The sequence below is a fragment of the Jaculus jaculus genome, chromosome 10 (assembly GCF_020740685.1).
Source record: "Jaculus jaculus isolate mJacJac1 chromosome 10, mJacJac1.mat.Y.cur, whole genome shotgun sequence".
Taxonomy (NCBI): Eukaryota; Metazoa; Chordata; class Mammalia; order Rodentia; family Dipodidae; genus Jaculus; species Jaculus jaculus.
In genome coordinates this window covers 109,499,685-109,621,580 of record NC_059111.1, presented here as the reverse complement: position 1 = coordinate 109,621,580, position 121,896 = coordinate 109,499,685, and the positions used below count along the sequence as shown (strand labels likewise).

Sequence of the window (121,896 nt, the reverse complement as noted above, 5' to 3'; positions counted from 1 at the left end):
GGCTGGCCTCGAACTCACGGCGATCCTCCTACCACTGCCTCCCGAGTGCTGGGATTAAAGACATGTGCCACCGTGCCTGGCTAAGTATTTTTTAAGACATTTTTTTTTTTTTTATTAGAGACAGAGAGGGAGAGAGAATGGGCATGCCAGGCCTCTAGCCACTGCAAGCGAACGCCAGATGTGTGTACCACCATGTGCATCTGGCTTATGCGGCACCTGGAGAATCAAACCTGATTCCTTAGTCTTTGCAGGCATGCGCCTTAACCGCTAAGCCATCTCTCCGGCCCATGGTACCGGTTGTGAGAGTGACTGAACTGAGCTCAAGTCTGGCTTAGCTTAGAGGGGTCACTAAAAGTCTCCAAGGCAGGGGAATGAGAGTGAAGACAGACATGGCCGGAAGGGCAAATGAAGCAGGTGTTGATTAGAAAGGAAAGTGAATCAGACAAGCCCCCAGGCTGGGTGGATGGCTGTGTAGTGACGTGGAGGGGGCAGGGGATATATCCTTAGAGGTGGAAATTAAGTTTCCAGTCAAGGTGGATTGGTTTAGTTAGAATGTATGTGGGATGTTCTTGATAGGCTTGAAACAGTGTAGAGTTAACCGGGACCCTGAAAGAAAAGGTGAGGAATGTCCCCTTGAGGCTGCTAGAGGTCATGGAAGGGTCTGGCTTCTCCTTATCACTTTCTGCCCAAAGGCTATTTCTCCCTCACCTTAACCTGAGTCCCTCCTTAGACAGGAGTTCCCTAGACCTGTGTTTTCCTTAAACTCAACCTGAGTTCCTCACTAGAAAGGAATTCGTCTTTCCTAGAATTAATTTCCTGGACAGACCAACCCTGATGCCCCATGTAGAAACCTAGCATTAGGGCTGGTTAGCTCAGCCCCCAATCAGAAACCACAGAAGACCCCAGTCTAGGTCTCCCGGGGGATTTTCCGTTTCTGCTCCCTTCCTCCTCTTAGATTCTACCCCACAACCTAATAAAATCCTCTCTACACTCGCCTCTCGCATGTGGATTTCAGTTGTTTAAATTCATAAGACAAAAACCTGGAGGCCCCTGACTCAGTGGAAGTTTCGTATGATCGTGACAGTCTGACACGCTAAGTCCTGGGTTAGGGCCAAACTGAGAGCCAAGGAAGAAGGGTCCAGGGCTCTCAAAGACACCCCAGATCCCCGTGTCATATCGGCACATGGGCCAGGAACATGGCTCTACCATACTCTATTCCCATTTCAGGCTGATGAGTTAGAGGAAGGATTGGTTACTTTGTACATACGGGCCAGCTGGCTTCCTGGCGAGTCATCACCAGTGTGGGCTTTTGCTTTTTCGTGGTCACCAAGAGTCAGGAATTTTGGATTTCAGTTCCTGGGACTCTGTTCTCTTAAAACCTCATGTTCATTGGATCTGTCAGGACAGATTATCTGTTTATTCACTTTGGGCCTGTAACCAGCTATCTACAAAATGGGGGCTACCTTATTCCAATCCCCAGCAAGAGTTCTTGTTATTAGCAAATATCTTCACCTTCATCCCCATGGCTTATTGACTTCATTCTGTCAGGGTTTGACATAAGTGGCTCCATTATGTCAGTTTGACATGTGTGACACCAGTTTGATTCTAACTGCTTGAACACTCTGGATACAGACAGAGGCAGGAGTAGAGATGGAACACATTTAAGAAAAATCTCAATAATTGAAATTGTTGGTTCAGTAAATTGATATTCAGGTATTTAGATTTCACCGTATCTAGCTTCTGGCTACCTGGCCATTCCGTGATTTGGCTTTTGGTGAACTAGCCAGCTGCCTTTCCCAAATAAATCAGATATCTTCCTCCAGGGGTTAACCATGCTGTCCACCACTCCATGTGATTCTCGTTAGGACTTTCCACCCATGAAGTCATTTAAAAGGACTATTAGGCTAGGTGTGGTGTCACACACATTAAAAAAAAAAAAATCCAGGGCTGGAGAGATGGCTTAGCGGTTAAGCGCTTGCCTGTGAAGCCTAAGGACCCCGGTTCGAGGCTCGGTTCCCCAGGTCCCATGTTAGCCAGATGCACAAGGGGGCGCACATGTCTGGAGTTCGTTTGCAGAGGCTGGAAGCCCTGGCGCGCCCATTCTCTCTCTCTCCCTCTATCTGTCTTTCTCTCTGTGTCTGTCGCTCTCAAATAAATAAATAAATAAATAAATAAATAAATAAATTTTTAAAAAAGTGAGATCTTATAAAAAAAAATCCAGATAAATATACCACCTTCTGCATCTGGCTTATATGAGTCCTGGGGAATCAAATGTTGGTCCTTTGGTTTTGCCAGCAAACACCTTAACCGTTAAGCCATCTAGCCAGCCCATACCAAGATTTTTTTTTTTTTCCTCCAGGTAGGATCTCACTCTAGTCCAGGCTGACCTGGAATTCATTATGCAATCTCAGGGTGGGGTGCACACCTCTAGTTCCAGCACTTGGGAGGCCGAGGTAGGAAGATCATTGCTGATTGTGTTATTTATGTCTTCTATATATATTATCTTTTTTGCTCTTTTGAACTGCTATTTATTGAGATTTGTTAAAATCTCATATTGAGATATTCATTTGTCAATTTCTCTCTGCATTTTTTGTACTTTTGATTTATATATTTGAATGCTGTATGCATAGAAATTTAGAATTATATTTTCTTAGAGAATTGTTATTAGGAAGCAACATTATCCCTAATGACACCTTCTGTCCATAATCTACTTTGTATACCGCTACATTTTATTTACTTAACCCTAGTGGGCATGTGTGACCTTGCACTTGCCTTACCTTTGTGCATCTGGCTTACATGGGATCTGGAGAATCGAACATGGATCCTTAGGCTTCCCAGGCAAGTGCCTTAACCACTAAGCACCTTCATTCATTTTTCTTTTTAAATTTTATTATCATTACTATGAATATATATACATGTGTGTATGTATGTATGTATGTGTATATGTGTGTGTGTGTGTGTGTGTGTGTATTTATTTATATATGTATATGTATATATATATATATAAATAAATAAAGGTAAAGTCTCACTCTAGCTCAGGCTGACCTGTAATTCACTATGTAGTTCTTGGGATGATCCTCCTATCTCTGCCTCCTGAGTGCTGGGATTAAAGGCATGTGCCACCATGCCTGGCTTTTTTCATTCATTTTTAATATCATCTTATTTTGTGCTTCTATTTAGTCTGAATTTGTCTATGCTTTTCTTTTCTTTTTGAGGTAGGGTTTCACTCTAGTCCAGGCTGACCTGGAATTCACTTTGTCATCTCAGGGTGGCCTCAAACTCAAGGCGATCCTCCTACCTCTGCCTCCCAAGGGCTGGGATTAAAGGTGTGTGCCACTACATCCAACTAGTGATTTTTTTTTTTTTTTTGAAGTAGAGTCTCACTCTAGCCTAGGCTGATCTGAAAGTTACTCTATAGTCCAGGTTGGCTTCAAATTCACAATGATCCTCCTACCTCACTCTCCCAAGTACTGGAGTTAAAGGGGTATGCCACCATGCCCAGCCAATGATTGTATTTCTCTGTAGATGTACATCCCTTATCCTCATCATACAGGGGCCAGAGAGATGGCTCAGCAGTGGAGTGTGCTTCTAGCACAAGCATGAGGGCCTGAAGGGGGCTGAGACTACCAGGGTTCAAATCTCTAGAGCCTGCATAAACAGCTGGGTCACCCCAGTCCTACAGCCCCTGTCCCACAGGGAAGCAGAGACCTGAGAATCATCGGAATCCCACAAGCTCAAAATTAGTTAAGAGACTGGCTCCAAACAAGGCTGTGAGGAGAAGTAAAAGAGACGGAGCAGGACACCACACCAGACACATGCCACGCCTCACACATATAAACCAAAAGAAAGTCACATGTCTTCAATATTGAGCCGCTTTTGTAATACCCATTTGATAATTCTGTTTTCAGACATTATTTTTATTTTGTGTGATGGTTCCTTACATATTTTGTTATAGTTGTTGCCAGGTGTCTCCAGAGGATTTGTTTCAGAACCCTGGTGAGGGTACAAAATCCTAGAATGCTCAAGTGCATTATATAATATAAAATGATGTTCATAAAACCTACACACATGCTCTTAGATATTTTAACTCATCCCTGGATTACTTATAATACATTATACTATGCACATATTAAATCAATACTATATTGCTTTTGGGGGAGAATAACGGTATTAAAATAGTATGTGCAGGTCTACTGCAGAAACTTTCCTGAGAATATTTCCACTTGTAGTTGGTTAGCTGCATAGATGCAGCGTCTACAGATTTGCAGGATCCGCTGTATTTTTCAATGTGAGCCCGTACAAAGCCAGGCTTGATCAGGAGGAATCCAGGGCAGCCTGGCTGAGATATACACTTCAGAGTACATCTGTTTCTTCTGAGTTCTGCATACCACCCTGCAGACGCCTGATCGTATCTGAATTCTACAGAATCAGTCTGTGGACACAAAACCCTGAAGGTGCTTGATCTCATCTGAGCTCTACAGAATCAGCGTTACCTGAGCATGTGTGATATTAATGTTCAAGTTGAGAAGTTTCTGAGCCATGAAGGTAATGCAACGTCAAAGCCCTAACATAAGAATAGAAGTCCTAACGTAAGAATAGAGCTGTGGTTCTGAATTCTCAGAGGAATACCCTTTGCCCTCAGGTGAGAAAGAGTTCTCGTGTCCTTGTGCTAGTGGATGGATTCTTTTTCACACCTTTCTACTAAGGACTCTCAAGGAACCTAGCTTTATATGACAGAAGGAGGACTCCAGGTCTGATGCCTAATCTCTTGTACCAACATGACTATGTGAACTTGAGCTCTAGGTGATGTCACTGCTGCCACTCAAGCATGCATGATTCATCTCTCCTGGTGTTAGCTCATCTCCCCAACTCCACCTGAGATCTCCTTTCTGAGTATTTTGAGGTAGGAGAAATATTAGATTATCTAGTCCTTGTTACAAAAAAATCTTATTTTAAGATTTGCATTCCTTTTCTTTTGTTGTACCATCCTTACTATTGCTTCATCGTGTCTTTACTTAGCTATATTGCTCACCATAGACTATTCTTATTTACCTCTATCTTTCCTGTGTCTGGCATTGAGTAGAAATCAAGTATGTCTTGATGAGTCATTATTTTATGGGTGGGTGATCAGCATTGCTGTGATGTGAAGAAGCCCTGTGAAGACAAGAGCAGGGTCAAAGAGGCCAAACCTGTTCAGGGAAGATCAGTCAGGGTCAGTGGTATGTTCTAGCTGCCCAGCAGCAGGAATCTTCCTAACACCATCATCAAAGACCTGATATATGTAAACAGAAACAGGCCACAGTGGGATTACTCACACTATGAAATTGGAAAACACTACAAATCCCATATTCTTAGGCAGCTGGCCATTGGATATTTACAGAACTTTGCAGATCTAGGGGTCATGAAAACATGTAGAAAAAGTAAGAAAATAAACCCAGGCTGTGTAAAACACAATCATTGGGAAATGAAAAGTCAGAGTTGGAAGAATTTGTCATTCTGGACCCGTGGTACCAGTGACAGAGTTTTAAGTTGTCACCTGACTTTCCCTCAGATTTTAGGAAGCTCAGTACCCTGATTGGGTTCGAGAAGTGCCTGAATCATCAGTCCTAGATCCAGTGAACAATGATCTAGGATGGAAAAATCACAAACAAAAGAGTAAAAAGGCCAGGCATGGGTGGTGTACACCTTTAATTCCAGAACTTAGAAGGCAGAGGTAGGAGGATTGACGTGAGTTCAAGGCAATTCTTATAGTACATAATGAATCCCAGCTCTGCCTGGACTAGAATGAGATCCTACCTCAAAACAAAACAAACAAACAAAATACTGAGATGGCAGGGGGCACCTGGATTTGAACCAGAGACCTCTTGATCTGCAGTCAAATGCTCTACCCCTGAGCTATACCCCCAACAGCAGTGTGAGCCTAACTAGTACCTTTTGTCTGTGCAGCTATGCCTAACATGGCTATAAAATGTCACCACAGACGTTCCTGTAGCTGTGGCTCCTAGAAGCTGTCAGGCCAGCCTAACAATTCCACCTCTGTGATGCAGAAACAAGCAAACAGTTTCCTTCCCCGCAGCAGCTTCCACACCCTTTCAAGGACAGACCTGCCACTGGCTTTTGGAGCCTAATGAACCTTGGAGCGGGTAGGCTCTGCTCTTTACAGCGAGCATCTGGCGACAGATATCCAAAGTTCATGTTTTTCCCAAGTGCACACAACTTCCTATTGATAGTGTTAGGACCTGTGTTCATCCCTCCTGACTGGATTCAAGGCCCTGTTATAAACCAGGGCCTCTCATGTCTTCCTCTTTCCCCAATCTTCGATCACTGCAGTAAAGGTAGACCTCATACTTAGAGCCATGCAAGTACATTTGTATATTCCAAAGGCCGTGGAGGGACTACAACATGGACCTGGGAAGACAGGAACCCGCCACGCCATTTAAGGACCTCAGGGACCCCTCATCATTTTAGAACACAGACATGGTCATTTTAAGAGGGGACTGCTGCCCAAGGACTGGGGCCAGAAAGGAAGAATTTGTTATTGACCAATCCCCTGTTGCAAGGGAAACATGTATTATTTTTAACTGGACCCTTGATACTTTTTAACATGGGTACTTAATTTCCCTTATCATATGTCTTATCTCCTCTGAATCAGATAGGGAATTTGTAGTATTCTGATTTCACTGACAGTCCTCATCTTTCATATTTGTTGGCATTCCAGGTTCCTTCACTATCACACCTAGAAAAATTAGAAAATATCATGGTCACTATATTTAACAATTATATATATTTTTTAATATTTTATTTATTTTTTATTTATTTCACAGTGAGAGAGAGTGAATAAGTGCACCAGGGCCTCCAGCCACTGCAAACGAACTCCAGAGGCATGTGCCACCTTGTGCATCTGGCTTACTTGGGTCCTGGGGAATTGAACCAAGGTCCTTTGGCTTTGCAGGCAAACTCCTTAACTGCTAAGCCATCTCTCCAGCCCAATAGTTACATTTTTTTAACCTGTTTGTTTGTTTAATGTTTATTCCTCCCTTGTTCAACAAGACACGTGCTTGTTTGTTTTGTCTTGTTTTGTCTTGCATTCTGGTGCTGGCGCCTGGAGCATGCTCGGCTCCACCACGGAGGCTGCACAGCACCAGGATCACAGCGGACCAAAGTCGACCTTCATGATGCATCCATCCCAGGGAAGGAGGAATTAATCACAGAGACCCCAAGGTGAACTGGGAGTTAAAGATGGCTCATTGGATACAGTGCTTGCTGCACAAGCATGAATCCCCGACTTCGGACCCCCGGAGCCTATGTAATGCCAGTTGAGTGTGACAGCCCTGCCTCTAACCCCAGCAATTGAGAGGTGGAGGCAAGGGATAGCCTGGGCAAGCTGGCCAGCCGGACTGGCTGGCTCCCCAGCTGTGAATGAAGTATGGTATTCTATCTCAGTACATAAGATGAAAAGACCTTGAAAGACACCCAAGGGCAAACTCTGACCTCCCCATGGACACAAACGTGTGCGTGCACACACATACCAACATGAACACACACGTGTACCACATGTGCTCATGAAAAGAGAAGAAAAGACCTGGTTACTACATAAAGTGATGTAAGCCCGCACCTGAGCAGAGCTCCTGGGGGGGGGGGGCAGGCCTGTATCCAAGGAAAGAACACAGAGGGACCGCTGTCGCAGCACGTGACCCTGACTGTGGCTCATGTGGATCCTGGGTCTGGCTGTGGAGCAGTGAGAAGCAATCCCCCTCAGACACAGGAGAAAGCGGGGCAGATTTGCAAGTTTGCCATTAGATGTGGATGTCAAAGAAAGAAATGAGTGGACCATGACTGGTGAGCATTTGGCATGAGTCTCTGGGAGAGTCATGTCATTTACTTGGATGGCCAAAAAAAAAAAAAAAAGGGGGAGCGAGGAAGCAAGTTAGGGGTGAGGATTAATAAGTCCATGTGGGTTAGACAGCAATAATACTTCCAAGTGAAGCTATGAAGTCTGAGGCTGGAGCCCAAGGGAGAAGGGAGGGGGTGCAGCCAGGCAATCATGCCCCATCCTCAGGGGCCTCCCTGTTCCTTCTGTGCCCTTCTGGTGTTCATTTAGGGAGCATGGAGTTTCACAGAGGACTCTAACCAGTGCATCTGGGTTTTTGTACATCTGAAAATGTATTTGTTATTTCCTCACACTTAAATATCAGTTTATCTAAATTCACAACCCAGGTTTTGAAGTTCTTTAGCACTTAAATTTTATTATAATGCTATACAATGTTGATTAAAAAAAAAAACTTTATCTGGGAATGGTGGCACACACCTTTAGTCTCAGCACTCAGGAGACTAAGGTAGGAAGATCACCATGAGTTTGAGACAGCCTGAGCTAGAGTGAGATCCTGCCTGGAAAACAAAACAAAACAAAACAAAAACGTTATTATTCAACTTTTCATTTTATTAAAACATTGATTTTTTAAAAAAAACTTTGAGGGCAGATGTGCTTGGCACACACCTTTAATTCCGGTACTCGTCAGGCCGAGGTAGGCAAATCACTGTGAGTTCAAGACCAACCTGAGACTACATAATGAATTCCAGGTCATCCTGGCCTAGAGTGAGACCCCACCTCCAAACAACAACAACAGAGCCCGGCATGGTGGCACACACCTTTAATCCCAGCAGTCTTGGGGGGCAGAGGTATGAAGCAGGACATCCAACTTCCCTTCTGCCATCAGAGCCCTGCATGGGCGCATACACACGCACATAAGAAAACAAAAATGCTTTCTTAATTTTCATAAAACAATTTAAAGAAAAGCTTCAAAGTACAAAAAGTAGCCGGGCGTGGTGGCACACACCTTCAATCCCAGCAGAGGGAGGAGGATCACTGTGAGTTCAAGGCCACCTTGAGACTACATAGTGAATTGCAGGTTAGCCTGAGCTAACAAACAAACAAACAAAAAACCAATAGTGAAACAAGCAGTTCCGAGGGAAGTCAAAGGGAAGTTGGTGGCCAGTGTGAGGGAGGCAGTTCTGCGGGCCTCAGGAGCGCTCTGAGAAGGAAGAGGTGAATATATATAAAAGTGCTTACATGGCCGTTTGGTGAGCATAATATACACATTTAGCCAGATAGCTGCAGGTGTTAACAGCCTAGGGCTCATGAATTCCCCCGCCATAGGTTTTCAGTACCAGGCATGTATTCCCTCCTATAGAGCAGGCCTCCAGTCCAATTAGAGAACAGTTGGTTTCCCCCATAACAAACATGCCACTATTGTACCCATTTTTTTTTTTTTTTTTGGCCCGGTTGGCCAAACTCAAGGCTTGCTGTGTCCACTGTTTTCACTGCTGAATACTTCTGTCTCCCATAGGGCTGCATGCAGTGCAGCCTTTTCCCCACTTCCTGTCGGCTGGTCCACAGGGAGGAGGTTTTCAGCTCAGCCCCAGCTTGACTTCTCAGTGACCTTGCAGCCCAGGCATGTGGAGTCTTTAACAACAGGGTCTTACCATCTATTTCTGATGGGAAACCAAAAACCTTGGCAATGGCCTGTAATGTTTTGGGGGCATCAGGGACCTCCCTGGCCAGCAACTCACTAGAAGGTAAAGGGATTGTCTTGAATAGGTTGGTTAAGGTGGGAAGACCAGCCTTAACTGTGAGTGGTGCCCTTCCATGGGTTGGGTTCCTGGCACCAGCATTCATCACTCTGCTCTGCTGCCCCTTGTACTGGGTATGACCAGCTTATGACGGACTGCAACCCGCAAATGTAAGCTGAAATAAACACCCCCTCTCTCAGTTGAAACTCATTTTTGTCCAAGAAATGAGAAGGTAACCTATACCATGTAATTCAGCAATTCCACCTCAGTCTATATGCACAAGAATTTAAAACAGGATCTTTAAAAAAACCATTTATTTATTTGTAAACGCACGCATACAGAGAGAGAGAGACAGGGAGAGAGAATGGCCACTCCAGGGCCTCTAAGCCACCGCAAATGAATTTCAGACGCATGCACCACTGTGTGCATCTGGCTTTATGTGGGCACTGGAGAATCGAACCCAGGTTATTAGGCATTGCAAGCTAGCACCTTAACCATTGAGCCATATCCCCAGGGTGTTGAAGACCACCAACATCATAGCATGTTAGCTAAAATATCCAATGGTGAAAGTATATATATACAATGAAGTTTATTCAGCCTTACAAAGCTAAGCAAGAATTCATTTTAGAGGTGACAGCCTTCAGGACTATCTCTTCACAGCCCTCTTATGACTACCTCAGTTCAGACCCCCAGCCCATGGAATGATTTATGCCACAGGTAGTTTCTCCCCTCTCAGCTAACGGAATCTAGAAAAATCCCTCAGACATTTCCAGAAATTTGCCTCCATGGTGATTGTTTCTGAAAACTTTTTTTTTTTTCCGTTTTTTGTTTTGTTTTTCGAGGTAGAGTGTCGCTCTAGCCCAGGCTGACCTGGAATTCACTGTGGAGTCTCAGGGTGGCCTCAAACTCATGGCAATCCTCCTACCTCTGCCTCCTGAGTGCTGGGATTAAAGGCGTGCGCCACCATGACCAGCTTTAAAAAAAAAAAAATTTTTATAATTTATTTTTATTTATTTATGAGAGAGAGGATGGGCGAGCCAGGGCCTCCAGCCACTGCAAACGATCACCAGAGGCATGCGCCCACCTTGTGCAGCTGGCTGACGTGGGTCCTGGGGAATCGAACCTTAGCCGCTAAGCCATCTCTCCAGCCCCTCACGGCGATTCTAAATCCCGTCAAGGTGACAGCCGGGATCAAAGATACCGGGGCAGGAGAGATGTCTGGTCAACCCCGGGTGCCTTCCCTCCCGGGCGAAAAGCCCCAGCCCGCAGCACTAGCCACTAGCGGTCCCTGCAGCTCCGTGGGCTGCGCTGCGCGAAGGCGTTTGGGGCGCGGGTGGGGGGCAGCGGACTGCGGCCCCTCGCGTGCAGTTTCCGCTGAGGTCCGCCGACACCGCACTGACTCGCCAAGGAGCAGCCAAAGAGGAGCAGGGACGAGGTGTGAGGAAGGCGGGCGGGCGGTGCTCCGGTGGCCCAGGTAAGGATGGAAGGACCGGGATGCAGCGAACCTGCCGCAAACGTCTCTTCACCCGCCGCGGCCCGGGCTGCGGATGGAGAGGCGGGGTGGGGTGAATGGTCTCCAGGCCACTGGCCTGCAGTCGGTGGGCCTGTCCGTCGTTACAGCCCAAGCTAGGAATGCAGATCACAGTCATCTTGGGTGTGGCCACACAGATAAAAGAAACTAAGAGGCCGTCCCCCCGCAGGAGGGGGTATAGCTCAGGGGTAGAGCATTTGACTGCAGATCAAGAGGTCCCCGGTTCAAATCCGGGTGCCCCCTTGTTGGTCGCTTTTGCTTCCCTGATTCATTCTGATCTCTGCGATGTGTCTGCCCCTCCCACCTTCCCACTCGCTCTTTCCCAGGCAGATCACTAATCATTTAGGGAGGAAAAGCTTAATAGAACGAGATGGGGTGGGGTGCAGTGAGGCAGGGCAGCTGTGGAAGGGGAGTCCTCTCCGAAGTGAGGGTTCAGCACTCACTCACTGGGGAACCAGATGACTGTGGCCCCCCGCGCTTGCCTCAGTCACACCTGCTGGTCACGGCTGCCACCCGGGCAAGAAGTAGTTCTGTTTTTTCCAGGGGAGCCAGGTGGAAAGAGGGGCCTGGGTTGCAGTGTCCCCCCCCGAAGGGGCAGGCTGGGGCGGGGGGTTGCCCCAGAGCTGGTTAGAGCTGGCCGTGACTGCGAGGTCGCCAAAGGACCTTCTCCTCCGGGAGGATTTCTGGGCAGAGTTTTGTGCCGGGAAAGCAGACTCCCGGGGGAAACGGGAGCGGCCCCTCGTGCCGCAGCGCCCCCTGCCGACGCCCGTGCCGGTGCCAGCCTCAGGGCCGAGCCCGAGCGGAAGGGCAGCTTGGAGGCGAGAACCGGTCAACTCCTAACTGGCACACGTGTCCGCCTCGGCCAATGGGATGCCAGTCGATGTGAGGCAGGCTGGACCGTGAAAGTGCGCGTGTCCCTCGGCCGCTGCCCTTCCAACCTGACCCCAGAGTGAGAGCGCCCGTGGCCAGTTCCGAGCTGAGCGGCAGTGACCAGCGCCAGCTAGACCTGCGGCTAGAAATTGTGAAAACAGATCCAACCCCAATGAGTCACGGAGGCTAAACTGACAAAGTGGAGTAGGAAACCATGAAAGGGAGGGAGGCTGTCACACATCCATACATACTGTTGTTCTTGTATTATTCAATATTATATATTATTGTAGTCTATCACTATATATGATTCAAACTGCTAGAGGCTCTCTGAACATCAAAGCTTTGCACAAAGTCCACTATAGTCTTACACACACACACACACACACACACACACACACACACAGCGAGAATGCCTGCTGTTTAGTCTTTTTGTTTGTTTTGTTTTTCGAGGTAGGGTCTCACTGTGGTCCAGCCTGACCTGGAATTAACTCTGCAGTCTCAGGGTGGCCTTGAACTCATGGCGACCCTCCTCCCTCTGCCTCCCAAGTTCTGGGATTAAAGGCGTGCACCACCACGCCCAGCTTTCTGCTTTTCAATCTTTTTTTTTTTTAAATATTTTATTTATTTATTTGAGAGAGAGAGAGAGGGGAAGAGACAGAGAGAGAGAATGGGCGCGCCAGGGCCTCCAGCCACTGCAAACGAACTCCAGGTGCATGTGCCCCATTGTGCATCTGGCTTACTTGGGTCCTGGGGAATCAAACCAAGGTCCTTAGGCTTCACAGGCAAACTCCTTAACCACTAAGCCATTTCCCCAGCCCATGCTGCTTTTCAATCTTGATTGACGTCACCCCATTGTCAGTATCTGTCCTTGATAAATTGACAGTTGTTTCAGAAATCATGTAACCTTCATTCTGCCCTTAACACTTACCTTGTTTTTGGGTTTTTTTTTTTTTTGGAAGATCACAGCACTCACATCTTTAATTGTAATCACTCTGCTATTCCTAAATAAATTAATATCTTTGGAGAGCCACTCTGTTGCTGTTTTAGGTTAACAAAACTGATCCTTACGTAGCTGCAGACCCACGGGCACGAGGACAAATGCCTTGTGGCAGCTTGCCATGTGACATTGTCTGAGTAAGACTGGCAAGCACTAAACTAGAAGTAGATACCTAGTCAGGCCTCCTGCTGTGACATGCATGTTTTCCTCATGAAGTAGTGGTGGCAAGCGATTTAACGAGGCACTGGAATAATAAGGAGGTGCTTCATAGCCTAGAAGGAAGAAAATATACTTGAACTTACAGAGTTGAGAAGGAAACTACAGCATAAAATGTTGACTGCATGAGCCGTTTGTGACAGACTGTCTTTGATAATGTGCTACAAGGACGGTTTGAGTTCCAGTGAGAACTGACTGGTTGTTAAATAGAATTCAGAGGTGATAAAGGACAGTCCACATCACATAGTTATAAAAATTAAACCAGTTTTTTTTTTTTTTTTTGAGGAAGGGTCTTACTGTATGTAGCACAGGCTGACCTAGAGTCAGTCTCAGGCTGGTCTCAGACTCAGCAATCTTCCTACTTTGGCCTTTTGAATCTGGGATTAAAGGCGTGTGCCACCACACCTGGCCCCTAAACCAATCTTTTTTTTTTTTTTCTTTTCAAAAAACTTTTTTTTTATTAACAACTTCTATGATTATAAAAAAAAAAATCCCAAGGTACTACCTACCCTCCCCCCCACTTTCCCCTTTGAAACTCCAGTCTCCCTCATATCCCCTCCCCATCTCAGTCTCTTTTATTTTGATGTCATGATCTTTTCCTCCTCTTATGATGGTCTTGTGTAGGTAGTGTCAGGCACTGTGAGGTCATGGATATCCAGGCCATTTTGTGTCTGGGGGAGCGTGTTGTAAGGAGTCCTGCCCTTTCTTTGGCTCTTACATTCTTTTCGCCACCTCTTCCACAATAGACCCTGAGCCTTGGAAGGTGTCATGGAGTGTCAAGTACTGAGCACTCCAGTCACTTCTTTCCAGCACTATGACACCTTCTGAGTCATCCCAAGGTCACTGCCATATGAAAAGAGAAGATTCTCTACCAAAAGTGAGAGTAGCATTAATATAAGGGTATGAACATTACGAGAAGTGCTTACTGGGCAGTTTGATGAGCATAGTATATACATCTAGCCAGACAGCAGCAGGTGTTACACCCCCAGGGCTCATGACTACCCCTGTTTTAAGTTTTCAGTATCAGGGATGTATTCCCTCCCATGGAGCAGGCCTCCAGTCCAATTAGAGGGCGGTTGGCTTCCACCATGACAGGTGTGCCACTATTGCACCTATTAGCTCATTTGGCCTGGCTGGCCAAATATAAAGCTTGCAGTGTCCACTGTTGAGTATCTTCACTAGTGTTTTCTCTTTCTCTCATTGAATTGCATGCAGAATGGCTTCTTCCAGCTTTCTGTCAGCTGGTCTACATGGAGGAGGTTATCAGCTCAGTTCCAGCAGGATTTCTCAGTGGCCTTGCAGCCCAAGTATGTGGACTCTTCAGCAATAGGGTCTTACCATCTATTCCTGGTGGGAAACCAAGGGCCTTGGCAATGCCTATAATGTTTGGTGGGTATCAGGGACCTCTCTGGCCAACAACTCACTGGAGGTTATCCCATCCCTGGCACTGAAAATTTTCTAGCAACAATCTATGGCTCCTGAGTGTTCCATTGTCAAAAAAGTAGGTTTCCATATAATTTATTTATATCCTCTTAGATTTTGATTAGCCCTCCCTCCACCTTTCCTTTACTCAATCTCTTCCCATGACCTCACTTAGGCCTTTTCACCCCCATTAATCTATTCTTCTACTTATTATATAATACCATCCTATTAAGTACTCCCCTCCCTTCCTTTCTCTTCCCTTTGTATCTCTTTTCTTGCTTACTGGCCTGTGCTACTGAGTTTTCTTCCTACTCACACAGAAGTCCAATCATCTGTAGCTAGGAGCCACATAAGAGAGAGAACATGTGACATTGGCTTTCTGGGCCTGGGTTACCAATCTTTTTGTGTTAAAGGGGAAGTTGGGCCTGGGGTGATGACTTAGCCATTAAAGGCATTTGCTTGCAAAGCCTGACAGCCCATGTTCAATGCTCCAGCTGCCTACATAAAGCAGCAGTAAGAGACCCTGGAATACACACACACACACATGAAGAAAGGTAAGTACATTTATACACACACACACACACACACACACACACACACGTTGCTGTGTGGATTCAATATCCTTTGTTAAGGCCAGCAGTATAATTAAGGCTGTGTGAAGTAGGTCTGAAGTATTCCTAGGAAGCTGATGAGTATGGCCCCCACAGAAACTTGATGTACCAGAAACTCATAGTTGAGCCAGAAGAAAGCAATGTCAAAAAGAACTGTGAACACGGCCCTTGGAAAATGGTGGAAGTCAAATTCATAAGAAACCCACAAGGGTTTTTTTTTTTTTTTTTTTTGAGAGAACTGTATTAACCAAAAGCAGTTTGCAAACTGGACAGAAAGTGACAGATTCAGAAGTACAAAGTGCTCTGGGCCTCGATAGGAGGCAAAGAGACTGTTTGGCCTGCAAAAAGCACTTGTTTTCCAGTGACCTCATCAGAAATTGCAAAGGAGAGTGATAGGAAAGGTGAGTTCCCACAGGGCTGAGCCAAGGGTCACGTAGAGTAACGGCGGAGCCACTCTCCAAGGAAACGTCCCTAATCCAGGGATGCAGCTGTTCTGTGTCTCTGAGTTTTGGAGTATTTTCTATGTGATAATTATTGTAAAGTGAATGGAAGATACTGCAATTGGTCACTAGAAGGGGGACTGCACTGTCAACAAGAGGTAATGGCAGTGTGGCCAGCTTGCCTACCGTTTGAACTTCCAGGGACCACTTTTTTTTTTTAAGTAGGGTCTCACTCTAGTCTCAGGCTGGCCTCAAACTTGCAGGTGATCCTCCTACCTCCCAAATGCTGGGGTTAAAGGTCTACATGGAGGTGGTTTTCAGCTTAGCTCCAGCAGGGTTTCTCAGTGACCTTGCAGCTCAAGTATGTGGAGTCTTTCTTTCTTTTCAAGGCAGGGTCTCACTCTAGCCCAGGCCAACCTGGAATTCACTATGTAGTCTCAGGCTTGCCTCAAACTCACAGTGATCCTCCTGCCTCAGCCTCCTGAGTGCTGGGATTTAAAGTATGCACCACCATGCCTGGCGCAGCACAGCACTCGATAGCTAGTCACCAGGGAGAAGGCTTCCAGCTCAGCACTAGCTTGACTTTTCAGTGTCCTGCAACCAAAGCGTATGCTGTCAATAGCCTGTATTATTTTGGGGGCCTCAGAAGACAACTCACTGGGAGGTATACCACCCCTCACACTGGGAATTGTTTTTAATTTAAATATATAGTTTATACTCTTTTATCTCCGCACCCCTGATCCTATTACCCTGCCCCCCACCCCCCAGTGGGGTGATGGTATTCACTGTGGGGTCATGAAGGCCTCAGTCAGTCCCTGTGCAGTAGAGGGGATGTGCCTCAGGATATTCCTACCCACACTGTGGCTCTTACAATCTTTCCACCCCATCTTTCACAGCGCTCCCTGAACCACGGCAGGTCTGTTGGCAGTCCAGTTTAGTGCTGAGTTCTCTGTAGCCTCTGGGTTTCTGCTTTGATGGGTTTTGATTGATCACTGTGTCTGTCACCATCACCCTGGAGCTGGTTGTCAGGCTAGCAGTAAGAGCAGAGTTCATGTCACCACTTCCCTGTATGTTTGTCCCGAGTACCAGCAGATGTGGCACATCCTGGGGTGGGAATTGGCAGTCTTTTTCTCTTACTGACAGATCTTGGTTCTCCTCCTTTTCCTCTCCCCTCACTGATCACTGAGCACTTACCCTGGCTTGTTTACTCCCCAGGCAGCCACCGCACAATGCCGTCTAGCCCTGGCACGCAAACCCGGCACTCAGCCCTCTCTCACCACCACACTGGGGTTTAAACATTTTTTTTCTTTTAAAAATATTTTAACTAATTAATTTATTTGACAGAGAAAGAGGGAGATAGAGTGAGAGAAAGAGGGAGAGAATGGGTGCGCCAGGGCCTCCAGCCACTGCAAACAAACTCCAGATGCATGTGCCACCTTGTGCATCTGGCTAATGTGGGTCCTGGGGAATTGAATCTGGGTCCTTTGGTTTTGCAGGCAAATGCCTTAACTGCTAAGCCATCCCTCCAGCCCTTTAAAAAATTTCATTTTTATATTTACTTGAGAGAGAGGCAGTCATAGGGAGAGAGAAAGAGAGAGAGAATATGGGTGCGCCAAGCCTCCAGCCACTGCAAACAAACTCCAGACGCATGTGCCACCTTGTGCTGCTGGCTTCTGTGAGTCCTGGGGAATCAAACCTGGGTTCTTAGGCTTCACAGGCAAGTACTTTAACAGCTAAGCCAATTTTCCAGCCCCCACACTGGTATTCTTGTGCAACAAAATATGGCTTCTGAGCACAGCATTTGCTCCTACAGGGCATTTCTGCCAAACTGTCTCTTTAAAAATCATATGTGGGCTGGAGAGATGGCTCAGAGGCTAAGACACTTGCCTGCAAAACCTAATGACCCAAGTTTCATTCCCCAGGACCCATATAAAGCCAGATGCACAAGGGGGCACATGCATCTAGAGTTCATTTGCCGTGGTTGGAGGCCCTGGTGCATCCATTCTCTCTGTCTCTTCTCTTTCTACCTCTCTCTGCTTGCAAATAAAATAAAAATATTAAAAATCACATGTGAGAGGGAGTTGGGTAGCTTTGTTAGGGTGAATGGACCCCAGAAAATAAAAAGCATAAATGTCCTTAAGTCTACCCTAGAGTTTTCTTCTTTACTAGATATCAAGAGAAGGATCTCAGCCAGGCAGTGTGGTGATACAGATCTTTAATCCCAGCACTTGGGAGGCAGGGGTAGGAGGATCTCTGTGAGTTCAAGGCCACCCTGAAAATACACAGTGAATTCCAGGTCAGCCTGGGCTAGAGTGAGACCCTACCTCAAAAGACAAAGAGAGAGAAAAGGATCTCTCCTCCCCTTATCTCTTGGCTAAAGGAGTGACATATATCTATCTTTACATAAACAACCTGAGTCTCTCTTGGGAGGGAGTTCCCCTTTCCTAGAATTTAAATCTGATCCTGGCATTGTGGATGGTTAAGCTCAGCCCCCAAATTTGGCTTCATGACTGGCCTCTTCTGGAGCCAGTCCTAACTCAGACAATCAGCCCTCACAGTGGCTCACCTGTGCTGAAGGTAAGCCCCCCCCCCCACAATAAGGTTATCAACCGATGCTTATCAGGTGGGCAGGTCTTCCTTTGTTCATCTCTCCTGAACTTCCAGGTTCCAGTCCTGGTAAACTCCCCATGGGCTCTCCACCCTCTCTTGCCTCCGGCATTGCAGAAGCTTTCTGTACTTCTCTTTCTTCTCCTCCAAATCCCTTTTCATGTCCCAAGGCTCATGTTTGTTCTCCCACATGACCACAGACCATGTGGGTACACCCATTTTCCCTTCCTCGGTTTGCAGGCCCTGCCTCTCCCTCATCATGTATTACTGAATGAAATGTAATGATTCATAACTTATCCTTCTCAGTTTGGCTTATGCAATTCTTTGGGTAAAAGCAGACACAAACTCAAGATTTGGGGCTCAAGGATTATTCCTGTACCCCATAACAACGTGTATTTTTAATTGGCTGACAAAGAAGTAGGTTTCCATATGGCTCATTCATAGTACGTTAACTTTTGATTAGCACCGTTCCCACAGCCCATAGATCTTGACAGGTCCGGGTTGCGGGAGCTCGGTGCAGAGGCAAGTCTATTTTGCATGTAGGTCTGATAGACCCAGAGGGCAGGCCATGACAGATGGGTGCTAGCCCCACTCCTTCTCTTTATTCCTGGGCGTGTGTTCTTTGCGGTGAGACTTTCCAGGTCTTTCTGTTAGAGGAGGAGTGTGTTTCCGTGCCCTTGAGTAAGACTCTGCCTTGCAGCTTGCTTGGACCAGTGGGCTGGCCGCATGTGCAGCCGTGTGGCACTGGCAGAAGCTGGGAACCTGCTCAACTGGTTGGGCTTGTCCTTGTGCATTTCTGCCGCTGTCCAGGTGTCCCCAGCAGGGACCCTAGAGCAAATATGCAAGGAGCAGCCCGAGCAGCTGACATAGAGAATCGAGGCAGAGGGGCTGGAGAGACGGCTTAGCAGCTAAGGCACTTGCCTTCAAAGCCTAAGAAACCAGGTTTGATTCCCCAGTGCCCACGTAAAACCAGATACACAAAATGGAGCATGCGTCTGGAGTCCATTTGCGGTTGTCTAGATACCTTCGTGTGCCCATTCACTCACTCTCTCTGTCTCTCTCTGCTTGGAAATAAATAAATAATTTTTTAAAAAGAATATAAGGAGAGCTGGGTGTGGGGGCGAATGCCTTTTTAAAAAAAATTATTTATTTATTTGCAAGCAGAGAGAGACAGAGAGAAGAGAGACAGGTAGAGAGAGAATGGGCATGCCAGGGCCTCTAGCCGCTGCCAAGGAACTCCAGACACATGTGCTCCTTGTGCATCTGGCTAACATGGGTCTTGGGGAATCAAACCTGGGTCCTTTGGCTTTGCAGGCAAACACCTTAACTGCTAAATCATCTCTCCAGCCCGCAAATACCTTTAATCCCAGTCCTCATGAGGCAGAGGTAGGAGGATCACTGTAAATTCAAGGTCAACCTGGTACCAAAGAGTGAGTGCCAGGTCAGCCCTGGGCTAGACTGAGACCCTACCTCAAAAAAGCCAACAACAACAATTAAAAGACTCTAACCAAGCCAGGTGAGGTGGCACACACCTTTAATCCCAGCACGCCGGAGGCAGAAGTAGGAGGATCGCTATGAGTTCAAGGCCACCCTGAGACTACATAGTGGATTCAAGGTCAGCCTGAGATAAAGTGAAACCCTACAAAAAAAAAAAAAAAAGACTAACCAGAGATGCGCTGGGTCTGCAGCAGAGCTACCTAACCCCACCTACCTCAGCCCTCAGCAGATGAGCGGAGAATCACTGCTTATTGTTGACACCTCTTGAGCTTTGTGATGGCCAGGAGGGAAGCATTCTTTTTTTTTTTTTTAATTAATTTATTTATTTATTTGAGAGCGACAGACACAGAGAGAAAGACAGATAGAGGGAGAGAGAGAGAATGGGCACGCCAGGGCTTCCAGCCTCTGCAAAGGAACTCCAGATGCATGCGCCCCCTTGTGCATCTGGCTAACGTGGGACCTGGGGAGCCGAGCCTCGAACCGGGGTCCTTAGGCTTCACAGGCAAGCGCTTAACCGCTAAGCCATCTCTCCAGCCCGGGAAGCATTCTTTTTAAAAAAGTATTTTTATTTATTTGAGAGAGAGAGAGAATAGGCATGCCAGGGCCTCCAGCCACTGCAAATGAACTCCACACGCATGCGCCACCTTGTGCAGCTGGCTAACATGGGTCCTGGGGAATCAAACCTGGGTCCTTTAGCTTCGCAGGTGAACGCCTTAACCGCTAAGCCCTCTCTCCAGCCCCCGTAGGAGGTATTCTTGATGAAGGGGCTGACTGACAACCTCAGCCTTGATTCCCACACCTGCCACCTCAGCCTGCACTCCCACCACTGAACCCCAGCCCTAGATACAGAACTTGGTGGACTGACCTAATTCAGATCATGACGATGGAGGCATAAAAGAGCTTACGAAACAAATGAGAATCTTCTCGTGGATTGAAGTGTTGGCGCGTGTCCTGAAGTTGGGTCTCCAGGCAGTTGGTAGAGGATTGACAGTTTCCACAGACTAAGAATAAATGAATTTTATAGTATACTATTAAACCCTTGGGTGTGGTAAGACAAGCGAAACCGCCTGTACCAGACAGCCTGGCTTAGGAGTTCTCAGGTGGGAACCAAAAGGTTTTGCCCAGCCTTGGTCTTCATTGAACTCCAAACGTCAGCTGATCTGCCAACGCGTTGATCATGGCAATTGTAGCTAGATTGGAAGGATGCTCCAGCTACAGACCTCTAGGATGTAACACACCCCTCTGTCCTGGGAACTAGGGCAGGAGGGTACTGGCCAGGAGGAGATACCAGCACACATGGCACAGGGCTGGGCCTCATAAGAGGAAACATGATGGCAGAGCGTGTGGGTTGATGAGCGTCAGGGAGTGGCCTTGCAGGTTTAGAGTGCTTATTAGGCACCCATAAGCAGGAGGGGGTATAGCTCAGGGGTAGAGCATTTGACTGCAGATCAAGAGGTCCCTGGTTCAAATCCAGGTGCCCCCTACTCACTCTTTTTAAAATGCCAGACAATAAAACTCCAGAAGTACTCCAGCACAATGAAGGACCCTCGTCACCTGAGTAAATCCTTTAACCTCCAACAGGTGTGCCCTGAACCCTGTGTTCCTCTCTGGAAGAAAATTACAGAGGGCTGGGTGAGGCCCATAGGGTTATTCTGGTCTTGCTGCGATAGAGCTGTCCTCCAAGGTAGTGACTGTGGGGTTCACTCACTGTGGGGAAGGAGCCTGGCTCCCCCCTCTGGCGGCTCTTCATTTTCTTACTGCCCCAAGGAAAACCTTCCTAACTTCCAAGACGGGACGCTTCTCTCATTCCTTGCTCCCAGCGGCCTCTGCGTAGCCTCCTGCCACTTCTGTGGAGATGTTCTGGTCTATGGGTTTGTGTCCTGTTCGGACTAATGCTCTGTGAGGAACAGTACCCAGCTCTGTGTTGGCAACACGGATGACAGAGGGACCAGCGCCTGACAAGCGTCATGAGTCTGTGGAGTCAATGAATGATGAGCTGAAACAGGGAGCTCTCTGCTGAGGCACTGGCCCGTGGAGGAGGCGCTCCTGGTGCTGCTGTGGTTCACTCAAGGCCCAGGACCAGCAGCTCTGGTCTTGATGACTGTATGTGGGCTTGGAAGAAATGCTACATAGGTGGGCATAATTTGCAGGTGAAGGGTCAGTGCCTTCATTGCACCCCAAGACAGAGGGCCTTCATGGATGCTAATTAAAGTTCACCAGAGAAAAGAGGACTGTAGTAGAGTTTTCCAGTACCTAGAATTTGCATAGAAGACTGGTTGATAAAGACGTGGGTAGTCTGGGTGTGGTGTCAGGGATAGAAAGGTGCTAATGAGAGGTTATACCTCAGTGGGGGTATAGCTCAGGGGTAGAGCATTTGACTGCAGATCATAGAGGTCCCTGGTTCAAATCCAGGTGCCCCCTACCTCTTTCCCTAAAATGTACCTGTTGTTTCCTTTCCTACATTTTCCATCACTTTGATTCCTCTTTCAGAGCAGGGGGTGGGCTGGAGAGATGGCCAAAGGACCCAGGTTCGATTCCCCAGGACCCACATAAGCAAGATGCATGAGGGGCGTACGCATCTGGAGTACGTTTGCAGCAGCTGGAGGCCCTGGTGAGTCCATTTTCTCCCTCCCCCCACCCTGCCCGCTTTCTGGCATTCACTGGAGCCATTCTGACACCTGCCCTGCCAGACTTGTCCAGCCTCTCTGAGAGGTGCAAGGCTGGCAGAATGCGGCCTCTGATTAGACTTCCCCCTCACAGCTTCACACATCCCTCTCAGGGGTGCCTTCAAGGAATCCAACCATGCAATACATTGCCTGGCCTCACAGGATTCTCTTAAAAGCCTGGGCCCTCCTCCATGACCCCACGACGCTTGCCTTCGGCATGCCTACAAAGCCAGGAGCACACGGATGGTGTTGAGTTCTGCTGCAAGCGTGAACCATGGCCTCAGAACCAAATGGGTTCCTGAATCCAGGGACCGGGCAGCTGAATCCAGAACAACACTCCCCTAGGCAGTCTGTGCCCAGCAAGGCCCTGCTTTGGTGCTCTCTCTCTCTCTCTCGCCATATATATATATATATATATATATATGGGTGTGGGTGTGGGTGTGTAAATACGGGTGCATGCATACGTGCTACAGCACGTGTGTGGAGGTCAGGGGACAACCTTGGGATGTTGGTCTACCTTCTCTCTGATTGAATTTGGTCCTGCAAACATCAGACTCGCTGGCCCGGAATTGTCTGGATTCTACCTCCATTGCTGTGGGACTGCAGGCACGTGGGCCACGGCATCCAGCTTTAAATGTGGCTCTAGGGATCTGGACTCCGGTTCTCAGCAAGCATTTTTAACCACTGAGCCGTCTCCCCAGCCCTGGCTCTTTTCACTGAGAGAAAAGGGGTCTTGCCTATTGTTCCAGTGTACTGTGTACATGCCTTCTTCTGAGCAGTGCTAACACCACATGGGCCTGCTTCTTTATCTGTAAGCATCCTGACCAAACTGCTCTTTTGTAAACAGCATGTTTCTGCTCTGCTTTTGGTTCCAGACTCTCACTAGAAACCTGGCTAGAAGCATTCAACACTGACAACGCCACAGACTGAATGCTGTTCTGTCTTAAATTCTCTCCGCTACAGGCCGGGGAGAGAGGTTGTAAGGGGCTAAGAGTACTTTCTGGGAAAACATGAGGGCCTACGAAGGGGCGTGAGCTCCACCCCAGGACCCACATGCACAGCTGGGCATGGCCACATGTGTCTGTAGCCCCGTCCTCCAGGGGATCAGAGGCCTGACAATCACTGGAGCTCACAAAAAACAAAAATAAAATAGCAAGCTGTGGAATCACTGAGAGACCCCTGCTTCAGTAAGAAGGGGCAGAAGAGCAGTGGAACGGGACATGTGAAGCTCTGCTCCGGCCTCCACAAGCAACACCCCAGTGCGGTGAGCACATGGTGACCACATACCCCGTGTACAAAGTGAGGTGAGCACATGGTGAGCCACACACCCTGTGTACAAAGTGAGGTGAGCACATGGTGAGCCACACACCCTGTGTACAAAGTGAGGTGAGCACATGGTGAGCCACACACCCTGTGTACAAAGGCACAAAAATAGTTCTCCACCAAATTAATTAGTTCATTACTTTGTAATTCAGCCTCACTCCATTTTTTTAAGACTTCACAAAAATAGTAAACAAATGTCCTCTAGTCCAATACCAATTTCCAAGAGAGTTCTTTTTTAAAAGATATTTTAATCTGTTATTTATTTGAGACACGAGAGAGTGAGAGTACGGGCACACCAGAGCTTCCTGCTGCTGGAACAAGCTGCAGAGGAGGGCGCCGCTTTGCACATCTGACTTTATGTGGACGCTGGGGAATTGAACCTGGCCCAGCAGGCTTTGCAAGCAAGCACCCATAACCACTGAGTGTTCTCTCCAGCCCCTCAATGGAGTGCTTCTCTCATCTGAAACTTCATGAATAGCCTTTGTTTGACTGGCTACAGCCTTCACCCTGAGGTCCATTCTAGCAGCTGATGCCTTTGCAGGGTGCTGCCTGGCCCTGGGAACTGAAGTCAGGGAGGACATAGGTTTCAGGGCTTCCAAGGGGAGACTTGTGGTTTGTTTCACAGCCCTGTGATGAGTTATCACTGAGTCAGGTCTGGTAGCTCCAATGGGCTCTTATTTTGAAATGGTAACATGTTACAGGTGAACAAGTGACTGTAGAAGTAAAAGACATTTATTAAACCATATATTAGCAGGAGGGGGTATAGCTCAGGGGTAGAGCATTTGACTGCAGATCAAGAGGTCCCTGGTTCAAATCCAGGTGCCCCCTACTCCTGGTTTTGACCTTTTAAAACAAGATGCCTGGATTTCAACTTCTCCTTAGTAGACATCAGCATGTGTGATAGTTAGCAATGACTGTTAACTTGACGGGATCCAGAATCACTTAGGGGACGACCCCCTGGCTTGTCAGTGAAGAAGCGTCTACGTTAGGTTACTTGAGGTGGGAATACACACCCTCAGTAGGGAGGGCGCCATTCCATGGCCTGGGGTCCTACAGGGAATAAGGAGACAAGCTGAGCTCCACCACTCATCACCATTGCTTCCGAGTCAGGTGCAGTGGAGCGAGCTGCGCCATGTCTGCCCCGCCACGGGCACTACAGCTCACACTGAGCGAAAGCTGAGCCCGCCTTCCCTTAGGCTGCTTTTGTCAAGTGTACTGTCACAGCAATGACACAAGTAATTACTGGGCTGGAGAGATGGCTTAAAGTACATGCCTGCAAAGCCTAAGGACCCAGGTTTGATTCCCTAGGATCCACGTAAGCCAGATGCACAAGGTGACGTATGTGTCTGGAGTTTCTTTGCAGTCCGTGGAGACACCGCTGCGCCCATTCTATCTCTCTCCATCTCTGTCTCAAATAAAAATAAATAAATAAATAATTTTAAAAGTAACTAGTAAAACATAATAAACTTTTTTCTGGAATCAATGAATGATTAGGGTGTGCTATGGTGCTCTTATAGTAGTTGCTTTATCATCTCTGCGACAAAATACTAACAGAAGCAACTTAAGGGAGAGGAGACATATTTGGCCTCACAGCTTCAGTTCATCACGCTGGTGAGGTCAAGGTCAAGGCAGCAGGACCATGAGGCCAAAGCTCCTTAATCAGGGCAGAGACGAGAGCAGAGGTGCCAGGAAGTAAGGCCAGATTATAACCTCCCCCTACGTGGCCCATGACTGCAGCTAAGTCCTATTACCAAAGTCTTACAGTCTCCCAAACCAGCTCCGCCACCTGAGGATCAAGTGCTGAAATATGGAGCCTGTGGGGGAGATTTCATATTTGAGCCATAACATTCTGACTCTATCCTTCATAGGTTCATGGGCATCTTGTAATGCAAAATGCATTTTTCTTCTGAGATTCGAGGCAAACTCTTAGCCTTACTCTTAGGCTCTTACTTCCAACATATAATGGCGCAGTGTAAAGAACCTCACTTACAAAGGGAGGAATGGGAGGATAGCAAGGAAAGGTTGAGTCTTCAATGCGAGATCAAAACCTAGCAGGACAAGCTTACACTGCAGCTCCATGTATCTGGGGTACACAGTGAGGTTCAAATGGGCTGCAGTGACCTAGACACTCCATTTCTGCCATATGCAGTACACGTGGCTTCTCTCTGGCCATCCACTCTCGATCTTGGCACCATGTTCCTGGCATCTCCAACATCCCGGGGTCACCATGGTAACATAGGTTCATCTCTATAGCTTCATGCACAGCTCTCCCAAGAGTTCTCTAAAGGGCATCCAACCCAGCTGCAACCGCTTAGCCTCCCAGGCTTTTCTCTGGAATCTTGAGGCAAGCTCCCTGACTACTGTAACTTACATCCTACATATCTGCAAATGCAGGACCACATGGATGATGTCAAGTTCTGCAGCTGGCTCTCAATAGGCCTGGGCTCAACTGGATCATGGCTGCAGAAGACCCTCAGCAGAATTGGGGACAGAGAGTCTATGTGTGAAACCTTTTTATTAATAAAATTAAACAAATTTAGAGCTGGAGAGATGGCTTAGCAATTAAGACACTTGCCTGCAAAGCCAATGGACCCAGGTTGATTCCCCAGGACCCACATAAGCCAGATGCACAAGGTGGCACATGCATCTGGAGTTTGTTTGCTGATGCTAGAGACCTGATGCACACATTCTCTCTCTCTCTTTCTTTCTCTCTCTGTATCTGCCTCTTTCCTTTTCTCAAATAAATAAATAACAATAAAAATATTTTTTAAAAAATCAATATGCTTTAAAAATCACACTTATAGCCTGGCATGGTGGTACACACCTTTAATCCCAGCACTCAGGAGGCAGATGTTGGTGGATCACTGTGATTTCAAGGCCATCTTGAGACAACATAGTGAATTCCAGGCAAGCCAGGAAAAGAGCGATGCCCTACCTTGAAGAAAACAATTTTAAAAAGCTCTCATAGTCTAGATAGATGGCTTAGCAGTTCAGGTGCTTCCCTGTGAAGCCTGAGAACGCTTGTCAGAATCTCCAGGTCCCATGTAGCCAGACACACAGTGATGCAATCATGCAGCCTTGCACGTGCACACAAGGGGGCGCATGTATCTGGAGTTCATTCACAGTGGCTGAAAATTCCTGGCATGCCCATTCTCTCTCTCTCTCTAAAATAATTTTTTTTAAAAAAAGCACTCCCACTCCTTCATCATCAAACTGCACATATTTTACATTTTGCTCCATGACTTTTACATGACTCTCATTATAGGCCTGGATGGAAGCAGTAATAACCATGCCACAGCCTGAATGTTAAACTTTCTTGAAATTTCCTATTTCAAATAAATTGCTCCGTTACTTTTGAATTCAACCTCACACAAATTCTCAGGACACAGGCAGAACACAGCCTTAGTCTTTGTCAGAATGTAACATGAAGGGCCTCTAGCCAAAGTCCACAAAGTCTTCCTGTTCTCATATGAACCTTCATGAGTACAGTTTTTACCATCTGTTTTTCTATCAGAGTTCTACACTTCCACCAGAATCACCCACTAAGCTCTACTCACAGCATTCTAGGGCTTCTCCAGCCTGCATTCGCAAGCTATTCTGAATTTCTCTCACAAACAAGTTCTAAAGGATTTAAGTATATATTTACTTGTGAGGGAAGAAAGAAAGAGAGAGTAAGGAGGGAAAATTATGAATGGGTACATCAGGGTCTCCAGAGACATGTGCTACTTTGTGCATCTGGCTATATGCAGGTACTGGGGACTCAAACCTGGGCCAACCCAGGCTGGCAGACTTTGCAAGCAAGTACCTTTAACCTCTGAACTATCTCCCCAGCCTTCCAAAGGTCTAAGAACCACATGAGCAGGTTAATCACAGACAGGACTCCTCTCTTACGACCAATTTTCTGCACTAAGTTGAAATATCCCATTGAGATTTGAAATTGGATCATTGCATTCAGAGTCCAGGGTATTCACCATTGTTTCATGAAACCACTCCAATTTTCTACATTGCTTTTGCATCACTATGATTAAAATAACTGACAGAAACAAGTTAAGGGAGGAAAGGTTTGTTTTGACTCATGGTTTCAGTCCATCATGGCTGGGATGGTCCAGTGTAGTTATTGTGGTGGGAGCATGTGGTGGGGGCTCCTCACATCATAACACAGAAGCAGAGAGTAGACAGAAGAGCCGAAAGAAGTGAGTATAATCTTCAAAACACTCCACCCTTGAAGGAGTCAGCCAACAGACAGTGGACAGATGCCGGGAGATTTGCCTGGAGATTGCAGACTTTCAGACAACCTTGAGCCATAATCTGCCCAGACATAGCCACTTGCTCCCTCTATCTTAGGCCACAAGAAGTGACAAACAAGTACCTTAAGCATTAAGCCAGCTCCTCAGCCCCCTGTTTGGTTTTTTTTTTTTTATTAGCATACAATATCTACATATGTGAAAAGAATATTGTCTCTGTCAGCACCTTTCACAGCAGGTGTTAATTGTGCTGGAATTCTTGATTTTCAGCTGATGATGCTTCAATTCTATTTTGGGGTGAGAGGCTCCTTTTCCTTCCTGTGACACCATAATTTTCCTGCTTACTATCAAAGACTCAGCCATGAGGAGAAGGAAGAAGGGAAGGCAAAAGGAGACATGACAGATGGCCAAAGGCCCTTCTCGTAATGCCCATAAAGAGGCTGGGGGCAGAGTCCCAAGAGGGAGTTGGGGCAGACAACCATGAGAAGCAGCAGAAGGAAGGAGTGTGGACATGGGCCACTATGGGCCATGACTCATGAGCCAGTATCTTCAGCCAGGAGCGTGAGGAGGCTGCAAGGCCACCAGGAGGAGAGGGGCTGAAAGCCCAAGGAGGAGTCTGCAGGGACAAGAATGATGCGCTCATGGCTAGAGGAGGACAAGGTGGCAGTGAGACCTGTGAGCCAGAAGGGACTCGGCAGGATTTCCCAAACCTAATGATACATCTAATGACTTCAGGAGTTGTAAAGGCACTCGGGATTCTTCCCTTGTCTAGAGGTAGGCATACCCTTCTGTTAATCTCTGTTAACCTCCAGAATCTGAGAGACATCCAGGTTATGGGAACCCACATTCAAGTTGTCTCTAAAGGCACTTCCAACCCTAGATCCCAGTGATTGTTAAAACTGGTACCCTCGTCCAGGGACCAACCAGTGCTAACCATTGGCAACCTGAAATCAGCCATTGGGAGCATTTATACAAAGGAAGTTGGCAGATTCAACTTGTCTCGGGAAACTTTGTCCCTGGGGAGATGAGAACACATGTCTAGTCACCCCGGATAGGCTCAGATGACAGAACAAAAGTACAAGTATGCTAATGACAGTTTAGCGAGTTCACTGGGGTCACTTACAGAGCAGGGAGAGGGCTGGCTCACAGGAGCATGGGTGACCCAGGATATCTACATCACCCAAAAGCCCACCCCGGCATGGGTGACGGCGCCTGAAGCTGCGTCCCTGGAGCCCGCTGCCCACCTCGCAGGCCGCTCACCGGGTGGAGGAGAGTCTGGCACACTACTCGGCTCTCCCACAGGGCACAGCTCCCCAGGGCAGGTAGGAGACTCTGCCCCTGACGGTCGCTTCACTCATATATGACATTTAGGACAGGGTCTTGCAACCACAGCGGTGCGCTCCTGAGTCTCCTGAGCTACGCCTCGCCGGAGGAGGGCTTCCACTGACACACAACCACTGCCCCTCGGTGGTTGCCTGCTGCCCTGCGGCCGTGGGGAGCGGCCGTGTACTTCTTAAAATTTCAGCCCTCCCAGCCTTTTGGATCTCTTGACGCTTCTCCCTTGAGGAGGGAGTGTTTCAATTTGCTTTTTCCTTGCCCTGAAAGACAGCTCGTCAGCACTGCATTTCTAAGGCCATCGGCACAGATGGCCGCGTGTAGAGGAAGAAGGGAGACATGGGGAAGGAGGGGTTAGTATACAGGGCACCATCTGTCCAGTGGCTACCAAATAAGGAAGTGGACGCCCTGGACTTTGTCCATCAGGTGAACATTAGTTTTCCTCACTCAGTAAAGCAGCTTGGGCCACCCCAGATTCAATGTGTTCACTGTTGGGGTTCCAGCTTCCTTTCACATGCGGAGTCCCTTCACATCAGATCTGTGTCCGGGAAGGATGGGAGGAGGTGTAGTTCAGATCGACAGGTAGGCTTCTCTTGCATCTTGTCACCCCGGAGACCCCCTTGGTCCATGCCTCCCTTCATATGAACTGTGATAAAGACATTAGGGTTCTTTATTTCCTTTTGTTCAACTCTCCAGCATCTGAATCCTCTTCACATGTTTTGAGAATGCAAAAAAAAAAAAAAATTTTTTTTGAGGTAGGGTTTCACTGTAGCCTAGGCTGACCTGGAATTCATTATGAAGTCTCAGGGTGACCTTGAACTCATAGCGATCCTTCTACCTCTGCCTCCTGAGTGCTAAGATTAAAGGCATGTGTCATCATGCCTGACTGAGAATCCACAGTTTTATTGAAAGGCATGCTTCTACTTATTACTACAAAAGCCACTAAAGCTTTTTTTAAAGTTTTATTTTATTTATTTGAGTTGGGGGGGCACTTTGCAAGCAAGTGCCTTAGCCACTAACCCATGTCTTCAGGCACTCCCCACTCTTTTGTTTCAAGATAGGGTCTCATTCATGCACAGGCTGAACATGAACTCACTCTGTAGTTCCAGGTTGGTCTCGAACTCACAGCAATTCTGCTATCTCAGTGTTGTAATTACAGAATGCACCGCCATGCCTACCTACTAAAGCTTTTCTTAACTTGTTCTTTATCTCTCAGTATCTGGCAGTGAGGACTCCAGCCTTTGCCCACACTCAGCTACTTAGACACTCAGTGAGTGGAATGTGCGGTGGCGGGGCAGGTGGGAATCCATTCTGGTAGTGCCATAGCTCTGGCATTGGCTGCAAAGCCAACACTCCCTCACGGGCTATGGCTCTGATGTGACCTTGGCTGAAGTCTGTCTATAGCTTTCTTGGATCTGCAGGCCAGCCCGTCAAAGGCCATAAGGAGGCCAAGAATGGACAGAAGTCACAGTGCTCAGTAGTCTGAGGGAGAAGGAAGGCCATCAGATTATTGGTACTAAGCCCAAGCTACAACAAGGAGGGGGCATAGCTCAGGGGTAGAGCATTTGACTGCAGATCAAGAGGTCCCTGGTTCAAATCCAGGTGCCCCCTAATTATGGTGCTTTTTATCACCTGAGTAATCCATGACTTTTCACAGCATTGAAAATTCACATAGTGAACAAGAAAAATAAATAAGGACCTTTCAGTGCAAATTCAACAGCCCAGGGACTTGCAGTCCCATGTGGGAACCACCATAACCATGTTTGTGCTGTGCCTGTCCCTGTTTTGTGACCTGAGTCAGATAATCATGTTCAGCAGGTAGAACTTCTTACAGACCATCCAATGCCCCTGGGCCCCACCAACTAGTGCCAGTATAGCATCTCTATGAGTCCTGGGAGGCTTTTCAACCCATCTGAACCACAAGTTTGGGATCTACACGACCTCTGACTACATCAGGGGATATTGGATAGTTTCCAGAAGATGTGTCTTGGGAAGAAGGTACATGGTAGGCCTGTGGCCTGAGGGGCCTACACAGGGTCTCGGCAGCAAAAGGAGCCCTCTTGTTAGCTCAGAAACCTCTTTTGACCCCATGACAGCCAAATCTCTGTTCCTTCAAGAATACCAATATGGGGCTGGAGAAATGACTTAGAAGTTAAGGCATTTGCCTGCACAACCAAAGGACCTTGGTTCCATTCCCCAGGATCTTTGTAAGCCAGATACACATGGTGATACACATGGTTGCCCACAGGTGCAGCAACAAGGATGGTGATGTCATGGGGCCATCTCTGTGCCAAGCACACAGTAGGTCCTCACCTCAGTTTTATGATGTTATCATCAAGAGATACTGAGTCATTGAGTTCATTTTTAAAATACTCTCCATATATACATACACACACACACACACACACACACATATAAAGATGGACTGGAGAGATGGCTTAGCGGTAAATGCACATACATGCGAAGGCTAAGGACCCTGGTTTGGTTTGATTTTCCAGGTCCCATGTTAGCCAGATTCACATGGGGGCATAGGCAGGGTAGTCTGGTTGCAGTGGCTGGAAGCCCTGGACACCCATCCTCTCTCTCTCTCTCCATGTGTGTGTATATATATGTATATATATACTATATATATGTATATATATGTATATATATATACATATATATACACACACACATATATACATGTATACATACACACACATACACATATAAAGATGGACTGGAGAGATGGCTTAGCGGTTAAGGCACATACATGCGAAGCCTAAGGACCCTGGTTTGGTTCGATTCTCCAGGTCCCATGTTAGCCAGATTCACAAGAGGGCACACGTGTCTGGAGTTTGTTTGAAGTGGCTAGAAGCCTTGGTGCACCAATTCTCACACTCTCTCCCTCCCTCCCTCCCTCCCTCTCTTTATCTCTAATTAATAAATAAATAAAAGTAAAATCTTTAAAAAAAAATAAGAGTAGCAATATGCTGTGGTTAAGGCTAAGGGGCAGTGACTCACTCACCAGAAATGCATTACACTTTCCCAGGCTTAGCCCAGGAAAGTCACTGGGATAAAGAAGAGGAAACAATAGGAGATGGAAAGCAAAGCAAAATCCAGCTGTGCTGTAAAGAATGAGGATGAGGTGCAGAGAGTCCTGAAGGGGAGGAGGGGGGAGAGTCACACCATGCCAGCAAGCCTAACTCCAAAGCCAAAGTGGTGAAATGCTGAGGGGACATATTTGAAGCAAGCTCCAGGTCGAAGGAGGAACATTCATTTGCAGGTCAAGAGATCCGTGGTTCAGTCTGGATTTTCTGTCTGTCTCCTTTTGGATCTAGCCAGTCTAGTACTAACTAAACTTGGGAGTCTTTTAGGTCATTTCTCAGGAAGCTTCTTGGATCTGAGGGGGAATGGCAGCAGGTTCATCCAGCAGGTTGTGTTGTGGCTCAAGGCTGAGTTGGTAATGAAAGCCATGAACTAGTCTTGTGGGGATTTGGTCCTAACACTGGTAAATCAGGTGTGCATGTCTGTACATGTCTCATAATTATGATCTATACCATGGGACATCAAATAAACTTGAAGGCTCCCATTTCCCACCGGAATCCTCTGAGGAGCTTTTAAAAACACTCCTTGCCCCACTCTCAAGTAAAGGACCTCAGAGGTGACAACAGTGAATCCTTGTTCCCACTCCCAACCAGGCACAGCTCTTGTGCCCCTCACTTCTGAAGCTGAGATAGGTGGTTCAGCTGGGAAGTTGGGCCTCAGCATCATCTGTAGGTCTTCCATGGAAACATCTATGGCTTTTCTATAATGCATGTGGCTACAACTTACTGCACATAGAGGTGCTGGGTACAAGCAAGAGAGGTATGGGGTCTTCCTTAGGCAAAAAGATGAGCTTTTAAGGACACATCTTTAAAAAATTCCAATCCACATCTTTTTAGCAATCTTTTCTACTCATTGGTTATGGAATGGGATCCTAGTTTCCCTTCCTTGCTTGAGCCCATGATTCTTATAGAGGACAGAGAGGAGGGAGACCTTGAAGGTCCCAACTCTTCTCTAAGAAGCCCTGGGTGGTCCAGAACCTCGGGCCTGAAGCCTGGTTTGCAGACTTGGGACACAGAGCTGAGATCCAGAAGTACCACTCCATTGAAAAGGCCATGATAATGCTGCTGGATCAACAGCTGTGCCACAAAATGACAAATACAAGAGACAGCAGAGACATACCTGCCTTCACCTGGAGATTACATGCATCTTTCTGGTGAGACTTGGAACAACTTGAAACTTTCTGGAGCTGAGTGGGATCCAGAGGGCTAGAGGAAGCAGGGGCCTGTGCCTTGCCAACTCTAAAGTGCATACACCAAGGGATCTGAGTGCTATTGAGTCTATATTTAGATTAGATTTGATGTGCTTCATGAGTCTCTTCCAGGGGTCTTGGCATTGTAAAGAAAATAACTCAAGTGTCAAAGAGTGTAGCAAAGTAGGGGGCACCTGGACTTGAACCAGGGACCTCTTGATCTGCAGTCAAATGCTCTACCCCTGAGCTATACCCCCACTTCTACATATGCTCACATTAGCACCTCATCAACCACAGCACCACACCCAGGTGCCTATATATTTATAATCAACCTCAATGTCTGCATGGCAAGAGAGTGACAATCATTGTCTAGGGCACACTGTCCTCTCTTATGCCCCTCTCCTACCTTAACCTGTTCTCACCCTCTTCTCTCTGAGGTATGGTGAAGACACAAACCTTTCACCTTGAAAGATACCTGACTGGTGGACTTTCCCTACATCCACAATCAGTAGAGAAGATCTGTGCTGGATCTCCAGTGACCCTCACAGGCAGCCCAGGGACAGCTGCCTCCAAAGATCCCAAGCCTCAAAAAGCGCTCATTATTTCAATACATCATTCATTCATTCAACAAGCAGTCATAGAGCTGGTTAGGTACAGAACCTGCCATTCATGTTGGGGACACAGGCAGATGAGACATTGCCCTTGTTCCTCAGAGTCTTATTCCAAACGGGAGACAAGCCATGGATGTAGTAATTCCACAGTTGTGACAGGAGCCTGTGCAGAGGCTGTGAAGGCAACAGAGTAAGGAGGACCTATCCCACACAAAGGTGTTTGGGTAAAAGCAGAGCCTGTTAGGGGTCAGTGTGGTCACCCATGCCCTCTTTGATGGGGTGGGGGTCTTAAATAAGGCTAATGCAGGCTACAGTTTCTCTGCGACATCTTTATGTTCCTGAAAGCACTGGATCCCCAAAAGTTTCAGATTGCCAGACCTCCCAACACAATGTGGGCATTTCCTTCTCCTGTTACAGTTTCCAGATGAATGGCTGAAGTAGACTTGGGGACATTCAACAGGCAGGCTGAAAGTCAATGACTGGAGAGTTTGTCTGGGTCCTTGCTCACAGGTGCAGCAACAAGGATGGTGATGTAATGGGGCCATCTCTGTGCCAAGCACACAGTAGGTCCTCACCTCAGTTTTATGACGTTATCATCAAGAGATACTGAGTCATTGAGTTCATTTTTAAAATACTTTATTACTCATTTAATTATGAGAGACAGAGAGAGAAAGGAGGAGGTGGACGAGGAGGAGAAGAAAGAGAGAATGAGTGCACCAGATCCTCTAGCCTCTGAAAACGAACTCCAGATGCATGTGCCACCATGTTCATCTGGTTTATGTGGCTACTGGGGAATTGAACCAGGTCCATAGGATTAGCAGACAAGTGCCTTAACTGCTAAGCCATCTCTCCAGCCCCAGGGTCTTTGAGTTCATTTTTATATGGGGACTGACTGAAGAAAGTCGCTGGTGTTGATTAGGTGGTCAAGTCCCATGGGACAAATCCACCTCTGCTCTCCTATCCCCTACAGAGTGCTGGGAAATCCCTAACAACTCAACTGCATTACAGGTGGCCAGCGTGAACTCTGGTCTTCCTCATCCCGCTGAGCAGCAGGTAGCTGGTCTGTAGGGTCTCACCGTAGCCCAGGCTGACCTAGAACTCATTTTTTATCCCAGACTGGCCTCCAGCTCAGAGAAATGCTCCTACCCCACCTTCCTGAGTGCTGGGAGTAGAGGCATGCATGCCACCATGCCCAGTTTAAAACTTTTAAGTTTTTTTTTTTTCTTTTTTCTAGCTGTGACATCTTAAACACAAGGTTAACTGGATACTTATAAAATCAGGTTTGGATTTATTTAAATTTCTCTTCTTCCTGCTTTATAAAATACCCTAAGAGTGCACATCTTTAACGTGCTTTCTCTTATTTGCTAATGTTAGCTACATGGTTGAAATGGTTCTAGTGTGTCTGCCGCTCCCAGAGCTGGAGCAGCGTCAGCTGAGATCTGACCAATCTCTGGGTCTCCAGGCAGTGGGAATGGGAGCAATATCTCCCTCCCATGCAAGCCCCACCCAGGCTGCTCAGCTTAGCTTGGTTGACAAGAGATATTTGGACACTCGCGTTACTATTCATGAAGTTCCGTGCTCTTATAATCCCTGACCTATCTTCACCAGGAAACCAGAGACTGCAGGTGTCAGGCACGGAGGCCTGGCAGCCTCGGGATCTGCCTCAACTCTCAGTTCAGCTGCGTGCACGGGCCGTGGCCGAGGCTGCAATTCTTATTGTACGTCAGGAAAGGCCTGTCATTTGCTCACATCAGGACCAAGCCAGAAACCAGAAATTCTCACAGTACATTCAGAAAATGCCTGTTTGTCTACTTGATGACACTGGAAAAGTCTACATGAAGGCCAGACAGTGGAACATCTGAGCTTGTTACATGTCTCATGCTTTCAACCATTACCTCACACATTGCTCTCAGAACTGCACAGATCTTGCGAGGAGGAGGGCTTGTGGGAGTTTTGAATAAATGTCCTCCAATAGATTCAGGAGTTTTATTAAAGCTTCTTAATTTTCCAGCCACCTGGCTAGAGAAGATGGCACTGGGCAGAGCGTAGCATCCAGCCCTAAGGTGTGGGGGTGGATTTGCAATGCCAGTCTAAAGATATGCAAAGGGCCTGATTCTGCCTGCAGTTCTAAGCATGCCTGTATGTGGTGTGGCTTTGGGGTTTCTGTCTTGGGGCTTGTCTCTTTCTCTGTTTGGTTCTTTAAGAGGGTCTAGCTTCTTCAGCCATTATGGAACTTCCCCACCCTGCCACCTCTGCAGGCTTCAGTAAATATCCCTGCCTCCATAACTGTGCCTCTTACAGAAGGTAACGTATGTCACTCTTATGTAGTGTATGCCACTCTCGCATAGCGCATGTTACCCTTACATAGGGGTATGCCAATCTTACATAGTACAGTGTATGTCATTCTTATGTAGTGTGCGCCATTCTTTAGTAGTGTATGCCAATCTTACATAGGGTAGGTCATTCTTACATAGGGGTAGGTCTTTGGTCAAACAGAAGGCTTTGCCTGTTGGCTGGATAATTTTATAGGTTCAACTTGGTCGTCATGGTGCCAAGATGATAGGGCACACACCAATGGATATGATGCTGTGAAGCTATTTTTTTTAAGGTGTTACAGTCAGCTTCACATTGCTGGTAGAAATCACCTGACCAAGAGCAGCTTGTGGGAAAGAGATGTTGATTTGGGTTTACAGGCTGGAGGGGGGAAGCTCCATGAGTCAGAGGAAAACAATGGCATGAGCAGAGGGAGGACATCACCCCTGGCCACCATAAGGTGGACCATAGCAACAGGAGAGTGTGCCAAACAGTGGCATGGGGAAACTGGCTATAATACCCATAAACCTGCACCCAACAATACACTGCCTCTAGGAGGCGTTAATTCCCAAATCCCCATCAGCTGGGAACCTAGTTTTTGAGGGACACCTGAATCAAACCACCACCAAAGGTGTGGCTCACACTTCAATCAGTAAACTTTAAATAAAACTCATGAACCCCCATAAGGTGGGTGGGTTTCTTGCATCAGTTAAAGTCTTGGCAGTAAAGACTGCCTTCCCTGAGGAGGATGGAATTCAGCTTGTTCAGACTCCAGCTGCCATATCACCTCTTCCTGTGCTCCATCCCCTGAGAATGCTCTTACATCCTGTGAGGCTAAATGCACCTTCCTGTTCCTGAAGGAAAAAACGTAGGGGGCACCTGGATTTGAACCAGGGACCTCTTGATCTGCAGTCAAATGCTCTGCCCCTGAGCTATACCCCCACCTGCTTATACATGTCTAATAAGCACTCTAAAGTGCATGGTTACTACCTGACTGTCACTGGCCTGACATTGCACTTGCTGGTACTTTGCCATTATCTGCTTCTGTCCATGAGGCACAGCCCTGAACCACCTCTGCTACCTGACTGTCACCTCCTATTGGGATTGCACACCCTCCCGCCCTAGTTCTCTGCTGAACCCCGGGCTTTATAGCCTGGAGTTTTACAGCTAAACATCCTTCAGAACCACCTCAAAGAGCCAAACTCAGAAAGCTGTCTGCCCAGTTAACGTTTGAAGGTAGACTGGTACGTGGCTGAACAGAACCACCATCTCAGTTCCCAGCTGAGAACTCCTCAAGTAGACACTGAAAAGGGTACCAGGGTAAGGATTGTCTAACAAGCCGAGCTGGAGATTCTTTCTCGCTGACAGTTTGAGCTACTGATGACACCGCTCCCTTTCAGGTATATAGATGTGGGCACTATGAACCCCGTAAAACCACGCCCAAACCAAACATGGGCTGAAGGGCCTCTGTGTCCAGATGGTCTGGCATGACCAGGCTCCCTTTACCTCTTTCTTCTTCCCTCTGCTTTCCCATTTGTAGAACCCTTCAGGGTGTCATTTAGGTATCCTGTAGAAAGGCTCAAACCCACTGCAATGTGAGGGCATAGGACAGAGGTTGACACTGTGTCAGTGTGGAAGGAAAGGCCTTCAGGTGACAAAATCTTGAACCAGAGACCACTTGATGGCAGTCATATGTTCTCTTCTGAATTATTCCCACCATCTGGTTTTACTGTTGGAATTTACACTCTTTGTCAAAGTTGCCACAGTTTCATTGGGTTGTGGCCATGCACGCTTAGAGTGCTTATTAGACATTTATAAGCAGCTGGGGGTATAGCTCAGGGGTAGAGCATTTGACTGCAGATCAAGAGGTCCCTGGTTCAAATCCAGGTGCCCCCTACCTTTTCCATCAAGGAACACAAGGTGAGTCTGTATCCTATGACTGGAGGTTAGTTCTTCATTGGCTCCATCCTGGGGAGACGGGTGCGTTGTTATTTCTTTATTTCTAATATTTGTGGGAATGGGCTGACTTCCCTCAGACAGACCTCTACTTGACCTTGAACACACCCTATCTTTCCCTATGGATCTATCCCAAGATTCTAGAAAACTCTGCCCAGCTGCCTCCTCCTCAGCACCCTCGACTTGGAGAGTCATTTTGGAAATGGCGTCATGCTTCTCCTTTCCTACTAGTACGTGTTATAATTTTTTTTTTTTTTTTTTTAGAAAGAGAGAGAGAGAGAGATACAGAGAGAGAGAGAATGGCCACTACAATTGAACTCCAGGTGCTTTTGCCACCTAGTGGGCATATGTGATCTTGTGGTTGCCTTACCTTCATGAGTCTACAGAGTCCAACATGGGTCCCTTGGCTTAGCAGATAAAAGCCTTAACCACAAAGCCATCTCTTCAGCCCACTCCTGAAATTTTGTCATTTCGGATCCCCTTTTATCCTGTTCTCTCTCTACCTCACTATCCCTGACTTCATATTCACATTCTCAGGTACATTTCTGTTTCTCACTCATAGTTCACCTTTAAACCTCTTCTTTTATAGTGTACTGTAAATTTTATCGATTCTATTTTTTCCAATCAGTCTGTCTTTTATTTTGATTTCATGATGTTTTCTTCCAATTATGATGGTCTTGTGCAGGTAGTGTCAGGCACTGTGAGGTCATGGATATCCAGGCCATTTTGTGTCTGGGAGGAACACATTGCAAGGAGTCCTACCCTTTCTTTGGCTCTTACATTCTTTCCGCCACTTCTTCCACATTAGACCCTGAGCCTTGGACGGTGTGATAGAGATATTCAAGTACTCAGCACTCCGGTCACTTCTTTCAAGCACCATGATGCCTCTGAGACATCCCAGGGTCACTGCCATATGAAAAGAGAAGATTCTGCACTCAAAATGAGAGTAGAATTAATATAAGGGTATGAACATTAAGACAAGTGCGTACTGGGCAGTTTGATGAGCATAGAATATACATTTAGCCAGATAGCAGCAGATGTTACAACCCGAGGGCTCACAACTACCCCTGTTTTAAGTTTTCAGTATCAGGGCTGTATTCCCTACATGGAGCAGGCCTCCAGTCCAATTAGAGGGCAGTTGGTTTCCACCATGACAGGTGTGCCACTATTGCACCCATTAGCTCATTTGGCCAGGCTGGCCAAATATAAGGCTGGCAGTGTCCACTGTTGAGTATCTTCACTGGTGTTTTCTCTTTCTCCCATTGAACTGCCTGCAGAATGGCATCTTCCAGCTTTCTCTCAGCTGGTCTACATGGAGGAGGTTATCAGCTCAGTTCCAGCAGGATTTCTCAGTGGCCTTGCAGCCCAAGTATAAGGATTATCCACCAATAGGGTGTTACCATCTATTCCTGGTGGGAAACCAAGGGCCTTGGCAATGCCTATAATGTTTGGTGGGTATCAGGGACCTCTCTGGCCAACAACTCACTGGAGGTTATCCCATCCCTGGCACTGAAAATTTCTAGCAACAATCTATGGCTCCTGAGTGTTCCATTGTCAAAAAAGTAGGTTTCCATATAATTTATTTATAGCCTCTTAGATTTTGATAATCCTCCCGCCACCTTTCCTTTACTCAATCTCTTCCCCTGACCTCACTTGGATCCATTCTTATCTTAAGGAAGCTGACAACCCACGACCAACCAACTAGATGCCTTCTTTCAACCATGAGTTTGCAACCCTATTCCTCAGTGGCCCCTCATTTTTGGAGTCTCTTCTTTTGCCCTGTACACCCATCCTAGATTCCTTGATTAAGCTGCTACCTCCTCCTTCCCTCAGTCAGTACCTGATGGGTCCTGAGGGGCAAGTATGGGAATTCTTGGCTAGTCAGCCATCACCCTCCACACACAATAATGCTTTCCAAGTAATCATCCCAAAGTCCCGCTGTATCAACAGCACACGTCCATGCCCAAGGTCACCAAAGGGCTGGACTAGGATGGGCATGGATGGCTGTCCCTCAAGCTGTGGGTTCCTCTCTGCTTGTTTTCTTACCGTGATTGGAGTTCAAGGCTGTATTGTATGTTTTCATTCTGGGGTCTCTGCTGGAAAACAAGTAGCTCTCACGGGACGTTTTCATGGACATGGGAGGAATGTAAGAGGACAAGTCCAACTGTGTAAGCAGGCTCAGCCTCTGGTGTGCCACATCACCCTCCTCTGGATCTATGACTGTCACCCAACAGAGCCCAGGAGAACATATGCCACCTCTAATGGGAAGATCAGGAAAGGGAGATGGGAAGAACTGGGATTGACAGCTACATCTGCCATGTTTACCGTCTTGGCCAGACCTACATGCAGAATATACTCACGTCTACCCCAAGGGCTCTGGACCTCATCCACTCAGAGTCCAGCATTTTGTGATCTATGTTAACTCCTGGGGAGGCTTCTCTTGGCCCACCAAGAGACGAACTTTAACAACAAGATTTCTGTCCCGCCCTATCATGGTTTGAATAGATGGCCCCCAATATATTCAGTTTTTTGTTGGTTTGTAGTTTGCATCTGCAGCCACCTGGCTGGAGGTAGTGTCACTGGGCGGATCTTAAGGTGTTGTGGTGGGTTTGAGATTTCAATCTACAGATATGAAAAGTGTGCCTGGCTGGAGTTCCTCAAGTATGCTGTGCTGTGTGGTTTTTGGCTTTTGGCTTGTGCTTCTCTCTCTCTGCTTGGTCCTGTGAAAGCAGGCCAGCTTCTTCTGCCATTATGGAACTTCCCCCACCCCACCACCTCTGCAGCCTTCAGTAAATATCCCTGCTTCCACAACTGTGCCTCTTACAGAAGGCCTGTCACTCTTAGGTAACGTATGTCACTCTTATGTAGTGTATGTCACTCTCACATAGTGCATGTTACCCTTACATAGTGGTATGCCGATCTCACATAGTGCAGTGTATGTCATTCTTATGTAGTGTGCGCCATTCTTTAATAGTGTATGCCATTCTTACATAGCGTAGGTCATTCTTACATAGGGGTAGGTCTTTGGTCAAGCTGAAGGCATTTCCTGTTGGCTGGATAATTTTATAGGTTCAACTTGGTCGTCACGGTGCCAAAATAATAGGGCACACACCACTGGATATGATACTGTGAAGCCATTTTTTTAAGGCATTACAGTCAGGTTCACATTACTGGTAGAAATCACCTGACCAAGGGCAGCTTGTGAGAAAGAGAAGTTGAGGGAATTAACAATGGGATATTTTTTTATAATCATAGAAAATGTTAATAAAAATTTAAAAATTACAAAAAAGTAAAATAAAATAAAAAGGAAGAGATGTTGATTTTGGTTTAAAGGCAGGAGGTGGAAGCTCCAGATGGCAGGGAAAAACAATGGCATGAGCACAGGAAGGACATCACCACTGGCCACCACAAAGTGGACCATAGCAACAGGAGAGTGTGCCAAACAGTGGCATGGGGAAACTGGCTATAATACCCATAAACCTGCACCCAACAATACACTGCCTCTAGGAGGCGTTAATTCCCAAATCCCCATCAGCTGGGAACCTAGTTTTTGAGGGACACCTGAATCAAACCACCACCAAAGGTGTGGCTCACACTTCAATCAGTAAACTTTAAATAAAACTCATGAACCCCCATAAGGTGGGTGGGTTTCTTGCATCAGTTAAAGTCTTGGCAGTAAAGACTGCCTTCCCTGAGGAGGATGGAATTCAGCTTGTTCAGACTCCAGCTGCCATGTCACCTCTTCCTGTGCTCCATTCCCTGAGAATGCTCTTACATCCTGTGAGGCTAAATACACCTTCCTATTCCTGGAGGAAAAAACATAGGGGGCACCTGGATTTGAACCAGGGACCTCTTGATCTGCAATCAAATGCTCTACCCCTGAGCTATACCCCCACCTGCTTATACATCTCTAATAAGCACTCTAAAGTACATGGTTACTACCTGGCTGTCATTGGCCTGACCTGTGCATTTGCTGGTACTTTGCCATTATCTGCTTCTGTCTGTGAGGCACAGCCCTGAACCACCTCTGCGACCTGACTGCCACCTCCTCATGGGCTTGCACACCCTCCCGCCCTAGTTCTCTGCTGAGCCCCGGGCTTTATGGCCTGGAGTTTTATAGCTAAACATCCTTCAGAACCACCTCAAAGAGCCAAACTCAGAAAGCTGTCTGCCCAGTTAACATTTGGAGGTAGACTGGGGCCTGGCTGAACAGAGCCACAATCTCGGTTCCCAGCCAAGAACTCCTCAAGCATTCCTGGAAAGGGTGCCAGGGTGAGGTTTGTCTAACAAGCCCAGCAGGGGATTCTGTCTCGCTGACTGTTGGAGCTACTGACGACACCGCTCCCTTCCAGGTATAGATGCAGGCACTATGAACCCCGTAAAACCACGCCCAAACCAAACATGGGCGGAAGGGCTTCTGTGTCCAGATGGTCTGGCATGACCAGGCTCCCTTTACCTCTTTCTTCTTTTCTCTGTTTTCCCATTTGTAGAACCCTTCAGTGTGTCAGACCTAGGTATCCTGTAGAAAGGCTCCAACCCACTGTAAAGTGAGGGCATAGGACAGAGGTTGACACCGTGTCAGTGTGGAAGGAAAGGCCTTCAGGTGACAACATCGTGTACCAGAGACCGCTTGATGGCAGTCATATGCTCTCTTCTGAATTATACCCACCATCTGGTTTTACTGTTGGAATTTACACTCTTTGTCTAAGTTGCCACAGTCTCGTCGGTGTGTGGCCATGCACGCTTAGAGTGCTTATTAAACATTTATAAGTAGGTGGGGGTATAGCTCAGGGGTAGAGCATTTGACTGCAGATCAAGAGGTCCCTGGTTCAAATCCAGGTGCCCCCTAACTTTTCCATCAAGGAACACAAGGTGAGTCTGTATCCTATGACTGGAGGTTAGTTCTTCATTGGCTCCATCTGGGGAGACGCGTGCGTTGTTATTTCTTTATTTCTCCAATTAGTGGGAATGGACTGACCTCCCTCAGCCAGACCTCTACCTCACCTTGAACACACCCTATCTTTCGCTATGGATCTATCCCAAGATTCTAGAAACCTTCTCTGCCCAGCTGCCTCCTCCTCAGCACCCCTGACTTTGAGAGTCATTTTGGAAATGGAGCATTGCTTCTCCTTTCCTCCTAGGACCTGTTATAATTTTTTTTTTTTGAAAGAGAGAGAGAGAGAGAGAGAGAGAGAGAGAGAATGAACAGCCACTACAGTTGAACTCCAGATGCTTTCGCCACCTTGTGGGCATACGCGACCTTGTGGTTTGCCTTACCTTCATGAGTCTGCAGAGTCCAACATGGGTCTTTTGCCTTAGCAGATAAAAGCCTTAACCACAAAGCCATCTCTTCAGCCCACTCCTGAAATATTGTGGTTTCAGATCTCCTTTTATCCTGTTCACTCTCCACCTCACTCTCACTGACTTCATATTCACATTTTCAGGTACATTTCTGTTTCTCACTCATAGTTCACCTTTAACCCTCTTATTTTATAATGTACTGTAAATTTTATCCATTCTTTTTTTTTTTCAATAAGCCTGTCCTTTATTTTGATTTCATGATGTTTTCTTCCTATTATGACGGTCTTGTGCAGGTAGTGTCAGGCACTGTGAGGTCATGGGTATCCAGGCCATTTTGTGTCTGATGTGAACACGTTGTAAGGAGTCCTACCTTTCTTTCTCTTCCATTCTTTCCACCATGTATTCTGCATTAGATCCTGATTCTTGGAAGGTGTGATGGAGATATTCAAGTACTGAGCACTCTGGTCACTTCTTTCCAGCACCATGATGCCTCTGAGTCATCCCAAGGTCACTGCCATATGAAATGAGAAGATTCTGTACCCAAAACGAGAGTAGAATTAATATAAGGGTATGAACATTATGAGAAGAGCTTACTGGGTTGTTTGATGAGCATAGTATATACATTTAGCCAGACAGGAGCAGATGTTACTCCCCTAGGGCTCATGACTACCCCTGTTTTAAGGTTTGAGTATCAGTGATGTATTCCCTCCATGCAGCAGGCCTCCAGTCCAATTAGAGGGCAGTTGGTTTCCACCATGACAGACATGCCACTATTGCACCCATTAGCTCATTTGGCCTGGCTGGCCAAATATAAGGTTTGCAGTGTCCACTATTGAGTATCTTCACTAGTGTTTTCTCTTTCTCCCATCGAACTGCATGTAGAATGGCTTCTTCCAGCTTTCTGTCAGCTGGTCTACATGGAGGAGGTTATCAGCTCAGTTCCAGCAGGATTTCTCAGTGGCCTTGCAGCCCAAGTATGTGGACTCTTCAGCAATAGGGTGTTACCATCTATTCCTGGTGGGAAACCAAGGGCCTCAGCAATGACCTATAATATTTGGGGGGCATCAGGGACCTCCCTGGGCAACAACTCACTGGAGGTTATCACATCCCTGGCACTGAAAATTTTCTAGCAACAATCTATGGCTCCTGAGTGTTCCATTGTCCAAAAAAGTAGGTCTCCATATAATTTACTTATAGCCTCTTAGATTTTGAATAGCCCTCCCTCCACCTTTCCTTTACTCAATCTCTTCCCCTGACCTCACTTGGATCCATTTTTATCTTATGGAAGCTGGCAACCCACGACCAACCATCTAGATGCCTTCTTTCAGCCATGAGTTTGCAACCCTATTCCTCAGCAGGCCCTCATTCTTGGAGTCTCTTCTTCTGCCCTGTACACCCATCCTTGATTCCTTGCTTAAGCTGCTACCTCCTCCTTCTCTCAGTTGGTACCTGATGGGTCCTGAGGGCCAAGTATGGGGACTCATGGCTAGTCAGCCATCACCCTCCACACACAATAATGCTTTCCAAGTAATCATCCCAAAGTCCTGCTATATCAACAGCACACGTCCATGCCCAAGGGCACCAAAGAGCTGGACTAGGATGGGCACGGATGGCTCTGCCTCAAGCTGTGGGTCCCTCTCTGCTTGTTTTCTTACCGTGATTGGAGTTCAAGACTGTATTGCACGTTTTCATTCTGGGGTCTCTGCTGGAAAACAAATAGCTGGCAGGGGACATTTTCATGGACATGGGAGGAATGTAAGAGGACAAGCCCAACTGCTGAAGCAGGCTCAGCCTCTGGTGTGCCACATCACCCTCCTCTGGATCTAAGACTGTCACCCAACAGAGGCCAGGAGAACATATGCCATTTCTAATGGGAAGATCTGGAAAGGGAGATGGGAAGAACTGGGATTGACAGCTACGCCTGCCATGTTTACCGTCTTGGCCAGACCTACGTGCAGAATATACTCATGTCTACCCCAAGGGCTCTGGACCTCATCCACTCAGAGTCCAGCATTTTGTGATCTATGTTAACTCCTGGGGAGGCTTCTCTTGGCTCACCAAGAGATGAACTTTAACAACAAGATTTCTGTTCCGCCCTATCATGGTTTGAATAGATGGCCCCCAATATATTCAGTTTTTTGTTGGTTTGTAGTTTGCATCTGCAGCCTCCTGGCTGAAGGTAGTGTCACTGGGTGGATCTTAAGGTGTTGTGGTGGGTTTGAGATTTCAATCTACAGATATAAAAAGTGTGCCTGGCTGGAGTTCCTCAAGTATGCTGTGCTGTGTGGTTTTTGGCTTTTGCCTTGTGCTTCTCTCTCTCTGCTTGGTCTTGTGAGAGCAGGCCAGCTTCTTCTGCCACTTTGGTACTCCCCCCACCCCGCCACCTCTGCAGCCTTCAGTAAATATCCCTGCTTCCACAACTGTGCCTCTTACAGAAGGCCTATCACTCTTAGGTAACGAATGTCACTCTTATGTAGTGTATGTCACTCTCGCATAGCGCATGTTCTACCCTTACATAGGGGTATGCCGATCTCACATCGTACAGTGTATGTCATTCTTACGTAGTGTGCGCCATTCTTTAGTAGTGTATGCCATTCTTACAGAGGCTAGGTCATTCTTACATAGGGGTAGGTGTTTGGTGAAGCTGAAGGCATTGTCTGTTGGTTGGATAATTTTATAGGGTCAACTTGGTCGTCATGGTGCCAAAATGATAGGGCACACACCACTGGATATGATGCTGTGAAGCCATTTTTTTTTAAGGCGTTAAAGTCTGGTTCACATTTCTGGTAGAAATCACCTGATCAAGAGCAGCTTGTGAGGGCTGGAGAGATGGCTTAGCGGTTAAGTGCTTGCCTGTGAAGCCTAAGGACCCTGGTTTGAGGCTCGGTTCCCCAGGTCCACGTTAGCCAGATGTACAAGGGGGTGCACGCGTCTGGAGTTCGTTTGCAGAGGCTGGAAGCCCTGGCGCGCCCATTCTCTCTCTCTCCCTCTATCTGTCTTTCTCTCCGTCTGTCACTTTCAAATAAATAAATAAATTTAAAAAAAAAAAAGAGCAGCTTGTGAGAAAGAGATGCTGATTTTGGTTCACAGGCTGTAGGGGGAAGCTCCACGATGGCAGGGAAAAACAATGGCATGAGCAGAGGGAGGACATCACCCCTGGCCACCATAAGGTGGACCATAGCAACAAGAGAGTGTGCCAAACAGTGTCATGGGGAAACTGGCTATAATACCCATAAACCTGCCCCCAACAATACACTGCCTCCAGGAGGCATTAATTCCAAAATCCCCATCAGCTGGGAACCTAGTTTTTGAGGGACACCTGAATCAAACCACCACCAAAGGTGTGGTTCACACTTCTATCAATAAACTTAAAATAAAACTCATGAACCCCCATTAGGAGGGTGGGTTTCTTGCATCAGTTAAAATCTTGGGAGTAAAGACTGCCTTCCCTGAGGAGGATGGAATTCAGCTTGTTCAGACTCCAGCTGCCATGTCACCTCTTCCTGTGTTCCATCCCCTGAGACTGTTCTTACATCCTGTGAGGCTAAATACACCTTCCTGTTCCTGGAGGAAAAAACGTAGGGGGCACCTGGATTTGAACCAGGGACCTCTTGATCTGCAGTCAAATGCTCTACCCCTGAGCTATACCCCCACCTGCTTATACATCTCTAATAAGCACTCTAAAGTGCATGGTTACTACCTGGCTGTCACTGGCCTGAACTGTGCACTTGCTGGTACTTTGCCATTATCTGCTTCTGTCTGTGAGACACTGCCCTGCACCACCTCTGCTACCTGACTGCCACCTCCTCATGGGCTTGCACACCCTCCCGCCCTAGTTCTCTGCTGAGCCCCGGGCTTTGTGGCCTGGAGTTTTATAGCTAAACATCTTTCAGAACCACCTCAAAGAGCCAAACTCAGAAAGCTGTCTACCCAGTTAACATTTGGAGGTAGACTGGGGCCTGGCTGAACAGAGCCACAATCTTGGTTCCCAGCCAAGAACTCCTCAAGCAGACCCTGGAAAGGGTATCAGGGGTGGGCTTTGTCTAACAAGCCCAGCCGGGAATTCTGCCTTGCTGACAATTGGAGCTACTGATGACACTGCTCCCTTCCAGGGATAGATGCGGGCACTATGAACCCCGTAAAACCATGACCAAACCAAACATGGGCGGAAGGGCCCCTGTGTCCAGATGGTCTGGCATGACCAGGCTCCCTTTTCCTCTTTCTTCTCCCCTCTTCTTTTCCATTTGTAGAACCCGTCAGTGTGTCAGACATAGGTATCCTGGAGAAAGGCTCCAACCCACTGTAAAGTGAGGGCATAGGACAGAGGTTGACACCGTGTCAGTGTGGAAGGAAAGGCCATCAGGTGACAAAATCTTGAACCAGAGACCGCTTGATGGCAGTCATATGCTCTCTTCTGTATTATACCCACCATCTGGTTTTACTGTTGGAATTTACACTCTTTGTCAAAGTTGCCACAGTTTCATTGGGTTGTGGCCATGCACGCTTAGAGTGCTTATTAGACATTTATAAGCAGGTGGGGGTATAGCTCAGGGGTAGAGCATTTGACTGCAGATCAAGAGGTCCCTGGTTCAAATCCAGGTGCCCCCTACCTTTTCCATCAAGGAACACAAGGTGAGTCTGTATCCTAGGACTGGATGTTAGTTCTTCATTGGCTCCATCCTGGGAGACGGGTGCGTTGTTATTTCTTTATTTCTAATATTTGTGGGAATGGGCTGACTTCCCTCAGACAGACCTCTACTTGACCTTGAACACACCCTATCTTTCCCTATGGATCTATTCCAAGATTCTAGAAACCTTCTCTGCCCAGCTGCCTCCTCCTCAGCACCCTCAACTTGGAGAGTCATTTTGGAAATGGCGTCACGCTTCTCCTTTCCTCCTGGGACCTGTTATATATATATATATATGTATATATATATATATATATATATATATATATATATATATATATATATATATATATATATATATATGTTTTAGAAAGAGAGAGAGAGAGAGAGAGAGAGACAGAGAGAGAGAGAATGGCCACTACAATTGAACTCCAGATGCTTTTGCCACCTAGTGGTCATATGTGACCTTGTGGTTGCCTTACCTTCATGAGTCTGGAGAGCCAATTATGGGTCCCTTGGCTTCGCAGATAAAAGCCTTAACCACAAAGCCATCTCTTCAGCCCACTCCTGAAATTTTTCATTTTAGATCTCCTTTTATCCTGTTCTCTCTCCACCTCATTCTCCCTGACATCATATTCACATTCTCTGGTACATTTCTGTTTCTCAATCATAGTTCACCTTTAACCATCTTATTTTATAGTGTACTGTAAATATTAACCATTCTTTTTATTTTCAATCAGTCTCTCTTTTATTTTGATTTCATGATGTTTTCTTCCTATTATGATGGTCTTGTGTAGGTAGTGTCAGGCACTGTGAAGACATGGATATCCAGGCCATTTTGAGTCTGGGGGGAAAAATGTTGTAAGGAATCCTACCCTTTCTTTGGCTCTTACATTCTTTCCGCCACCTATTCCGCATTAGAACCTGAGCCTTGGATGGTGTGATGGAGATATTCAAGTACTGAGCACTCTGGTCACTTCTTTTCAGCACCATGATGCCTCTGAGTCATCCCAAGGTCACTGCCATATGAAAAGAGAAGATTCTGTACCCAAAATGAGAGTAGAATTAATATAAGGGTATGAACATGAAGAGAAGTGCTTACTGGGCAGTTTGATGAGCATAGTATATACATTTAGCCAGACAGCAGCAGATGTTACTCCCCTAGGGCTCATGACTACCCCTGTTTTAAGTTTTCAGTATCAGGGATGTATTCCCTCCATGTAGCAGGCCTCCGGTCCAATTAGAGGGCAGTTGGTTTCCACCATGACAGGTGTGCCACTATTGCACCCATTAGCTCATTTGGCCTGGCTGGCCAAATATAAGGCTTGCAGTGTCCACTGTTGAGTATCTTCACTGGTGTTTTCTCTTTCTCCCACTGAACTGCCTGCAGAATGGCATCTTCCAGCTTTCTGTCAGCTGGTCTACGTGGAGGAGGTTATCAGCTCAGTTCTAGCAGGTTTTGTCAGTGGCCTTGCAGCCCAAGTATGTGGATTATCCACCAATAGGTCTTACCATCTATTCCTGGTGGGAAACCAAGGGCCTTGGCAATGCCTATAATGTTTGGTGGGTATCAGGGACCTCTCTGGCCAACAACTCACTGGAGGTTATCCCATCCCTGGCACTGAAAATTTCTAGCAACAATCTATGGCTCCTGAGTGTTCCATTGTCAAAAAAGTAGGTTTCCATATAATTTATTTATAGCCTCTTAGATTTTGATAATCCTCCCGCCACCTTTCCTTTACTCAATCTCTTCCCCTGACCTCACTTGGATCCACTCTTATCTTAAGGAAGCTGAAAACCCACGACCAACCAACTAGATGCCTTCTTTCAACCATGAGTTTGCAACCCTATTCCTCAGTGGCCCCTCATTTTTGGAGTCTCTTCTTTTGCCCTGTATACCCATCCTAGATTCCTTGATTAAGCTGCTACCTCCTCCTTCCCTCAGTCAGTACCTGATGGGTCCTGAGGGGCAAGTACGGGAATTCATGGCTAGTCAGCCATCACCCTCCACACACAATAATGCTTTCCAAGTAATCATCCCAAAGTCCCTCTGTATCAACAGCACACGTCCATGCCCAACGTCACCAAAGGGCTGGACTAGGATGGGCATGGATGGCTCTCCCTCAAGCTGTGGGTTCCTCTCTGCTTGTTTTCTTACCGTGATTGGAGTTCAAGACTGTATTGCACGTTTTCATTCTGGGGTCTCTGCTGGAAAATAAATAGCAGTCAGTGGACATTTTCATGTACATGGAGGAATGTAAGAGGACAAGCCCAACTGCTGAAGCAGGCTCAGCCTCTGGTGTGCCACATCACCCTCCTCTGAATCTAAGACTGTCACCCAACAGAGCCCATGAGAACATATGCCACCTCTAATGGGAAGATCAGGAAAGGGAAATGGGAAGAACTGGGATTGACAGCTACATCTGCCATGTTTACCGTCTTGGCCAGACCTACATGCAGAATATACTCACGCCTACCCCAAGGGCTCTGGACCTCATCCACTCAGAGTCCAGCATTTTGTGATCTATGTTAACTCCTGGGGAGGCTTCTCTTGGCCCACCAAGAGACGAACTTTAACAACAAGATTTCTGTCCCGCCCTATCATGGTTTGAATAGATGGCCCCCAATATATTCAGTTTTTTGTTGGTTTGTAGTTTGCATCTGCAGCCACCTGGCTGGAGGTAGTGTCACTGGGTGGATCTTAAGGTGTTGTGGCGGGTTTGAGATATCAATCTACAGATATGAAAAGTGTGCCTGGCTGGAGTTCCTCAAGTATGCTATGCTGTGTGGTTTTTGGCTTTTGGCTTGTGCTTCTCTCTCTCTGCTTGGTCCTGTGAAAGCAGGCCAGCTTCTTCTGCCATTATGGAACTCCCCCCGCCCCGCCACCTCTGCAGCCTTCAGTAAATATCCCTGCTTCCACAACTGTGCCTCTTACAGAAGGCCTGTCACTCTTAGGTAACGTATGTCACTCTTATGTAGTGTATGTCACTCTCGCATAGCGCATGTTACCCTTACATAGTGGTATGCCGATCTCACATAGTGCAGTGTATGTCATTCTTATGTAGTGTGTGCCATTCTTTAGTAGTTCATGCCATTCTTACATAGGGTAGGTCATTCTTACATAGGGGTAGGTCTTTGGACAAGCTGAAGGCATTGCCTGTTGGCTGGATAATTTTATAGGTTCAACTTGGTCGTCACAGTACCAAAATGATAGGGCACACACCAATGAATTTGATGCTGTGAAGCCATTTTTTTTTTAAGGCGTTACAGTCAGGTTCACATTACTGGTAGAAATCACCTGACCAAGAGCAGCTTGTGAGAAAGAGATGTTGAGGGAATTACCATGGGATATTTTTTTATAATCATGGAAAATGTTAATAAAAATTTAAAAATTAAAAAAAAAGTTAATTTAAAAAAAGGAAGAGATGTTGATTTTGGTTTAAAGGCAGGAGGTGGAAGCTCCAGATGGCAGAGGAAAACAATGGCATGAGCACAGGAATGACATCACCACTGGCCACCATAAGGTGGACCATAGCAACAGGAGAGTGTGCCAAACAGTGGCATGTGGAAACTGGTTATAATACCGATAAACCTGCCCCTAACAATACACTGCCTCCAGGAGGCATTAATTCCAAAATCCCCATCAGCTGGGAACCTAGTTTTTAGGGACACCTCAATCAAACCACCACCAAAGGAGTGGTTCACACTTCAATCAGTAAACTTTAAATAAAACTCATGAACCCCCATTAGGAGGGTGGGTTTCTTGCATCAGTTAAAATCTTGGGAGTAAAGACTGCCTTCCCTGAGGAGGATGGAATTCAGCTTGTTCAGACTCCAGCTGCCATGTCACCTCTTCCTGTGTTCCATCCCCTGAGACTGTTCTTACATGCTGTGAGGCTAAATACACCTTCCTGTTCCTGGAGGAAAAAACGTAGGGGGCACCTGGATTTGAACCAGGGACCTCTTGATCTGCAGTCAAATGCTCTACCCCTGAGCTATACCCCCACCTGCTTATACATGTCTAATAAGCACTCTAAAGTGCATGGTTACTACCTGGCTGTCAGTGGCCTGACCTGTGCACTTGCTGGTACTTTGCCATTATCTGCTTCTGTCTCTGAGGCACAGCCCTGAACCACCTCTGCGACCTGACTGCCACCTCCTCATGTCCAACACCCTCCCAGCCTAGTTAACGTTTGGAGGTAGACTGGGGCCTGGCTGAACAGAGCCAACATCTCTGTTCCCAGCCGAGAACTCCTCAAGCATTCCTGGAAAGGGTGCCAGGGTGAGGTTTGTCTAACAAGCCCAGCTGGGGATTCTGTCTCGCTGACTGTTGGAGCTACTGACAACACCGCTCCCTTCCAGGTATAGATGCGGGCACTATGAACCCCGTAAAACCACGCCCAAACCAAATATGGGCGGAAGGGCCTCTGTGTCCAGATGGTCTGGCATGACCAGGCTCCCTTTACCTCTTTCTTCTCCCCTTTGCTTTTCCATTTGTAGAACCTGTCAGTGTTTCAGACATAGGTGTCCTGGAGAATGGCTCCAACCCACTGTAAAGTGAGGGCATAGGACAGAGGTTGACACCGTGTCAGTGTGGAAGGAAAGACCATGAGGTGATAAAGTCTTGAACCAGAGACCGCTTGATGGCAGTCAAATGCTCTCTTCTGAATTATACCCACCATCTGGTTTTACTGTTGAAATTTACACTCTTTGTCAAAGTTGCCACAGTCTCATTGGGGTGTGGCCATGCACGCTTAGAGTGCTCATTAGACATTTATAAGCAGGTGGGGGTATAGCTCAGGGGTAGAGCATTTGACTGCAGATCAAGGGGTCCCTGGTTCAAATCCAGGTGCCCCCTACCTTTTCCATCAAGGAACACAAGATGAGTCTGTATCCTAGGACTGGAGGCTAGTCCTTCATTGGCTCCATCCTGGGGAGACGGGTGCGTTGTTATTTCTTCATTTCTCCAATTAGTGTGAATGGACTGACCTCCCTCAGACAGACCTCTACTTGACCTTGAACATGCCCTATGTTTCCCTATGGACCTATCCCAAGCTTCTAGAAGTCTTCCCTGCCCAGCTGCCTCCTCCTCAGCACCCTCAACTTGGAGAGTCAGTTTGGAAATGGAGTCATGCTTCTCCTTTTCTCCTGGGACCCGTAGCAATGTTTATTTTCGAAAGCTAGAGATTGAGAGATTGAGATAGAGATAGATAGATAGATAGAGAGAGAGAGAGAGAGAGAGAGAGAGAGAGAGAGAGAAGGAGAGAAAGAGAATGGCCACTACAATTGATTTCTGTGTGCTTTCGCCACCTAGTGGGCTGTTTGTTTATTTAGCAGCACTGGGGATCAAACCCAGGGACTTGCACATGCTAGGCAAGGGCTCTGCCACTGAGCTGTATCTGCAGCAGATTTTCTAATTGGAAGGTGGCCCAAAACCCATTGCCTATACCCAGAAATGCCCTTAGTGGAAAGAGGTCATACATTATGAAGAAAATATTTCAGAAGAGGCACCAGTTCCCATCTAGGGCTGGAGATGTCAGACATTCTGTGGAGAAATTCCAATGGGCTATGCTCCTGAAATCTTCAAATTCTTCTTGCTCCTCTCTCTCAGGTGTATACCCTTTTGGAGGAAGGGCAGAGCAATAGTTCTGCATTTTCTCCTATCTTCCCCTTTGCAGATATTCATGGAAAAACTCACTTTCCATTCCACTGGGCTTTACTCTCAGCTACACCCTTAATCACTGGCAAAAAAATAAAAATTGCATCACCTCCCTGAGAAGCTACTGGCAGTTAATGTCATGGGAGTCGGTTTCCTCAGTGCCACAGCCACTGGTAAGTTTCCTGGGCTCCAGAGAATAACCTCTACTCATCCTCATTCAAGCAACTCTAAACTCAGTGAGTCACAAAAAAATACAAAAGTAGGTAAGGAACTAACTCAGAAGGAGAAGGGGTTCAGCCAGAGTGGGAGAGGCACAGAAGAAAGTAATGTGGTGTGAATATGTCAATACATGGATTAAGTTGTCAAAATTAATTAATCAATTAAAAGTTTTGATACATACCATCTTAGTAAGAGGTGTATCATGTTACTGTAACCTGGCCTCAATACAAAGTGGGGAACAGAGAGACATGGTCCCAAAATGGCAGCCTGAACTACAATACCATTCATCAATAAGATCTTTTCTGAATAGTGTGAACTCATTATGTCCAGGTCTTCATAGCCCTGTACCAATATTCCTCTCTCTATAGCAGAAATAAAGGAATAAGTGAGGTGACCTCAATATCTTTTAAAATTGTTTAAAAAAAATTTACTTGTTGATTTGAGAAAGAATAGGCATGCAAATGATCTCCAGAAGTATGTGCCACCCTGTGCATCTGGCTTTACGTGGTTATTGGTGACCAAACCTGGGTCCTTTGGTTTTGCAGGCAGACACCTTAGCCACTAAGCCATCTCTCCAACCCAGATATCTTGGATGACCCCTTACTCTAGGGTCCTCTTGCCTCTCAGCATTAACAATTCTAGCCACATACTTGATTGCAAGTCTGGACAGGCATAGCTTTAGGTGCAAAGCACAGTCCTTCATACTGTGAAAATGTCTCTACCTTCTTCTAGTGCCTAGCATTGCTGTTAAAAGGTAAATACCAATAGGAGTCTGTGGTTTGAGTACATTACCTGTCTTTTTTTTCTTATGTTTTAAAATCTTCCTTTTCCGCCTAGAACTGGGCCACTGGTGACAGGCCTAAAGGTATTTTTATTATTTATTTATTAGATAGAGAGAGAATGGGCACACCAGGGCCTTCAGCCACTGCAAATGAATTCCAGATGCATGTGCCATACATGTGCATATAACTTGCATGGGTTATAGGGAATTGAACATAGTCCTTAGGCTTGGCAGGCAAGGTCCTTAACCGCTAAGCCATTTCTGCAGCCCACACCTTAAGGTCTTATATGAGGCTCCTATGCTTCCTCATTGGGAAAACCACGTGACCAGATACCCTGCTCTGACCTCCCATGCCTTCCCTGCCATTACAGACTCCACCCTTTACAGCTGTAAGCTAAAATGAACTCCTTCCTTTCCTAAGAGGCTTCTGGTCAGATATTTGTCTTCAGCAATGAAAAAGTAATTGATGCACAGAACTGGTATCAGAAGTGGGGTTGTTGCTGTGATTAACCTGACATGGTAAACCTCTGAAAGTTGTTTGCATGAGAAATGTGGAAGGATTTGGGATATTAGACTAGACATGCCTTACAATGCTGCAAGGAGAGCTTAAGAGACTATTCTTGTGGGAGTCTGGAAGACAAGAAGGCTGAGAGCAAAGTTGGATGGAAATGGAAGGTTCTCAGAGAGAGGAGACATTGCAAGAGTCATGCAAAACAATGGATGGGGAATACTCCCCAGTGGCAGAGCCAGGGTCCAATCACAGAACATCCCCAATCCTGGGATGCATGCATTTTGTTCTATGTCATTGAGTTTTGGAATGGTGTATTAAGTCATATAATTGTGAAGAGGCTGGAAAATAAAAACATTGGCACATAGAAAGAGTCTACACTGTAAGAAAGGCAGTAGAGTTGTGCTTAGTATTGCCATTATTTTAATTTTTAAAATATTTTTTATTTTTTCATTTTATTTATTTGAGAGAGAGAGAGAAGGAGAAAGAAAGAGGCAGACAGAGGATGGGCACGTCAGGGCCTCTAGCCACTACAAATGAACTCCAGATGCGTGCACCCTCTTGTGCATCTGGCTTATGTGGGTCCTGGGGAGTTGAACCTGGGTTCTTTGGCTTCACAGGCAAGTGCCTTAGCTGCTAAACCATCTCTCCAGCCCCATTATTTTAATTTCTATGAACCAGTTTCTATGACCATGTGTGAAGCATTAGGTCGTTACTTGTGACTTTTCTCATTTCTTAATATAGGCACTTAAAGCTATAAATTTACCTCTTAGGACTGCCTTCATTGTGTCCTGGAGATTTTGGTATGTTGTGTTCTCATTATCATTTGACTCTATAAGTTTTTTTATTTCCTTCTTGATTTCTTCATTGACCCATTCATCATTTAGTAGTGTGTTGTTTAATTTCCATGATTTTGTATATGCTCTATAGCCTTTCTTGCTATTGATTTGTTGTTTGATTCCATTGTGGTCAGATAGAATGCAAGGAATTATTTCAATTTTTCTGTATTTGTTAAGATTTTCTTTGTGTCCTAATATATGGTCTATTTTAGAGAATGTTCCATGTGCTGCTGAAAAGAATGTATATTCTGTAGCATTTAGATGAAATGTCCTGTATATATCTGTTAGGTGCATTCCTTCTATGACCTCATTTAGTCCAGATGCCTCTCTGTTTATTTTTTCCTGGGATGACTTGTCAACTTATGAGAGTGGAGTGTTGAAGTCACCCACTACCACTGTGTTTGATGTTATCTGTGACCTTAGTTCTAATAGCATTTGTTTGATGAATTTGGGGACCCCATGTTAGGCGCATATATATTTAGGATTGTAATGTCCTCCTGTTGGAGAGTGCCTTTAATCAATATATAGTGACCTTCCTTATGTTTCTTAACTAATGTTGGACTGAAGTCTACCTTGTCAAATATTAGGACAGCAACCCCTGCTTGTTTTCTACGTCCATTTGCTTGAAACACCATTTTCCAACTTTTCACCCTAAGATAGTGTCCATCCTTGGCAGAAAGGTGGGTTTCTTGGAGGCAACAAATTGAAGGATCCTGCTTTTTAACCCAGTCTGTGGACCTATGCCTTTTGGTTGGGGCATTGAGGCCGTTGATATTAAGAGATAATATTTAAAGGTGTGTATTCATTTTTTGCCATTTTTTTGTAGTTCTTCTGGTTTTACATTTGCTCTCTTGTATTAACTAGTTTTTGAGTATTGCTTGTTTTTTTCCCTGTTCCTTTTATGTGTGCTTTTCTTTTTCTTCAGCATGGAGAATTCTTTCAAGTATTTTCTGTAGAGCTGGTTTTGTCTTCAAATACTCCTTTAGCTTGCTTTTGTTGTGGAATGTCCTCATTTCTCCATCTATTTGAATGGATAGTTTTGCAGGATAAAGTAACCTTGGTTGACAGTTGTTATCTTTCAGGACTTGGAATACATCAATCCAAACCCTTCTGGCTTTTAAAGTTTGTGTTGAGTAATCTGCTGTAATCCTGATAGGCTTGCCTTTGTAGGTAACCTGATTTTTTTCTCTGACTGTTTTCAATATTTTTTCTTTGGTTTGTGTGTTTGGTAGTTTGATTATAATATGGCAAGGAGAGGTTCTTTCTGGGTTTTGTCTGGCTGGTGTTCTAAAGGCTTCCTGTATCTGCATTGGCACCTCTTTCCCAATGTGGGGGAAGTTTTCTTCTATGATTTTGTTGAAGACACCTACTATGACTTTGGAGTGAAATTCTTCTCCTTCTACTATGCCCTGAATTCTTATGTTTGATCTTTTCAGAGTGTCCCAAATATCTTGAAATTCCCATTCATACTTTTCTATAAGTTTGTCTTTCTTTTTGTTGGACTGTATTGGGGCTGCTACCTGGTCTTCTAGCTGAGATACTCTATCCTCTCCTTCATCCATTCTACTGGTGAGATTTTCTACAGTGTTTTTTATTTCATTCACTGTGTTCTTCATTGCTAGTAATTCTGACTGACTTTTCTTTATTATTTCTATTTCCTTATTTATGTATTACCATGTGTGTATGCTTTCCATGTTGTCTAATCTTCAGGTATAATCTTTTACACTAAGCCTGTCCCTGTATTTCCCTTATATCTGGGGTGTGGGAGAGTTGCAGTCAGCCTCATGTTGCTGGCAGAAATCACCTGGCCAAAAGCAGCTTGTGGGAAGAAAAGATTTATTTAGGTTTACAGACATCAGGGGAAGCTCCATGATGGCAGGAAAACAATGGTATGAGCAAACGGTGGACATCACCACCTGGCCAACATCAGCAGCAGGAGAGTGTGCCAACACTGGCAAGGGGAAGCTGGTTATAACACCCATAAGCCCACCCTCAACAATTCACCACATGCAGGAGGCATTAATTCCCAAATTTCTACCAGCTGGGGATGCAGCATTCAGAACACATAATTTGGGGAGGATACCTCAATCAAACCACCATAGGGAGGGACCGAAATCTTGTCTTTAAATTCGTATTTTGATGAACCAAGAGAAGCTTCCCCAGGAGTTAACATAGATCACAAAATGCTGGACTCTGAGTGGATGAGGTTTGGAGACCGTGAGGTAAAGGGGAGTATATTGTGCACGTACTTGTTGCTGACACCTTCAGGTGTGCTGAGGTGAATTTCCAGACAGGCACGGTGATGGAGGAATGGATATTTATTGAAGCTTATAGATCCAGAGGAAGTTCCATAATGGCAGAAGAAGTGGGCCTGCTTCCACAGGACCAAGCAGAGAGAGAGAAGCATAAGCCAAAAGCCAAAAACCATGCACCATAGCATACTTGAGAAACTCCAGCCAGGCACACTTTTCATATCTGTAGATTGAAATCTCAAACCCACCACAACTCCTTAAGATCTTCCCAGTGACACTACCTCCAGCCAGGTGGCTGCAGATGCAAACTACAAACCAACAAAAAACTGAATATATTGGGGGCCATCTATTCAAACCATGATAGGGCAGGACAGAAATCTTGTTGTTAAAGTTCATCTCTTGTTCAGCCAAGAGAAGCCTCCCCAGGAGTTAACATAGATCACAAAATGCTGAACTCTGAGTGGATGAGGTCCAGAGCCCTTGGGGTAGATGTGAGTATATTCTGCACGTAGGTCTGGCCAAGAGGGTAAACATGGAAGATGAGCTGTCAATCCCAGTTCTTCCCATTTCCCTTTCCAGATCTTCCAATTAGAAGTGCCATATGTTCTCCTGGGCTCTGTTGGGTGATAGTCTTAGATCCAGAGGAGGGTGATGTGGCACACCAGAGGCTGAGTCTGCTTCAGCAGTTGGGTTTGTCCTCTTACATTCCTCCCATGTCCATGAAAATGTCCCCTGCCAGCTATTTGTTTTCCAGCAGAGACCCCAGAATGAAAATGTGCAATACAGTCTTGAACTCCAATCACGGGAAGAAAACAAGCAGAGAGGGACCAACAGCTTGAGGCAGAGCCATCCGTGCCCATCCTAGTCCAGCTCTTTGGTGACCTTGGACATGGATGTGTGCTGTTGATACAGCAGGACTTTGGGATGATGACTTGGAAAGCATTATTGTGTATGGAGGGTGATGGCTGACTAGCCATGAGTCCCCATACTTGCCCCTGGGGACCCATCAGGTACTGACTGAGGGAAGGAGGAGGTAGCAGCTTAAGCAAGAAATCCAGGATGAGTGTACAGGGCAGAAGAAGAGACTCCAAAAATGAGGAGCCACTGAGGAATAGAGTTGCAAACTCATGGCTGAAAGAAGGCATCTAGTTGGTTGGTCGTGGGTTGCCAGCTTCCATAAGATAAAAATGGATCCAAGTGAGGTCAGGGGAAGAGACTGAGTAAAGGAAAGGTGGAGGGAGGGCTAACCAAAATCTAAGAGGCTATAAATAAATTATATGGACACCTACTTTTTTGGACAATGGAACACTCAAGAGCCATAGATTGTTGCTAGAAAATTTTCAGTGCCAGGGATGGGATAACCTCCAGTGAGTTGTTGGCCAGGGAGGTCCCTAATGCCCACAAAACATTATAGGCCATTGCCAAGGCCCTTGGTTTCCCACCAGGAATAGATGGTACGACCCTATTGTTGAATAATCCACATACTTGGATGCAAGGCCACTGAGAAAACCTGCTAGAACTGAGCTGATAACCTCCTCCATGTAGATCAGCTGACAGAAAGCTGGAAGAAGCCATTCTGCATGCAGTTCAATGGAAGAAAGAGAAAACACCAGTGAAGACACTCAACAGTGGACAGTGCAAGCCTTATATTTGGCCAGCCGGGCCAAATGAGCTAATGGGTGCAATAGTGGCACACCTGTCATGGTGGAAACCGACAGCCCTATAATTGGAATGGAGGCCTGCTCCATGGAGGGAATACATCCCTGATACTGAAAACTTAAAACAGGGGTAGTCATGAGCCCTAGGGGTATAACATCTGCTGCTGACTGGCTAAATATATATACTATGCTCATCAAACTTCCCAGTAAGCACTTCTCTTCATGTTCATACCCTTATATTAATTCTACTCTCATTTTGGGTACAGAATCTCCTCTTTTCATATGGCAGTGACCTTGGGATGACTCAGAGGCATCATGGTGCTGGAAAGAAGTGACCGGAGTGCTCAGTACTTGAATATCTCTATCACACCATCCAAGGCTCAGGTTCTAATGTGGAATAGGTGGTGGAAAGAGTGTAAGAGCCAAAGAAGGGGTGGGATTCCTTACAACATTTTTCCCCCCAGACTCAAAATGGCCTGGATATCCATGTCTTCACAGTGCCTGACACTACCTACACAAGACCATCATAATAGGAAGAAAACATCATGAAATCAAAAGAAAAGACACACTGATGAAAAAAAAAGAATGGATAAAATTTACAGTACACTATAAAATAAGATGGTTAAAGGTGAACTATGAGTGAGAAACAGAAATGTACCTGAGAATGTAAATATGAAGTCATGGAGAGAGAGGTGGAGAGAGAACAGGATAAAAGGGGATCTGAAATCACAAAATTTCAGGAGTGGACTGAAGAGATGGCTTTGTGGTTAAGGCTTTTATCTGCTACCAAAGGACCCATGATTGACTCTCCAGACTCATGTAGATAAGGACACCACAAGATCGCATATGCCCACTAGGTGGCGAAAGCATCTGGAGTTAAATTGTAGTGGTCATTCTCTCTCCCTCTCTCTCTCTCTCTTTCTAAAAAAAAAAAAAACTTATAACAGGTCCTAGGAGGAAAGGAGAAGCATGACTCCATTTCCAAAATGGAGGGTGCTGAGGAGGAGGCAGCTGAGCAGAGGTTTCTAGAATCTTGGGATAGCTCCATAGGGAAAGATAGGGTGTGTTCAAGGTCAAGTAGAGGTCTGCCTGATGGAGGTCAGTCCATTCCCAAAATTGTAGAAATAAAGAATTAACAACGCACCAGTCTCCCAGGATGGAGCCAATGAAGAACTAACCTCCAGTCCTAGAATACAGACTCACCTTGTGTTCCTTGACAGAAAAGGTAGGGGGCACCTGGATTTGAACCAGGGACCCCTTGATCTGCAGTCAAATGCTCTACCCCTGAGCTATACCCCCACCTGCTTATAAATGTCTAATAAGCACTCTAAGCGTGCATGGCTTACACCCCAATGAGACTGTGGTAACTTTGACAAAGAGTGTAAATTCCAACAGTAAAACCAGATGGTGGGTATAATTCAGAAGAGAGCATATGACTGCCATCAAGCGGTCTCTGGTTCAAGATTTTGTCACCTGATGGCCTTTCCTTCCACACTGACACGGTGTCAACCTCTGTCCTATGCACTCACCTTACAGTGGGTTGGAGCCGTTCTCCAGGATACCTATGTCTGACACACTGAAGGGTTCTACAAATGGGAAAACAGAGAAAAGAAGAAAGAGGTAAAGGGAGCCTGGTCATGCCAGACCATCTGGACAGAGAGATCCTTCCGACATACTTTGGTTTGGGCGTGGTTTTACGGGGTTCATAGTGCCCGCATCTATACCTGGAAGGAAGCGGTGTCGTCAGTACCTCCAACAGTCAGCAAGACAGAATCCCCAGCTGGGCTTGTTAGACAAACCTCACCCTGGTACCCTTTCCCGGAATACTTGAGGAGTTCTCGGCTCGGAACCGAGATGGTGACTCTGTTCATCCAGGACCCAGTCTACCTCCAAATGTTAACTGGGCAGACAGCTTTCTGAGTTTGGCTCTTTGAGGTGGTTCTGAAGGATGTTTAGCTATAAAACTCCAGGCCATAAGCCCGGGGCTCAGCAGAGTTCTAGGGCGGGAGGGTGTGCAAGCCCATGAGGAGGTGGCAGTCAGGTCGCAGAGGTGGTTCAGGGCTGTGCCTCACAGACAGAAGCAGATAATGGCAAAGTACCAGCAAGTGTACAGGTCAGGCCAGTAACAGCCAGGTAGTAACCATGCACTTTAGAGTGCTTATTAGAGATGTATAAGCAGGTGGGGGTATAGCTCAGGGGTAGAGCATTTGATTGCAGATCAAGAGGTCCCTGGTTCAAATCCAGGTGCCCCCTACGTTTTTTTCCTCCAGGAATAGGAAGGTGTATTTAGCCTCACAGGATGTAAGAGCATTCTCAGGGAATGGAGCACAGGAAGAGGTGACATGGCAGCTGGAGTCTGAACAAGCTGAATTCCATCCTCCTCAGGGAAGGCAGTCATTACTCCCAAGACTTTAACTGATGTAAGAAACCCACCCACCTTATGGGGGTTCATGAGTTTTATTTAAAGTTTACTGATTGAAGTGTGAGCCACTCCTTTGATGGTGATTTGATTCAGGTGTCTCCCATAAACTAGGTTCCCAGCTGATGGGGATTTGGGAATTAACGCCTCCTGGAGGCAGTGTATTGTTGGGTGCAGGTTTATGGGCATTATAGCCAGTTTCCCCATGACACTCTTTGGCACACTCTCCTGTTGCTATGGTCCACCTTATGGTGGCCAGGGGTGATGTCCTCCCTCTGCTCATGCCATTGTTTTCCCCTGCCATCATGGAGCTTCCCCCTACAGCCTGTGAACCAAAATCAGCATCTCTTTCTCAAAAGCTGCTCTTGATTAGGTGATTTCTACCAGTAATGTGAACCTGACTGTAATGCCTTAAAAAAAAATGGCTTCACAGCATCATATCCAGTGGTGTGTGCCCTATCATTTTGGCACCATGATGACCAAGTTGAACCTATAAAATTATCCAGCCAACAGGCAATGCCTTCAGCTTGACCAAAGACCTACCCCTATGTAAGAATGACCTACCCTATGTAAGAATGGCATACACTACTAAAAAATGGCGCACACTACATAAGAATGACATACACTGCACTATGTGAGATCGGCATACCACTATGTAAGGGTAACATGCACTATGTGAGAGTGACATACACTACATAATGGTGACATACGTTACCCAAGAGTGATAGACCTTCTGTAAGAGGCACAGGTATGGAGGCAGGGATTTTACTGAAGCCTGCAGAGGTGGTGAGGTGGGGGGAGTTCCATAATGGCAGAAGAAGCTGGCCTGCTTTCACAGGACCAAGCAGAGAGAGAGAAGCACAAGCCAAAAGCCAAAAACCACACAGCACAGCATACTTGAGGAACTCCAGCCAAGCACACTTTTCATATCTGTAGATTGAAATCTCAAACCCACCACAACTCCTTAAGATCCGCCCAGTGACACTACCTCCAGCCAGGTGGCTGCAGATGCAAACTACAAACCAACAAAAAACTGAATATATTGGGGGCCATCTATTCAAACCATGACAGGGCAGGACAGAAATCCTGTTGTTAAAGTTCATATCTTGTTGAGCCAAGAGAAGTCTCCCCAGGAGTTAACATAGATCACAAAATGCGGGACTCTGAGTGGATGAGGTCCAGAGCCCTTGGGGTAGACGTGAGTATATTCTGCACGTAGGTCTGGCCAAGAGGGTAAACATGGCAGATGAGCTGTCAATCCTAGTTCTTCCCATCTCCCTTTCCAGATCTTTCCATTAGTGGTGGCATATATTCTCCTGGGCTCTGTTGGGTGACAGTCTTAGATCCAGAGGAGGGTGATGTGGCACACCAGAGGCTGAGTCTGCTTCAGCAGTTGGGTTTGTCCTCTTACATTCCTCCCATGTCCATGAAAATGTCCCCTGCCAGCTATTTGTTTTCCCGCAGAGACCCCAAAATGAAAACGTGCAATACAGTTCTTGAACTCCAATCACGGGAAGAAAACAAGCAGAGAGGGACCCACAGCTTGAGGCAGAGCCATCCATACCCATCCTAGTCCACCTCTTTGGTGCCCTTGGGCATGGACGTGTGCTGTTGATACAGCAGGACTTTGGGATGATTACTTGGAAAGCATTATTGTGTGTGGAGGGTGATGGCTGCCTAGCCATGAGTCCCCATACTTGCCCCTCAGGACCCATCAGGTACTGACTGAGGGAAGGAGGAGGTAGCAGCTTAAGCAAGTTATCCAGGATGGATATACAGGGCATAAGAAGAGATTCCAAAAGTGAGGGGCCACTGAGGAATAGGGTTGCATCTCATGCCTGAAAGAAGGCATCTAGATGGTTGGTCATGGGTTGTCAGCTTCCATAAGATAAGAATGGATCCAAGTGGGCTGGAGAGATGGCTTAGCGGTTAAGCACTTGCCTGTGAAGCCTAAGGACCCTGGTTCGAGGCTCGCCTCCCCAGGTCCCACGTTAGCCAGATGCACAAGGGGGCGCATGCGTCTGGAGTTCGCTTGCAGAGGCTGGAAGCCCTGGCGCGCCCATTCCCTCTCTCCCTCTATCTGTCTTTTTCTCTGTGTCTGTCGCTCTCAAATAAATAAAGAAAGAAAGAAAGAAGGATGGATCCAAGTGAGGTCAGGAGAAGAGATTGAGTAAAGGAAAGGTGGAGGGAGAGATAATCAAAATCTAAGAGGATATAAATAATTTATATGGAAACCTACTTTTTTGGACAATGGAACACTCAAGAGCCATAGATTGTTGCTAGGAAATTTTCATTGCCAGGGATGGGATAACCTCCAGTGAGTTGTTGGCCAGGGAGGTCCCTGATGCCCACAAAACATTATAGGCCATTGAGAGGCCCTTGGTTTCCCACCAGGAATAGATGGTACAACCCTATTGTTGGATAATCCACATACTTGGGCTGCAAGGCCACCGAGAAATCCTGCTGGAACTGAGCTGATAACCTCCTCCATGTAGACCAGCTGACAGAAAGCTGGAAGATGCCATTCTGCATGCAGTTAGATGGGAGAAAGAGAAAACACTAGTGAAGATACTCAATAGTGGACACTGCAAACCTTATATTTGGCCAGCCGGGCCAAATGAGCTAATGGGTGCAATAGTGGCACACCTGTCATGGTGGAAACCAACTGCCCTCTAATTGGACTGGAGGCCTGCTCCATGGAGGGAATACATCCCTGATACTGAAAACTTAAAACAGGGGTAGTCATGAGCCCTAGGGGAGTAACATCTGCTGCTGTCTGGCTAAATGTATATACTATGCTCATCAAACTGCCCAGTAAGCACTTCTCTTAATGTTCATACCTTTATATTTATTCTACTCTCGTTTTGGGTACAAAATCTTCTCTTTTTATATGTCAGTGACCTTGGGATGACTCAGAGGCATCATGGTGCTGGAAAGAAGTGACCAGAGTGCTCAGTACTTGAATATCTTCATCACACCTTCCAAGGATCAGGGTCTAATGCAGAAGACATGGTGGAAAGAATGTAAGAGAAAGAAAGGGCAGGACTCCTTACAATGTGTTCTCCTCAGACACAAAATGGTCTGGATGTCCATGACCTCACAGTGCCTGACACTACCTGCACAAGACCATCATAATTGGACGAAAACATCATGAAATCAAAAGAAAAGACACACTGATTGGAAAAAAAAGAATGGATAAAATTTACAGTACACTATAAAATAAGAGGGTTAAAGGTGAACTATGAGTGAGAAACAGAATGTACCTGAGAATGTGAATATGAAGTCAGTGAGAGTGAGGTGGAGAGTGAACAGGATAAAAGGAGATCTGAAACCACAATATTTCAGGAGTGGGCTGAAGAGATGGCTTTGTGGTTAAGGCTTTTATCTGCTAAGCCAAAAGACCCATGTTGGACTCTGCAGACTCATGAAGGTAAGGCAAACCACAAGGTCGCATATGCCCACTAGGTGGCAAAAGCATCTGGAGTTCAATTGTAGTGGCCATTCATTTTCTCTCTCTCTCTCTCTCTCTCTCTCTCTCTCTCTCTCTCTCTCTCTCCCCCTCTCTCTCTCTCTTTCTAAAATAACAATTATAACAGGTCCCAGGAGGAAAGGAGAAGCATGACTCCACTTCCAAAATGACTCTCAAAGTCGAGGGTGCTGAGGAGGAGGCAGCTGGGCAGAGAAGGTTTCTAGAATCTTGGGATAGATCCATAGGGAAAGTTAGGGTGTGTTCAAGTTCAAGTAGAGGTCTGCCTGATGGAGGTCAGTCCATTCCCCTAATTGTAGAAATAAAGAAATAACAACGCACCCGTCTCCCCAGGATGGAGCCAATGAAGAACTAACCTCCAGTCCTAGGATACAGACTCACCTTGTGTTCTTTGACAGAAAAGGTAGGGGGCACCTGGATTTGAACCAGGGACCTCTTGATCTGCAGTCAAATGCTCTACCCCTGAGCTATACCCCCACCTGCTTATAAATGTCTAATAAGCACTCTAAGCATGCATGGCCACACCCCAATGAGACTGTGGCATCTTTGACAAAGAGTGTAAATTCCAACAGTAAAACCAGATGGTGGGTATAATTCAGAAGAGAGCATATGACTGCCATCAAGCGGTCTCTGGTTCAAGATTTTGTCACCTGATGGCCTTTCCTTCCACACTGACACGGTGTCAACCTCTGTCCTATGCACTCACATTACAGTGGGTTGGAGCCTTTCTCCAGGATACCTATGTCTGACACACTGACGGGTTCTACAAATGGAAAAGAAGAGGGGAGAAGAAAGAGGTAAAGGGAGCCTGGTCATGCCAGACCATCTGGACAGAGAGATCCTTCTGACATACTTTGGTTTGGTCATGGTTTTACGGGGTTCATAGTGCCCGCATCTATACCTGGAAGGGAGCAGTGTCATCAGTAGCTCCAATTGTCAGCAAGGCAGAATTCCCGGCTGGGCTTGTTAGACAAAGCCCACCCCTGATACCCTTTCCAGGGTCTGCTTGAGGAGTTCTTGGCTGGGAACCAAGATTGTGGCTCTGTTCAGCCAGGCCCCAGTCTACCTCCAAATGTTAACTGGGCAGACAGCTTTCTGAGTTTGGCTCTTTGAGGTGGTTCTGAAAGATGTTTAGCTATAAAACTCCAGGCCATAAGCCCGGGGCTCAGCAGAGAACTAGGGCGGGAGGTTGTGCAAGCCCATGAGGAGGTGGCAGTCAGGTCGTAGAGGTGGTTCAGGGCTGTGCCTCACAGACAGAAGCAGATAATGGCAAAGTACCAGCAAGTGCACAGGTCAGGCCAGTGACAGCCAGGTAGTAACCATGCACTTTAGAGTGCTTATTAGACATGTATAAGCAGGTGGGGGTATAGCTCAGGGGTAGAGCATTTGACTGCAGATCAAGAGGTCCCTGGTTCAAATCCAGGTGCCCACTAAGTTTTTTCCTCCAGGAACAGGAAGGTGTATTTAGCCTCACAGGATGTAAGAGCATCCTCAGGGGATGGAGCACAGGAAGAGGTGACATGGCAGCTGGAGTCTGAAAAAGCTGAATTCCATCCTCCTCAGGGAAGGCAGTCTTTACTCCCAAGACTTTAACTGATGCAAGAAACCCACCCACTTTATGGGGGTTCATGAGTTTTATTTAAAGTTTATTGATTGAAGTGTGAGCCACTCCTTTGGTTGTGGTTTGATTCAGGTGTCCCTCATAAACTAGGTTCCCAGCTGATGGGGATTTGGGAATTAACGCCTCCTGGAGGCAGTGTATTGTTGGGTGCAGGTTTATGGGCATTATAGCCAATTTCCCCATGCCACTCTTTGGCACACTCTCCTGTTGCTATGGTCCACCTTATGGTGGCCAGGGGTGATGTCCTCCCTCTGCTCATGCCATTGTTTTCCCCTGCCATCGTGGAGCTTCCCCCTCGAGCTTGTGAACCAAAATTAGCATCTCTTTCTCACAAGCTGCTCTTGATCAGGTGATTTCTACCAGTAATGTGAACCTGACTGTAATGCCTTTAAAAAAAATGGCTTCACAGCATCATATCCAGTGGTGTGTGCCCTATCATTTTGGCACCATGACGACCAAGTTGAACCTATAAAATTATCCAGCCAACAGGCAATGCCTTCAGCTTGACCGAAGACCTACCCCTATGTAAGAATGACCTACCCTATGTAAGAATGGCATACACTACTAAAGAATGGCGCACACTACGTAAGAATGACATACACTGTACTATGTGAGATCGGCATACCCCTATGTAAGGGTAACATGCGCTATGCGAGAGTGACATACACTACATAAGAGTGACATTCGTTACCTAAGAGTGACAGGCCTTCTGTAAGAGGCACAGTTGTGGAGGCAGGGATATTTACTGAAGCCTGCAGAGGTGGCGGGGTGGGGAGAGTTCCATAATGGCAGAAGAAGCTGGCCCCTCTTAAAGAACCAAACAGAGAAAGAGACAAGCTGCAAGACAGAAAACCCAAAGCTACACCACATACAGGCATGCTTAGAACTGCAGGCAGAATCAGGCCCTTTGCATATCTTTAGACTGGCATTCAAATCCACCTGCACACCTTAGGGCTAGGTGCTAAGCTCTGCCAGTACCACGTTCTCCAGTCAGGTGGCTGGAAATCTAAGAAGCTCTAATAAAACTCCTGAATCTATTGGAGGACATTTACTCAAAACTCCCACAAGCCCTCCTCCTCGCAAGATCTGTGCAGTTCTGAGAGCAATGTGTGAGGTAATGGTTGAAAGCACGAGACATGTAACAAGCTCAGATGTTCCACTGTCTGGCCTTCATGTAGACTTTTCCAGTGTCATCAAGTAGACAAACAGGCATTTTTGAATGTACTGTGAGAATTTCTGGTTTCTGGCTTGGTCCTGATGTGAGCAAATGACAGGCCTTTCCTGACTTACAATAAGAATTGCAGCCTCCGCCACGGCCCGTGCACGCAGCTGAAATGAGAGTTGAGGCAGATCCCGAGGCTGCCCGGCCTCCGTGCCTGACACCTGCAGTCTCTGGTTTCCTGGTGAAGATAGGTCAGGGATTATAAGAGCACGGAACTTCATGAATAGTAACACGAGTGTCCAAATATCTCTTGTCAACCAAGCTAAGCTGAGCAGCCTGGGTGGGGCTTGCATGGGAGGGAGATATTGCTCCCATTCCCACTGCCTGGAGACCCAGAGATTGGTCAGATCTCAGCTGACGCTGCTCCAGCTCTGGGAGCGGCAGACACACTAGAACCATTTCAACCATGTAGCTAACATTAGCAAATAAGAGAAAGCACGTTAAAGATGTGCACTCTTAGGGTATTTTATAAAGCAGGAAGAAGAGAAATTTAAATAAATCCAAACCTGATTTTATAAGTAACCAGTTAACCTTGTGTTTAAGATGTCACAGCTAGAAAAAAGAAAAAAAAAAAACTTAAAAGTTTTAAACTGGGCATGGTGGCATGCATGCCTTTAATCCCAGCACTCAGGAAGGTGAGGTAGGAACATTTCTCTGAGTTGGAGGCCAGTCTTGGATACAAAATGAGTTCTAGGTCAGCTTGGGCTATGGTGAGACCCTACAGAGCAGCTACCTGCTGCTCAGTGGGATGATGAAGACCAGAGTTCACCTCTGGCCACCTGTAATGCAGTTGAGGTGTTAGGGATTTCTCAGCACTGTGTAGGGGATAGGAGAGCAGAGGAGGATTTGTTCCATGGGATTTGACAGCCTAATTAATACCAGTGACTTCCTTCAGTCAGTCCCCATATAAAAATGAATTCAAAGACCCTGGGGCTTGAGAGATGGCTTAGCAGTTAAGCCACTTGTCTGCTAAGCCTATGGATCCAGGTTCAATTCCCCAGTAGCCACATAAGCCAGATGAACATGATGGCACATGCATCTGGAGTTAGTTTACAGAGGCTAGAGGCACTGGTGGACCCATTATCTCTTGTACTGTATGTGGATGTATGGAAAGTCTCACAGTCATGTATCCTTTCAAGGTGAAAGGTTTCTTCCTTCACCATACCTCAGAGAGAAGGGGGTGAGAACAGGTTAAGGTTGGATAGGGACATAGGAGAGGACAGTGTGCCCTAGACAATGATTGTCACTCTCTTGCCACGTAGACACTGAGATGGATTATAAATATATAGGCACCTGGGTGTGGTGCTGTGGTTGATGAGGTGCTAATGAGAGCTTATGTAGAAGTGGGGGTATAGCTCAGGGGTAGAGCATTTGACTGCAGATCAAGAGGTCCCTGGTTCAAATCCAGGTGCCCCCTACTTTGCTATACTTTTTGACATTTGAGTTATTTTCTTTCTAATGTCAAGACCCCTGAAAGAGACTGATGAAGCACATCAAATCTAATCTAAATACAGACTCAATAGCTCTCAGATCCCTTGGTATATGCACTTTAGAGTTGGAAAGGCACAGGCCCCTGCTTCCTGTAGCCCTCTGGATCCCACTCAGCTCCAGAAAGTTTCGAGTCTCCCCAGAAAGGTGCATGTAATCTCCAGGTGCATGAAGGCATGTCTCTGCTGTCTCTTGTATTTGTCACTTGGTGGAACACCTGTTGATCCAGTAGCATCATCGTCTCCCCTTCAATGAAGTGGTGCTTCTGAGGACAGAGGTGGACCTTGCCTCTGTGTCCCAGGTCTGAGCCCAGCACACCAGGCTTCAGGCCAGAGGTCCTGGATCACCCAGGGCTTCTTAGAGGACTGTTCAGACCTTCATGGTCTTCCTCCTGTCTGTCCTCCATCAGAATCGTGGTTTCCAGCAAGGAAGGGAAACTAGAATCCCATTCCAAAACCAACAAGAAGCAAGGACTGGGCTGGAGAGATGGCTTAGCGGTTAAAGGCTTGCCTGTGAAGCCTAAGGACCCCAGTTCGAGGCTCGGTTCCCCAGGTCCCACGTTAGCCAGATGCACAAGGGGGCACACGCATCTGGAGTTCGTTTGCAGAGGCTGGAAGCCCTGACGCGCCCATTCTCTCTCTCTCTCTCCCTCTGTCTTTCTCTCTGTGTCTGTCGCTCTCAAATAAATAAATAAAAATTAAAAAAAAAAAGAAAAAAAGAAGCAAGGACTGATGAAAAGACATGGATTGGAACCTTTTAAGGATCTGTCCTTAAAAGCTCATTTCTTTGCCTAAGGAAGTCCCCATGCCTCTCTAGTCTGTACCCAGCACCTCTATGTGCAGTAAATTGTAGCCACATGCATTATAGAAAAGCCATAGATGTTTCCATGGAAGATCTGCAGATGAAGCTGAGGCCCAACTTCCCAGCTGAACCACCTATCTCAGCTTCAGAAGTGAGGGGCACAGGAGCTGTGCTTGGGTGGGAGTGGGAACAAGAATTCACTGTTGTCACCTCTAGGTCCTTTACTTGAGAGTGGGGCAAGGAGTGTTTTTAAAAGCTCCTCAGAGGATTCTGGAGGGAAATGGGAGCCTTCAAGTTTGTTTGATGCCCCATGGTATGGATCATAATTATGAGACATATACAGGCTTGCACACCCAATTTAACAGTGTTGGGAACAAATTCCCTCATGGCTAGTTCGGGGCTTTCACTACTGTAGTGGTTTGATTCAGGTGTCCCCCATAAACTTAGGTGTTCTGAATGCTAGGTTCCCAGCTGATGGAGATTTGGGAATTAGTGCCTCCTGGAGGGAGTGTATTGTTGGGGGCGGGCTTATGGGTATTATAGCCAGTTTCCCCATGCCAGTGTTTGGCACACTTTCCTGTTGCTGTGGTCCACCTTATGTTGGCCAGGGGGTGATGTCCCTTTGCTCATGCTATTGTTTTCCCCTGCCATCGTGGAGCTTCCGCTCGAGCCTGTAAGCCAAAATAAACCTCTTTTTCCCAGAAGCTGCTCTTGCTTGGGTGATTTCTACCAGCAATGTGAACGGGATTGCAACAACTACCAACTCAGCCTTGAGCCACAACTCAACCTGCTGACTGAACCTGCTTCCAGTCCCCTGTGGGTCCAGTGAAGTGACCTGAGAGACTCCCAAGTTTAGTTAGTACTAGAATGGCTGGACCCAAAAGGACACAGACAGAAAGTCTGGACTTGAACCATGGACCTCTTGACCTGCAAGTTGAATGCTCCTACTTTGACCTGGAGCTTGCTTCGAAAACGTCCCCTCACTGACAATTATTTCACCATGTTAGGCTTGCTGGCATGGTGTGGCTGTCTCCTCTGCTCCCCTTCAGGATTCTCTCTACCTCATCCTCATCCTTTACACCACAGCTGGATTTTGCTTTGCTTTCCAACTCCTATCATTTCCTCTTCTTTATACCAGTGGTTTCCCTAGGCTCCTGTATTTGAGCGCTTGATCCTCAGGTGGCGGAGCTGGTTTGGGAGGCTGTAGGACCTTTGGTAATAGGACTTAGCTGCAGTCATGGCCACGTAGGGGGAGGTTATAATCTGGCCTTACTTCCTGGCACCTCTGCTCTCGTCTCTGCCCTGATTAAGGAGCTTTGGCCTCATGGTCCTGCTGCCTTGACCTTGACCTCACCAGCGTGATGAACTGAAGCTGTGAGGCCAAATATGTCTCCTCTCCCTTAAGTTGCTTCTGTTAATATCTTGTCACAGTGATGATAAAGCAACTACTATAAGAGCACCATAGCACACCCTAATCATTCATTGGTTCCAGAAAAAAGTTTATTATGTTTTACTAGTTACTTTTAAAATTATTTATTTATTTATTTGAGACAGAGATGGAGAGAGATAGAATGGGAGCAGCAGGCTCTCCACCCACCACATCAAACTCCAGACACATGCGTCACCTTGTGCATCTGGCTTACGTGGGTCCTGGGGAATCGAACCTGGGTCCTTAGGCTTTGCAGGCATGTACTTTAAGCCATCTCTCCAGCCCACTAGTTACTTGTGTCATTGCCGTGACAGTACACTTGACAAAAGCAGCCTAAGGGAAGGCGGGCTCAGCTTTCGCTCAGTGTGAGCTGTAGTGCCCGTGGCAGGGCAGACATGGCGCAGCTCGCTCCACTGCACCTGACTCGGAAGCAATGGTGATGAGTGGTGGAGCTCAGCTTGTCTCCTTATTCCCTGTAGGACCCCAGGCCATGGAATGGCGCCCTCCCTACTGAGGGTGTGTATTCCCACCTCAAGTAACCTAACGTAGACGCTTCTTCACTGACAAGCCAGAGGGTTGTCCCCTAAGTGATTCTGGATCCTGTCAAGTTAACAGTCATTGAACTATCACACATGCTGATGTCTACTAAGGAGAAGTTGAAATCCAGGCATCTTGTTTTAAAAGGTCAAAACCAGGAGTAGGGGGCACCTGGATTTGAACCAGGGACCTCTTGATCTGCAGTCAAATGCTCTACCCCTGAGCTATACCCCCTCCTGCTAGTATATGGTTTAATAAATGTCTTTTACTTCTACAGTCACTTGTTCACCTGTAACATGTTACCATTTCAAAATAAGAGCCCATTGGAGCTACCGGACCTGACTCAGTGATAACTCATCACAGGGCTGTGAAACAAACCACAAGTCTCCCCTTGGAAGCCCTGAAGCCTATGTCCTCCCTGTCTTCAGTTCCCAGGGCCAGGCAGCACCCTGCAAAGGCATCAGCTGCTAGAATGGACCTCAGGGTGAAGGCTGTAGCCAGTCAAACAAAGGCTATTCATGAAGTTTCAGATGAGAGAAGCACTCCATTGAGGGGCTGGAGAGAACGCTCAGTGGTTATGGGTGCTTGCTTGCAAAGCCTGATGGGCCAGGTTCAATTCCCCAGCGTCCACATAAAGTCAGATGTGCAAAGCGGCGCCCTCCTCTGCAGCTTGTTCCAGCAGCAGGAAGCTCTGGTGTGCCCGTACTCTCGCTCTCTCGTGTCTCAAATAAATAACAGATAAAAATATCTTTTAAAAAAGAACTCTCTTGGAAATTGGTATTGGACTAGAGGACATTTGTTTACTATTTTTGTGAAGTCTTAAAAAAATGGAGTGAGGCTGAATTACAAAGTAATGAACTAATTAATTTGGTGGAGAACTATTTTTGTGCCTTTGTACACGGGGTGTGTGGCTCACCGTATGCTCACCTCACTTTGTACACGGGGTATGTGGTCACCATGTGCTCACCGCACTGGGGTGTTGCTTGTGGAGGCCAGAGCAGAGCTTCACATGTCCCGTTCCACTGCTCTTCTGCCCCTTCTTACTGAAGCAGGGGTCTCTCACTGATTCCACAGCTTGCTCTTTTATTTTTGTTTTTTGTGAGCTCCAGTGATTGTCAGGCCTCTGATCCCCTGGAGGACGGGGCTACCGACACATGTGGCCATGCCCAGCTGTGCATGTGGGTCCTGGGGTGGAGCTCAAGCCCCTTCATAGGCCCTCATGTTTTCCCAGAAAGTACTCTTAGCCCCTTACAACCTCTCTCCCTGGCCTGTAGCGGAGAGAATTTAAGACAGAACAGCATTCAGTCTGTGGCGTTGTCAGTGTTGAATGCTTCTAGCCAGGTTTCTAGTGAGAGTCTGGAACCAAAAGCAGAGCAGAAACATGCTGTTTACAAAAGAGCAGTTTGGTCAGGATGCTTACAGATAAAGAAGCAGGCCCATCTGGTGTTAAATTAGCACTGCTCAGAAGAAGGCACGTACACAGTACACTGGAACAATAGGCAAGACCCCTTTTCTCTCAGTGAAAAGAGCCAGGAATGGGGAGATGGCTCAGTGGTTAAAAATGCTTGCTGAGAACCGGAGTCCAGATCCCTAGAGCCACATTTAAAGCTGGATGCCGTGGCCCACGTGCCTGCAGTCCCACAGCAATGGAGGTAGAATCCAGACAATTCCGGGCCAGCGAGTCTGATGTTTGCAGGACCAAATTCAACCAGAGAGAAGGTAGACCAAGATCCCAAGGTTGTCCCCTGACCTCCACACACGTGCTGTAGCACGTGTGCATGCACCCATACTTACACACCCACCACACCCACACCCACACCCATATATATATATATATATATATGTATGGCGAGAGAGAGAGAGAGAGAGCACCAAAGCAGGGCCTTGCTGGGCACAGACTGCCTAGGGGAGTGTTGTTCTGGATTCAGCTGCCCGGTCCCTGGATTCAGGAACCCATTTGGTTCTGAGGCCATGGTTCACACTTGCAGCAGAACTCAACATCATCCGTGTGCTCCTGGCTTTGTAGGCATGCCGAAGGCAAGCGTCGTGGGGTCATGGAGGAGGGCCCAGGCTTTTAAGGGAATCCTGTGAGGTCAGGCAATGTATTGCATGGTTGGATTCCTTGAAGGGACCCCTGAGAGAGGGATGTGTGAAGCTGTGAGGGGGAAGTCTAATCAGAGGCTGCATTTTGCCAGCCTTGCACCTCTCAGAGAGGCTGGACAAGTCTGGCAGGGCAGGTGTCAGAATGGCTCCAGTGAATGCCAGAAAGGGAGAGGGAAAAAATGGACTCACCAGGGTCTCCAGCTGCTGGAAAGGTACTCCAGATGCGTGTGCCCCTCATGCATCTTAATTACATGGGTCCTGGGGAATTGAACCTGGGTCCTTTGGTTTTGCTGGCAAGCACCTTAACAACTAAGCAATCTCTCCAGCCCATCCCCTGGTTTGAAGGAAGAATCAATGTGATGAAAAAAACAGGAAAGCAAACATCATGTAAATTTTAGGAAAAGGGTAGGGGGCACCTGGATTTGAACCAGGGACCTCTTGATCTGCAGTCAAATGCTCTACCCCTGAGCTATACCCCCACCTGCTTCTGTGTGTCTAATAAGCACTCTCAACCTGCACGGCCACTCCCTGGTGCTCATCAACCCACACGTGCACTGGCCAGTGTTCTGCCATCATGTGTTTCCTATTAGGTCCAGTTCTGAGCCACGTCTGCTCATCTAACCACCACCTCCTCCTGACCCGAACCTCCTGCCCTAGTTTTGAGCTGAGGCAGGGGATTTAAATGCTGAAGGTCTATAGCTAGTGCTTCATGAAGGCCCACCTACAAGAGCCAGACTTGAAGAGGTGACTGTTTACCTGACATTTGGAGTCAAGTGGGGCCAGAATGGGTAAAAGTTCTTGGCTCACATGTGAGCACCCCTAAACCTGACCAGAGGATGATGGTTGTCTAACAAGCCCAGTGGGCGATTCTGACTCACTGACAGCTAGACCTACTAATTATACTGCTTCCATCCACGCACAGATGCGGGGAAAACGGCAGTGGTTAAATGAGGGCCCCCAAAACATACCTGATTAGCGGCCAAGTCATAGGCAGAGTTACAGGCACTTATGATGAAGAGCATCTTTGCAACAAGTGGTCAGGCCAGCAGATGACCTCCTCTTCTCCCCCCTTTTATTTCCCCACTTTTAGAATCCTTCAGGGTGCCAGACAAACATATCCTGAAGAAAGTATGCAACCCACAGAAAAGTAAAGAAGTAATGGCTGGAGAAATGGCTCAGCAGTTAGAGGTGCTTACTTGCAAAGCCTGCTGGCCCTGGTTCAGTCCAGATTCAAATCCCCAGGACCCATGTAAAGCCAAATGTACAAAGTGGTGCATGCATCTGGAGTGTGTTTGCAATGACGAGAGGTTCTGGTGGGCCCATGTTTTCATGCACAGTCTCTCTCCTCCCCCACTCTCCACTTCCAAATAAAATATAGAAAAAGTGACGAAGTGGGAACCGGAGAGGACTGTGGTCCTGGGAGAACGGCATAGGACAGTGCTGACAACATGCAGTCACTCTGGAAAGAAGGGACAGAAAGTGACCCGTGGACCAGGGACTTCTTACATGCAGGCAACTGAATTATGCCCATGTACCTAAGTAGACTGTCCCGATTAACCCCACATCACCTGCATTGGCTCACCCAAGAGCGTAGTGTGCATTGTTTCTCCTCACTTGTGATGAACTAACAGGAACCGACCAGACTCCTCCAGACAGAAACTATCTTGCTTTGAACTTAGCCTGCTGTATGGCAAAATTCCTCCACATTGAAAGCAGTAAACAACGTTGCCAGCTTTATCAAACGCAGCCAAGGGGACATGGGGCTGAGCACCTGGGTTGCTCACCAGGGCTAGATGCCATTCCAGGGCACCTTCCTCGGAGGGTACAAACCAGTGGAAGATGGCAGAGAAAACAGGCGTGAACCAAAGTTCATCAATAAGACAAGAAGTTAACCGACTGCCTACCATGAGACGTGCCACCTCTACCACACATGCCAGAGCCCCGGAGGAACTGCAAGGGAAGTGACAACATGAACGCTGCTCTTACTGGTAACCTGACAAACAGGTTGATGGTGACAAACACAGCGATCAATCAAAACCTATCAAAATAGAAATCCAAAGAACTCAACACACGAAATCAGACTGCCAACAGGTGAGCCACAGAGTGGGCAGAAATATTCGAAGGATTCCCCACAGATATACCACAGGGACTGACTGAGTCCTTCATGACCGCACAGTGAATGGTACAACCCACCAAGGAGGGTCTGCAGCGTAATGGGAGCTGGTCCTCTTCAGAATGTCTTCTCATGTTCTAATTCTTGGTTTGAAAGCAATACACCTACCAGAGTGGCCCCAACCCCATGCGGGCCCCAAACCATCAGCTTGGCACAGATGGAAGAGTGGAGACCAAGCCCAAGGCTGGCTGTTTGCACACTCAGAGTTCAGACCTCAAGGTGAGACCAGGATCTCTTTCTCGTGGCCCACCACCTCCCTCCCCACAAAACTCCTACTATGATGTCCAAAGACCGTACAGATCCCAAAAGGCAAGGGAGAGCTTGTGTTAACTTTCCTGAGGAGACTCAAACAGACATCAGTTCACCCCAACGAGGACAGTGACTATGGGCCAGAAAAAAAAAAAAAAAAAAGATCCCACCCAGTTCTCTTAGTGAACCAGGGAGTTTACTGGGGTTACTTTCAGGAGCATGGGCAGCTCAAAAGGCAGCAACATCAGCAAAGAGCCCGCTCCAGCAAGGGCGACAGCTCGTGAAAGTCGCAATCCCTGGAGCTCCCTGCTGGACTCACAGGCAGCTCAGATTGGTGGACGGTGTCCTCGCTTGTAAGTGCTGTGTACCCCCAAAGCTCATCAGCCTCCTTCCCCCTCCAAGAGGGAATGTCTCATGATACCATCATCCTCAGGGCCATAGGCTATGGGAGGCAGAGCTGTGGGAAAGGTGTCAGGGTGACTGAAGGCCAAAATGTTGCAATTTTCCAGGAACAATCAGGAAAATGACAGCGTGTCAGCTTCGGGTTGGTGGGATGAACATCCAAGCACGGCACGATTTGGAGGAGGAAGGGGGCTGATCTCAGTTTACAGATCTGGGGCACATTCCATCAGTGGTGGAGGAAGCTCTTCCGGGCATATGCAAGCAGAGAGAAACTACCAGCAGCCAGCCAACACCAAAAGCAGCAATCACAAACCAGCAGCAAGCAGCAGGAACCCGGAACTCACACTATTCTCTTACACCTGTGAGCTGGAATTAAGAGATCCACCCCCAGTGATACCTTAGGGCTGGACCCCAGGATCCACCCCCAGTTTATAAGCTTTAATAAAACACCTGAGACTATGGGGGGGGGGGGGCGGGGACATACATTCAAGCTACCACAGGGACAATGACTTATTTAATCATTTTGATTAGCTAGGAAATACAAATTTCAGCATAAATTCTACAACTGTTTGAAACACTGGGAGAGCCATCCCCGGCACAGGAGATGGCTCATGAAGTCTGCATCCCTGGACTCCCCTGAGCAGCCTGCAGGCAGATGTACCAACAAAATCTCCTTTCCCTTCTGATCTCTGATATAACCCATGGCAGGGGCTTTGGAGGGTCATGTGGGTTCCTGGGTCCTCCAGGGACCAGCTTCAGTTCCCCGCAAGGCCAGGCAACCACGGTGAGCATGACGACAAAAGACTTCACTCTTGGGAGACAGTCTCTGTGAGCAGCTCGGTTTAATCAATAGGGAAATGGGTTTATAAGCAGTTGAGGGTCCTAAGGGGAATGTATGTACAAGGTTGCTTGCTGATGCCTAATTAGCATGTGGGGACATACATTTCAGCAGGTAGGTAATGGTAAATGGAAGGTATATGGTTTAGGGGGAGGGGCTGTGCACAGGTGCTGGCTGATACCATATAAGGAGTTTCCTAGGCAACTGGCCAAAGGTCACAGGGTTATGGGCAAAGCCGAAGTCTTATCTAAATGTCCAGGTATCCCGTGCTTGGAGAGGGAGTGGCCTTACTCCCTGCCAATCCTGGGGTCCGAAATTTTGTCTGGGGGTCCAGGCTCATTGCGACCTACAAGAATGGGGAAGGATCCTGGCTCACTGCAACCCCCGGGAAGCTCCCCTGCTGGTCTGGTCCCCAATATAATACCGGCGGTCAGGCTGCTGTGACCCTTCCATTGCCTGGGGCCTGCATGTCACACAGCTTGGGTTTGCTTGAACCCAGGGCCCCGCCTGTGTCCAACAGGGTCTTGTGAGTTTCATGAGCCTGGTGACTCTCCTTCCAGAAATATTTTAGTCTGGAGTAAACAGCACACATCACCTACTTACCCTGCCCCCCTCTTTTCAGAAATATTCCGCATCCCAAGACTGGGAGGCAAAAGGCAATACCCTTTTCTACTGTATGTTCTCTGAGAAAAATGATGGTAGCTAGATACTGAGGAGTTGGAATCAAGGGCCTGTGATGGTCCGGTGCTTACTCAGAAACAGCTGCTGTAGTCTAGCGTGTTTCAGTCCTGAGCTCAATGCGTGGAGTTGAGTCCTTACTTTAACCCCACCCCATTCAAATGGATTACTCTTCCCCCATGTCCACAGCTCCATGCCCACTTTCCAGACATCTCCCAGTTAACCGCCTCTTTGAACTTGACCATTATCTATGGACAACCCTCAGATATGGACTCAGGGGGTGAACTTGGACCTTACTGATGCTTATACAGAATTGAGGGTCTCGTGGCTGATAAAGTCCTGTGAAACCCTCTCCCACGTAGGATAATTGGGTGGAAGTCAGCAGGGGGAGTTGTGAGCCCCGATAGTAAAGTTCCCATTGCCCCTCACTACTCTAAGTCAGTCAGTGAATCTGATGCAAAATCGGGCTGGGGAACCACTGATGCAGGGCATCCCAACATAATGTAACCTTGAAAGAGCAACAAATTAAGAAGTCTTAAATATATACACTATCAGTAGCAAAATGATCTGATAAAATAAGCCATAGGGAAACACTTCTTTGTTAGCCAACAATACACACCTATGTGTGTGTGTGTGTGTGTGTGTGTGTGTGTGTGTGTATTTGTTTTTCAAGGTAAGGTTTCACTCTAGCTCAGGCTGACCTGTAATTTACTACTTAATCTCAGGGTGGCCTTGAACACACACAATCCTCCTAACTCTGCCTGCCAAGTGCTGGGATTAAAGGTGTGTGCCACCATGCCCGACTAATATATATGTTTATTTTTTTTAAATTATTTATTTATTTATTTGACACAGAGAGAAAGACAGATAGAGGGAGAGAGAGAGGATGGGCGCGCCAGGGCTTCCAGCCTCTGCAAACGAACTCCAGACGCGTGCGCCCCCTTGTGCATCTGGCTAATGTGGGACCTGGGGAACCGAGCCTCGAACCGGGGTCCTTAGGCTTCACAGGCAAGTGCTTAACCGCTAAGCCATCTCTCCAGCCCTATATATGTTTATTAAAGACAGAGTATGGGCAGAAGTAGCCTATGGGCATTGATAATGGTGCACCCAGAATCCACAGATTTTTATTAGATAAATTTCAGTGCCAGTAGTGGGATACCTTTCAATGAGTTGTAGGCCCCTGATGCCTCCAAAACATAACAGGCCATTGCCCAGGCCCTTGTTTACCCACCAGAACCAGATGGTGAGACCCTAGTACTGAGCATTCGACATGCTTGGGCTGCAGGTCACTGAGAACTCAAGTTGGGGCTAAGCTAAACCTCCCTGTTGACTAGCTGCCAGGATGCTGGAAAGAGCTGTGCAGCATGCAGCTTTTTGGAAGACAGAAGCCATCAATGGTGAGAAACAGCAATGGATCCCACAAGCATTAAGGCTGGCCAGCCAGACCAATGTGCCCACCAGTACAATAGTGGCATGTCTGTTATGGGAGAAACTAATGGCTGGAAATCTCTTCTAAAGCTTATGGCTGGGGAGATCATAAGTCCTAGTGGAGTAATGACTACTGTTGTCCGGCTAAATGCATATGTTATGACCACCAAACTTCCCTCTAAGCACTTATGTTTATGGCCACATATTAATGCTACTCTCACTTTTGGTTAGAGAAATTTCTCTTTTCAGACAGTGGTGACCACTGAGGTGACTCAAAGTCACCATAGTACTGAGAAGAAGTGGCAGTGGAGTGTTCAGCATGGAGAGAAATGTCTCTATCACACCCTCTGAGGCTCAGGTACCATTGTGGAAGAGATGCAAGAGCCAAAGGAAGGGGAGGAGTGTTTACAATGCTGTCATGCAGACACAAAGTGGCCTTGATGTTCATGACCTCACAGTGGCTGATGCTATCTACACAAGAGAGAAAAAACGATGGCATCAAAATAGAGGAGAGACTAGTTGGAAAGAGGAGATGGGAGGAGGAAAGGGGAAAATGGTGAGAGGGGGTTTTGCTCATGGTATATTGTTTGTATTTATAGAAGTTGTCAATAAATACTTAAAAAGAAAGCTGGGTGTGGTGGCATACACCTTTAGTCCCAGCACTTGGGATGCAGAGGTAGGGAGTCACCATGTGTTTGAGGCCACCCTGAGACTACATAATAAATTCCAGGTCAGCCCGGGCTACAGTGAGACCCTAACTTGAAAGAAAAACCAAAAGAAAGAAAGAGAGAGAGAGAGGGAGGGAGGGAGGGAGGACGGGGAGACCTATGCCAGACTAGTGATGTCACCAGCGGAAATGAAAACCAATCTTAAGGAGAAGTGAGGAGAGGGAGCAGTAAGCGAAATGCTGAACCCAGAGGAGCAGCTGAAGGCTTGGGAAGCAGCCCAGTGGGGGTGTGCTTGCCTCGCCTAGGCCAGCTAGGGCTCCACATTTAGTCCTTGGCACCTGTAGAGGCCAAAGGACACTTCTAGGATCGGCCAAAGAGCAAGCACCAGGAAGACGCACCCGGATCTGAACCGGCAGCACGCTAATGCTTTGCCTGACTAGGGCTTCGCCTCAGCATGTCCCCTCCAGTGGCATTCAGCTGTGTGTTGCTATGACGAATACCTGGAAGAAAGAGTTTAAAGAGACAATACGGTCCACATTTTTCAGAGATTCCAGTCATGGTCGTTTGACCCCACCAGTGCCAGCCCATCATGAGGCACAGTGGCAGAGAGCAAGGTGGAGCAGAGCTGCCCATCTCGGGAGAGCCAGGAATCAGGGAAAGACAAGACAGGAAGAGGCGGGCGGTGAGGAACATCTACGCAGGCCAGGCCTGGGTGATCTGCCACTCGAACAAGGCTCTACCCCCAAATTCCCACCACCATCCAATAATGCATCAAATTATTGCGTCAAATTATTATCCATCAGTGAGTTAATCCGTGGATGAAGTCAGAACCCCCATGAGAAGTCACTTTCCCAAAGCCCTACCTGTGAACCTGGCTGAACTTGCTGAACAGGGAACCAAACCTTCAATGCATGAGCCTTTCTGGGGACTCTCATACCCAGACCATTACAGTGGCACCCCTACACCCAAGCATTCCACAGTGCACCCTAAGTCTAACTCACTCTGATCGTGGAAAGTGGCAAGCCACCACCAGCTGGTTGACACTCTTCTTCCTGTCATGAGCTCACCACCACTGCATTCTTCAGGGCATCTTTCCTACCCTGTATGACAGTGTGGATTCGGTAAACTGAAGTCTCCTGCTCCCCTTAGTATGTGATAAGCATCTGGGGGTGGGGGAGATTTGGGACTCAGGGTTGAGGTCGCCAGCCACCTCCACGTTATCCACCTTGTCACGTCAGCGTTCAGTCTCATGCAGCAATAAGCAGTGTTTCCATCCCATAGCTCAGCAGGGTGGATGTCCACCAGCGGAACTGGGCTGGCCTTAGAGGCTGGGCTTCAAGCTGTGAATCCTTCCGTGCTTTGCTTCCCTCTGGGACTTGGGCTTCGGTCCGCTTCGAGGGTGTCCATGCAGGGGTTTGTTGATGGTTTTACACGTGTATCTCTGTGGCAGTGAATCTTAACTCTCAGCTTGCCAGGACTGAAAAAAGACTAGGAGGTCGGTCAGCAAAGCACGTTGCTCGGGCTGCAGGGGAGGTTATTTCCGGCGGCAATTAGACCATGAGGGCTTTGAATGAATCAGTACATGAATCCCTCAGTGAATTCATAATATCATGGGGGGTGCTAAAGTGTGGTGGGACATTATTGGAGGAAATATCGCACTGGGGGCATGTCCTTGGGCACTGTATCTTAACCTGGCACTTCCCTGTATTCATCGTTTTCTGATTCCTGACCAGTGTGTGTGTTATGTTTGAACTGTTTTCTCTGACAGGCCTTCCCTGCCCCTCATCTTCCTAAGAACACTGCTGCCCAAACTGTCACCATCTTAGGGACTTTAGTGGTTTAAATAAAGGACATTGAGGTCATACAGTTGACTTGGTCTTTTCCCTTAGTTTGTGTCTTATGGAAGGAAGACTGAATTTTCTCTTTCCTAAACTGATGAGGAAAACGGCTAACCCTTTGTTTTGGAGATACCAATTTCATTTCTTTTTTCAAGATAAGAAATTTCTGAATGATCTTCATTGTCTCTGAATCCTGCTACAAACCAGCCAGTTCTCTCCAGGATCTGAACCTTTCCTATAGCATCTTATCAAATGCAGCCTGTAATGAGCAGCTCATACGTGCCAAAACTGGCTTGACCGATTGCATCAGTTACTTCATTATGGCTGGAACAAAATACCTGACTAGAATCAGCTTCGGGAAGGAAAGACTTCACTGCCAGCCCCTAGCTCCATAGGGTGAATTCGCCATGGCAGAAGTAGCAAGCTGGAGTCACATTGTCACATCGTTAGGGAGGAAGCGTAAAAAGATGTATACTGAATGCTCAGTTGACTTTCTCCTTCGTACACAGACAGTCCAGGAACCCAGCCTCCACAGTTAGGGTGAATCCTTCCATCTCAGCTCCTCTAATCTAGAAAATCCCTCTCAGATGTGACCAGAAATTTGTTTCCATGGTGATTCTAAATCCTGTCAAATTTATAGCCAGGTATTAACTATCGCACCTGCACTCCCCCAACTGTGCAATGGCAAGAATATTTTCTGTTTTCCAGGCTTTTACAAGTCACTGTTTTTTCTGACCTCAATGGTAGTTTCCTCATCATTTCTCCAGCCAAAGATAACAGATCTAAATAGACCATGCATTTTAGGCTTTTGTCATAGCAAGATCCCCATCTGGATATCTATTTCAGTATTTTCCAGTCTTACCAACAACAATTTCCTTCTTATTTTATTTATTTGAGAGAGAGAGACAGAGACAGAGAAAGATACAGAGAGAGAGGCAAAGAGAGAGAGAATGGGCACACCAGGGCTTCTAGCCACTGCTAATGAACTCCAGACGCATGTGCCACCTTGTGTATCTGGCTTATGTGAGGAATGGGGAGTTGAACCTCGGTCCTTAGGCTTCGCAGGCAGGCCACTTAAGCCACCTCTGCAGCCCAGTTTCCTTCTTAGAAAGGAACCTGTCACAGTCACAGAACAAGCATTTGTCCTTATGCTCATGCGTCTGCAGTTTGAATAACCTCGACTGGGCTTGGCTGGATGTTTAGCTTTTCCAACAAAAAATAATGACACAGAAAGTCTACACCGTGTGAACTTGTTCGTGAACAGAAGAAAAATTATAATCCAGGATTCAGAGACTATGACAAACCATAGGCATCAAGGAACACACACACACACACACACACACATCTCTGAGGATAAAAGGAGGTTACCAGGCATGGTGGCGCACGTCTTTAATCTCAGCACTTGGAAGGCAGAGGTCGGAGGATCACTTTGAGTTCTAGAACACCCTGAGACTAGTGAGTTCCAGGTCAGCCGGGGCTAGGGTGAGACCCTACCTCTAAAACCAAAAAGGGAGGGGGGGAAGGAAGAGGAGGCTTTTCTTCTTTCTTTTCTTTTTTTTCCCCCAAGGTAGGGTCTCACTCTAGCCCCGGCTGACCTGGAATTCACGATTTTGTCCCAGGCTGGCCTCGAACTCACTGCAGTCTTCTTACTGCTGGGATTAGAAGTATGCACCACTACTCCTGACATTCACTTTCTTTTCGAATAAGCTCTTGTTTGGCTTTCCCTTCTGCTGCACATGCCCTCATCATTATCCATGGGTCACAAGACCATGAACTCAAGAACTATTGGGCTAGGGAGTTTTATTGAGTATCTGGCCACCTGAGGGGCAAGACGCTCCCTCCCCCCCACCCACAGGCTGACATCTCCTGCCTGCCTCACATCTGATAAGTTCATAAAGCAAAAGAAGTTGTGCTTCAGCCATTATCAGTTTCTGACTCTCAGGCTGACTCGGAATTTACTATGGAGTCTCAGGGTGGCCTTGAGCTCACGGCAATCCTCCTGCCTCCGCCACCACACTGCCATGTTTACTGGGCCATAATGAAGCTGGATTTTTGGCTCCCAAGTGAGCATGATGCTGACAATGGTGAGGCAGGCAGCGCTGCGGAGTAGTTCAGGAAAGAGGCAGCTCCCTAGTTCCCAAGGTGTCTGCGTTCCTGGCTCCTGCTGCTGATTGCTCATGGCGCGCGCACGTGCGCGCGCGCGCACACACACACACACACACACACACACACACACACACACACACACACACGAGTGCTCTGCTCAGGCACACACCCAGAGAAAGAAGCCCTTTAATGACCGCATAGCCATAGCCAGTCCCGTGACCTCTCCCAGCCACCAGCCTCACCCTGCCCCTGTGTAGATGCTTCATTCCCATACCATGCCGGGGAAACTGCTGCCTCAGGCCACACTTCCATGTGATAATACAGGGGGGCTACGCCCTGCTTGTCTGGTGGCTGTGACTGGGTATCACTGGTAGCCTACCTACCCTCTTTCTTGCCCGCCAGCCTCGATGTCCATCAGAAGATGAATAAAGGGCTGGAGAGATGGCTTAGCCATTAAGGCGCTTGCCTGCGAAGCCTAAGGACCCAGGTTCGATTCTCCAGGTCCCAGGTAAGCCAGATGCACATGGTGGCACACGTGTCTAGAGTTTGTTTACAGGGGCTACAGGCCCTGGCATGCCCATTCTCACTGTATCTTTCTCTCTGTGTCTCTCTCAGATAAATAAATAAAGCATTTTTTAAAAGGATGAATAAAGAAAAGGTGGCACATTTTATACAGCCACAAGAATAGTAAAATCATGATATTTGCAGGAAAATGGATGAACCTGGAAACAATGTCAGGCAAAATAAGGCAGATCAGAAAGAAAAGTGCTACGTATTTTCTTTCATATGCAGAACCTAGATTTAAAATTATATATATATGGGTATATTTATGTGCATGCATGGGTGTGTGTTTGCCAGGAAACCAGAAAGGAGATCATGACAGGGGAGGGAGAGATCTTCAAGGAGGTAGAAAATAGAGAGAACAATGGAATACATATAATAAAAAAGAGGTTGGGACTAAGTGAGGGGGAAGAAAAGGAACCTGCAAGAGGGGAGAAGCATGAGGGAGGATGGTGTGGGAGGGGGAAAAATGAGAATCACACGTATGTATGAAGATGCCATGATGAAGCATCACATACATACATATATATATGCATGCATATTTTTTTTTTTTGAGGTAGGGTCTCACTCTAGCCCAGGCTGATCTGGAACTCACTCTGTAGTCCCAGGATGGCCTCAAACTCACAGTGATCCTCCTACCTCTGCCTCCCTAGTGCTGAAATCAAAGGCATGTACCACCATGCCCAGCTGACTAGTACTTTATATTTTAACCTTAAAAAATCCATTAAAAACTACAAAAGACAAATAAAAGCCCTTCTTCCCCAGAGAGAGCTAAACCCTTGCCTGGAGAGTCTCTTCCAAATGTGACCTTGCTTGGGTCCTTTACCACCACGGAATCCTTTATAGTTTTACTTGCACCTTTTATAGTGTAATAATTCTTCCTATTAAGTTTCCTCTGCTTAATTACTGAGTTTCTGTCTCCTGGTGCCTGACCCAACCTGCCAACCTTGGAAAAGAAGACATGAAGAGCCGTCACTCCCAAAGACAGGGGAGGAAGTGTCACCAGCGCAAGATCTGAACAGAGAGCACTGAAGAACTGCGTGGTCGCATGGGCCTGCGACTCCCCAGTGGATAAAGACAAAGAGGTCTGGAAAAGTGAGGGGTGACTGAAGGCATTCCCAGTAGAGAGAGTGGAAAGCAAAACAGACACCAGTAGGGGGCACCTGGATTTGAACCAGGGACCTCTTGATCTGCAGTCAAATGCTCTACCCCTGAGCTATACCCCCTGGCATGGAAGGGTGGTATAATTAACACCCTTTCTCAGCAGGGCATATCCAATGCCCAGAAGTCCCGGGGTTGGGATGATGCAGCAAGCCGTCTTCTCTCTGAACAGTGCCTCCCTCCGGTGAAGGAGCTTCCCTTGGGACACCCTCACTGCCCCAAGGACCTGACTGAGAACACCCTGACAGCCGATGTGATGATCTGGGGACCCCTTGATACCATCCAGAGACTCCTCTGCAACAACAGCAATTGTTGAGTGCTGACTGTGTGTAGCTGTGCTGGGTTGGGGACCTGACTGTGACTAGGTGACAGAGCCCTTGGCTGGGAAGATTATTAAACAGCAACATGTTCCTAATAATTTGTCAAATGTAAAAGTAAATCCCCAAACATGTGTGAGTGGAAGAATAGATGCCTTCAGCTTTAAAAATGTACTGCGATTTATATTTCCACTGTTCCATATCAAATGTATTGCTTCTGTTTAACAAGAAATGTTAGCTGAGCAAGATGGTGCTTACCAATAGCCGTAGCACTCCTGAGGCTTGAGGCAAGAGGCACCTGAGTTTGAGGTTAGCCTAGACTACCTAATGAGACCCTGTTGGGTTTGTTTTTGCAGTTTCTCTAACAAGTTCCATTTCTAGGAGTTTATCCTTGAGAAATATAACAGCCCAAGCATGTGACTGTGAAGACTCATTGCATTGTGTGTGTGTGTGAGGGAGAGAGACGGTGTTTATACAGGAGCACACACACACCATCTCACAGTGTCAGGGGGAGAGGACAGCCTTGGGGTGTCAGTCCTCCTCTCCCACCTTGTTTGGGACAGGGATAGAGCTTTTCTCATGGTGGGGGGGTTGTTTGTTTGCTTGTTTGTTTTGTTTTTTTAAGGTAGGGTCTCACTCTAGCTGACATGGAATTCACTATGTAGTCTCAGGGTGGCCTCGAACTCACGGCACTCCTCCTACCTCTGCCTCCTGATTGCTGGGATTAAAAGCGTGCGCCACCACACCTGCCCGGCTCTCATGGTGGTTTGTTTGTTTGTTTGGGTTTTACCACTAAGAACACCAGACCAACTGACCCATGAGCTTCAGGATTCTCCTCACTTTGCCCGTCATTGCCACAAGCGCATTAGGATTACATATGCAGGAAGTACCTGTGCCCAGCTTTATGTGGGTTCTGAAGATGGGAGCTCGGGCCATCAGGCTTGGGCAGCAAGCGTTTTCAACCTTGTGACCATCTCTCCAGCCCCAGCATTCTCTTTTAACTAGTGGAGAACTAGAAACTGTCTAAATACTCATCAAAAAAGTTTGGTTTTAAACATAATACCACATTCATGGCATAGAATATGATGCAACCGTAAGAGAGGCAATAGGTCCAGGGTAAACATGTAAATGGCACAGTCCAGTGATAAAGGCGAATTATTGTCATGCTTGTGATGCAAGCTCAGTCTGACTTTTCTTTTGTCTTAGTTTTCAGTTTTCTTTGGGGCATTTTACTTTACTTGGTTCATTCTGGATTTTTTTTTCTTTCTTAAAAAAGATTACTTGCTAGGGAGAGAGAGAGAGAGAGAATGGGCACTATTGTAAATGAGCTTCAGACATGAGTCACTTTCTGCATCTGGTTTTTTAAAATATATTTTATTTATTTATTTGAAAGAGAGAGAGAGGAAATGGGCACTCCAGCCACTGCAAAGGAACTCCAGATGCATGCGCCCCTTGTGCATCTGGCTTATGTGGGTCCTGGAGAATTGAACCGGGATCCTTTGGCTTTGCAAGCAAATGCCTTAATTGCTAAGCCGTCTCTCCAGCCCTGTGTATCTGGTTTTATGTAGGCACTTGGGAATTGAACCCAGGACATCAAACCCAGGCTAAGCAAACAAGCGTCTTAACCACTGAGCAATCTCTCTAGCCCTCGTTTCAAATTTTTGAGACAAGGTTTCCCTGTGAAGCCAGAGCTTGTCTTGAACTCTTGAACCTCCTCCTGTGTCGTCCTCTTGAATGCTTGTGCATACACCACCACACTCACGTTCATTTTGACTTTTGTTTTGTTTTGTTTTTTTGAGGTAGGGTCTCACTCTAACTCAGGCTGACCTGGAATTCACTATGTAGTCTCAGGGTGGCCTCAAACTCATGGCAATCTGGCAATCCTCCTACCTATGATTTGGGGATATAACTCAACCATAGAACACTTGCCCAGCATATGTGAGTTCTTGGATTCAATCAATCCCTAGTAGTACCAAACCAAACCAAACAAAACAATCCATCTCTCTGCCTTCCAGCTAACAGGAAAGAGGAAGTGGCAAGTCCCTCCCGGTAAGAGCATCCTCCGCTTTCACCCGACTTCTCATTCACCAGACTTAACACAGACACATTTAATGCCAAGGGAAGCTGGGAAACATAAATTTTAGTCTGCAGGACTGTGCGCTCAACTATTTTATTTTATTTTAGAGCAATAGACAGAGAAAGAGGCAGAGACAGAGAGAGAATGGGCGCTCCAGGGCCTTAGCCACTGCAGATGAACTCCAGATGCATGCTCCCCTTGTGCATCTGGCTTATGTGGGTACTGGGGAATTGAGCCTTGAACCAGGGTCCTTAGTCTTCACAGGCAAGTGCTTAATCGCTTAGCCATCTCTCCAGCCCTCAACTACTTATAATAAAGGATAATACAGACACTTGGGAATACTCAGTCTCTGCCTCACTGTGTTTCCTTGTAGCTAGAGTTGAATGGATGGGTGAGAGAATCAAGAAGGAGAGAGAATCAAAATGGAGTCACTTATGTCAACACTAACCAAAAGTTAGAAATGTTGAGGGAGGGGGAACAAAAGAAAATAATGGGAGGGGGGTGATCAAAATACATTATGTGGGAGTGGAGAGATGCTTAGTGGTTCAGGCACTTACTTGCGAAGCCCAAGGACCCAGGCTCCACTCTCCAGGTCCCATATAAGTCAGACGCACAAGGTGATGCAAGTGCACAAGGTTGCACATGCACACAAGGTGGTGCACACATCTGGAGTTCAACTGCACTGCCTGGAGGCCTGGCATGCCAATTCTCTCTCTGTCTCTCTTGCTCACACTCACACTCTCTCACATTAAAAATTGGCCAGTCTGGCCAGGCGTGGTGAGGCACGCCTTTAATCCCAGCACTCTGGAGGCAGAGGTTGGAAGATTGCCATGAGTTCAAGGCCACCCTGAGACTCCATAGTGAATTCCAGGTCAGCCTAGGCTAGAGTGAGACCCTACCTCAAAAAACAAAACAAAACAAAACAAAACAAAAAGGCCATCTGTTGTGCTTGCCTCAAAACAATACATCATGTAAATGTTGGGGGGGGGGGGAATCTTTTCAAAACAGTAACAACAAGGAAGAAATGAAGCCAGGGGTTATGAGGGAAGGGTTGTCATCCACAATTGCCTGGTTGTGACTCTCACAAAAGACCCTACCAGAGCTATAACCTTACACAAAAGCAACTCTCTGGAGTCAGGTGTGGTGGCACACGTCTTCTCCTCATTTTTTGTCTTTAAAAACTGTCCTTTTTTTTTTTTTTTTGGTAGGAAACCAGGGAAGCTTGAGATTCCCCTGACATCAAGGCTTGAGAGCCCACAGGATCAACCCGTGCTCTTCTTTCTGGCTGGTTCATTCATTAGTTCAGGTGTGTCTCAGACTGATGGATACACGAAGGCAATCATTGGCAGGAATGGGAGGACTTTGTGACGCAACAGGGAAATCTGGTGACTGAAGCTCATGAAATGGCTCAAGACCCAAGGGAAGCCAGGGGCCAGGGCTCCAGTCAGCCAGGCAAGAGAGCTGCCCACGCCACCGCAGTGGACACACTGGCCACAGCCCCGGATCCCGCGTTACTGCCTGAGCTCTGCCGCCTGCAGGGTGATCCCGAAGTCACTGGGTCCCTGTGTAACTCACTCAACACTCACAGCTTTACTTGGGGATGTGTAGTTGTTCGTCTAGATAATGTCCTATAGCAACTTGACAAGGCCAGCCTGACCGGAAGCCTGGCCCAACATACCTGTGTGGCTGTTGCATTTTTGGATATGAGCTGTATGTCAATCAGGAGATTTTGAGTAAAGCCCATTACACTCCACAGGTGGGGCAGGGGGTGGGGGGCCTCAGGCATTAGCTGAAGCCTTAAGAGGAGGAAGCAAACCCTCGCATCCCTGGGAAAGAGGGAGTTCTGTCTCCGGCCTGTCCTCAGACCTCAGCCGCTTGGTCACTTCTTAGGTCTACAGACTGTGGGGCTGCCCTGTGGAAATCAGGCTAAAAGGTAGGGGGCACCTGGATTTGAACCAGGGACCTCTTGATCTGCAGTCAAATGCTCTACCCCTGAGCTATACCCCCACCTGCTTCTGGGCGTCTAATAAGCACTCTAAACCTGCATGGCCACTCCTGGTGTTCTGCCATCATGTTTCCACAAGGCACAGTCTTGCGCCACCTCTGTCCACCTGACTGCCACCTCCTCATGACCAGCACCTCGCCTTCCCTGGTCCCGGTTGAGGCAGGGACATTAAAGTCATGGAAGTCTGCAGCCAGGCTTCTCCCATGACTTCTAGAAATCTTTCCTGCCAAGAACCCTGCCGCCTCATCCTCAGATCCTGTGTGGCAGCTGTGTAGAGCTGGATTTTCCTTCCCCTTCCCTCCTCAGTCCCATCTCCCTCAGCCCCTCCCTACACAGCACTCCCTCGACCTCACCTCCATGTATTCGTGAACTTAGCAATTTGTTTTCTGTTTTTCACTTTTTGCCCTTTCTCGCTGAGCCACAGATCCTGATGGCTGGGATTAGAACACCAATTCCACCTCATCCCAGGGAAGATTCTTGGATACAGAAGGGGAAACTAGGAAAACTGAGAAGTTACCAAGGAAAGCAGTTGTCCCTGGAAGACGCTGGAGCAGTTTAGTTACAGTTGTGCACGTAAAGCACGTGGCAGACACCCACACGCTATGGGCAGAGACAAGTCCAGAACATAGATGCTGGGTGACAGAGCTGAGATGAGACAGCGCAGGCTGAAAAGTTTTTCAAAAGCTCTGCAAAGCTGGTTCTCACCTCAGCTGTGCTCTGGAGGTCACTAGGAAGAGTTCACAATGTTGGGGCCATCTAAGATGTTCTGATTTAATTGGTCTTGGGTGGGGCCTGGGAAAAGGCACTTTTGTAAACTCTTGAGGTGATCCTAATTCATTTGGGGTGACAAACCACAATAATAAATCCTTACCATTTTCTAGCTGCAACACAGCAATAACTTTAGCCCTGGCATCTACTAAAGACAACATGAAAATTCAGACATCTATGTAAAAGGTGAAAAGTGTGAGTAGGGGGCACCTGGATTTGAACCAGGGACCTCTTGATCTGCAGTCAAATGCTCTACCCCTGAGCTATACCCCCTTCTATTAATGTGAGGCTTAATTAATATCTTTCACCTCTAGAGCCGCACCCAGTCCATTGGTAACCCTATGTGTTGTCACTTCAGGATGGAGCTAAGGAAAGAGGAGACTCAGCATCACCTCTGGTGTATCAAGAGCTGCTCTGTCTCCTTGGAAACCCACAGCCTGTGTCCCCCCTCAGTCAGGCCCCAGGGCCAGGCACTGCTTGGATAGACATGGACACGACTACTAGGATGGTCTTCAGAGTCAAGGCCCTTCATGGAAGGACCTAGAACGCAAATGCAAACTGCATGGGATTGAGGTGTCTGTGATGTGTGATGAGAATCAGGCCTGACTGTCCTGTACCAATGCTCAACTCACGGCGCTTTTTGAAGAAGTACACCGTAGGACAGAGAGCCCTTCCCTGTTCCTCCTTATCAGCAGATATCGGTGGAGAATAATAAAGAAATAGTCATGGTAGCCCTAAGAGTTCCGCAAAACAACAATGGACCAATTGTTATTAAGGGTTAAGACCAGGAAATATTACGGGACATCCCCACCTGACTATACCGCTGATGGTGGAGCAAGCTCTATTCCAGAGGCCTCTTCCTTGTCCGTGTATAAACTTTCTGAGCTTTAGAATTAACAAATCAGGGATGCGTATTGTATCGATTGAATGTTTTTCTTTATGTTAATAATCACATTATTGTTTATTCATCTGAATTTCTCCAGGAGACTGTGGAACTCAAACTCTAGAGCAGGTAGTTCAGTTTGAAAAGAAATTCAGAAAACACTGATAGGGAATGGCTAAGTCAGGCTGAGAGAGGGAAGAAGCCAAATAGGGTTGGGACATTAGGAAAGTTATGTCAGACAACTAGGGCTTAATGCCAACTCTGAACATGTGTGACATGCCCCAGACCCTTCTCCTCCAAAGGACAAGGGACCTGGCATTACCAGCAGTGTTGGCCGAAGGCTGCCCATGGAGTTGGGGTGTATTTTCTTGATGTTTGGCATGTTGCATGTTCTGCAACCTGAAAATGCTGTTAGGTATGAACAGGAGGTGCTGACGTTGGCACTTGGCCTTGATGCTGAGAAACAAGTGCTGATGGAACATCATGAGGCAACAAAAGTGTTCATCATGTGTACGGACATGTGGTGCATTACAACAGCAGAGATTTCAGGTGCTAAGCCAACCATGTCTTCCTAGAATAAGCAAGTTAGTTATTACCTGATATTGTTTTTATATATGACTTGATTTATTAAAACGAGTCAGAGGCCAGCTGGACCACACCAAGTGCACTTTCTCCTCGACTGAGGGCACGTGACAAAGGTGGAGGGTGGAAAGGGGCGGCTGGCTCGACACATGCAGCTTCTGAGACCTACTCTGCTGATGAGATGGGGGATTCCAAGTCATGTAGGCCTTGGCCCTTTGTGGGGTTGAGGAGCTAAGCAACACAACACAGACATTAGTGCACCCTACGCAGCTCAGAGAGGGAGGCTCTAGGATTGATTCCAAAAACTTCCGCTATTGGAGACCTCCTAACAAACTTGAGAATCTGGTAAGTTGGCTGCCAAAATTACTTATAAGAGAGGGGGCACCTGGATTTGAACCAGGGACCTCTTGATCTGCAGTCAAATGCTCTACCCCTGAGCTACACCCCCACCCGCTTATGTGTGACTGTAAGCACTCTAAACCTGCATGGCCACTCCCTGGTGCTCATCAACCCGACATGTGCACTGGCCGGGGCTCTGACATCAGCTCTTGTGAGGCCCAGCCCTGAGCCACCTCTGCTCATCTAACCGCCACCTCCTTCTCACCTGACCCCCCCCCCCGCCCTGGTTTCCAGTGGAGGCAGAGGCATTAAATCAAGTAGGTCTACTGCCACAGCATCCTCCAGACCCATCTAGAAAAGCCAGGCTTGAAAGGTTGGCAGCTTCTATGCAATGCAGATGTTTACTGTTGCGTAAGGAATGGGATGATCCCTCTGTGCAATGTACCATGACCTGCCTGTAGCTCTTTGTTTCTAGAGATCTTTGTGATTACATAGCATAGAATGTTTCTTGCCTCAGTTCTGCCTGTGTGACCTATGTAATCTTGTGACTTCTTGTAATATCACCCCTCCTTGTTCAGTATGCAACTTTGTGGTTTAACTCCTGATCCTGTTTATAGTATAAACATCATGTGGTTATTTCCAATAAAAGCTGACACTCCCAACAAATCAGGGCTGCCTTTTGAGATCCCGAACTCTGGGGTACAGACCTGGCACGCCAGCTTTCCTCTTTTTCTTTCTTTCTACCCAATAAAACTTGGCCTCACAGAAAAAAAAAAAAAAAAAAGTTGGCTGCTTAACATCCATTTGTAGTTGAATGGAGGCCAGAGCTGGACAAAGACGAAAGTTCTTGATTTAAATTGGAAATCACATGTGAGATGCAGAACGCACACTTCAAGTTTGGGGAGGTAGCCTGACACCCTCCAAAACGTCACTGGAGATTCAAGGCAAGATGGGGACACTGCTTCTCCACTACTTTACCCCTCTTTAAAGTATCTATTAAATAAGATCCTGATTTAGGATTTCTCTCATCCAGATATCTGTGAACTGGAAATACAGGATTTTTTTTTTTTTTTGGTCTCTCTAGGTCTGGCCATCAGCGCCCAGACTGCTGTGTGGGGAAGAAGAGCCGGGGGGTGGAGGGGGGGACACCTAAGTGAGAGATAGCCACTGCTGTCTGCTCCTGGGATGTCAGCTCTGTCCACAGACAGAAAAGCCTAGAAGAACTCATCATCACATGCTGCCTGGCCACAATATAAGCTGGACAACGGGTCCAAATGATCTGAGAATGGTACTTTTGATTTCCACATTCTCGCTGATTTAAAAAACTTCTGCCAAAGTACAGGCAAATGTTCTGAAATGCCCTATATTCAACAATTTTCACTCTGCATGCACGGCCTTCTCTCTGCTCTGCCTGCTCTTCTCACCGGGTCCTTCTGGCCAAGGTCTCAGGAATGCGCTCTCATGCAGCCCCTCCCCCATCCTCATCCTCACCCTCTGATTTTGACCGGGAGCCATCGAGGACCTGGCCCAACAGCTCCTCCAGCTCCTCCAGCTCCCTCAGCCTCTCCTGACCCTCTACCTGGTAACAAGGTTTAATTTTGATCTCCAGAGTTGTAAATAGAATAGAAATTTAAAATGGGAATGCATAGCTTCTGAATGAATGAATATATAAAGGGGAAATGGTTGTCTAGAGTCTATATGAAAAGCGCACTTGAAATGAATGTGTGTGTGTGAGTGTGTATGTGGCTCAGAGCCCTAAGGCTGCAGATTGATTTCTGTTCTGAGCACTGCCATCTAATTGTGGGGAATGGTCTCCACCAAGCCCACGGCATAGCCAACTTTGACTGTCGAGTGTCCCCCAGAAGGAACACTAAAAGTAATTAAGATCATAGACAAAAACATGCAAAATTCTCTTACTCTTAAAGAGTTATACAATGGCAGGGTCGAAAAGCAGCCGATAGCCCTGAGGGAAGATCAAAACTTTCCCTGGAATTTAGGAAGAAAAAGGCTCTTTCTTAGCTTCTTCCCTGCCTTGTAGAGCCAGGCAACTTCAAGCACAGGGAATCTCAGGATCCTGATCCAAGCATGATGATGGGTGAATGCCAAGTCACTGTGAACAGATGGGGACTTCTTATAAGAAATTTGTAACTGTTTTACATTTACTTTATCTTTTTGTGCATCTATGGAACTACTAACAGACAACAACCTCAAGGCTTATGTTTAAATTTAAAACTTTTCTTACAAACTCGATACTGAGTTTGTAAGAAAATTTCTAATAATATTTAAATCTGCTTTCATAGTTTAACAAAATGTGTTTCAGAGCTGGGTGTGGTGGCACATGCCTTTAATCCCAGTACTTGGGAGGCAGAGGTAGGTGGATCGCCTTCAGTTCAAGGCCACCCTGAGATTACATAGTAAATTCTAGGTCAGCCTGGGCTAGAGTGAGACCTTACCTTGAAAAACAAAACAAAACAACAACAACAAAAAAAAAGTGTTTCAGGAAAGTTTTAAGAAACAAAATCCAAAAATCAATAAATAATGAAAATCTATATGTTTATTCTGGGTAAATAGTATAAGTCAAATCTGGTCTACTCTTTCTTTAAAAAGAGTGATTTCAAAAGGCCTTTTTGGGGAAAAAAAAAACTTAAATGGTCATATTTAAAGTCTTATGGTAAGGGCAATAAAAGCTTTTGTTGCTAGTTATGAGAAAAACTGACTAAAGAAGATAAATTGGAGAGAAACTTTGAATGTTGGATGTTAAATGTTTGGTGAAAAAGATTGTTACAGAGTGGTGACATGGATTGTAAAGTAAAAGTATGTAGACAAAGATGTAAGTAAGCTTAAACAGAAGGTTAAAGACAAAACCTGGCTAGCACAATATGGGAATTCCCAAATCACTCACTGGCGAGGTCTTGTGCAGACCAAGCACCATGTCTGACTGACGGACAGCATAAGGCAAACGTGGGCGGAGGGGAGTGTGGGGGGACAAGTGTGGCCCAAAGGCGGCCGAGGGGTGTAGCCCGGTGTGCCAGCGCGGCTCCACGAGGAGGGATTAAACCCGAGAGCAGGCCGACCCGAGAGGGACACTTACCGAGAAGGAGGGAGGAGACGGAGAAGGGAAGAAGAGTGAGGCCAGTCGTGGTGGGTGTGCGAGCTGGTAGCAGGCAGAGATGGTCCAAAGCCGTCAGAGGGTCAATGGCAGTTCGGTGGTCCGGTCAGGGGAAAGGAGGTCTGGCCGTCCAAGAGGGTAACCAGAAGCCTCCTATCTGAATCATGAGCACCAGATGTAAGGGGTAAGGGAGTGATCAAGACCACGGAGACCACTCTGAGGCAAAGATGGGTGCTTTTAAACACGAGCTGCCGGGACTGACTCTCAAGAGAGGAGCGCAGCCAACCGGAGATTCCCGATAGTGGGCTTTACAGGGCTCTTCAGTTGGGGGAAGGTGAGGAAGGGAAAAGAACTCCTTTGTTCTTTACATGAGCCATTTCACATAGCTAGGGTGTGAGACCAGAACAGTGAGCAGGAGACTTGTGAGATAAGGGGGTAGGAAACCATGACCCAGGGTACTGTTAGGCAAGGAAGGGATAATGGCTGGGTGATTTTTTGAGGAATGTGGATAAGTCTCTGTTGCCATCCTGCTGTCCTTGGTGATTTGACTTTGAGAGCCTGTCCCAACCCAACAGAAAAACCATAAAAAAATTTTTTAAAAAGGAATATGAGAACTTAGTTACCATAATCACACATAAACAAGGGGGCACCTGGATTTGAACCAGGGACCTCTTGATCTGCAGTCAAATGCTCTACCCCTGAGCTATACCCCCTGTGGTAGCAATAGAACTTAGTTAATACCTTTCAGTGTGAAAGTATATAGACCTATGACGTTCAATCACAGGTTCCCTTCATAGCTACTTTGGAGAGAGAAGTTGCCAGACCTGACTGGTGAGACTCCTTCCCTCTGCTCCAGAGCTTCCCAGGCCTGTCCTTGAGTGGGGACTTCAGCCAGGAAGCAGAGGAGCAGCCTGCGAACCCCAGCCCACGCCCATGCCATTCTGATGTAACCATGAGCTGCCCGACGGTCTCCTGCCTGGACCCCCAGCCACGCCACTCCAGCTTCCACGAGGTCAGTTGCTGTAACTCCGACCTTCTCCAGTCTATAGTTGGCATTATCAACGTCAACTACACAGCCCCTCTCACCTTATCAAGCAGACCAAACCAGGACTGTGTCCTTGAAGCTGAAGCGTGAGGGAAGTACGGGCCCTGTCCTGGGAGAAAGCGGTTCACAGAGGAACCATCCACCTTACACAGACAGCCCAGTTTCGGGAGTTGTCTCTCTAGGTCTGGCCACCAGTGCCCAAAATGCTTTGTGGGGAAGAAGAGCAGGGACACACCTAAGTGACAGATGCCCACGGCTGTCTGCTCCTGGGATGTCAGCTCTGTCCACAGCTGGAAAAGCCTAGAAGAATTCATCATCGCATTCTTTGCCTTCTCTTTGGGAGCCCAAAAACATCAGGGAAATTAGATAGATGCAAAGGGTGGGAGCTGGGTGATGTGAGAAGGACATGCGGACAGCAGGTAGACATAGGAGTCAGTCATCCATCCACACGGTAGGTGCTCGAGGGCTGGCCTGTAGCGTCCAGCTCTGCTGAAGTGGAAATAAAGAAGACAGAATGTGAGCTGTATCTCCTTTGAGTTAACAACAACAACAAAAACACTGTTGGGGGCTGGAGTGATGGCTGAGTGGTTAAGGTGCTTGCCTGCCAAAGGACCTCGGTTCAATTCCCCAGAATCCACGTAAGCCAGATGCACAAGGGGGCACATGCATCTGGAGTTCATTTACAGAGCTGGAGGACCTGGTGCACCCATTCTCTCTCCCTTTCTCTCTCTCTTTCCCTCTCAAATAAATAAATACAAGTAAAATATTTTTTAAAAATACTGTTGGCAGTGGGGCACCCAGCCTGTAACCAAGGATCTCAATGACCCAAATCCAGCTGCTTCACTCCTGACCTATAACCCTGTCCTGTGCCTAACCTCTAATCTACCCTTTATTTTAACAGTATACATAGCACTTCTGCAATATATTGGAAGTTTCTACTTATCTCAGAAGGCCCTCAAAAACTTTACTTGCATAACCTCATCTGTCTATTGTCACTGTGTATATGTCTGTGTGTATGGTGCCAGAGGACAACCTGATATGCCATTCCTATGGGAGCCTTCTATTTTTATGCTTTCATTTTTGCAATTGTTTTGTTTGCTTGAGACAGGTACCTTCACTGAATAGGGTAATTTCACAGCTCAGCGATTGCTACAGGTCTACCTCCCCAGTGCTGGTATTACAAAATCATACTACCTCCTCTTCCTCCCTCTCTCTCTCTCTGCCTCTTCCTCTCTCAAAAAAAAAACCCAAATTTAAAAGGGGGGCCTGTAGAGATGGCTTAACAGTTAAGACACTTGCCTGCGAAGCCTAAGAACTCATGTTCAAATCTCCAGGTCCCATGTAGCCAGACATAGTGATGCAAGCATGCAATGTTGCACATGTACCACAAGGGGGCGCACATGTCAGGAGTAAGTTCACAGCAGCTAAATGCCCTGGTGCACCCATTCTCTCTCTCTCTCTCTCCCTCCCTCTATCACTCTCTCTCAAAATATACAATAAAAAAAAAAAATCATGCTACCACACCAGACTTTATTTTTTAATATGGGTGTTTGGGACTGAACTCAGATTGTACTTTACTGACTCAAACCATCCACCCAGACTCCATCTCATCTTTCTTAGCACCATTTTGAAGGCATCTTTGGTAAGAGTTGGGCTACTCCTTTCTTTTCATTTTTCTCTTGAGTGAACTTTATTATTTGTTTCAAGTCTAATGTGATTATCTTCAGTTGCCTCCATTCATTGTGTTCTCCCTCTGCATAGAGGGAGCTAAGTAATGATTCCCAGGAATGATCTGACAAAAGAGCATCACAGTTCCTGCAAAGTGGCTAGCATTGACAATAAAAAACAAAAACATGGTACCGTGTGGTAACTTAAACAGATGCCCCCCACCCTCCACACACACCTCCCAATACGTTCAGGAGTTTATTCAAACTTCTTAGCCTTCCAGCTCCCTGGCTGGAGGAGGTGTCACTGGGTGGATCCTGGGGTTCAGCCCTAAGGTGTGGTGATGCATTTGGAATTCCTGTCTAAATATATACAAAGTGCTTTAGTGCTGCCTGGAGTTCCTGAAGTTTGTGGTGTGCCTTTTGAGTTTTATCTTGTGGCTTCTCTCTCTCTGCTTGGACCTGTAAAAGCAGGCCAACTTTTCCTGCCATTATGGAACTTCCCCTGCTTCAGAAAATCCCTTCTTCCATAATGGTGCCTGGTCTGGAGGTTCATCCCAGTGACCTGAGGCTGTCCACTGCCCAGTGCAACCTGGGCACTTTCAAAGATAAGATTAAAGCTCTTAAGAATTCGACATTCCAGAGCAGAACATGGTGATGCTAACCTGGAGTCCCAGCACTCTGGAGGGCCAGGTGGGATGATGGAGAGATCCAGAGCAGCCTGGGCTACCCAGTGAGATCCCTTGTAGGAGTAAAGAGGAAGCAACCCCAAGCTGGAGAGATGGATTACTGGTTAAGGCACTTGCCTGTGAAGCCTAAGAACCCACGTTTGAGTCCCTAGGTCCCATGTAAGACAGACGCACAGTGACACAAGTGTGTAACGTTGCACGTGTGCACATGGGGGTGCACGTTTCCAGAGCTTGTTTGCAGTGGCTGAACACCCCGTTGTGCCTATTCCCTCTCTCTCTCTCTGCCTCTTTCTCTCAAAATAAATAATAAAAAGAACTTAAAAAAAAAAAAAAGCAATCCATGTGCAGCTGATTTGACCACAACTAAGTCTCTACTTAGGGAGCCCCAAGCATGCCATTTACAAAACTTCATCAGTTTAGTCAGAACTCCCACTGTGTATTTAAAGTCTCTCTCCGTGTGCTTGTTGTTGTTTCGTTTTGTTGTTTGTTGTTTGTTTGTTGATGTAGGGTCTCACTGTAGCCCAGGCTGACCTGGAATCCTGGAATTCACTATGTAGTCTCAGGCTGGCCTTGAACTCATAGTGATCCTCCTACCTCTGCCTCCTGAATGCTGGGATTAAAGGCATGCACCACCACACCCGGCTAGCATATATATATATATATATACATATATATATATATATATATATATATATATGTATATATATATATATATATAGATATATATATAGATATAGATATAGATATATAGATATAGATATAGATATAGATATAGATATAGATATAGATATAGATATAGATATAGATATAGATATAGATATATAGATATATAGATATATATTTAGTTTGTATATTTAATCATATATGACAACAGCAGAGGTGGATGTGTAAAAATGGAATATAAAAAAGAAATTACTAATGTGCTCCAGATTATTTTACTTGACGAGAGAAGAAGGCAAGACAGAACTAGACATAGTGGCCATAATTCGCCCAAAAGGCTTATTTTAAAAAAAGAAAAAAAAAAAAGAGTGTCAGTAGCCTATATTGTGTGTTTAATAGGTGCTTCAGGCAGATTCCTCCCCGTCTCCCCTGCGGCTCCCTCGTCTCTGGGCTGGCCGCAGGCTTCATGCCACAGCTAAGCAGCAGACTACCCACCAGGTACAGCACCACTGGGAAGAGACAGTGCAGCCCAACTCTGAAGAGTCCAGGATTGGAAACCGTATGTTCTACTATTACTTTCTTTTTTTTTTTTTAATTATTTATTTATTTGAGAGCGACAGACACAGAGAGAAAGACAGATAGAGGGAGAGAGAGAGAATGGGCGCGCCAGGGCTTCCAACCACTGCAAACGAACTCCAGATGCGTGCGCCCCCTTGTGCATCTGGCTAACGTGGGACCTGGGGAACCGAGCCTCGAACCAGGGTCCTTAGGCTTCACAGGCAAGCGCTTAACCGCTAAGCCATCTCTCCAGCCCTTACTTTCTTATATACATTTAATATTGTAAAATTAAGAAAGGACATTGTGGTGGTTTGATTCAGGTGTCCCCCATAAACTTAGGTGTTCGGAACGCTAGGTTCCCAGCTGATGGAGATTTGGGAATTAAGCCACCTGGAAGGGGTGTATTGTTGGGGGCGGGCTTATGGGCTTTATAGCCAGTTTCCCCATGCTAGTGTTTGGCACACCCTCCTGTTGCTGTGGTCCATCTTCTGTTGGCCAGGGGGTGATGTCCACCCTCTGCTCATGCCATCGTTTTCCCCTGCCATCATGGAGCTTCCCCTCGAGCCTCTAAGCCAAAATAAATCTCTTTTTCCCAGAAGCTGCTCTTAGTTGGGTGATTTCTAACAGCAATGTGAACCAGACTGCAACAGACATTTTCCTCTAAACATATAAAATTGGAGTGAAACCGAGACTGACTACTCACCCCTAAACTTATTCACAAAAATACAAGTGCTGCGCGCATGGTGGCTCACGTCTCTAACGCCAGCGCTCGGGAGGCAGAGGTAGGAGGATCACAGTGAGTTCAAGGCCAGCTGAGACTACCTAGTAAATTCCAGGTCAGCCTGAGCTAGAGTGAGACCCTACCTTGAAAAACCAAAAAAATAAAATAAAATAAGGTGGAGAATGACAGAGGAAGAGGAGGATACCCAGTGCCAAACTCTTCCTTTACAAGCACGTGTACTTGTGTGTGCACACACCCACAAGAACATGTACACACACACTAGTTTTTATTTATTTATTTATTTATTTATTTGAGAGCGACAGACACAGAGAGACAGACAGATAGAGGGAGAGAGAGAGAATGGGCGCGCCAGGGCTTCCAGCCTCTGCAAACGAACTCCAGACGCGTGCGCCCCCTTGTGCATCTGGCTAACGTGGGACCTGGGGAACCGAGCCTTGAACCGGGGTCCTTAGGCTTCACAGGCAAGCGCCTAACCGCTAAGCCATCTCTCCAGCCCCACACACTAGTTTTTAAAATTGTTTTCTTAATGTCATTAACCGTATTTTATTTATTTATTTTATTGCTTATTTTTACTTGTTTATATGAGAGTGACAGACAGAGAGAGAAAGGCAGATAGAAAAGAGAGAGAGAGAGAGAATAGGTACTCCAGGGCCTCCAGCCACTGCAAGCGAACTCCAGACACATGCACCCCTTGTGCATCTGGCTAATGTGGGTCCTGGGGAATTGAACCTGGGTCCTTTGGCTTTGCAGGCAAATGCCTTAACCACTAAGCCATCCCTACAGCCCCACACACATTGCTTTTTTTCATTTGTTTTTGATTTTCCGAGGTAGGCTTCCCGAGTGCTGGGATTAAAGGTATGGACCAGAAGGCCCCGCCACACACACGGTTTTTTTAAATACCTTTTTATTTGCTGAGCGGTTAAGGCACTTGCCTGCAAAGCCTAAGGACCCAGGTTCAATTTCCCAGAACCCATGTAAGTCAGCTGTACGTGGCACATGCATCTGGAGTTCACTGGCAGTGGCTAGAGACCCTGGCATGTTCATTCTCTCTCTCTGTCTCTCTTTGGTAAATGAATAAATAAAAAACAAATAAAAATTAACAATCATTTCATTTATTATTGATATTATTTTTATTGTATTAACATATTGCCTAATAGCATATACCACCAAGTTATACTTTTTTATGTTCTCTCCCCCACCCCCTTTCCACTGACAGCCCTCCCAAGTGAGGTTTTTAGTATTCACTGTGGGGTCATGAATGCTCTAACCAGTTTCTGTGCAGCAAATAATCGTGTGAGTAATAATCCCTCAAATATTTTTTCTAGGCCTCACACTCAATTCCTTAGCTAATTCTATTGAACTTGAAGAGGAAAATTGCTTTTCCTCTCTTCTTTTATTTACTCTTCTCTCCTTTCTCCTCCTTGCCTTCTCTCTCTCTCTCTCCTTCTATCCCTCTTTCCCTTCCTCCCTCCTTCTAGCCTGTGATAGTTATGGTGTTGTCAACTTGATCTGTTTGGTAATCCACAGAAATCCCTTTTGGGTGGGTCTCAGAGGTTGCTTCCAGGAAGGATTCACTGGAGGAGGAAGTCCTTCCCCCAGCGTGAGCCCTTCCCCCAGAGCAGGCGCCCCTCTCAGAGGGGGACTTCATATAAGGAAGCTCTGGTGAAAAGAGCCCCTTCCTTTTTCCCACTTGGCTGCCTGAGCTGCTCACTGCCTTCCAGCATGGATCGAAGACCAGTGCGGACTGAAGACCAGCATCAACTGTGGATTGAAACCCAGTGGCTCCTCAGGAAGCTTCCAGGCCTCCAGTGCCAGATCAGGACTGCTGAGGCATCTGGCCATGGGGACTGAGCAGCTACCAGGTTCCTTGATTCTCGGGCCTGCACCTGCTATTGGACTACCATAAACTAAACCAATAAAATCCTTTTTAAATATAATTCATTCTAGCAGTTCTGTTCTTCTAGAGAACCCTGACTAATACACAACCCTCAATGGAGAAATTCGCAAAACATTTATCCCTCACTACGCTTCCCAAGGAAGACTGAAAGCAGAGCTCGGCTGTACCCAACACAGTGCTGCTGTTCCCCCTCCCTTCCTCTGAGGAGGAGACTCACTCCCCATGAAAACAAAGCGCTCAATCACAATAAGCCATGGGGGTAGACCAGAAGTCCGCACTTGAGAAGGCAGTTTGAAACCATCCCTGATACCCAACCAGACCTGGGGCCTGTCTGACTTCCAGGGTGATTTTATATCCTAGCCTCCAGGTAGAGAAGTCAAGGTGATTTTCTATACCAGGGTTAGGTAGCAAAAAGGGCAGAGGGGGCAGCTGGATTTGAACCAGGGACCTCTTGATCTGCAGTAAAATGCTCTACCCCTGAGCTATACCCCCTTCTGCTGAGAAGTTTAATTATACCTTTTTGCTCCTAGAGCTCCACCCACAGTGCTTGCAACCATGTACTGACACTTGAAGATGGAGTGCTCAGGAGTTATGAGGTCCTGAGTCAGAGAAAACTTGTCGCCCTTTGTGGTGGTTTGATTCAGGTGTTCCCCATAAACTCAGGTGTTCTGAATGCTAGGTTCCCAGCTGATGGAGGTTTGGGAATTAATGCCTCCTGGAGGCAGTGCATTGTTGGGTGTGGGTGTATGGGTGTTATAGCCAGTTTCCCCTTGCCAGTGTTTGGCACACTCTCCTGTTCCTGTTGTCCACCTTATTTTTGGCCAGAGGGTGATGTCCACCCTCTGCTCATGCCATCGTGGAGGTTCCCCCTCGAGGCTGTAAGCCAAAATAAATCTCTTTTTCCCACAAGCTGCTCTTGGTTGGGTGATTTCTACCAGCAATGAGACCCTGATCGCAACACCCTTCTATGTAACAAGGCCTGAATCTCAACAAGGCCTGTGGCCTGAATGTTTCCAGCCTCCATGTTGGGGGTGGAGGGTGCAGGTAGCCACCTGGATAAGCAGTGGCACTGGCAACTAGACGGCTCCTCAGAATCGAGGTTGGAGGCACTCATGGTGCAGATGTACAAACAGAAAATATTCCTGACTGAGCCGCTGACCTGACCTACGCACCCCTGCACTGTGCTCTCAGGACAGCTGCAGCAGGATGAGCTGCATGTCCCGGGACACGATCTCGAGACCCGCATGGGGTAAGCGGTGAGGAGACCAGGAAGAGGAAGGCAGAGCTCTTAAGTAGAGGCAGAGTTGGGGCCCAGAAGAATGAAACCACCCCTGAGATCTGCAGCCTCAGCTGACTTGTGTTTGTGCCTGAAAGTGCACCTTTAGGTGGCTCATCCTCCAGGCCTCAGACGGGAGCTCGTCATGCCTCTCCGTTCCTCTCTCACTCCACAGACACTCAGGGAGCTTGTCACCTCCCATGTGAATCTACCATGAATGATAGAATATTGGCCACATTCCTCAAAGTCGTAGTCTTTTTTTTTTTTTTCCTTTGGTTTTTCGAGGTAGGGTCTCACTCTAGCTCAGGCTGACCTGGAACTCACTATGGAGTCTCAGGGTGGCCTTGACCTTATGATGATCCTCCTACCTCTACCTCCCGAGTGCTGGGATTAAAGGCGTGCGCCACCACGCCCGGCAAAGTTGTAGTCTTAATTGAAGACAAACCCACAACCATAATTGTCCCACAGAAGCTCAGCAGAGGCCTGGGGGTTGGGGAAAAGGAGACCCCTCCCCCGGGAGTCTTGTGGAGCTTCCCGCAGTGATGACAAGGCCGTCCTGTCAGAGGGAGAAGCCACTCCTCAAGGCCACAGGCCTCGTGTAGGTCGGGTCATCTGCAGGGAGTCAGCCTGCCATCACTACCTTGGGGCACAGCTGAGCCACGGAATGAGTGACTCGCACCTGCCTGGGCCTCACGCTGAGCCTCCTGCCAGGGAAGAGGACACAGATGGAGCCTGAGCAGAATCCAGACCTCAAAGGGAACACAGTGCAGTGTGCATCTGGGTCACAGCTGGGAGCCACGGGCCAACATGGGTGACTGGAGCCACTATTTAGCTCTATGCAAAAGCTTTAGTTTTGCATCCAAGCATCTAAAGGAAACACCAGCAAGGGGGCACCCGGATTTGAACCGGGGACCTCTTGATCTGCAGTCAAATGCTCTACCCCTGAGCTATGCCCCCACCTGCTCATGCATGTCTAATAAGCACTCTAACCCTGCACGGCCCCTCCCAGTGCTCAGCACCCATCCTGCTCTCAGGCTGGCACCTGCCATCAGCCTCTTCTTCCTATGAGGCCCAGCCTGGAGCCATGTGCGCTCCAAACTCTCACCTCCTCAGGACCACCTCTCCGTCCTGGCCCCTTCTGGAGCGTGAGCACTAAAGCGATGGGGACCTGCAGCCTGACCATCCTGACTGGGGAGACCCCAAGAGCTGGCTGCCCGCCTGACATTTGGGGGTGGGGGGGCAGGGCACAGAATCAGTGAAGGGCTAGAGCGAATGGACCCCTCTACTTCATGGTCAGAATCAATTACCAAACATGCTCATTTGCCGGAAGGTGCTACATGATCTACTGGGCCAACATCTGTCCAAGCAACTCGAGGTCTAAGCTACTCAGCAGCAAACAACCTGACGTGATGCTCACCCAAGTGCAATAGTGTCACACAGCCATAGTGGGTAACCAACTGCTCTTGGATTGGCTAATGGAGCCACTCAGTGAAACGGACCCCATAGCTGGAACTGGGAAACAAGTCAGAATTATATCCAGAAAATGAGTTCACTCTCCAATATCAAGCTCCCACCAATCTTGGGCTACAAGAAGGCCAACACCTATTAAATTCTCTAAACTAATAATACCCAACCAGACCTGGGGCCTGTCTGACTTCCAGGGTTATCCCATTTATCCAGTACTGACTTCACTCGTGGTTGGAGAATCTGCTTCTCTTTTTCAGATGGATGCAGAACCTGAGGAGAGAATCAGCCTATCACGCTTCACCACGGCCCCAGCTAAAACCATAGAGTAACTGGGGAAATGAGCAAGAGAGCTGCTTTCTTAGTGAACCTGGTACCAGCACAAGGGTGAAGGAGATAGACACAGAGAACACTCAACTCCTACCGAACCAGATATCCAGAGATACAGAGGCTCCCAAGACCTCACCACTGACCTAAGATGAACCCAACATGGCTCAGGGAAATTCACAGAAGAGGGGCGGAAAGATTGTTAGAGCCACAAGTTGGGACATTATGCGCAGAGACATTGCTTCTTACCCATTACTGATGGCTAACCCCACAATGCACGACCTGAATTCCCCAACGAGGAGGGTTCCTCTGGAGGGGGGAGGACAGGGAGGAGGCTAACGATGGTACCAACATGGCTGTTTACACACTGAGTATGTACATAGCTAATGAAAAAATGATAAAAAAATTAAAACTGTGAGTTAAAAAATAAATGAATAAATAAACAAATAAATAAAATATTAAATAAATAAATAAGCCAGGCGTGGTGGCGCATGTCTTTATTTTCATTTATTGAGAGAGACACAGAGAGAGAAAGACAGAGAGAACAAGGCAGAGACAGAGACACACTGTCTCTTCCTATGGGCCAGGGCCTCCTGCCACTACAAACAAACTCCAGACACCTGTGTCACCTTATGCATCCGGCTTTATGTAGGTATCGGGGAATCAAACCTGAACATCAGGCTTTTCAAGCAAGTGCCTTCAACTGCTGAGCCAACTCTCCAGCATTGGATTCCATTTTCTTTTTCTTTTTTTTTTAAATCTTTTATTTATTTAAGAGAAAGAGGCAGATGGACAGAGACAGAGAGAAAGTGCATGCAATGACCCTAGTCTCTGCAGACAAACTCCAAACATGCAAACCATCGTGTGCATCTTGTTTTATGTGGGTACTGGGGATTTGAACCTGTGTACTTTGGCTTTACTGGCAAGCACCTTAACAGGTGTGCCATATCTCTAGCCCCTGGATTCCATTTTCTAAAAACCAGGATTAGAAATTTTTTTGGAAACACAGTCTTAAATATTCCAAACTGACTTTAAACTCACCATGTAGCTAAGGATGACCTTGAAATCCTTATATCTTTGCCTTGCCATTCCAACTGCTGGGAGTACAGACATGTGCTACCACACCCTGCTCAGAATCTTTTCAAAAAATTATGTATTTTGTTGGGCATGGTGGCACATGCCTTTAATCCCAGCAGTCAGGAGACAGAGGTAAGAGGATCACCTTGAGTTCGAGGCCACCCTGAGACTCCATAGTGAATTCCGGGTCAGCCTGAGCTAGAGTGAGACGCTACCTTGGAAAACCAATATATATACTATGAGAAAGGAAGTGAGGGGGGAAAGAATTGGCACAACAAGGCCTCCAGTCAGTGCAATCAAACTCCAGACCCACGTGCCATCGTGTGTGTGTGTGTGTGTGTGTGTGTGTGTGTGTGTGTGTGTGTGACATTATGCGCTTGCATCACCTGGTGCGTCTGGCTTACATGGGACCTGGAAAGCCAAACATGGGTCCCTAGGATTTGCAGGCAAGCGTCTTACCTGCTAAGCCATCTCTCCAGCCTTCAGAATGTTTTTGACATTGCTTTCTCCCTTGTCTGAGAATATGCATTTGGACAATCAAGTATCTATGAGACTTCTATCTCTATAGGATAGCTTTTCCACCAACTGATTATATCAGTCAACTAAACAAATAGAATCCCTGCCAAATGGTGGAGTTGATCTGTACCCACATTCTTGACCATTTGTGGAAGTTTATGGATTGTCTCTTTTTCCTAGACACACGTGCACACGCCAAATCCTAAAGGCCCCCAGGAGTAGGACTATGTGTCTACTGCAGCCACAGACTGAGGAAAGGGGTGGGTGTGCAGACATGTGAGCAGAGGGTATGGCTGGGGACAGGGTGGTCTGCAGAAGGGTTTTCTGAGGGGAGATTGAAGAGAAATCAGTGTTAACCAACTCTCTGGAGATAAGTAGAGACTTCCGCAATATTGTATGAGAGCTATACATACTGTGAAGGCAAAAGGTAGTTATCAGAGGCACAGGGCAGGGGTGTAGCTCAGAAGTAACACAGCTGGTTTTGGTTCAATAAGGTGTCTTGTTTGAGTGGGTGTTCCACTCTCAATAGGTCATATTTTGTTGTGCATAGGTGTGCGTGTGTGTGTGTAATTGTCAAAGGAGGTCTTTCTCATATTCACTGTTCTATTTCATCACTTCTTTCTTCCTTTCATTCATTCTTTTTTTTTTTTTTTGAGGTAGGGTTTTACTCTAGCTCAGGTTGGCCTGCACTTCACTATGTAGTCTCAGGGTGGCCTTGAACTCAGAGCAATCCCCCTACCTCTGTCTCCTGAGTGCTGGGATTAAAGACGTGCGCCACCATGCCTGGCTCTATTTCACCATTTCTAATTATGTTCCTTTTGATCTTTATTTATTTGAGAGACAGAGAGAGACAAAGAGGCAGAGAGAGAGAGAGAATGGGTGTGCCAAGGCCTTCAGCTGCTGCGAACCAACTGCAGAAGCATGTGCCACTTTGTGCATCTGCCTTACAAGGGTCCTGGGGAATTGAGCTTGGCTTTGCAGTCAAGCGTCTTAGCCACTAAGCTATCCTCCAGCCCTCTACTTACGTTCTAAGCAGAGAGGAAAGCCACAGGGCCGCACTGGAGCACTGTCGGGTGGATGGAAGCTGCCTCCACTCCCTTTCTGTAGTCTCGACGTCCCTCCAGTTCTCGGGGTCTGGCTCTCCTCCCTTTGCATATTTCTATTTTTTCAGACTATTTGCTTCTCAAAGAAAAGGAAGGGAATGTGATGAGGAATTCTCGTGGGTATGTCCAGGGCAGGTGAGCTCGCTATAGGCAGAGCGAACCTGCCAGGAGCAGGCAGGAGTGGCTGTCCCCAACGTGTCTCCCTCCTTCTTCCCCCCGCAGCAGTCTGGGCGCGGGTGGTCAGACCAGGAGAGACGGCCTCCAGAGCCAGCTTGTCTGCAGAAGGTGGACGGTTCCTCTGTGAACCGCTTTCCCCAGGCCAGAGCCCGCACTTCCCACACGCTTCAGCTTCGAGGACACGGTCCTGGTGCCGTCTCCCAGGTGGGAGGGGCTCTGGGGCTGATGCTGACCACACAGACTAGACTGGAGAAGGTCGGAGTTACAGCAACTGTCCTCGTGGAAGCTGGAGTGGCGTGGCTGGGGGTCCAGGCAGGAGACCGTTGGCCAGCTCACGGTTACATCAGAATGGCATGGGCGTGGGCTGGGGTTCGCAGGCTGCTCCTCTGCTTCCTGGCTGAAGTCCCCACTCAAGGACAGGCCTGGGAAGCTCTGGAGCAGAGGGAAGGAGTCTCACCAGTCAGGTCTGGCAACTTCTCTCTCCAAAGTAGCTCTGAAGGGAACCTGTGATTGAATTTCATAGGTCTATATACTTCCACACTGAAAGTTATTAACTAAGTTCCATTGCTATGACAGGGGGTATAGCTCAGGGGTAGAGCATTTGACTGCAGATCAAGAGGTCCCTGGTTCAAATCCAGGTGCCCCCTTGCTCACATTTGGTTTTAGCGACTAAATTATCAATTCTTTTTTGGCAAGCCTTCAGTGAAATTTCAAGGCTTCTGTTTTTGTTGGCATCTAGTCAACTCAAGACTCTCAGTGCAATAGGGTTCCACTACTGTCCCTTTTATCCACAGGCCTTATCTTCCAGACCCTATTGTAATCCCCAGGGCTCTGAAGACCACTTTGGTCTGGAACTCCACTGCTCATTATTACTGGGCAGACACAGTGGCTGTCAAATGCTAAAATTTGGAGTTCCCCTCTCACTCATGTCCTTCCTTTTTTTGTCCCTCCTCAACCATTCCAACTTCGTCCCATGCTCCCCATCAAGGAGGAATGGCTTGGCATGGTCCAGCCACCACCAAGTGATGAGCTGCACTGGGAATATCCACACTGCCAGGGAGGCCGTCTGTGGGCACAGGAGGCCCTGCTGACAGGAACGGGCTAACGTGGAGGCGAGGACGTGCTGGTGGCAGGAGCGGCGCGGGCATGCCTCGCCCGCCGGTGTCCACGTCTTCTGGTGAGGAGGTGCCCGCAGTGCTCCGTGCTCTGAGTCGGGATGGCTTGCTCCTTGCATCGGTGTGACGACAGTAGTGGGATGTTGTCAAAGGTTCCCGGAGGTGTCTGATTGGGTCCCAGGGTAACACGTCCAGGAAGCTCACTGCTGGGGGCGCCGTGGAGACTGCTATTGAGAGCGGGGAGACAGTGGCTCCGGAGAACGCAGACACAGCAAGTATTCTTGGGCTTACCGAATGTGGAGGAGATTGCTGGAGAAAACATCGATTGAATGAGCTGTTTGTGCTAGGCTTTTTTTGGGTGGGGCGCAGGTTTTCAAGGTAGAGTCTCACTCTGGCCAACACTGACACCTGGAATTCACTATGTCGTCTCAGGGTGGTCTTGAACTCATAGTGACTCTCTTACCTCTGCCTCCCAAGGGCTTGGATTAAAGGCATGCACCACCATACCCGGCAATGCTAGGCTATTTTTTGAGGGTGTTGTAAGAAAAGTTTGAGTTCCAGTGAGAACTGCATGGTTTGTAAACAGAATTCAGAGGCAATCAGAAGTCTAAAAATTGTATTGTTAGTAAAAGGAAATTGGTCTTTCCATGAGAGGAAGCCTTGACTACATCACTCTAGGAAAAAGAGAAAATTCAATGACATTCTGGTAAATCATGTCTGCGAGAACAGACCAATACCACAGTGTGATTTAAATACCATTTATTTAGACCACTGCTATAATAAGGTGATGCCAAGTGAGCCTCTCAAAGAGAAAAGATGCCCTTGAGACTTGTAGAATATTCCACAGACACCTGATGTGCCCAAATAGTGAGCAAGAAGGAAATCAATGTCACAAAGATCCTAAGTAGGGTGTGGTGGTACATGCTTGAACTCCCAGCACTGAGGTGTGGGGAGGGGATCCTCAGTAACATAGTGAGTGTAAAGGTAGTCTGGGTTATGTGCAACCCTGCCTCACAAACAATAACATTCTGATTGTGGTTTTTCAAACATGGAATGCAATTCACAGGAAACCCACAAGTTTCTTAAGGCAACCATACCTTCAAAAACATTTACACGTGAACCAAAGTGACAGACACTGACTGTCAGAAAAGTCAGAAATAGTTGGGTCTCTGGTAATCAACAGGTGGGAATTAGGCAAGGCAATTGCTAAACATCCAATGAGCACATTTTTTTTTTAATTTTCTGGAGAAATTGCAAAGGAGGGTGACAGAGAAGGAAGATTCCTAGAATGTGGAGCCATGAGTTATGCAGAAGAATTGCAGGAGGCTCTCCCCAAACGTTCCCTAATCCTCCTGGTAATGTGGAGATTTGAATGTGAAATGTCCGCCATTGCCTCAAGTGCTTGCAATAAATCTCATACTCCAACCCCAGCTGGTGGAGCCTCTGGGAGGTGGAGCCTTGCCAGAGATCATCATGGTGGTTGGCCTTAGGATTTTTTTAGTCTAGCCCATTGGATGTTCATAGTTAGCTTACTCTGCTGTTGAGACAAGATGTGATACTCTGCCTGCCTGTCTGTTTTATTTGCCATGAGAAAACTTCCCCTAGACACTGTAAATGTAAATACACTCTTTGCATCCATGTGGTTTTTGTGGTCAGGTGTTTTGTCCCAGCAATGAGAAGATATGTATGTATACAGGTATAACCATTCGTCTGGGTTCTTGTCTCTCAACTATGAAGAATGAAGCGCACAGATACCTGGCAAAGGGTGGACAAATGAGGACTTTATTGACAGGAGAGCAGAACCCACATGGAGAAGTGGAAGTGCTGGCTCCCAGTGCTAGTGATATGCCAACTTAGAGGGCACCAAAGCAGTTGGTGACAACTCTACACTCTGAATTTTTGGTGGCTTCTGTGGGATGATTATGGTTTTGGGTTTGTCTTCAATTAAGATGACAACTTTGAGGGATGAAGACACATGGATGGCAGTGAGGTGACAAGCTCCCTGGGTGTTTGTGGAGTGAGAGAGGAACAGAGAGGCATGACGAGCTCCCGTCTGAGGCCTGGAGGATGAGCCACCTAAAGGTGCACTTTCAGGCACAAACACAAGTCAGCCGAGGCTGCAGATCTCAGGGGTGGTTTTCATTCTTCTGGGCTCCAACTCTGCCTCTACTTAAGAGCTCTGCCTTCCTCTTCCTGGTCTCCTCACCGCTTACCCATGCAGGTCTCGAGATCGTGTCCCGGGACGTGCAGCTCATCCTGCTGCAGCTGTCCTGAGAGCACAGTGCAGGGGTGTGTAGGTCAGGTCAGCGGCTCAGTCAGGAATATTTTCTGTTAATATATCTGCACCATGAGTGCCTCCAACCTGACTCTGAGGACCCTTCTAGTCACCAGTGTCTCTGTTTGTCCAGGTGGCTGTCTGCCCAAGGATAGTGAAGGTTGGGAAGTCTCTAGATGCATGGCTCCTGTGGAGGGGAGCCCGTCCCTTGTTGCATAGAAGGATGACAGATTTTCTGTGACTCAACCCTCATAACTCTGGTAACTCCATCTTCAAGGGTCAACACATAGGTTACGAGGCATGTGGGTGTGTCTCTAGGAGTAAATGATATAATTAAACCTCAAGTTAGCAGGTGGGGGTATAGCTCAGGGGTAGAGCATTTGACTGCAGATCAAGAGGTCCCTGGTTCAAATCCAGGTGCCCCCTGTACCCAATGCTTTTTGGTACCTAACTTTGATATAGAACACCACCTTGATTTCCCTACCTGGGGGCCAGGATATAAAGTCACCCTGGAAGTCAGACAGGACACAGGTCTGGTTGATTATTAGGGATGGTTTCAAATTGCTTCTCCCATGTGTTCTTCTGGCCTACCCCCATGGCTTATGTGTGATTGAGCACTTTGTCTTCATGAGGAGTGAGTCACCTCCTCAGGAGGAGGGATGGGAGCAGCAGCTTCTCTTTTGAGGCGCTGTGTTGGGTATAGCTGAGCTCTGCCTTCTGTCTTCCTTGGGAAACAAGCGTGGTAAGGTTTGGAAATTTCTCCATTGTGGGAGGGAAGGAGAGAGAGAGAAGGAGAAAGAGAATTAAGGAGGTACAGAAAATAGCTAATGGGCTGGAGAGATGGCTTAGCGGTTAAGCGCTTGCCTGTGAAGCCTAAGGACCCCGGTTCGAGGCTCGGTTCCCCAGGTCCCACGTTAGCCAGATGCACAAGGGGGTGCACGCGTCTGGAGTTCGTTTCCAGAGGCTGGAGGCCCTGGAGCGCCCATTCTCTCTCTCTCCCTCTATCTGTCTTTCTCTCTGTGTCTGTCGCTCTCAAATAAATAAATAAATAATTTTTTAAAAAAAAAGAGCTAAGAGGAGAGAAAGAGAGAATTTACTCTTCAAAGCCTGTATATGAAATTCACAGAATTTGCTAATGAAAAAAGTGTGGGGTACAGAAAAGTGTTTGAGATGTGTATAAATCATGTAGGTATTTGCTACACAGAGACTAACTGGGGCATTCATGACCCCACAGTGAAAACTGAAAACTTTACCTAGGAGGACCCTCCGTGGAGTGGGCATGGGCAAGAAAGAATACAGGAGTGTATGACTCAATGGGAATATGACAATGGTTCAATATGTTCATGCAATAAAAAGATAAGTTAGTAATAAATGAAGGCTGGGGAGATGATTAGGCAATGGCCTACAAAGCCAAAGGAACCTAGGTTTGATTCCTCAGTACCCACATAAAGCCAGATGTACAAGGTAGTACATGCATCTGAAATTCATTTGCAGTGGCTAGAAGCCCTGCCTTTTTCTATTTTTCTCAAATATACATAAATTAATAGTAAATTAAATGGTGTATTAATTTCTAAAGTGGAAACAGTTATTTCCTCAAAGCAAATAAAAGGTATTTAAAATTTTTTTTAATGTGTGTGTACATGTTCATGTAGGCTCGTGTGCACATAACTGGATGTTTGTGTGTGTGTGTGAAGGAGGGAGTTCAATATCAGATAGCTTCCTCTATCAACCTCCACCTTAGTTTTTGAGACAAGGTCTCTTACTGAACAAGGAGCTCCAGAGATCTTCCTGTTTCTGCCTCCCCAGATCTAGGGTGACAGGCACACACCAACATGTCTGGCTCTTCACAGGGGTGCCGGTGATCAGAACTCAGGTCTGCTTGCTTTCATGGCAAGCACTGTACCAACACTGGCATTCCTCCACCACCCCTGCCCACACTTGCTTTTTGAGGGAGACACAGAACGCCATCAACTGCAGACACAGTGTGGAGTTGACAGTGTGGAGAGGGTGCATGGAGCCAAGCTGCAGGCCTGGGCCTCAAGAGAGGAAGGGAAGCAGGCAGAGGAAGGCCGTCCAAGGTGCCCAGTCAAGCAGGTGACAGTAAGCCAGGGAAGGAGACAGAGGAGGAATGTCAGCACCATGGGAGGAAAGCAAGAGAGATTTTTCAAGTTAGCATCTCACTTGTAGCCCAGGCTGACCTGGAGCACACTCTGTCCTTGAACTCACAGCGATCCTCCTAGCTCTGCCTCCCCAGTGCTGGGATTAAGGCATGCACCACCATGCCCCGCTGAAGGACGTGTTTCAAAGGCCATCCAGGAGAAAGAGCTGGTGGAATGCTGCTGTGCCGGGGTGGCTTTCTGTGTGTCCTCCATGCGGTCACAGAGGGGGTTGGGCCTCTAGAGTCAAATAATTAGCATAGCTTTTCTGAACTTCCCTGGATTCAGTGACGATCCTATTCTAAACCGAGAAGCAACCGAGGGGAGAATTCAGAAGGCTGAGGGAGGGATGCGAACAAAACCCCAAGTCATGCCGAGAAGTGCCGTGGGGATGGGCATGGAGAAGGCAGAGAAAGCTGGGGCGCTGTCCATCTTACACAGGAGAGGAGGGAGGCCGGAAAGGAGTGGCCTGTCCCTGCAGGGATGGACTCTTGTGTTTATGGACACAAGCCCCTTTCACCACTATGTGAGACTTGTCCCTAGAATAAGCCACAGTGGGGACTCTGGAGATGGCTCATGGTGAGGACCTGGGTTGGTGTCCCAGCACCCAGGCAAATGCCTGGTGCACTTGGCTGCCGTCTTCTCATCCCAGGGCTTGGGGGGGGGGGGGCAGCTATGCTGAATCTTTGTGGCAAGGTGACTCCACCAGCTCTGGCTTCAGTGACAGACCTTTTCTCAGTCAAAAAAGCAGAGCGTGACTGGGAAGATACCTGAAATCAACCCGTACATGTGGCCTATGTGGAAACATGCACCTACATACACACATGCACACACCACACACAAAACCACACGATCGCATTTGTATTTTAAAATTTGAGAGTGAGGTTGGTTTGAGTCATCATGAACAAACCACATTGGAGTTGTTAGCAGTTCGTCTCTGGACTAAGAACAAGCCCATGCTGTGTTTATATTTAATTCTCATAATTTTAGATTCCATAATCACAGTGTTCAACGATTCCCTGCAGCTACCACAGTGGCGGGCTCTGGGAGGCCTGGAGCGGGCTCTGGAGGACAGCCTTTCTAAGTGCCACTGAGCCACTGCTGGGGACCTCGGAAGACATGGGTGTCTTCCCCTCAGGGAGCAAGCTCCTTCGGTTAGCGCACTCATGGTTTTGTAAACAGGTCAGCTTCCGACCCAGGGAGTCTATCCACTCAAAGTTATGTGTTTGGCGGCGGGGGGGGGGGGGTGGGGGGGAGGCTTTTTGTAGACTATCTAAATTTATACAAGAAAATACTAGTAAAATGGAAAGGGGGAGTTTACATAAAAATTGCCCTGCTGTTAGCAAAGATGCTTTCAAAATGGTACTAAGAAAGATGAAATCAAGTCTAGGTGAAACACGGTTTTTTTGTTTGTTTGTTTTTAAGAGCAAGGCTGGCAGGCTGAAAAGATGGCTTAGCAGTTAAGGCGCTTGCCTGCAAAACCAAAGGACCCAGGTTTCATTTCCCAGGACCCACGAAAGCCAGATAAATAAGGGGACGCATGCATCTGGAGTTAGTTTGCATTGGCAGGAGACCCTGATATGCCCATACTCTCTCTGTCTCTGTCTCTCTCTCTCTCTCTCATAAATAAATAAAAATAAAAAAGGCTGGTTATGGTAGTGTATACTCATAAACACTAGTACTGGGGAGGTGGTTACAAATGGTCACCTGAGGTTCAGTGAGCAGCAAGCTTGGCCAATTTCATGTAGGGCCCTGCCTCTCCCTCTCTCTCTCTCTCTCTCTCTCTGCATGTGTGTGTGTGTGTGTGTGTGTGTGTGTGTGTATATATATATATATATATATATATATATATATATATATATATGTATGTATTAAAGTTGATGATGCCTGATAAGAAATGACATCTGAGCTTGTCCTCTGGCCACCAGACACACACACACACATGCACGCACTGTAAATAGACAGATGGCATTGTGGGAAGAAACCTGTCTTATAGCTTCCAGCTCTACAGAAGAAGTTACTTGGAATGAATGGAAAGAGAGCTGGGTAGGACCAATAGCTCCTTTCAGTAAAATAATAAATAAATAAATAAAACAAGGGACCCATTGAACCTATCAGCAGTGTGGAACCCAGACTTGAGCCAGGGAACCTCAATAGCCATAGTCCAGATGTTCTACCCCTAAGCAATTCCCCTGGCCTGTGCCCAGGGTATAACAACTACCTTTTATATCAGCAGCATTCCCACGATATATTGGAAGTTCCTACTAATCTTCATCAGCACTGATTTCTCCGCATTCTCGACACAGAAAGAAGGTCTTCCTCCAGTCCCGAATGTCCCCAAACCCACCCCCTGCTCACATGTCTGTTCATCCCTCCCTCTTCCTTTAGCATGTGGGCGCAGCAGACATAGACTGCTACTACTACTGTACAAGGGCCTTTAGGATTTCCAAGTTGTATTTTCTTCATGTTATACACAACAAAGGCATTTAGGATTTGCATATCTGATTTCCTCCTGTTATACTAGCAAAACTTAAATTTGAAGCAATTCTACCTAACTTTTTTTTTTGAGGTAGAGTCTCGCTCTAGCTCAGGCTGATCTGGAATTTACTATGTAGTCTCAGGATGGCCTCGAACTCATGGTGATCCTCCTACCTCTGCCTCCAGAGTGCTGGGATTGAAGGCGGTGCGCCACCATGCCCAGTTTGCCTAACATCTTTAGAGACACATGCAGTACCTATATACCAACACACCTCTCTTACCTGTGGGTCTGTGTATTGGACCCTGAGGGTGGAGCTGGAGAAGGGCTTACCAAGTCCTCCTTGGATCACGGAGGAGTTCTGAGAAGCATCCTGAAGGCAGCATGGAATGAGGATCACAAAGGGCCTCTGTGGAGAAAGATCTGCTGTGACTACTGCCCTCACCCCCAGTACATAAATGTCCCAATGTTATATACATTTTTGTGATTTTTACCTATTTATTAGAGTCATAGAGAGAGGGAGAGAGAGAGCAAGAGTGAGAATAGGCACGCCAGGGCTTCCAGCCACTGCAAAGGAACTCCAGACGCATGCACCCCCTTGTGCATCTGGCTAACGTGGGTCCTGGGGAATTGAACCTAGGTCCTCTGGCATTGCAGGCAAGTGCCTTAACCGCTAAGCCAGCCCACTAGCCCTACATACATTTTTATTTATATCTAAGTATCTTTCACAAATATATTTCCAAGTCAAACATTGTTTTAAAAGCTTATCATTTGGGGTGGGGAAGATGGCTCAATGGTTATAGGTGCATGTTCGGAAAGCCTGGGGCCTGGGTTTGATTCCCCAGGACCCGTGTAAATCTGGATGCACAAAGTGGCACATGTGTCTGGAATTCATTTGCAGTTGCAAGAGGCCCTAGTGCACCCATAATCTCAATATCTCTCTCTCTCAAATTAATAAAAATAAATTTAAAAGCTTATCATTTTGAAACTTCATTTGTTGCATATCTTTCTTTATATGGAAGCAGCCATTTTCCATGGTTTTAAAAACTTCATTCAGGGCTGGAGAGATTAAGGTGCTTGCCTGCAAAGCTAAAGGACCTCTGTTTGATTCCCCAGGACCCACATTAGCCAGATGCACAAGGGAGCGCATGCATCCTGGAGTTCATTGAAGTGGCTGGAGGCCCTGGTGCACCCATTCTCTCTCTTTCTGTCTCTCTCTCTCTTCTCTTTACATCTTTCCCTCTCTCAAATAAATAAGTAAAAAAAAAAAAAACAAAAAAAAAGCTTTATTCATTGTATATCTTTATTTATATAGAAGCAGCCATTTCCATGGATTTGGTTGTTTCTTCTGGTCCTCTATCCTGTGTGGACTTAAAATAAGTGTCATGTGCTTTGTTTAATGTAATCAGTTTAGAAATCATTCTCAGACTTTTGTAGAGAAGGACTATAATTCATGTGTTCTATTCTTGTTTTTCCAGTATGTTTCTATCTCAGCTCGGTTGGGTTCTCATCTCCGCTGTGGTGATGATGTCTAGTGAACAGTGCTCATGGCCCGGCTACGGCATACTGAGCGGAACAGGGCAGTCTGGTAGGACTTTCGGCCTTTCCTGAAGCTGGTGGCAGCCTGTGTTTTCAAATGCTTCATTTTCCTTAAATATCAAAATTCTTCACACACTTCTATTTCTCTAAAAAATAATTTCCAAACCAGGTGTGGTGGCACTCACCTTTAATCCCAGCACTTGAGAGGCAGAGGTAGGAGGATTGTGAATTCCAGGTCAACCTGGGCTAGAGTGAAAAAAAAACAAAAAGCATTCCACGGATAAAAGCATTTGATAATTTATATTTCCTTGTTCTGTTTTCCAGTAGCTACCCAAGTTCTGCTCCCTTATTCCTGGTTGCCCTTGAAAGCCTGCCTACAGTCAAGGCCCCGTGGCTTCTTCAATCTCACCAAGACACACTGTGGTTCCACCTCTCTCCTGTGTGGAAGCCTCTCTGCTGGATTTCCAGGCTTGAATGCAGCTTGTTTGATTTTAAATATCATTTATTTATTTCTTTATTGGAGAGAAAGGGTGCATCAGAGCTTCCTTTTGCTGCAAATGTACTCGACACATGTGCCATCTTGTATGTCTGACTTCATGGGGGTACTGGGGAAGTGAAGCCCGGGCCATCAGGCTTTGCAAGCAAAAACCTGTTAAGCACTGAGCCATCTCTCCAACCCTTGGGTGCATTTTAACACCAACACAGCACCTTCGTTATGTTGTCGATGACTTCCTCCAGTGGCTTCTGTGAAATGTGAGTGGTGAGATTTTCATTCTCTTGAAGTCCGACGCTGCTGTAATTCTACCCATACTTGATTAGAAGTCTGGAGGGAGGCTGAGCGCAGTGGCGCACGCCTTTAATCCCAGCACGCAGGAGGCAGAGGTAGGAGGATCACCGTGAGTTCAAGGCCACCCTGAGACTACATAGTGAATTCCAGGTCAGCCTGAGCTAGAGCGAGACCCTACCTCGGAAAAAATAAATAAATAAAGGAAGTCTGGATGGACATAAATTAGGTACAAGTCATAGTCCTTCATCCTATGAAAGATGTTTCCTAGCATTGCTATTAAAAAGTTAACTACCATTGGTATTCCATGGCTGGTTCCTGTTTCCCGCTTCTCTCTTAAAGTTTTTTAAGACCTTTTTTCTGGTCCTATTATACTTTGACGTGCACTTTCATGTACTTGATAGAATCCCTGTTTATCTATTGTGATCAATACTTGAAGGGTCTTTCCTAGAGGAAAATCTTGTCTGACATCATGGGCAGTTTTTTATTATGTCTGTCATTTTTCTCATTTAGTAACCCTCAGAATGGAACTCAGAGTTGTGTGTATTACATATTTTTTCTATGTCTCACACCCAGTTCATCCACAAATCTAGTTCATCCAAACCCCTCAGGGGAGAAATTCCCAACCCTTCACCATACTCTGCTACTCAAGGGAGACTGAATGTGGAGTTCGATTGTACGCAACAGAGGTGTTCCTAAAGAGGAGTTGCTGCTCCCCCTCCCCTCCTCTGGGCAGG

At 46.9% G+C, this 121,896-nt stretch overlaps 31 non-coding genes across 31 annotated transcripts; 14 read left to right on the top strand and 17 right to left on the bottom strand.

Annotated features, from left to right (window-relative positions):
* Positions 1-5,833: 5,833 nt before the first annotated feature.
* Positions 5,834-5,905, bottom strand: Trnac-gca. The gene has a single exon. It is a non-coding gene; the product is annotated as a tRNA-Cys (tRNA).
* Positions 5,906-11,272: 5,367 nt separating this feature from the next.
* Trnac-gca lies at positions 11,273-11,344 on the top strand. The gene has a single exon. It is a non-coding gene; the product is annotated as a tRNA-Cys (tRNA).
* A 9,828-nt stretch (positions 11,345-21,172) lies between these two features.
* Trnac-gca lies at positions 21,173-21,244 on the top strand. The gene has a single exon. It is a non-coding gene; the product is annotated as a tRNA-Cys (tRNA).
* Positions 21,245-22,109: 865 nt separating this feature from the next.
* On the top strand, positions 22,110-22,182 carry Trnac-gca. Its single transcript has one exon. It is a non-coding gene; the product is annotated as a tRNA-Cys (tRNA).
* Positions 22,183-24,506: 2,324 nt separating this feature from the next.
* Trnac-gca lies at positions 24,507-24,578 on the top strand. The gene has a single exon. It is a non-coding gene; the product is annotated as a tRNA-Cys (tRNA).
* Positions 24,579-30,868: 6,290 nt separating this feature from the next.
* Positions 30,869-30,940, top strand: Trnac-gca. The gene has a single exon. It is a non-coding gene; the product is annotated as a tRNA-Cys (tRNA).
* Positions 30,941-33,790: 2,850 nt separating this feature from the next.
* On the bottom strand, positions 33,791-33,862 carry Trnac-gca. Its single transcript has one exon. It is a non-coding gene; the product is annotated as a tRNA-Cys (tRNA).
* A 3,537-nt stretch (positions 33,863-37,399) lies between these two features.
* Positions 37,400-37,471, bottom strand: Trnac-gca. The gene has a single exon. It is a non-coding gene; the product is annotated as a tRNA-Cys (tRNA).
* Positions 37,472-38,353: 882 nt separating this feature from the next.
* Positions 38,354-38,425, top strand: Trnac-gca. The gene has a single exon. It is a non-coding gene; the product is annotated as a tRNA-Cys (tRNA).
* A 3,882-nt stretch (positions 38,426-42,307) lies between these two features.
* Trnac-gca lies at positions 42,308-42,379 on the bottom strand. The gene has a single exon. It is a non-coding gene; the product is annotated as a tRNA-Cys (tRNA).
* Positions 42,380-43,261: 882 nt separating this feature from the next.
* Positions 43,262-43,333, top strand: Trnac-gca. Its single transcript has one exon. It is a non-coding gene; the product is annotated as a tRNA-Cys (tRNA).
* Positions 43,334-47,366: 4,033 nt separating this feature from the next.
* Trnac-gca lies at positions 47,367-47,438 on the bottom strand. The gene has a single exon. It is a non-coding gene; the product is annotated as a tRNA-Cys (tRNA).
* An 884-nt stretch (positions 47,439-48,322) lies between these two features.
* On the top strand, positions 48,323-48,394 carry Trnac-gca. The gene has a single exon. It is a non-coding gene; the product is annotated as a tRNA-Cys (tRNA).
* A 3,953-nt stretch (positions 48,395-52,347) lies between these two features.
* Trnac-gca lies at positions 52,348-52,419 on the bottom strand. Its single transcript has one exon. It is a non-coding gene; the product is annotated as a tRNA-Cys (tRNA).
* A 781-nt stretch (positions 52,420-53,200) lies between these two features.
* Positions 53,201-53,272, top strand: Trnac-gca. The gene has a single exon. It is a non-coding gene; the product is annotated as a tRNA-Cys (tRNA).
* An 8,285-nt stretch (positions 53,273-61,557) lies between these two features.
* Positions 61,558-61,629, bottom strand: Trnac-gca. The gene has a single exon. It is a non-coding gene; the product is annotated as a tRNA-Cys (tRNA).
* An 882-nt stretch (positions 61,630-62,511) lies between these two features.
* Positions 62,512-62,583, top strand: Trnac-gca. The gene has a single exon. It is a non-coding gene; the product is annotated as a tRNA-Cys (tRNA).
* A 4,058-nt stretch (positions 62,584-66,641) lies between these two features.
* Trnac-gca lies at positions 66,642-66,713 on the bottom strand. The gene has a single exon. It is a non-coding gene; the product is annotated as a tRNA-Cys (tRNA).
* Positions 66,714-67,596: 883 nt separating this feature from the next.
* Positions 67,597-67,668, top strand: Trnac-gca. The gene has a single exon. It is a non-coding gene; the product is annotated as a tRNA-Cys (tRNA).
* Positions 67,669-70,424: 2,756 nt separating this feature from the next.
* Positions 70,425-70,496, top strand: Trnac-gca. Its single transcript has one exon. It is a non-coding gene; the product is annotated as a tRNA-Cys (tRNA).
* A 3,000-nt stretch (positions 70,497-73,496) lies between these two features.
* On the bottom strand, positions 73,497-73,568 carry Trnac-gca. The gene has a single exon. It is a non-coding gene; the product is annotated as a tRNA-Cys (tRNA).
* A 2,276-nt stretch (positions 73,569-75,844) lies between these two features.
* Trnac-gca lies at positions 75,845-75,916 on the bottom strand. Its single transcript has one exon. It is a non-coding gene; the product is annotated as a tRNA-Cys (tRNA).
* An 11,616-nt stretch (positions 75,917-87,532) lies between these two features.
* Trnac-gca lies at positions 87,533-87,604 on the bottom strand. Its single transcript has one exon. It is a non-coding gene; the product is annotated as a tRNA-Cys (tRNA).
* A 4,264-nt stretch (positions 87,605-91,868) lies between these two features.
* Trnac-gca lies at positions 91,869-91,940 on the bottom strand. The gene has a single exon. It is a non-coding gene; the product is annotated as a tRNA-Cys (tRNA).
* Positions 91,941-92,907: 967 nt separating this feature from the next.
* Trnac-gca lies at positions 92,908-92,979 on the bottom strand. The gene has a single exon. It is a non-coding gene; the product is annotated as a tRNA-Cys (tRNA).
* A 1,568-nt stretch (positions 92,980-94,547) lies between these two features.
* On the bottom strand, positions 94,548-94,619 carry Trnac-gca. Its single transcript has one exon. It is a non-coding gene; the product is annotated as a tRNA-Cys (tRNA).
* A 3,641-nt stretch (positions 94,620-98,260) lies between these two features.
* Trnac-gca lies at positions 98,261-98,332 on the bottom strand. The gene has a single exon. It is a non-coding gene; the product is annotated as a tRNA-Cys (tRNA).
* Positions 98,333-105,294: 6,962 nt separating this feature from the next.
* Trnac-gca lies at positions 105,295-105,366 on the bottom strand. Its single transcript has one exon. It is a non-coding gene; the product is annotated as a tRNA-Cys (tRNA).
* Positions 105,367-107,035: 1,669 nt separating this feature from the next.
* Trnac-gca lies at positions 107,036-107,107 on the bottom strand. The gene has a single exon. It is a non-coding gene; the product is annotated as a tRNA-Cys (tRNA).
* Positions 107,108-111,389: 4,282 nt separating this feature from the next.
* Positions 111,390-111,461, top strand: Trnac-gca. Its single transcript has one exon. It is a non-coding gene; the product is annotated as a tRNA-Cys (tRNA).
* Positions 111,462-114,558: 3,097 nt separating this feature from the next.
* Positions 114,559-114,630, top strand: Trnac-gca. Its single transcript has one exon. It is a non-coding gene; the product is annotated as a tRNA-Cys (tRNA).
* The last annotated feature ends 7,266 nt before the right edge of the window (positions 114,631-121,896 follow it).